General features: G+C 38.4%; 8 protein-coding genes across 10 annotated transcripts; 4 read left to right on the forward strand and 4 right to left on the reverse strand.

The window, feature by feature from the left end:
* Positions 1–5146: 5146 nt before the first annotated feature.
* On the forward strand, positions 5147–24841 carry SLC35A3 (solute carrier family 35 member A3). Its single transcript, XM_080348980.1, has 8 exons — positions 5147–5206; positions 15131–15335; positions 16081–16235; positions 16317–16439; positions 18091–18262; positions 21418–21536; positions 22042–22175; positions 24400–24841. Exons 2-8 carry the CDS (start codon positions 15149–15151, stop codon positions 24488–24490), a joined length of 981 nt encoding a protein of 326 aa, XP_080205106.1. The 5' UTR covers positions 5147–5206; positions 15131–15148; the 3' UTR covers positions 24491–24841.
* A 7537-nt stretch (positions 24842–32378) lies between these two features.
* Positions 32379–46113, forward strand: MFSD14A (major facilitator superfamily domain containing 14A). Of its 2 annotated transcripts, none has more exons than XM_080348777.1 (12): positions 32379–32574; positions 37669–37764; positions 38931–38993; positions 39603–39730; positions 40265–40379; positions 41471–41689; positions 41969–42082; positions 42568–42639; positions 43020–43108; positions 43277–43374; positions 43968–44131; positions 44740–46113. In XM_080348777.1, the coding sequence occupies exons 1-12, from the start codon at positions 32488–32490 to the stop codon at positions 44944–44946; spliced, it is 1452 nt and encodes a 483-aa protein (XP_080204903.1). In that variant the 5' UTR covers positions 32379–32487; the 3' UTR covers positions 44947–46113. The 2 variants fall into 2 exon arrangements, with proteins under 2 accessions (XP_080204903.1, XP_080204902.1); XM_080348776.1 differs by having other exon boundaries at positions 43020–43132; positions 44740–46112.
* Positions 46114–46799: 686 nt separating this feature from the next.
* Positions 46800–59831, reverse strand: SASS6 (SAS-6 centriolar assembly protein). Its single transcript, XM_080348465.1, has 17 exons — positions 59749–59831; positions 58499–58559; positions 57008–57087; positions 55824–55928; positions 54801–54972; positions 53775–53852; positions 52689–52808; positions 52393–52584; positions 51990–52184; positions 51513–51602; positions 51239–51418; positions 50546–50627; positions 50002–50111; positions 48991–49113; positions 48585–48676; positions 47994–48085; positions 46800–47891 (listed from the first exon to the last, which is right to left on the reverse strand). Exons 1-17 carry the CDS (start codon positions 59814–59816, stop codon positions 47806–47808), a joined length of 1926 nt encoding a protein of 641 aa, XP_080204591.1. The 5' UTR covers positions 59817–59831; the 3' UTR covers positions 46800–47805.
* A 71-nt stretch (positions 59832–59902) lies between these two features.
* Positions 59903–66486, forward strand: TRMT13 (tRNA methyltransferase 13 homolog). Its single transcript, XM_080348466.1, has 11 exons — positions 59903–60031; positions 60310–60356; positions 60446–60512; positions 60869–60931; positions 61052–61121; positions 61566–61672; positions 62634–62801; positions 63089–63161; positions 64149–64223; positions 65391–65805; positions 66081–66486. The coding sequence occupies exons 1-11, from the start codon at positions 59906–59908 to the stop codon at positions 66274–66276; spliced, it is 1407 nt and encodes a 468-aa protein (XP_080204592.1). The 5' UTR covers positions 59903–59905; the 3' UTR covers positions 66277–66486.
* Positions 66487–66555: 69 nt separating this feature from the next.
* Positions 66556–73746, reverse strand: LRRC39 (leucine rich repeat containing 39; the record flags this gene model as incomplete). The annotated part of the gene is made up of 8 exons (XM_080348690.1): positions 66556–66611; positions 67638–67777; positions 68832–68984; positions 69369–69514; positions 71040–71176; positions 71735–71891; positions 72637–72742; positions 73622–73746. The coding sequence occupies 8 exons, from the start codon at positions 73744–73746 to the stop codon at positions 66556–66558; spliced, it is 1020 nt and encodes a 339-aa protein (XP_080204816.1).
* A 5263-nt stretch (positions 73747–79009) lies between these two features.
* Positions 79010–89193, reverse strand: DBT (dihydrolipoamide branched chain transacylase E2). Its single transcript, XM_080349118.1, has 11 exons — positions 89131–89193; positions 86087–86210; positions 85841–85916; positions 84773–84954; positions 84282–84409; positions 83294–83531; positions 82343–82509; positions 81491–81568; positions 80406–80597; positions 80160–80231; positions 79010–79253 (listed from the first exon to the last, which is right to left on the reverse strand). Exons 1-11 carry the CDS (start codon positions 89179–89181, stop codon positions 79086–79088), a joined length of 1476 nt encoding a protein of 491 aa, XP_080205244.1. The 5' UTR covers positions 89182–89193; the 3' UTR covers positions 79010–79085.
* Positions 89194–89827: 634 nt separating this feature from the next.
* RTCA (RNA 3'-terminal phosphate cyclase) lies at positions 89828–98269 on the forward strand. 2 transcript variants are annotated; one of them, XM_080348643.1, is made up of 11 exons: positions 89828–90169; positions 90291–90391; positions 91258–91401; positions 92509–92632; positions 93101–93159; positions 93680–93821; positions 95067–95191; positions 95318–95376; positions 95987–96081; positions 97276–97380; positions 97738–98269. In XM_080348643.1, exons 1-11 carry the CDS (start codon positions 90125–90127, stop codon positions 97834–97836), a joined length of 1098 nt encoding a protein of 365 aa, XP_080204769.1. In that variant the 5' UTR covers positions 89828–90124; the 3' UTR covers positions 97837–98269. The 2 variants fall into 2 exon arrangements, with proteins under 2 accessions (XP_080204769.1, XP_080204770.1); XM_080348644.1 differs by lacking the exons at positions 89828–90169; positions 90291–90391 and adding an exon at positions 90615–90749.
* A 22819-nt stretch (positions 98270–121088) lies between these two features.
* VCAM1 (vascular cell adhesion molecule 1) lies at positions 121089–128184 on the reverse strand (the record flags this gene model as incomplete). Its single annotated transcript, XM_080348981.1, has 7 exons — positions 121089–121249; positions 123713–123979; positions 124431–124697; positions 125297–125569; positions 126195–126512; positions 127133–127411; positions 128133–128184. The coding sequence occupies 7 exons, from the start codon at positions 128182–128184 to the stop codon at positions 121089–121091; spliced, it is 1617 nt and encodes a 538-aa protein (XP_080205107.1).
* Between the last annotated feature and the right edge of the window lie 15995 nt (positions 128185–144179).

Raw genomic sequence — 144179 nt, forward strand, 5'->3', positions numbered from 1 at the left:
CAGTAATACTACTTTTCTCATCTTCACCTGCCATTTGAGTCTCTTACTGTAAGCATCTCCCTGTGCATATTTTGTAGACTTAGTAGTTTGTCACTGATCAAGAAAGCTTGGTAGCCCAAATAGTTAACAGATGTAATGGATGGCCATCTAATAAGAAGGTGGAACACATTTTTCATTAATATTATTCTGTTCACTCTGCTATACTAAAAAATAATTTAGTTTCTTTTTATTCCGTTGGCAAGCATTAGAGTTCAGTATCACGCTATTAAGAAGATAATTTCTTGTAGCATGGAGAGGAATTGTAAAAGCTGCAAACCAAATTTTTCCCAAATTACTTATTTGAAATAATAAGGATGCTTTCTGACCATGTTTTACCTAGCAGAAAATCACAAATAACGTAGATTTTTTTTTTCCCCCTTGTACAGAGCCACAATTAAAGACACTATATCCCTATATTTATGTCAGAGAATAGTGATAGCAGGTGTTTTCTGAATATTTGCCAAATTTACTAATTTCAGCTGTTAAGGAACTTAAGGAATTAAGTCAGATATCTTTCACTGTATCTTTTTAGATTAATATACTTTCCAGATTCCTACTGACACCTCCCGCCAAAAAGTCTTTCTGTTATGTTTCACTCTCCACTGGGGAGTAGGGGGAGAAGTAACTGTTGTTATTCTTCCAACACTTAAACACTTACGTTTCCTGTGACTTTTTTTTTTTTAATAGGGCTCTTCTCCCTCAGTAAGCAGCCAGTACGGTGGCCAGGTGAGTATATTTTCTTCCTCCTCCCATCACTCCCCACTCTTTCCCTGTACTGTCTAGTTCAGGTCAGTTACTTGATGCTGAAAAATACATTCATTTGGTCATTTTACTGACCTTAAATAGTTGAGGTAATATTAACTCAAGTCATTTCAGCAAGCTGAATAAAGGATTTGGTTACATTTTTACCACTCTGTGTAAAAATGTTCCTTTCAACATACCATAATTGCTATACTGTATTTTGTAACACCACTTTCGTGATTCAGAATAACAAATTGCCATTATTTTGCTGTGCTGTAGATAGCTTAAGCTTTGGGTACCCCAGTTACGCTTTGTTCAAACAATATCCAAATATGTTTGTACTAAGTTGGGCAAATTGTCTCAGGACAGTGATAGAAGATTTTTTCATTCAGTTAATAGATGTGTGATTTACTTCTTGCAGGGCTCAAGTCCTTCTGGAGCCAGTAAACAGGGCAAACCAGTAAGTAAAAAAAACCCAAACACCTTATTATTTTTTTCACTTCTATATATTAAACATATTATAACTACAAAACAGCTCTTTCTTCTTGAGAACTTGGAACTGAATTCTCTGACTAATACATCATTCAAAAGAATACTTGTAACAGCAAGATTTTAAATATCTGTATTTCAGATAAGATTTCCCTGGGATTTTTGGATGACTAGACACAAAATAGTGTTCATTCTCCTGTGGTTCTTTATTCCAGATAGCAAGAATATACTGAGGCACAAAGAGGTTTAGAGTCAAAAATGGGTATATTTTTTTCAGGGCTTGTCTTCCTCAGGAGGCAGTGATCAGGGAAAGTCAGTAAGGGTATTCTGCTTTCATTATTCCACAATCAAGTTAGAAATGTGGGTATTGTTTTTTTAAAATAGGTAACAGTAACTAGGGTAAAATTTAAAATTATGTTATCATGGTAAATTTCTGAGAAAGCTGACCAATAAGAATCGGAATATTTTGTTCAGACTTAAACTTCAGGATGAGGCAGCATTCATTCCTCCCATAGCAAAGTTTTTATATACTCTTGTCACTTACTCATAGGAACATGCTTGGATAATTCTATTAACAATGATGTATTTAAATATCAGGATAACTGTTTCAGTTTCAAACTTTGTAGTTCAGTCAATGATACATTGCTGTGAAGAACATCACTGCGCTGACTTGAGAGTATTCAATTAAAACAGGAAAAATGTGCAAGGAAAAAGGTAAAATCGAAGTCAGTGTCAAAACTACCAATATCCAGAGCATTTTCAAGACAGCTGCGTGCTCTTTAGACACAATTCACTAGAAGTCTCATATAATAAAAATAAATGGTTCATAATTATTTTACAGGGCTTGTCTGCCTCAGGAAGCACTTATTCTGGGAAACCAATGAGAATACTTTCATCACCCTGTTTTAATTTTGTTTTCTTAGTAAACAAAGAATCTGGGTGGTTGGTAGAGCAATTTCAGGATGATTTGGTCTGAAGAGAACATTCTGTATTAGTTCCATTTGTATTAGAGTGTATTTAAAGAAACTGCTGTGAAAAATACGGCCTCAGCCTCAGAAAACTATTTCAATATCAGTGATATTTTAAATCTGAATATGTCTTGCTTCACATTCCAGTTGGTGGCCTTGTTACATTTTTCTGTCTTCTATTTTTAAATTACTGTTTTCTGTGTAGATTTTCATGGGCTTTGCTCAGTTAATCCTTCACTTTTCTTTTTTTTTAATAAGCTAGATTGTTGAGTTTTTCACTGGCAAGTTACCAGGTTTTGCACTTCTTTTTTTTTTTTTTCTTCAGTGCTTATCAATTTTTAATTGTATGGAATATGATAATGGAATGAGAGGAAAATAGACCTTTGTCCTTTCATCAATTTTAGCTGAAATTTGCAGATGTAAGACAAGAATAGAGTGTGTAACTAAAGCTATTTATGCAAAGCTGCTTTCCTCTTGAACAACTTAACACAATGCTGTGAGTTAGGCTACTAAAATTTTGTTGATCACAGGCAAAACTGTGTTTAAAACCATTGGGTGGGAACACTTCTAGATTTATTTGTTTGTTTACTTTCAGAATTCACCTTCCTCAGGCAACAGTCAAGTGGTAAGCACTTTTTCTTTGAAGTTTCTAGTGGCTTCTTCCTATATATACTGTAGAAAACAAAGTGGTGTTTATACTGTGAGGTATCTGTCACATTTCCTATATCTGAAAAAATGTTTGAGACTACATGTACAACATGATATATGAGAATAGTATCAACAGATATGAGGAAAAGTGGGATCACATAAGTGCTTTATACTTTCGATCCTGCCTGGCTGAACACCTGTTGATTTATGTGCACTATAGATGTGGCACGTGATCTTTGTAACATCATAAGTGTTTACATAACAGAAGGGGCTAATAGGAAAATATATCCCTGAAATTTACTATGTTTTTATAACAGTAAATAGAACTACTTTGAATTGGGTTAATCTAATTGCTCTTTATTTTTATTTTTATTTTTTTTTTTAAATAGAGCGCTGCTGGAAAACACTCAACTCCCCAAGTCCTGCTGTTAGTCAGTGTTCTGAGTGCCTTTGCTCTCTCTGCTGCTACATCAAAATGGTCTATATGAACTTCTGAAGAGCTGCTTGGCATCCTAGGCATGGATTATATTCAGCAATATTAGATTAATTACTTGATGTAAGAAAAAAAAGTACCGTTAAGTCAAATTGTCAAATGCTACTTGGTTGTTCTGTTGTATGTCTAGCTAGTATGTCATGCTTCTCATTAGTTTACTTTTGGTTTTAGTCATTAGTAGATACCATTAGTTTTGTCACTGTTTTAGGCATCATTTTAAGAGAGTATGTTGTACCCTACCTGCATGGTTTATTTTTATTTCTGATGGGGAATGCGATGAACACCTACCTGAAAGCTGATTGGTGCAAGAAACATTTAGAAAAGATTTGGTTATTAACCAAAGCAGAGGAGATCAAACTAATTGTTGTATATACAAACTGAGCACCATGCCTGGTTATCATCGCATAAAATAAGGCTAATGTAAACATCTGAAAAGCAGTCCTCCATGGGGCAGAAGAAAAGATGCTAGGATAATATCAGAATATTTGTTTTAGTCTATTGTAATCAACTGCAAGTTCAATATGGAGGTTGCAAAGTGGAAAAAAAAATCATTAGAGAAGCCAAACAGCTTAGAGGAAAGACATGCTGAGCTCTGTTCACACTGAGTACAAATGCCTACAGTTCTGTAGGGAAGCATAAGAGACAATGCATCCCAGATTAGCGTGATACTCTAAAAGCTGCTGAAAAACAATGTGTTTTCCCTTGGGAAGGAATGGAAATTTAATTAAGTTAATAAAACTGATAGTTATCTTGGCTCCTTTTCTCAAGTATTTAGTCTAACCTGTGATATCTATCTGCACGTTTAATTTCAAGAATGTTGCTGACATGTGCAAGCAGGTACAGTAAATGTGGTCACAGAAAGACCGTGGCTGGTTTTGGGTTCAGGAGCAGCTTCACATCTCGCAGCAAAGCCACCTCCTGTGTGCGCAGAGCCCGCTGTGCTGGCACCGTGTTGGCAGCAATGGTGCCACCATCGCTCTGGCTCCTGCAGCTCCGGCCGGGTCAGCACCCGTGTGCGGTGTTCCTGCAGTGCCTTCTCCTAAAGCATATTTCTAATTCATGTCTTTTTCAACATCTGCCTACTACTAAAATTAAATTTATTACTCTCATGCTTGTCTCCCATGGCTTACAATTGCAATTGATGAAATATATCTCCATTCAAGTTCTGCTACCAGCTTCAGTGGGGACAGGATTTCATGCCTTCGCTGTCCTTTGCCAACCATCCGCAAACCAACTCAAGTGCCTGAAGCATAAAGGAGTTTTGCCTAAACACGATCTTCAACATTCGGTGGGCACTTTGTTCCTGGGAGGTCCATATGTTAATTCGAACTAGCCTTGCCCTTCTTCAATACATTTCTCACGGATTTCAAGCGAAACGCTCGTGCCGTTCCCCGGCAGTCCCCTGTCGCCACACGGTCTTGCCGGGGGCCGCTCGCTGACGGCGGCTGCGGGTGGTGGCGCCGGCCCCGCGCGCAGCCTCGCGGGCGGCGGGAAGCGCGCGGCGCGGTGCGGCACCTCCGGCCCCCGCCTCAGCCGCCAGCGCTCGCCCCGCCTCGCTGTTCCGCTGCAGGGGCCCCGGCACACGGTCCCGCTGGCCCCTGCCCGCCTCCGCTCCTCCCAGAGCGGCGGGCTAGCGCTCCGCTGCTCGCCGGGGCCTGTGACGGGCCGGGCGCGCTGCTCTCGGCGGCCCTGGGAACGGAGCGGGCGGGGCCGTGGCTGCAGCCGGAGCCTTTGCGGGACGGGACCGCGGCGCCCGGAAACAGCGTGTGGCGGCTGCGAGCGGAGCCGGCGGTGAGGGGAGAGCTGGGCCCGCGGCCGGGAGCTGCAGGTGGGAGGCCTGGGCTGGCAGCGGGGGCAGCAGAGCCCGGCTGGGGCTGTCCCGGAGGGAGCCGTGCCGGGGCTGTGCGTGAGGGAGGAAGCCTGAGAAAGGCCTGTGGCGTGGGAGGGGGAGACGTTCGGGGTGGGTGGATGGGGCGGGAAGCAGGTCTGAGGGAGCGGGCTGGGGAGGGGAAGAGTGGGACTGAGGAGGTTCTGAGAGAAATGTCTGTAAATGGAATAGTCAGGGAAAGAGGGAGGGCTGGGGGTGAAGTTCCTGTGAGGAAGCAGCTGCCGGTGAAGTTGGGAAGCGATGGGGGTCTGGCCGGCAGCTCGCCGGGTGCGCTTCATGTCAGTGCGGCGGTGTCTGCTGCGGAGCGGCTCGCGGTGCCCGTGCGGTGCTGTGTGCGACGTTAACAGAAATGCCTGCTTCACAAGCATTGTCATGGCAGCGCGGTTTCATACTGAGCTTTTGAAATGAGAAGTGCTTTTATGGATTAAATCAGCAAACCAGAAGATGCGGAGATAATGAGCATAATAATATAATACATATTATGGAATAGACTGGAAGGTAAAAGATAAACACCAAAAGGTCCTCCAACTCGTTTCATTTTTTTGAATCCTATAAGCTATATTTTAAATCAGAGTAAAGAAGACTTGGATACTAGAGAAAAGATCTTTAAGTGTTGATTGGGTGGAGGATACTGAGACTGTTTCCTGCAACAGGGGGATGTGTTATTTGGGACATAAAAACACATGCAACAAACCTTTCTAAAACTCAGTGAGCACCATAGTGGAAAGCTTATCTGCCACAGTGGCCTCTACCCAGGAGCGTTGCAATCTAAAGCAACTCCCACTTTTCAAAGAACATATGTGCAGACTGACAAAATCGGGTTTAGAATGAACATTAGGTGATGAGCTGGTTCTCCCAAAATCTGTGGGCTTGCGTTTCTCCACAGGAACTGCACTTGACTCATCTGAGCTCTTTGTATGTGTACTGAGTTGAGCCTGACCTGTTCAGCTCTTCTCTGTTAAATTAGTACACAGGACCTGCTACACAAAAACTGTCACTGTACAGACAGTTTGCAGGAGTAGACTCTCGCTCTGTGATACATGCTTTTCTTAAAGAATAAGCAGCATCAGATTTCTTTAGAGGCAGCAGGGTGAGTTTGAGGGAGGTGATAGTTGTGGAGAAACTGATTTACAATAACCTCTTCTTTCAGAAACTGTACCTCATTATTCCCTTGTACATTGTTAGGCATTGTGAGAATTCATGATTGAAAATTACAGTTCTGGGAGATACAGATCCACTGTTTTGAAATGCATGATGTTCTGGTTTGTAGAGTTAGAACGCGTAGCAAAAATATTGTTTTGGGGAAAGACTATGGTGGTAATAAGTATAAATTTGCTTTATTTAGAGTAGTGTATTGTTAGAAGTGACACTTTGTCTTTAACAATCCTACAGGCTGCCTACACAGCCTTATTCCTTATGCTGGTTATGCTGCTGTTTGCAGTGACACGAAAAAGGCAGGGATCATCTGAACCAGGTGCCTAGGGAAATCAAATCACACATGTCTGCTTAAAACAGTTCCAGATTTGGCAGTGTTAAGTGAGAGCAACACCTTCTTGATCTCTGGGACAGGCTTGCTAGATACACTTATTCCTCTCTTATTATTCTTTAATTGCTTACCACCTGGGCTTATTCTTCACCGATTACTTCAGTTCACACCAAATGTATGCTGCTTGCACAGGCTCTGTGCCTTCATTGGGACTCAGGAGGCTGCACAGCTGAATCCCGTCAATAGAGGATGTCTCTAGAGCAGAGAAGATGTTCTTAAGACCTGTACCTTTTAGGATCTAGCATAATAATGTCAGATGGTTAGGAGTTCAGGATTTTCCCATTGACATTTCAAACCTTGTCTTATATTCATACACCTTCAGCACACTGTTCAGCTGTCTAATTTTATTTGTAATTAGTGGATTTCTGTAATAAGTGTCTCAGATTTTACTGTAGTATGTAGCTTGCCTTACTCTGCTCAAATTAGGTCACCTTGACTGAGGGTGGCTGCATTGCCTCAAGAAGGCAGACTTGATTAGTAATTCATAAATAGCGGTAGCTGAACCCTGGCTGTATTCAGTGTTCAGTCCTTCAGTACCTTCAGTCAAGCTCCTTCATTGGTTTGACACATCCACAAGAGCTGCTTTTGGGCAGTGCTTCAGTTCGTGGCCTTGCACTCCTGGACGCTTGAGGAGGGACGGGCATTGCAACTGAAACTAAGAACCAAATGCCTCCTTGCTCACAGAATCTGAATGTGACTACTACGGTCTTTCTATACTGTGAACTATACAATGAACATAGTGTGTGTACTGTTTGAAAAAGAGAGAGGCAGTTAAGGCAGGTTGTATCAAATTTCTGTGCTGGCAGGCAGAGTGTTGCTTAATAACCGTTATGTCAATATAAAACTATTGCACTACTGTGCACATAGTTGAAGTCTTCATCTTACAAGAAATACTACTGCTAGTTTTAGCTCAATGAGGGGCTGATTTTCCTGAATGCTGAGTATTTATACTCAATATGTGATATATTTAATATTTATCAACCCAAATTCTCATCAGCCAAACAAATCTTATCTTTGGATTCTTTGGGTTTGGTGTAAAGGATAAAGAGGATGGAGTGGGCATGAAGAGTATTTAGCCACAAATTTGACATTTAAGATTTACAGTGCCCAACTTTTCCTTTCTGATACATAGATTAGAATGGTGTGGGGCTTTTTCCCCCACAAAAGAAAAACAAATAAACCCCAGACAAACAAAAACTAACACTTTGTGAGATCGTAAAAAAACTTAGCAGTGTTAAGTTCCCTTTCTGCTAGGTTTTCTGTCAACCTGTAAGAAAACCTTACCTGAGTCTCAAGCAATATACAGCATGAAATTTGTTGTTAATTAATATGTAATTGTATTCCTTTTGTTAGAGTTGGCAATGGTGGAATTTCCTGGTTGAGTGACAGGCCAGTGAATACAGCCTCCACTAGCCTGGGCGAAAGCCTAGGTTTTTGGAGCAAAGTTGAGAAGAATAATTGGTTGATCTTTAGTAGTTACCACTTAATGTGTAACTGCTCTTTGCGTAAGTGCGCTTGCCAGTGCTAAAACGTATCTGTATGATTTTGAAGAGGTCAAGATAAGGTTGTGGGTAGGGAGCTAGATGACTGTTAAAGGAGCGAGGTCCACCAGCATTCTACTGTGTTAAAACACTGCTGGAGGATTTGCTTTGAATAACGCTTCTGAAGAAGAATACAAGATTTTAGCAAAACATAGCTTATTTGTTTCAGTGTACACATTATAATATATCCAGCAAGAAGAATGACTAACAAACTGAAAAACAGAAGAAAGAGTAAGGTAAGTTTTAAAATGATGAAGTGATTTGCAGTGGTTTAGTTGAAAAGTGCCATGTATTTGGTGAGAGACAGCTGACAATTATAGACAGCTTATGGGAGAGAACAGAGCAAAAACTTGTATCAAGTATGAGGAAGATAGAGAACATTACTAGTGACATTTTTGAAGTGAGAAATATAAGATTTAAGATTACTAGAAATGTTAATGAGATTATAGTATGCATTGATATTGGGGATTGCTGTGGCCCATGTCCAGGATCTTGCACTTGGCCTTGTTGAACTTCATGAGGTTCCTTCCATCCATTGATTTCTATACATAAACCTTTTTTTTTTTTTTTTTTTTTTAATTAGATACTACTCTTAGTAAAAAAAAAAAAAAAAAAAAAAAAAGGCTATATTGAGTCCAACAGAAAAAAGTTCTGTGTTATAGAACTTTCCTCTGAGGAATGCAGTTGTGTTATAGGAAGTGGCATGTTGTTTGTGTCCTATGCAAGACAGGGAAGAGGGCAATGCATGTGTGAAAGCATAGAAGGAAGTCTTATTAAAATATGTTCTTCAGGTTCTGTGAGCTGGGTTTTACTCCACCTTCCAACTGTGCTTTTCCTCTCTATTTCCAGCTTATATTTGTGTAGGTATAGCAGCAGCACTGGGTTGACATTTCATTTGAGAAATATGAGAACTCAATCCTGTGTCTTTAGTCCACTATCTTGATTTGAAAGCAAACGCCCAGGACGTGTGTCCATACCTGTTCCACTGGAATGAAATAATGTACTATACTTTCCACTCTATTTTTCCTTCTGTAAGGCAGACTCAATCCATGTTTAATTCCTCACAGTTCCCAGATATAGAACTTGGTGTGCTGGCACACAAAATTTAAACTTTTCCTTTTGCAGTTTTAAGAAACTGGTCGTCTGCCTCTGTTTGGCTTTGTATTTTAGCTATTGTGAAAGTGCCTTTTGTTTGATTAAGCCATCTTCCTGTGTAACCTCATCTAGGTGTTCCTGCTCTGGCAGGGGGATTGGATTAGAAGATCTTTTGAGGTCCCTTCCAATCCCTAACATTGTGTGATTCTGTGATCTTAAACTCCTTAATCATAAAATGGGATAAGAGATAGCTGTAACTCCTGTAACTTGGCTTTTTATTCTACAGGACGATGAGCAGTGGAAACATTTCACAGCTAGGCTGGAATGAATGTAATTGACATAATGCCATCACTTTGAAGATTGGAAGCATAATAGTAGTTAGTAATTTACTGTTTTAAAAATTTACTTTCCCTGTGACAGAGTAGGGAGTAAAGAAATAGTTGCCAGTAGAACTTACTTTCATGTCTAATCTTTTGTAATGGGTAGGAAAGAACACAAACATTAACTCTCTAGCCTGTTGGGAAGGTCTCATTTCCTGATTTTACATTAGTCTGTATGTGTTTGGTTTCCATAGGGTGCATCCCTAGGCCATGACTTAGTAAGGCCTTTGCTTTTGTGCCGGTGTAGGATCCCAGGCACTGCCAGTGAGGCATAAATTGCAGGATGGGAGCCTTAACCAGTGGGACCTGTTACCTTTGCTCTGTCATGAATTCATTTTATCTTTATGGACTTGTTCTAAAGATGTGTCAGTGGAAAGTGGTGAATGGACCTTGATTTATAGACATTATGTCCACAAGTACCCCAAAACTATTTTAAGTGACTTTTAAATTGGATGTTACAGTGAGAGGTGCTAAGTACCTCCAACTCATTGACTGTAATGTAGGCTGTCACTTCTGTTATCCGGTAGTTCAAATACAAAGTAATTGCATGAGTGACTTTTATTGTGGATTGCTCAGTCATTTGACAGAGCACATGTTGTTATTTTAATCTGTGAATTTAACCTGCTTTTTTGTTATGTGACTTATTGGAATTCATTGTTAATTGCTTTTTTTTGTTGTCTTATCTACTTCTTGAGATAGTTGGGTGCTTGGGTTTATTTGGGCACTGATTTCTTTTTTTCAGGTTTTCTCAGATAGTCTCTTGAAGTTTCAGAAATTTTAAAAAAAAAAAAGAAGAATATAATAAAAAGTGAGCCAGCTGCAGTGACTGTAAGAAAATCTTTCTTAGTGATAGGATGAGAGGAAATGGCCTAAAGTTGTGCCGGGGGGGTTTGAATTGGATATTGGAAAAAATGTATTCACAGAAAGGGTTGTCAGGCATTGGAACAGGCTGCCAGGGAAGAGGTGGAGTCACCATCCCTGGAGGTGTTTAAAAAATGTGATGCTTAGGAACGCGGTTTAGAGGTGGACTTGGCAGTGTTAGGTAACAGTTGGACTCAATGGTCTTAAAACTCTTTTCCAACCTAAATGATTCCATGATTTTTCCACTTTAAAAAGTCTGGTACCTTTGAACGGGTGTGTTTCAGACTTTGCACAATATGATACTTTGAGCTGAAGCTATTACTTCCTGTACAGATTGTTTTATTTTGTTTTCTGAGTCTGTGAAACCTTTCCCAGGTCCTCTTCTTTTATACATTTAAGGAGAACAACTCTTCATGTAGTATCCATCTCAGTTATACCCACCTGTGTGTACTGAAGTTGGAGGTTACGTGGCAGTAAATACCATGTTGGCTTACTGCATGTTGACTTGCCAGATAGACCGGCCTGTAACCTCTTCCCCTCCCTTCTGTCTTGCTAGCTGTAGGGTGTGTCTACACGGTCTAAACTGCATGGAAGTGGTTTACTTTTCTTTTACCAAGACTAATAAAATAAAAGAATAATGAGCCTAGTCACTGAATTAACAGATGTGGTAGGCTATGTTACAGTCAATGAGTTGCAGGTACTTAGAACTGCCATTGTGAGATGCAGTTTGAGTTAATGTGACCACTTAACTTCCAGTCTTTGAATTAGCAAACCTAAATTTGATTTTTGGAACAGATGCATCCTGCAGAGTACTGAGTAGTCTTTCCAAAGCCCAGTAAGAAATCTAAGCCTGGCTGTGACTCTGTATAGGAAATGCATTGGGAACTTTCATTTCATTATTGTTTTAAGACAATGAAAGTGTGGGCTGTTACTGAAGACAATAGTTCATTTAGAATGTGACTGCATTGCTCTGGTAGTAATCTGTAGATCTAAGCCTGCTGTAAAACTGCAGCTGAAGTCAGTTCAACTGTTTGAAGTTCAGTACTTGGCTTTTCTGGATCCAGTCTCCAGTTTGCACCAAGTTCTATGAACTGATATGCAGCTCTGCTTTTAACAGAAAGGAGGCGGGACCAGGAGAGGCGATAAGATATTGTGTGTGCTCAGTAGAGGGTGGTTATTTTATTGGCAAATTTAAGTTCAGGACTCTAGTTCCGGCTTTACGAACAAACTGTTTGTAAGTACAGTGTGAAACTTCACAGACTTGTTCTTTACTAGCCTATCTTGCTGACCACTGACAGGACAACTTGTAACAAATATCTTATTTCAGCTATCGTGTTGGACACTTAAAGTCTATTTTGTGTGACTTTTGGAAACTCTGAAACTGCTTTAGTGAATTGTGGTAAAGAAATGTTTTCTGCTACTGGCACCTTTAGGAGACATTGTCTGAGGAAAGTTCCTTTTTTTTATCATGACCACTAATGAAGACAAGATTGTAGTTAAAAATAATGTTGTGGTATGTATTCCTTTGCTGATGGCTTACTAAACTGTTGTGCTTGTTGGTATGTTTTCATGCTGAATGCTTTGATACTTGCTTATAAACAAGGTATTAGTGATTTATATTTAAAATTACATTTTAAGCAGCTTAGTAAATAGTTCACAGTATCACAGTATGTTTGGGATTGGAAGGGACCTCAAAAGATCATCTAGCCCAATCCCCCTGCTGGAGCAGGAATGCCTAGGTGAGGTCGCACAGGAACATGTCCAGGGTTTTGAATGTCTCCAGCGAAGGAGGTTATTTGTGTTTCAGCAAGAAATTCATGTAAACATGGTTTTCTGATATTGGGACCTATTTTGAAGGTTAAGGAACTGATCTCTGAAAATTCTGAACATTTGTAAAACCCTTTGTCACTTCACAGGCTCACAGAATGCAGACATTTGGGTCCAAGCTCAGGAGAGATGTGTGTTCCCATTATCTATATTATATGCAGAAGCATTTTGAAAACTGAAAACCAAAAAGTTTAAAAACCTATTTTTCTGTAAGTGTGCTTTCATGAAATTTAGTGTTGTTCATCTTAACCATATATTGCTTTTTGTGTTTCCAGATTGTTGGGTCTCAATACTAAAAAATTAGGTAGATGGAAAAGGTGGAATAAACAGTTTGTGCAAGTTGGGTCACATAAATATCCATTTTGCAATGTCAGTTTTCTTCAGTAGCACAAGCAGATATTTTCATGAAGTTCAGTTCTGTTTTTCTCTCAGTTTTTTTTTGTTTGTTTTCCCTTTTTCTCCGTCTTCTCTAAGTTGCTGGTACTTCTCCAGTGAGTATGATCTCTGGCCTTGCATGTCCCTCTTCATCCCTTCATGGGAACTGTTCTTCTGTTTCTCCTCCTTGTTCTCAGCTAAAGCAAATCTATTCTTCAAAGGTGTTACTATTTGACTAGCTGATATTCTCCGTTTTATTGTTGGGAATGCTTAATTCCACAGTTAACATCCTCATGTAGAGGGTTATTCCACCAGAACCTATGGAAAAAGTTAGCAAATCTTGAATGTTGTCTGCAGCTTTCTTCTCCTTTGTGCTTTACGTTTCTGTCTGATTTATATTGTCCAGGGCATTTGCATCTGTAGTATTTGTTTCTTCAGGGAGTTAAATGAGACCATAGTTCATAAGAAAGTATCTTCTATTAAGATTCCTTAAAGGAATCCTTGTGTATTCCTTCCTCAGTTTCTGCATCCTGGCATCTTTTTCTTCCTCCTTTGCCAATATGCTTTTACAAGTATTTTTACATCCATGTAACTCTTGAGGTAAACAATTGTATTGTGTAGGATACAAATATGTGCTTCATATCTCTGCAGCTGTTGGTAGTTCGTATTTGTTTGCAGGTTACCGCAGTGCCTCTTAAGTATCCATGCCATATAGGTATTCATTTGATTGGATGCTTGACTGGAGAAAATCTATTAATGCTTAGAGACAAGATGAAGGCAAGTCAGAAATATTTGAATAACACAGCTCTCCAGATTTCTGAAAAAATAGCAATGAAGATTGTTATGAAATGCACCTTGAGCTAGAGAAATGCAGTCAGCAAGAAGCAGCTTCAGTTTCAGCTACAAATATTTAGAAATATCAGCGCACCCTTCAGCAGTGTGTACAAAAACAGATAGTTAATGAGTCAAAACTTGTGCACCTGTAGGTGTAAAACATGCATAGGGACAACTATGTCATATATATCCAATAAGTGTTGCTTATGCCATCTCTGCACTTCTGAAAGTGAGAACTGCGTTCACTGTCTTGACTTGTTACTGTTTTTCTTTCACTTGAAAATGTATTTGATAACTTTTAATGACTGGTTTTATTTTACTTTGGCTTTATAAAACACTGCTCTGTTTTTGAATATGTGGACCATGAATTTGTAATAGAAAGTATTAATTTCTGTGTATATGGAAATTCTTCATACTTAATATGAAGAACAGCAGAAAATTATATAATGTTCTGAATAGCAGCGATGCGTTTTTTAAATTTCCTTGTAATATACTGTGCTTGCAAAATGGAAGTTGCTTTCTCTATTAGTCTCCTACGCTAATTTAGTGCTTTGATTGGTGACGAAGTGCAGAGAAAAACTTGGTGAAAGTTCATGGTAGAGATGATACATCTTTACTAATGTAAGGTTTGTGGTAGTCAGTGCAGTATGTAAAAGTAGGTGCAGTCGCCTAGTTATCTATATTCAACTATTTTTTTCTGGGCAGGATAATCAGCAGAACAGGTTTAGTGCTGTCTCCTCTGCAGCTCCTCCATCGCACGTCTTCCCATCCAACCCTGCTTTCCCACAACACTTCTTCAGCATCAGGCACTCCTCTTGTTTTCATTTAAAGGAGCCCAACCCTGACCCTGTCTTGTGCTGGAACTGTCATCTGGCAAGGCAGAGACTGCAACCTGAAAAACTTCAGAGGTAGAAGAATGAGAAGATCTCTGCCTTCTGGGAATAACTCCTTGCAGTAGGAATACTGGACATTCTGCAGTACTACAGTGTGGGGCTTTTTCACTCTGAAGATATCTTCTGAGCCTTCACTTACATTAAAAAAAAAGAAAAGATTGATTTAACTTAGGTGATTTCTTTTGTGAAGCCAGTTATTGAAAGGCAAATTATGAGTTAATAGTCCTTATTTTACTTTACTGTTACAGATAAGGAATACTTCATTTTGTTTCTCTATCAGTTATCACCTCTTCTAATGTTCTGATATGCTTCCCCATTTGTTATAATGTACTTGAAAAACATTTTTAAAGTGTTAATCTCCTTTTTATTTTTAAATATCAGATTAGGTTTGTTTTCTGTTGGCTGAGCTCCCTGGATAACTTCTTTCAATATGTTGATTCCTAAGGGAAACATCTATCTGCAATATAACCTTTTTAAGCCTGGTTGTGTTGGTTTTTGTTTTTCTGTTTCAGAAGGAAGAAAATCAAGAAATGTCTACCAATTTAAAATACCTTTCCTTGGGCATCCTGGTTTTTCAGACCACAAGTTTAGTCTTGACCATGCGTTATTCTCGAACACTGAAAGAAGAAGGACCTCGTTACTTGTCCTCTACTGCAGTGGTTATTGCTGAACTTCTGAAGATTTTGGCCTGCATTCTGTTGGTCTACAAAGACAGCAGTAGGTATCAAATTTTGTACCAATTAATTTTCCTAATCAATATGCTGTATTGCAGTGGCAGCTGCAAAGCAGCCGTGTGAGTACAGGTGTACAACAAAGCATTTCCCTTTTCATGTAAGAAATAGTCTTGGAAAGATGCTAATCAAACCACTCCCCAACACACAATACTGTATATTTGCTGAAGAGAGTTCTCTAAAGAATATGGATATTGAGGGGTGCAAGGATATATCTTCGTGTTTGCTCAGGCATTTTATGAAATTCATATGTAGAAGCAGGAAAAAATGAAAAGCTTTAAGTGTATCCAAAGCATGGATGATAATTTAGAAGCCTATAATAAACAACAGATGCAGAAGGGAGGAAGTTCCTTGACATGTATATTTGATCTTCAACAGCTTAAAAATATTGTATATGCATAAATATTGATGACTCTTTAGGCTCTTAATGTGCAATTTTTAGGTGATACTCTTCAATGTATCATCTTCAAATATTGATATAGTTTCAATAAGTTTTACTTAAAGTATTTTGTATTATCATTCTAGTTCTGATATTCCAGGCTACAGGAAGATACTTTGCAGTCTTTTTTTCTTACATATATGAGGCTTCTTAAAGTGAAATAAACACAGTATTTTGAGGTCATTATAGCTATAGAAAGGGGGAAACAATCTTTAAGAACAGAATCCTCCATGCTCTCTTTTTCCCTCTCCTTTTAGTGAATGCCTATTTCTTTTGTTGTTTCTTTGGGTAGAGTGCAATTTACGGAGTCTGAACAGAGTACTACATGATGAAATCCTTAATAAACCCATGGAAACTCTTAAACTTGCTATTCCTTCAGGAATTTATACTCTTCAGAATAACTTGCTGTATGTTGCATTGTCAAACCTAGATGCAGCCACATACCAGGTATTGTACATTCGTATTTCTCTGTAAGTTTAAAAAAAGCTCATGAATTATGTGGTAGTAACTGTTTCTGGGTTCTTCTAGGTTACATATCAACTGAAAATTCTTACCACAGCATTGTTTTCTGTGTCCATGTTAAGCAAGAAATTGGGTGTATACCAGTGGCTTTCATTGGTGATATTGATGACAGGAGTGGCATTTGTGCAGGTAAATATTAATAGGTGGTTTGTTTTAATTTAATGTGTTTATTCAAGGAATGTGAATTTCTATACTGATCATACAGCTTTCTGATTCTACCAGCTGCATGTGAGCACCACAGTATGATCAGGAGCTACGAATCACCCCTGGTCAGGGCTAGAGGACACCAGAAATGGTTCAAAAGTAGAAGAGATCACCTCTTTTGTGTCCCAGTGCTTTACTGTAGAATGTGACGGGGCCTCTGGAGCAACTTGCAAATAAAAGTAATAAGCAGTATTTATTAGCACACTTCTTCAGACATCGGGGGTTCATAGGTACTTCTGTGCCAGCACAGTCCTACTTCTCACCTTGTGGTCTCAGCACAGCAAATTTACTTCAACTTTTTCAAGAGGCAAACTTGGCATCTGTTCTAATCATGCAAGTACAGGACTTTGTAGTTTTCAGAGGGCAGGATCGTGGGATAAGAGAGTGTTCTAAGGATTTTTTAGCGTATCCTAAATTCCTATTAGGAATTTTTATTTTAGAACTTAAGGATTTGACGAAAAATTTGAGGATTAAATTTTATAAAATTTTCAAATTTAATAATTAAAAATTAGAACAAAACATTCTGTTAGTAATTAACAGACTCTTCAGTATGTTTTTGTCTATAGTATTGCATTTTATTCTGTTAGCATTAGATATATTGCAGGATTTAGCTTCGTAAGTTTCAGCTTCTTTTATTTGTCTACATAGTCACTGAGGAGGGGCACACACAAAAGACAGTTCATCCCATCTTAAAGACAGCTGCTATAAGTGGTTTTCTAACTGTGCTTATATTCATAAGGTAATGTGGTCAAGCCCCAGCCAGCAAATAAACACTACACAGCAGCTCACTCACCCTCCCACTGTGGGATGGGGGAGAGAATCAGAAGAGTAAAAGTGAGAAAGCTTGTGTGTTGAGGTAAAGACAGTTTAATAAGTAAAGCAAAAGCCTTTTTTGGTTTTGCTCACCACTCCCCATTGGCAGGCAGGTGTTCGGCCATCTCCAGGAAAGCAGGGCTCTGTCACTTGTCCCCTCTTCCTCCTTCATCCCCCAAAATATATACTGAGCATGACATCATATGGTGTGGAATACCCCTTTGGCCAGTTTGGATCAGCTGTACTGGCCATGTCCCCTCCCATGTCGTTGTGCACCTGCAGCCTCCTTGGCTTGGTATTAACATTCCTTGGCAAGAACCAAAACATCAGTGTACTATCAACATTCTTCTCACACTAAATCCAAAACATGGAACCATTCCAGCCACTAGGAAGAAAATTAACTCTATCCCAGCCGAAACCAGGACAAGTAACTGTCCGGTGATGAAAGTTGGTGACTGTGAATGACCATGATGAGTCATGCTGGGATTCAGGAATAGTTCTGCTTTATAAAACACAGATCCTGGACCTGCTGCAGTTGATGAGTGTTCTCCCAGTCCAGGCACAATTTTACTCCTTGCAAATACGTAGAAAGAAAAATTATGGTTTTGCAGTCCTTTGGAAGTATTTATGGTGCAAAATATAGAACTTTACAAGTGTGTGATTATCTGTGTTTAGTAACTGCAGCTAGAAAACAAATTTGCATTTATAGATACTCATGACTTGATTTTATCCATGAATTTTATGTAACTGTTTTTGCATCCAGTGGCCTTCAGACTCTCAAGCAACAGCTGCTAAGGAACACTCAGCAGGATCTCAGTTTGTAGGCCTGATGGCAGTTCTTATAGCATGCTTTTCTAGTGGATTTGCTGGGGTTTATTTTGAGAAAATTTTGAAAGAAACAAAGCAGTCGGTGTGGATCAGAAACATTCAGCTTGGTAAGTTGAATTTTAGTCATCTCTTAGAGATAATGCATTCTGAAGAATTAAGATAAATGTACAAAATATGGATATATAAAAATATCACCAACATTTTAGTATTCTGTGTAAATGTACTTTTAAAACCAAGAGTACAAACTCTTCTAGATAGAATTCTAACAGTTGCTTTCTGATCTCAATCAAGTTCTTAATTTATCTTGCTTATAGAGTGTCAGTAAGTTTGTACAAGATCTGTTGATTGTATTTAAAACGTTTTAAAGTGTTATGCAGAATTCTGTGTATCCTCTGTGTGTAAAATCATTGTCTTTTGCACTGATTTGTAAGATCTGATAAATACAGATAGTTTTTAATTTTTTTAAGATAATATAGGGACATTAAACCAAAATGTGTTTCTAAATCAATGTTTTGAGATGCTTTAAAATTAACATTTTTTTCTCTTTTGTCTGGGTAGGTAGTTTTTATAGATTGGCACTTATAATACAAAAGAACTGCTTTGTGAATAAAGCTGAGGTAATGAATTATTTCAGTATAAAAGTCAGTTTGTTTTAGTTGTCTATATAATTACTGCAGAGAGGCGTGTGCAAAAGACAGTTAATCTTAACCATTTTAATGCCGTCACCTATTTTGCACCTATCAGTAAGAGAATACATTCTATTTCCAAAGTAGTTCTGGGTCATCTAGACCCTAGATATTAATGGCCAAATTAATCCATTTTCCTGAAAGAGTTTTCCGTCAGCTCAGAGCAATCTTGTCCAGTGTACAGGGTTGGAAATATGCAATATTTCAATATTTCATTATCAGCAATATCTTTTTGTTCCTGTTTTGCAAGAGGATCAAAACTTATTGTTGGAGTTGCCCTTCTTTCTCTAGTCTCTGCCTGTAGGCAATAATTATTTATTGCATATTTGAACAAATGCTTTCAGCAGAATTCGAACTTTCCAGCGCCTTAGTATGGACTCTTGATCAAATCCACGGTACTGCAGAATTAAGTCATGGGGATGATTTGGTGGATCAGGGCTGTGTGCTCAGTCTGGTAGAATGTAATGAAGTACCATAAAAAGAGGAGATGGTGTGGGTTGTTTGTTTGTTTGTTTGTTGTAAGTAGATAGTTGGTCAAAACTGGTATGGTAAAAAATGTCTCAATACAAGCTATATTTTTTTTTCATTTTCCTGTTTCTGTGTTTTAATTATAAATGGAATAAGTTAAAAATGCAGAACTGCATTTGGATTATATTTTAGTATTTTTACACATCCATAGTGGTTTGAAACTTGAGGAGAGAGAATGGGATCAAAACCTCTACTTACTCTTTGCTAGTATTTATTGAAATAATGTATAATGAAACTAAGTTTTCTTGAACAGGGTATAGGGGTTACATCAGGAGAGGTTATGTTAGGGAATTTTGGAGGCAGAGAAGAGTGGGTAGCTGGGGCTTGGTCGAGGATTTAAGGTAAGATTTGGTGCTCTGGATGGAGCTACAATGTAAAATCTGTTGCTAAGAAAAGCTGATTGTTATTACTCTCAATTTCCATGCTAAAAGCACTTTGGTGGGCAACAATGCAGATAGCTGAAACAATTTCCAATTAAACATAATTGTTGAAAAATCAATGTTCTCTTCTAAAACATTCTTTAGTTTTTTCTACAGTGCACAAAAGTATATATGAAAACAAATGAGTTCACTGGTTTGATAGCCAGCCTGGTCATATATTGAATGTTCCAGTAATTGCTTTGTGAAAACTATGAGATCAGAACAGACTGCATCTAAACACAAACTGTTCAGGGCAATTAATAGCTAGGACAGTGATACATGAAGACATAAATGTCTGTGTTATTAGTGAGAATTTAATGACCTGATTTTCTTTATTTTTTGTCAATGAGCTTAATTTGCCTCAATACAAAGTGCAGTAGAATATGTTTACTATTGCAGTTCTCTTCAGTTCAAAAAAGAGATTATTTTTCTCATATCTCATAGAGGGTTTCCTGATACAGCTCTTAGAAAATATTCAAAACATTAAATCACAGTTTCATAAATACATTAGTGTATCCTTTCTGCAACTACAAGGTATTTGCACAACATGGTATCATTCAGGAGCAAGCCAGTCATAAACAAGAGCTTTGAAATAGAGCTTTTCTTAAAACACAAACAATGAAAACTACATGTCCAACCCGGTTTTAATTTTCATATCCATAGAGAATTATTAGAACTGTAGAAAAAAATTGGAAATTGTATTTGAATCATGTTTGAAAAATTGTCCTCATTCAGTTTTTAATGCATACTGGTATCACATTAGAGATGCTTTATTTATTTATTTATTTTACCAGATCAATTGGATAATAGAAATAATTGGTTTAATCTGAATTAAATCTAAATTTTTAATTATGTCTACAAAAAAACAATTATTTCTTGTCAGATGGAAGGTTTTATTTTGTTCAAAACAATGCCACCCTTTTCAGATGCAGAGAAATGTGATGAAAATAGAGGTCAGCTTTTCACAGAAATGGAATGGAAAAAAGTTTCCCCTTTTCTGCTCAGGACAAGAGGCTACATCAGTCGCACAAGAGGTGCTTGTATTGCTTCCATGCCTGAGGGGATTAGGAAAAATTTCCCATCTGATAAAAGAACACTGTACTCACCAAATGATAACCTCTTTAACCTCATCCTAGTTTCTTCTTCTGACATTAAGTCTCTACTAGTAAACCTGTGTTGTGTTTGAGACTGGTCCAGAAGAATTCCACTTCCAAGATCCTTGTTTGAATTGGCAAAGTGATAACTCCTGCTCTTAATACGTCAGTGACCATCTCCTCCACTGAAAGTTTTCCCTGTTTTTCTTTCCGGGTAATAGTTTGACTTCAGCTTTCAGTCATGACTAGTTGCGGGAAAACCTAAATGGTGCTTAATGGATTTTGCTAAACAAAAATTACCCCATTCCAGTAAAAAAGCAATGGAAGATAAGAATGTCCTAATGGAAACAGTCAAAACTGTTATAAGTGTGGAAAATTGCTTTTAAAAGTGAATATCTATATTGCATTTGAATGTGATGGTATTGGAAGTGGCAGTCCTATTTTAAAATCAAATGTATGTGAACAGTCATTGAGGACAAGGAACCTGTTTGCATGTTGTTTACCTGAAACTTTCAAATCTTTCTTATACTTTCAGGATTTTTTGGTAGCATATTTGGACTGATGGGTGTATACATTTATGATGGAGAACAACTGTCAAAGAATGGATTTTTTCAAGGATACAATAAACTTACTTGGATAGTTGTTGTTCTACAGGTGAGATACCTTGTATTATCTGTTTCTGTGAAACTTGGCACTTGGGATTTACTCTTCCATAAACAAGTGGGGAAACTAATGGGTGTCATTGAAGCTACTGAGAATTTTGTAGTCACAAGTCTGATCTATCACTATTAGCTAAAACCTCTAAATAAAAACCAGGAAAATATATAGCAAGTATATGACTTAAGTATGTGCAACATAAAAGCAGGTTAAGTGTTATTTATTTTGCAGTGTTAAAAAAAAATTGCCCTTCCTCCTGTGGCTACAAATGTATAGTATACAAGCATTTCCACTCATTTAACGATGATAATATGATCAATGATTTCTTCAGCGGGGCAAGAGGAACTCCTCCAATACTTATCTTCACCAGTATATATCCATAAAATAACTCTAATGCTCCTAAACACAGACAAGAGCTTTTCCTAAAGTAAACACATGTTGTTAAAATAGATGCTTTCAGTGAAGTTATCAGGTTGCAAATCCAAACCTCGATATTTTTCAGGCACTTGGAGGTCTGGTGATTGCTGCTGTTATAAAATACGCAGACAACATTTTAAAGGGATTCGCAACTTCTCTCTCTATTATACTGTCAACGTTGATCTCCTATTTCTGGCTGCAAGACTTTGTCCCTACAAGGTAAGAATTCGTTTCCATGTATGCTGAAAGAAAAAAACTTAATGTTTACCAGATATAACTGCAACAATAAATAAACAGTCTAAGCCACACTTTTAGAATGTTTAGCTACAACTTGCAGACAAAAGTATAGTTTCATAGCATAACATAACTAACAATTTTCTCAGTGTAGTTGGCAAGATCACCTTTTCTGTCAGATACAGCCCCCACAGGTCAAGAATGGTTGAATCTCAAACCTTGGGTTTTGACAAACCACTCTTGCGAGCTCTGTTTTAGTTCACTGTCCCTTTCTCCCCTTTTCCTTCTACCCGATTTCCCTGGGCTTGTTCAGTGCCCACTTGGCTTTCATGCTCAAGCACGTTCGCTCTAGTGTTGATGCTGTTCTGCTGCCTGCGGCTCTGCTCTGTGAAGCATCCTCCCCTCTGCCGGCTGCACTCAGTACGGTCCTGACAGAGGCGATGCCTGACGCCTCTTTTCCTTGTCCTCTAAATGCCCCTGTCTTCCACAAGTCATCTCATTGCAAGATGAGTTATGGCTGAACACTAATAACGATGATCATCTTTTTATAGTGGTTTCCATGCGGTCTCAATACAGTCTCTACAAGAGCTAATTGCAATCATTCACACATGGAAGCTACACCATAGCAATTAGTTGCCCAAGGACACCCAGAAGCCCAAAGTCAGAGCTTTTTTTCTAAAGATAATACCATATTCATTAGTGAAAACACACAGCCAAGAAAGAGAGAAAAATGCTTGCTGGTTGCTACTAGGTTCTATACGCTGTGTCCTGAAATTTTGTGAATCAGATTTTAGTAGCTCTGTGCACTGCAGGTTTTATACACGGGTAGGTTCTGGAATAGTGCTTGACCTGGTGGTGCTTGTTAATATATGGAGTGTAGAAGTAATATTTCAACTTTTAGATCTATTAATAGGAATTTGCTTATAATTGACCTACACTCCTCACATGTATTACACAGACTCATAGTATAAAAATATTTTGAATAATATTTACAAATTTTGTATTTTATATAAAGAAACATTTTTTATCTAAAAGTAGTATTTGTAATATTATCAGGAGTTTAATTAAACATTCGAAAGAAGGAAGTAGAACAACTATTCAGTCTTAAAATGTGGAAGACATTGAACTTAAATTATAAGTAGCCTATACTTGTCCTATCAAAACAAATGTAGAAAGTATTTTAAGAATTTCTGTGTGCTCAAATGGAAAATTAATAAGTAACTTACCAGCTTCTGCAAACATGGTGAAAATGGAAACAGTGGTAAATAATTAAATCAGGTGGAACGAACTAGCAGCATGTAGAACTTGAAGTCATCTCATTTAATAAAACTTTATTAACTTGAGTTAATCAAACTTAATCTTTAGTACCTTGCTTACGCCAAATGAATTTATTTGAACTGAAACTGAGTAATTGTTTCTCTCACTTCACGTCAACAACATTTTTGATTGGGATAATAGATGTAAAGTACTTAAGTGCTTGAACGTGTTGCAATGGATTGTGTCCAGAAATAGGCCAACTGTATTCTCTGAAGGATTATCCTGTCATGTGCCAAAGTTTTTTTAGTGTTTGGTTCAGAAGATCGAATTGTCAACATTGGCATGTCTTTATGACAAGGTTCTTTTCTAAAATGTGTGCTGATTGTCTGTTGGCTTGTAACTATGAAAACAGCTTGAAAGGCCTATATGTCACAATACAAAAGATGCCTATATTATCTTTTCCTTGCATAAATCTTTATGTATCTGCCAAAAATTAGATTGTACTGTCTTGTAAACTTGTTCTTGGGCAGCAATAATTTGTTTTGACATAAGATTTGTACTTCAAAGTAAACACAACTTCAGCAGCATGATGTATGTAAGATGTTAAGAGTGGCTGGGTAACCACAGTAGTTTCTCTTGTTTAGCTTCTGCTTACATTTTGCACAGAGCTTTTTGATCTGATTACTTTTGACAATTGTTCCATGAAACGAGAATTTTAATTTTCAGAATATGTCAGTATAATGACACGTTACTTTGTGGATGTTTCTTATTTCAACTTCTTCCTGCATCCTCCTGTAATAAATATGTGCAAACTATTTTGTTCTTTATAAATTGGACAAATACAATCCTTCTGTGTTTCCTTGGGAAAAATGCCCTTTCTTTTGATTGCATTACAAGAATAAAATGTTATCAAATTAAAATGAGCTAACTTTTTTTTTTCATCTCTATGCAGTGTATTTTTCTTCGGAGCCATCCTTGTAATAGCAGCCACTTTCCTATACGGTTATGATCCCAAACCTGCAGGAAATCCCATTAAGGCATAGCAGACTCCTTATCAACCTGCTTCTCAAGATCATGTGCTGGGGGCCTTGCTAACGATGACATGTGGGAAGTGTCATTGTGCACTGCAAGGGAAGGATTACTGCCCTGGACCTAGTGAAGAAATGCCTATGAACAGCCAGAGGGGTTAAAGGTTGATGATCATACTGTCTGTAACTGATGGGGAAAACAATGGCAGGAGAACGCCCAGTGCAACGTGCTAATAAAAACTTGAAAGGAACAAAAAGTTTCCAAGAAACTACAATTGGGAATGTTTACAGCTTTGACTGAGATTGCTTCAAAAGAATTTACTGTATTGACTGCTGGAGAAATACGTCCTATGCACTCTTTCAAAGAGCACATGACAACATTGTCAGTTGTATGTTTTTGCAATTTGACTATATTTAATCTTAGTAAATATGTTTTTAACTGTTTGTCTATTTACATGAAATCAATTGAATACACATCATAGTTCTAAAGTGATGGTTCTAATTAAATATTCCTTATTAAAACTGTGAAGATTGAAGTATGATTGAAAGACACTTTCACAATATCAAATATTTTTATATTTTTAGAAGGCTGATTTAATAACAGAAATCTGTGTTCTGTTGCTTATATAAAGCTGTTGTAAGAACGTTAACTTTCTCACCTAAGTACGCAAAGGGAGAAATTCAGAGTGAAAGCTGGAAATCTGTGCTGATGCTCCAGCCTTCAGGACAGCCTGTAGTGTTCCACCAGATGCAATATCTCTGTGGACACAGGCCAGAGGTTACTGCACTAAGAGCAGGTTATGATGGAGTGCTTGCTCCAATGTAATGTTCATTCTTTTTATTTTTATTGATTATAAACTTGTTGGTAGAACCTTTAAAGTAGTTTTTATGCTTTAAATATCCTCTGGGGACTTTTTTAACCACATTTTTTTAAAAAGTCCATAATAAACATTCTAAATGCATTATTGTTGTCTGTAACAGCTCCACCTGGAGCTATTATGGTATATCATCCGTATACTGTACTGTACTTTATTACAGAGGTGTTTTTTAAACAAGTGTTGTTTACTCATGAACTCTCCAAGGCTTTTTCAGTACATTTCTATGTAATGGCTTCATTAGAGATTATTGTTTTTTATTACTATTTTTTTGTTCTGGAAGTCTTTGAGCCAACAGACCAAAATGGTTTATCTGGAGCTATTCCATCTACTAGTGGAAATACTTTAATAGGAAACTTAATGGAAAAGTAATTAATAGTGCAATAGGTAAATATAAAAGCATGCTGTTCTGCTGTTTTAAACCAAAAAAACCACCAAACTTCACAAAGAAACCTAGATGCAATTATGAACACTTGTTGAAATATTTTCTTATAGCCAGAAACACCAAAAAAAAAATGCCAGAGCTACTAAACAAAAAAAGCTGTCTTTATAATGACTTGTTTTCAGGAGACCTATTCATGGATATTAAGGTAGAGTGACTTCTTATCCACGTATTACACTTACAAAGGTACAGATTTATACAAAAACATACCAATAGTCCCTTACCTGTAGAATGGCAAGAGGTAAAAAGGTATTATTTCCTTTTTTCCCCCTCATGCTCTTTCTCACTTGTGCAAATGAACACGTTGTGAAGAGAGAGATGTTTTAAAATGTTTACCAAAGTACCTGATCATCTTTTCCAAATTTTAGTGGTGGATTGGCAAGGAGATTCTGTAAGAGTGCTCTGAGATTTTTTTTTAATGAAGTGTTGTAAATGGGAAAGGAAAAATTCCACTTACGTCAGCCAAGTAAAAATAGTGTTTTCCTTCTTAGCAGTGACATAGATTATCAAATTTGTGTTTGTTTATCATATCAGAGCAAGGAAATTTCAGGATTACAGCAAGGGCTTGCTAAGCTCTGAACTGTGAATCTATCCTAGCAAGCCATAATTGCAGGAGCTCCACTTCTCAATAGTCAAAACTATCCTGTATTACCCTAAATTAGCATTCTATGTTAATATTAAACCTTTTACCTATATCACTCAGTGTGGCAAAATCCTTGAAAAATTAAATTTAGTCATTTTGCCACTGAAATACAGCCTCAGGTAAGATATAGACCAATGGCTCCCAGCATCACTTAGTGTGGAATGGGAAGTGCATGACTCTGAAATGATCTGAGAAGTGTTGGCAGTAAAATCTGAACTGGAGTTTGGCCTGCATGATAGTGCTTTTAATTTCATGAATCACAGTAGTGGAAATGTTCAGGCAATATAATTGGTTACTTCTTGAGAAATTTTTCCAAAATACATATGGAGCAGGCTGAGGAGAACACTTAAAACCAGTGGTGCAGGAAGGGACCAAATTGGCCAAATAACCACTGGAGTTCTGTAACATAAAACCCAGTTTTAATATTTCAGGTCCACCTGTCAATATTTGTCAATAAGGATCAGTTTAAAGGAAAGAACAGGAATATGTGCTCTTTGCTTTTGAAAACAATATATCTACTGTACTATGGAGTAGTAACTCCTGTCATAGTCCAGTGACTCTTCCACGCTTTCAATTATTTCAATTACAGTTCCATTAAATTTTCCAGTAGAAGGATAGATCTCTTCATCCACTTGTTGCTATAAAGGGAATATGAATTTGCTTTTTTAGCTCTCTTTCTTTAGCCCGTTGCAGGCTGAAGAAAGACTCTTGCCTAGAGATGCACCAGGCTGAAAAGCGTCACTCTGGACAGAGGGAAGACACCATATGTTTCTTGAGAGCAGAAAGGATTTGAGGAGGGTTTTACTGTTTTCTGTAGCCTTTGCAATCTCAGAGCATCTGAACATTTTCTCACTGAGATACTTCTGTATCTGAATTTTAAAATTAAAAATAAAAAAGGCAGTTTTAAGTTTATAACCCATTAACTAACCAAAGAAGCGTAGCTAGCCCAGAGCATTGGGAAGTAGGGGATAGCGTGCTGTGAGTTTCCTGTAAAAGCAATCTAGGAGTCTAACTTGGCAAAAATAAACCTGTCTTTCTGAACTATTTTTCTGTCCTTTAGACAATGGATTTGTTAGTTTAGTTGTATATTTAGAAGGATAACCTATATGTAGAAAAATTTTATTTAAATATTTATAAAGTTTAGCTAGGTATTTATTTGCAATAACTTAATTATGTGATTTTTTTTTTCCCTCAGACTTGCATAATGAGAGTACTAGTATTTATTGAATACTTGGATATTTGGTAGTTTTATTTGAGAATCTCTGGGATACATGATAAATTATCAGATAACAATAAACTGAGAACTGTCTTCAAAGCAAAATAAATCAGCCGTTCAGTGGTGAAAAATCTTGAGTCTAATCTAGTAAGAGAAACTTTCCTTTAAACATTCTATTTCTATGCTATCCCCAAGTGCCCAGTAATCTTTTTTCTCAAAGAATTAAGGTAATTTTATAGTTCTATTCAACTTCTTTGTTTTGGACAAACTATAAGAAAGTGACCCTTTTTGTTTGCTTTAATGATGTGTAGATTAATATTCTAGAACTGGCTTCTACAATATAGCACCTTGGGGTTTTTCCTGTAAGTTTTTACAAACTATTGTTTTATTTTTCCTCAAAAAAATCTTATTCTGGTAGCATATGCTTGCATTTCAGTTGCTCATGCAGTCCTCTCACAGGTTTTTAGAAGTACGTATTTGTTTTGTGTTCCTAACTTATTTTCATGGCTGTAATTCGAAAGACTGTAATGGATTTTGTTAAATTGTTTTAAAATTGATAAATGAAATGCTGCATTTCTTCTGGTTTTTGTTGTCAGTAACTTTCATATTTTAATGTATTTCCTTATCAGCTGTGCATATTCTGTTGTATTTAAACAATCATCATTTTCCAAGTTTGAAGTTGTTAATTTTCCTCCTGTTGACAATGTTCCCTGTTATATACGGTCAGTGAGGAAGATTATTCATGGTTTTCTTCTCTGAAATCCATGATTTGTAACAGCGAGATACTAAAAAGCATTAAGGGGGTTTTGGGTATTAGAAAGGTAACATTTCCCTATAACATGGTGTTATACCATGTATGTGGTAGTGCATCATTACCTATGGTGTCCAGCTATTTTAAGAAAGTCCATGAAGTGTCTCCTTGCCTTTATTTTCATTGTTCTTTTATCTTTAAAGCTCAGTATTTTCCACAGGAAGTTACTAAAGAGTTCCACTCCTTCCAGGTAAGCTCATTATATATTTTTAGATATCGAGAACTAAGATATTTTTACTTAAAAAAACGCAGGGGAAAATGCAGCAAAATAAGTGGGATTAATTAGATTATATCTTCTGCTCTGGTTACTGTGAATCCAAATTTCTGTTCAGTTGAGTTCATAACTTTTTCTAATCATTTCCCACTGGATGAATTTATAACTCTTTCTAGAAGACCTTCCATCATTGTTCTGGCTGCAATTAGACATATTCATTTCATTTCATTAGCAATTTATAGCTCAGTAAGAATTGCATATATGCTAAGCATGTTTGGATTTGCTGCTATGAGTAACAGTTCAGATTTTTTTAAAGTTTGTCTTTATTGTCAATATATTTTAAATTTCATTTTAAATATATAAGCCCAAATATAAATCATGTATTCAAACATTTTAGCAAGGTTTTCTTAGGTAATCTTAGGATATTTTTATATGTTGATGTTGATATTTATGTGTGATTATAGTGAATACCATTCTAATGGATGGTTTCCAGGCAGTTTGGAAACACGTTATTTTTTTGGTATAACACTGCCGAACCATAGAATGCATCTTACATGACCTCGTACAGTTACCTCCATATTGAGGTAACATACTGTATTTTTTTTTCTCCTGTATGTGTAGATAATGTCACTATAGTAATGAACTGGTTAAAATGAAGCACTGTCTTTATTAAGAATATGATATTAAAATGTTTGGGAGCTTTGTAAATAGAGAAGTTTGCCTTATACACTTTAGCAGAAATAAAACAGTCTATTATAAGATGGTCGTTAGCGGTACCTTTCAACATACAGCTTACTGAATTTTCTGAGAAATTTAATTTTTACTTAGACATGCTTCTTTTTGACCACGGTATCATGACTCGTCGTGAATCACATTCCAGCAGTGTTCCTGTGACAGTGTGTCTCTGTACTCTTTGGGCCCAAAAGCCTCATCTCCTTACACAGGACTGTGGTTCCTGAACTGGAGTTGGTAGGGAGCATCTGTGTATCACATACCAAGATATAGTATGGTGTGCAATTGTAAAACACTTTAATCCTTTTTGGAGAGTTTTGCCAGAAATTACCAGGAGCCAGCTAGATTCCGTAGCTTTCCCCTCCGTCCCCCATTTTAAATATTGAACTTTGACAGCAGTAGAAAGTACCATACAATATATCCTCTAGAATACAACACAATCCATTGCTTCGTGTCACAATTTAGAGCTGAGGTTTTGTATAGCTATACATTACAATATATCAAAGACCTGAACAGAGTTCACAAACACATTACTGTGGATGGTGGATAACACATTTCCATGCCCTTTCAGAGATATGTAATAAAAACAGGTCACTTCACCAGCTGTGCACCAATAATGTTCATTTCTGTCAAATGCCTTGGTCAATTCTGCTCTGATTTTAGTGATCACATGCAGCATGATTTAAACTGCAATTTTTAGGCCATTAGGTGACAGAAATGAATTATTCATCAACTAACTGCAGGAGCATAGGTGGTACAGAGTACTGGGATGCAGGGGACAGTGTTCTTCAAGTTTGGCCTAAAAGCAATCTGTAGGAGTCATAACTGAAACCATCTTCTGTCTGTGCTTTAGCAGCAAGGCTTTCCCTTGGGGAGAAGATAACGGCTGTTTTCGTTCTGCTTCTGCAAAGATGGTGATGTCTTCTACAGCTAGCAGGTACTATTATGCACTTACTTTGTATAGAAGGTTGAACACTACAGGTGTTGAGATGTAAAAGACAAATTTTTTTCTCTTCTTCAGGAGATTAAGTCTTTGTCGGGAATTTGTGTCTCAAATAATGGCAGAGTGGATTAAGTCAAGACTTACATAGGTAAGTGGAGTTTGATATTTGAAAGTGTGTAGCTGGCTGAAATTCATGACAGCAAAAGCATGTCATATTTATCTAGAGTTTGTTCTATATTTAGCAATTCTTACTTGAGTCATCTGCTCACCCTACGAAAGTGAACTTGATATATAAGATGCATTTATTTTGAGATAATGACATTGATAACAGGGTTGATCTAACATAAAGGTGTGGATGGAAAAACAGCTGTTTAATCAGCCGAGTTACAAAATGTCTTCGAGGTGTAGTTGTGTTAACTTTTTTATGTGACTACCTTACATGTCATGTACATGTCTGTGTGTGACTTTCCCACCAAAATGTAACAGCACTCTCTCCAAGGAGTAGATTTGAAACCATGCCAGTATTTTGGACCCCTTTTTTCAAGTAGAAGGGGTGAGGAACCCTGGAACAGAATTGTCACATACTTGGCATAATTTATTAAGACTTGTAAGAAATTACTGATAGTAGCAATGGCTGCAAACATCCTTTTTCCCCTGTGAGTAGCCCAGTAGAGACACACTTTGTGTCATGAGCTGGAGCCTGCTTGCGTTTGGCTCACGGTAAGACCAGAATAGATCCATTGGCCTGAGTAGGGCTACACCTATGGAATTCTAAATTCCTTAAAAGCTGCATTTTGATAAAAGGGTGCTTGGTCTTATGGTCAATAAGCCCCCATGATCTTTAGTGGTGCTTGACTTACACTCCTTTGTTAGCACAGTGGTGTCGGTGCTGTGAGGGAGCTGGAGCACAGCTGTGTGTGTCAGGGCTGGGGTTCCGCACAGCAGCCCCTGTATGGACAGGGAAGATGTCAGCATGTGGCTGAAGTTTTGGGGGAAGCAGGGATGTGGCAGGAGCTGGGGAGGCAGGGATATGCAGCAAGAGGGCTGGCAGGTGGAGGACTGAGTGAAGAACATAGGGAAAAGAGTGGTATGTGCATGTAGCCATGGAGAGTTGTGTCTGAGATCGTAAATGTAATAGTACTGCACGTGGACAGATGTTGCTCTGTTTAGTGCTGCCAGACATCAGCAGTGAAGGAATTTAAACTCTAAGCCACAGAATAATTAATAATAACAATAATAGTACATGTTTCTAAAGGATTTCCTCCACTAGTGGGTATGATGCCTTGGGAAAGCTCATCCCTGTTATCTTATTACCCATAGGCTCTGTGGTAAATCAGAACCTGAAATGACCTGCCTGTTTGAAGTTGCCAAAGCTTTCACAAGCTAACTTAAATCTTGAGAATAAGAAAGCAGAACGTTTCCAAGTTGGATTTTTAAGATGGATTATATCTGTGGTTGTGTACTTGGGCTGTGGAAACGTCTTTCGGTGTCCAACAGGTGTATCCAGTAAGAAGTGTGGGGCTTTGCTCCTTCTTTGCAGGCCCCTCGGGCAGCCCGGGCCGGGAGGAAGGGGCTGGGAGCGGCCCGGTGCCTGCGGAACCGGGAGAGAAACTGAGGCTTCTGAGGGGCAGAAGAGGCCGCGATACGTGTTTCAAAATCCCAGCGTTGTCCAGATGGGAAACGAAGTGGAGCGTGTCCGGCAGCGCAGGTGGGCTCGGTGTGCCGGGAGGCGGAGGCTGCTCCGCCCGGAGTGACGGGGGCTCCACCGCCGCACCGAGCCCTCTGCCGCGTCACAGCCAGCCGCACGGCTTCTGGCAGCAGTGTCTCCTCTTTTATTTCGTTTTTAAAACGTGGGTATTTCTCCCAACCCTGACCATCGGATTTTTGAAAGGGAACAGCCGAGGCGCTGGCGGCGGGCCCGGGGGCGGGGGGGCGGCCGGGCGCACGTGACCGCCGGCCGGCCAATGGGGTGATCGCGTGATGCGCGGCGGCGGCTCGCGCTGGGGGTGGCTGGGCAAGATGGCGCCGGGTGCGTGAGCGGTGGCGGTGGCCGCGCGGGGAGGGGAGGCGAAGGCCCGGCTGCTGGGGAGGGTCCGCTGCTGCCCCCGCTCCTCCCCGGGGCTGTAGGATGGTAAAATGACCCAGGGGGGGAAGAAGAAGAAACGCGCCGTGAACCGCAGTATCATGCTGGCCAAGAAGATCATCATTAAGGACGGCGGGACGGTGAGGCCGGGCGGTGCCGGGGCGGCTGTGGGGCGAGCTGGAGGGGGCAGGGGGGCGGCTGTGGGGCGAACTGGCGGCGGCGGGGCCCCGAGTCCCGCGGCCGTGCGGAGAGCTGGCAGCCGTCGGGCAGGGCCCCGCGGCAGGTGCGGGGCGGGCGGTGGGCCCGCGGGCCTGGCGGGGCCGTGCTGCGGGGCGGCGGGCCGAGCTCCGGCTAGCTTTCCGTTTCTTTATGCGGCGGGTTGCTGCGGCCGCCATGGCTTCGCTCGGCATCCCGGGCTGGTTTCCGTGAGGCAGTTGCCCGAGAAGCACCTGTGAGGGCGTCACGCTCGCTCGAGTCGCTTCGTCAGTGCCGCTGCTCAGTGCAGGCCGCGCTGCCCGGGCCGGGTGGCAGAGCAGCGGCGGCCCGGGGCTGAGGCACAGGTGGCTGCGGCTCTCGTGTGCGAGGCCAGCAGCAAGTGCTCGAGCCCAGCTTTGCACTGAATGTTCTGTAAGTGACGCCTTGCGGCAGGAAGCGCTGCCGGGACCCGGCGGTTGGCGAGCGGTGGGGGCGCGCGGGCGGCCGTTGGGCCTTGGGAAGGGCCGCGGGAGCGGGCGGGCCCGCCGGAGTGGGCTCTGCCCGCACGGGAGCGGGTCACCGGCACCTTCGGCCTCTCCTCCCGCAGCCTGAGAAGGAACAGGCCGACGAGCGGGACAAACTCTTGCATCAGAGCAGTCCCATAAAGGGTGCCTGGAAGAAGTGTTTTGCAGCTCCCTCCCACTGTCTTGCTTCCTCTTAAATGTATCAGTTTTAAAAAGAAAGGGGAGTTGTTAAATGTTTCAGCTGCTGTAGCTTGATTTTTTTTTCAGTTGATGAGTAGCATTACTTCAAATGTATCAGTGGCCCTGGATTTTTTCAGCTGTGTAACGTTGTGTGGCTTTGATGTGCACTCTTCTAAATACAGTATTAGTATTTCAAATAAAGAGACATCTTGACAGACTGAACTGCTGGAAGCCTTTCAGTTTGTTTTTGGAACAATACTGGAGAAGAGGGAGGTGTTAGTCGTTATAGTTGTTCACTGAACTGGTGACCAACAGCCTGGATTACTTAGTGGTAAGAAGCAAAACTAATTCCAGTGATAGATGTTGTTTTCCAGGACATGTTTTCCTGCTCTTTTTAAAGACAGAAATGTATGAGATTACCTTGTACAAATGTTAAATGCAAATATTTTAGAATTACTAGTAGAAGCAGAGTAAATGTTGTTACTCGTCGGACATGGTGCTTTCAAATTTCTCTCTGGGGTAATCATTGATTAAAAGAGAGTATACTTCCAAGCCTCCTTTATCTCTCAATTTTCACTTTCCTTTGCCAAGAGAGGCGAAAGGATATTACAGTAACTGCATTTGGTATCAGTGTTTCCCACCAGTTCAAAAGCAGAGTGCAAACTTCTGTGAGTTCTGCATGATTTTCAGTTGTTTTTAAAGCAGTGGAAAAGCGAGCTATTAACATTAGATGAAGGTATGCAGATGGTTGTTAGATAACAAAAACACCAGTTTGAGATATTTACTACTTCCAAATAAATGTTTTGAGAATTCGCTTTAAATACATTTTTAAAGTTATAAAGTCTGGTAGTGCAGTCTTCTTTACAATGACAGCAAAATCTTTATGCTTGGGTTGTTTGTTTTGTTTTTTTTTGCTGGAACATTTAATTAGCCTTCCGTGCTCAGTTTCCTTAGTTTCTTTGGCTACCCAACATGCTATGTGACATCGTGGGAAACTGATAAATGAAAATTGCTCATGCCTTGAATGTCTCTAACTGGCAAACCAGTAATTAATTGTGCATCTAAGTGTACAGTTTCCAGCCTGATTGGTTTATTTTGAAATTATTTGACATAAAACCCTGTGACTCTTTTGCTGGCAGTGGGGCAGTGTCACAGACAAAAAGAGTTTACTGATGGAGAGCTTCTGTCAATTTATTGTTACTTATAATCACTGATATGGAAATGAAACCTTGCCTCTGCAAAGCTGTTCTCCCGCCCATACTATGCTGGATCCCCTTGGCAAGGCGGTGGGTGGTGCAGGAGGTTGGGTTGGTGTCTGGTGGTATTTTTGTGGTGGTCTTTCTGCAGCTTAGTAGCTGTATCACAGAAGACAATGGGATGTGTACTCAAGTCTGTGTTGTCACAGGAGAGGCAGTAACACCAGTGAAGTGGTTTCAACCCTGTCGTTAATTTTGCCTTCCTTTATGGCCAGTTGGAATTCATTTTATGTAAGATTATGCATTTTTCAAGTGCTCAATAAATGAGTTAGGAGGTGCATGTCTGGGCAATGCTGGAAAGAATTAGAGCTTAGTATGACATTTGGTACCTCTTCTAGCCGAGGAGCAGCAGCTGTGATCTTATATCCGATGCCTTTGTTGCTTTGATAGTTATTCTGTTGTTAGAAGTGTGTTCTTAGGGTTGCCTGGCACATACGCTTTTTCTGACTGGCATGACTGACAGTAGAAAGTGTTTGGTTAAAGACATTTTCTAACTAGAGAAAGGGGGCACTTAGAGCCCTATTTTGTGCCATAGATTTTGCCAAACATAAGAAGGGTTGCTGTTACTCTGATTGGAACATCTCTGTTCCAGGTTGTTCACACAGAGGCTCTGTATCTTTTATCTCCAGGTGTAAGGTCTTCCGATGTGGTTGCACTGGGGTTGTTACATTACATGACACTGCATTAGGCAGTTTGTAAAGCACAGCAGGGGGGGTTTGTGGAGTAAGAGGGGCCTGAATACCCAACATCTGTTCGTGTTGGGGTGTGAGAGTACATCAGACTAGTACTTAGGTCTTGTGTACTGAATGGACATAATATATCTTAATGCACTGTAATGTAACCACTTCTAATCTTCACTATTTCTTCCACCTCAGGAGTATTTTTGATACTTTATGGTTGCAACCATCTTGAAAAATAGCTACAGAGGTGATGATCTAGATGTGACTAAATGACTTAATTTTTTATAGATAAGGACAAATTTTAAGTACCTGTGATGAGTGTTAGCAGGAAGAAAGCTAAACTCTCAGGATCCACATCTGCCAATGAAACAGAAACATCTAGTTGGGCTGATTACAGCCGCCAACAATTGATAGCCATGCAGGACAAGCCCAGGGTTCATTCTGCTGGTTTGGTTTGTGTGGGATCTCTGGGTAGCTGCCCAGAGCTGGACAAGGGCAGCACAGAGTCAGTCTGTGTTTGCTGTGTGCGAACAGAATGGAGGTGCTTTTGAGCCCTGGGCTTGGAGGGCCAGGCATGGCTCATGACTCCTCAGCATCTGTAATGCCTTGGGAGTCATGAGCTGGTAACGTGACAGGAATCTGGGGACTACAATAATGAACCTGATTTTCTGTATCAGACTGAGGCAGACAACTAAGATCATTGCTTGCAGTTTGTGCTGAGCTGGATCAGTTTTTAGCCCAAAACTAAAATAAGCATTGTGGGTGGAAAGGGAAAAGAATTGTGGGAAGTGAAGATAACTATAGCCAGTTTCTGTACCTATAAAGACTGTTAATTTACCTCCTTAAGAGAACAGCATGAAAAAACAGCAGAAAGAGCTGTATGGTATGATGTCTGTATTTACTGAAGAGAGCCTGGGAAAGAAAAAGAAAAACAGCACAGTGCTAAGGTGCTTTTGTAGCTCACCTTTTATATATTGATACGGTTACTTTTGAAAATTATGATCTTTTCTAGCAATAGGGGTGAATGGCCAGTGCGATCTTCTGTATTTATTTCCTACAGTTGTTTAAAAGGCTTTTTTTCTTCTGTGTTGGAAATACAGAAAAGCTAAGTATGACTTGCATAGATCTTGCAATAAAAGAAAGACTCTAGTATTACCTAACCAAAACTTAAAATTGCATAGCATTTGAGATTGGAGGGCACCTCTGAACATCTCTAATAACAGGGTCAGCTGGAGCAGTTTGCTGAGGGCCATGACCAGTCAGGTTTGGGGACGGAAGTTCCACAGCCTCACTGGGCTGCTTGTTTCCAGGGGTTTGTTTTGTTCAAGGTTTAAGTCACTGAATGCCTCTGATGAGAGTCTGGCTGTGTCATCTGTGCTCCTTCCCATCAGATATTTATACATGTTGGTAAGATCCCTCTGAGCCTTCTTGAGAAGCAGCTCAGGATTTCAGCCTGTGTGTGTTGCTCATTATAAGTGCTGGGTCTGTCACATCAGCACTACTCTGTTAGTAACTCCTCTTCACACAAGGCCAGGAAAGTAGATGTTAAGGCAGCACTTCTACGCATAAAGAATGCATATGAAATTTCTGATTACTTATTCATACTGCTGCCTTCATATGAAAATAATTGGTGCATCGTTTCCTCAATTTGCAAATGATTAACTTTGACATGTTGTTTGACAGGGTAGCATTTAGAGAGTCTGGGAGATGAGCAGGTTGTCCCACCCATGCTCTTTTTGTTCTCCTCAAATGCTACTTCTGATTATACCAAATGACCAAAGTATTTGAAGTTCCTTATTTCAAGTCTTTCATCTAGATCTCTTCCTACTTTTGAAGCACATTGTAGCTAATAGGCCTGCTGTCAATGTTTGGGAAGTGATCCATGCTGTTCCTGAGATTAATTTCTGGTGTTAATTATTTCAGTTTTTCTTGATTTTGAGCTATCAAAGTTTTGAACTCAACCATGCTGCCTTTTACTAACAGAAGTACTTGAAAGCTGTTTGATAGACCAGGTAATTAGACTTTGGGATAGCCAAGTGCAAGCACTCTGCCATGTTTTGAAATTATGAAAACCTGTTTTCCCTGCAGCATTGTGTGGGCTTAAGCATTTTTCTCAAGGAAAAGACACTAATTCTCCAAATAAGAGTCTGATTCTGCTTTCAGTAGCATCCTTGTTTCCCAGACTGGCAGTGTAAGTGGTTTATTTTTTGAGATGGGAGCGCCTTTTGTATTCTGTGGAGGATTAAGGCACCTCAGGATATTAGCTGCGAAGTACCAGTTAGGTTGAGTAACTGTATTCCTTCATTTTTTAATCTTCTGTTCATAGTGTTCATATGCATTTCTCTTTACTATGATATATTGTTAGTTGTTTTAATTACATGTTTTTTCTCTTCTTTTAGGCTCAAGGAATAGGTTCACCTAGTGTCTACCATGCTGTGATAGTGATCTTCTTGGAGTTTTTTGCTTGGGGGCTCTTGACAGCACCCACTCTGGTGGTGAGTGATACGTTTAAGCTTTTTTTCCCCTGTATGGGATATGGGGCAATTACTGCAAAGGCACTGAATTAAATTCTTCTGAATTAAATGAAAACTATATATCATTGAGCTGTTCTGTTGTGCAGGTGAAAAGTTTTGTGTTTTTACATGGAATCAGGAATTTTAAATTATTTCATTAAAGCAGTGTAATGATGCAGCGTAGCTCTTTACATGCAAGTCTGCTAACACTCAGGCTTACATGTAATTATTTTCTGACTTGAAGTCAGTAAGACAGTAATGAAATTATCTTTCCTTTCAAGATGCTACAAAAAGTTGGCACATTACAAATGTAAGGACAAAAATACACTTTAAATTGGGTAAAATTATGCAAGCATGTGTGTGTAGGTAGGGAGATGTTTGCTGACCTGGCTGTGCTTTAAATGGAAGCTTCAGAGCTCAGACCCTGTTACACCAGTCGAAGCTTCCCTATGATTAGCAAGACAGTCATACCAACATGTTTGTACCAAATTATTTTCTAATGTAGTTGGTTGCTTTCTGTTTGGATTTAATCTTTGAGAGTGACACATGCTTACAAATTAAAAGGACCAAAGGCCTAAAGATCTCCAAGCAAACTCCACTTAAAATGCAGTCTTGGTGCGGCTGTGTAAGCCGATGTTAACCATGAACAGTCTCTTGGATATAAACTGCACGTTGGTCACTGAATGGAACCCACCTCACATAACACAGGTTAGACTGAGAGAGATGCTTGTTTTAACCTGTGTATCCAGGCTCTCATCACCAAACTGAGAGACACTTCAGAATGATGATGTCTCTCCTCTCTCTCCCCAGCCCCGCCCCCACCAGATGACACAGTAATGTGTGGAGAGTCTGGTTTGAGATCACGTTCTAGGTTCTCTGTGGCCTATTTAGATTTCAGACAAGGAGGTTGGAAGACCTGAATCCTTCCCAAGATATTGAGAGAACCAAGGCCTCTACCAAGTACAGCTAAAATCTCAAAGTAACTTCCATGTGAATTAAAGATTAAATAGATTATTCGTGGTGTCTTTTTCTCTTTATGTTCTATGAAAACAGAAAACTACTGTGGGCGTGCCACTGTAGAAGCTGGATGCATCATGAGCAATATTTATGGTTAATAGTAAATGACAGTGTTTGTATTTCTTCTCCAGGTTTTGCATGAAACCTTCCCAAAACATACATTTCTAATGAATGGTCTAATTCAAGGAGTAAAGGTAAGGTGACAGAAGTTAATCACAAGTACAATTTAAAGTGAGTGATGGGAGGAATATAGAAATCATTGACAAATGAGAGCAACATTCAATAGTTTTTTTAATATAGCCTTTTGGTATAAACAAAGCATGGGAATAAATTATTCCTAAAAAGGCAAAATATGTATCATTTCACTTCTAATGAGATATTTTTGCTCTGTACCTGCTGTTTGGGTTCAACAAATAAAAATGTAATTCACTAATCCCAAATGTGTTTATTAATAAATTTGAGAATTTTTTACTTAATGTCTGTTGCTCCAGTAGGGTATTTTCAATTACTTACATTTATGTGAAATAGAAAAAGATAAAGCTATAAAACACAGTTTATGAAAATGCTAGTATCACTGGATCATCTGCATTTTGAATTTTGTGTAGCTCTGAGTTAATAAATCTCAAACTTTATGTAACTAGACATGAGACAGATTAGTAATGCCTGACCATATTGCCTTTGATGCATTGCACTGTAGTCATCAACTTGAATAAAAATACAGCTCCGCCCGCTCTCAGATTGTGGTACAGTTGGCTGTCACAATTCTAACCACCTAGGTTTAACTTAAGTTTTGTTTCATTTAGGGCTTATTATCGTTCCTCAGTGCCCCACTCATAGGTGCCCTGTCTGATGTGTGGGGACGAAAGTCCTTCTTGCTGCTAACAGTATTTTTCACCTGTGCACCAATACCACTAATGAAGATCAGCCCATGGTTAGTAAACACTTTCACACTAGATTTGCCGTTTCTTGTCAAGGTTACCATATAAGGCTTACGCTTGTAGCATTGTTGATAAAATATTGTTTGTGTTCCATGGAAGGTTGAAGCTTTTCTATTACTTCAGTGCAAAGCTGGGAGAACAGAGCCAAACTGAAGCAGATGCCCTGAGGCCAAATGCCTTAGTCAAAATTTTAAGAGCTGCTGTTCTGAGCTCTGTGCTGTAGGCCCTACTTCCTACTTCAGCACGTTTGCAAAAGATACTAGAATGCTATCTGGTAAACTCTGCAGCTCTTTATTGTGGCCATAGTACTCAAATACTAACCAGCTATCCAGAAATTAAAACCTTGCCTAATGCTAGCTAGTGCATGAGGTAACCATTTGTAACCTAAAATGTTGCTGCAACGTTGTACTTCTGTCAAGTTTTAAAATCCATCAGTTGGACAAGAGGATTTACTGTTGGACTGGACTTGGATTGTAGAGACTTTTTGTTTGTATTTAGCTGTTCTAATTTTTGTATAATGTTCCTAGGTGGTACTTCGCTGTTATCTCTGTCTCTGGAGTTTTTGCAGTGACGTTTTCTGTGGTTTTTGCATATGTAGCAGACATAACCCAAGAACATGAAAGAAGCATGGCCTATGGTTTGGTATGTATTTTTTTGGTTCTGTTTCTGTGGTGTTCAGTACTAAATACTTGAATAGGTAAAGATTTTCAAAATTGTATTTTGGGTTCTTCTCTAGCAAGTTGATTTTAGTTTGGGGTATCTTGAATATTCCGATTCTAGTTGAAATACCATATGACCGTGTTAAAAGCTGTGTTTCAGATGGCTGTCTTCACAGTTATCATCAGTGTTAATGCTGTGATTTGAGGGACTTCAGTTATTCCACCACTGTTTCCTACACTAGCACTACTCTGTCATCTTTTAAAAAATCTGACCTTTTGTTTCTGGATAATTTTGGAACTGATGTTGTGTGGTATCTTGACCACCCCTGCACATGTCTCCAGTGACACTGCTGCACTTCAGAGCAAGTGTAGCTGAGTTAACTTGTCTGTCTTAAGTTCTTACAACTCACCTCCAGTTGTTCAGTATCTCCCAATAACCTGCCAGATCTTGGGAGCCTTCACAACCCTATGTGTTATGGTTTAGCAAGTCAGTTGTTGCATTCACGTTACAGAATCCATTGTCATATTCAGCAGGAAGAGCCAAAAGCAGTGGATGTAGCACTAAATAGTTTCTTTCTGCCTTTATGTGTCAGAGATTGAGATGTGTTGAGAAAAGTGCTTCAGTTTGGCAGTTAACACCTTTCACACCAAGGCCAGCTGGTTAACTGAAAACTGCCCTCTGAAGATCCACTGCTGAGTTGGATTAATATGCTCTTAATACATGGAATTTTTTTCTCAACAGGCCTTGTGTATTTTGCTAATATGAAGATTAAATACAGCTCATCACTGCCCAGAGATATGAGCAGAGTGTATAGTTAATTACACCTAATTATGTCAGTACATGTAAGAGAGCTGTGAGCCTCACACTGCTGTCCAGAAACAAAACAAAAAAAAAGCTTTTCTTGAAAACTTTTGTCTGTAAAACATACCACTGCTACCACATAGTCACAGGACAAAGGTTACGTTTAATCACCGCATGATTAGAATGGTTAGGCTTCTGAAAATGAGGAAAAGCGGGTAATAATACTGTTGACTTAAATAATTGCAAATCTTACCAGCTGTTATTTGTTGTAGGTTTCAGCAACTTTTGCGGCAAGTTTGGTCACCAGCCCCGCTATCGGTGCCTACCTTGGTCGAGTCTACGGAGACAGCTTGGTTGTGGTCCTGGCTACAGCAATAGCCTTGTTAGACATTTGTTTTATTCTTGTTGCTGTACCAGAATCACTGCCAGAGAAGATGCGGCCGGCATCCTGGGGAGCGCCCATTTCATGGGAACAGGCTGACCCTTTTGCAGTAAGCGATTTAAATATGGAGTATTGAGTTATTTGTAAACCTTGACCTTTTGAGACAGGAAAGACTGAGTTTTCTGCATCTCAGGCTTCAAAAACAAAGCCTGTATTTTTTCACATTTAACCTTGCGTTGCTGCTAATACTTTTGCAATGACCTTGCTAAACATGCAGGTGTTTCGGTGGTACCACACAATAGTTTCTTTAGTTGACATTTCAAACTCTTGCTAGGTAAACTTTTCAGAATATGAACATTAACCATTTTATACTTCTTTCTTGCCACAGTCACTGAAGAAAGTCGGCCAGGACTCGATTGTGCTGCTAATCTGCATAACAGTCTTTCTTTCCTACCTCCCAGAGGCAGGTCAATATTCCAGCTTCTTCCTTTACCTCAGACAGGTAACTTAATGTTTTGGTAAGAATTTGAACACAAGCAAATTTGTAGGAAAGTTTTCAGTATTGCTGAGTTAATACAGAAAGTATAGATCATTAGTGTCATTGAAAAGCTTTCAGCTTTAAGGATTTAAGTCCTCTTGCTGTTGCTTTTGTCTCTTTTTAGAGAGACAAAAGAGAGATGAACAAGTAAGAAAACAATTCCTTATATTTTTTTTAATCATTTGCCTTGTTCTTGGTTACTATGATGTTTACTATGTTAAACTCTTTTAAAATGTTTTGAATGAACCATTTACTTGTTTTCTAGTTATGCCCCTTTATTTTGGTATAATTGCTTGATTTAATTACTACAAAACAAACAAAAACCTCACTTTTTTAAGTTAGGGAGGAGTTGAATACTGGTCTACTGCACTCTGTATTCCCCCACTGATGTTTGTGACTTCATGATACACATTTTAAGGTTAATAATCAAATTTCCTTTTTAAATATAGATAATGGGATTTTCATCTGAAAGTGTTGCGGCATTTATAGCAGTCCTGGGGATTCTTTCCATTATTGCACAGGTAAGTTCTGCTGCATATTTCATTCACTTGGTGACTTCCATGATACTGTGGTTCCAAAAATGGGACTCAGCTTTCTGCAGCTGTTCTTCTAAGTCACTGCCAATTAACACCGTTCCTGTACCTTGGATGACAAAAGAGCTGGCCAGCCAGGGGTGGATTCATGAATATTCAAAATATATTGTGTTGGGAAAACTAAATATCCTGTGTGACTGTTTTGAAATACTCACTAAATGAATACTATTTTTTTTGTAGAGGCTCCTGAATACTTGGCAAATACTGCTTTTGGAGAATTTGATTTGTCTCTGTAAAATTAATTTATTTGCACGTATTTAACATTTAGAATAAAATGTGTTTCTTTTTTTTTTTTTAACCTCCGCCAGACAATAGTTTTGAGTTTACTCATGCGGTCCATTGGAAACAAAAATACCATCCTGCTGGGCCTGGGATTTCAAATACTGCAACTTGCATGGTATGGCTTTGGATCAGAACCCTGGTACGTACATTTCACTTTAATGTCTGAATAACACGGTATTTTTCTGCATTTTATCCTTTACCCAAGGGAGACACCTCAGTGGTGTACATGTGTACATACATGTGCGCCTGCAGACGCAGAGCAGTGACTCTGTGTGTTTTGCAGGATGATGTGGGCGGCCGGCGCTGTCGCAGCCATGTCCAGCATCACGTTCCCAGCAGTGAGCGCGCTGGTTTCACGCACGGCAGACGCTGACCAGCAGGGTAGGTTTTGTCCTAATCCTGTGGGTTCTCCTCAGAGAACAGTGTGAGGACAGGTGTGGCACAGAGCTGCCACGCACCCCAGCATAGGGCACATGTTGAAATCCACGTTCCTCAAAGCTGTAATACATGAGTATCACATCCCTCTGGCACAGATGGAAAATGTTCCACAGGTCCCAACAGCAGCAAACTATTTAGCAAACATAAAATGCTGGTTACTTTCCTCACTTTTGACAAAAGTATTGTTCAGTTGTCCAGGTTGCATACAGTGTGTTCTCTGAGACACTGCCTGCAAGGACATTGTATGCATATTGTATATATACTGGTCTCTGAATGAGCACAGCACAATAAATACTACTTGGTGCCTATAGGGAGATGGAAAAAAAAAACCCAACCCTCGATTATACTATAATGACAACTTTTCTGCACCCCTGGTTTATTTTTACCTGTAGTGCAACACCATTTAGAAAAGCTTTCCTGCTTGCCTCAGTTGGAAGGTGAACTGACTAAAGTCTCACTGATCTGCTGATAATCTGTTAAAAATAATTATATATGTATAAATATAGACAGATAACAGTGTATTTTACTTTTTCCAGGTGTTGTTCAAGGGATGATAACAGGAATTAGAGGACTGTGCAATGGTTTGGGACCAGCACTTTATGGTTTTATATTCTATATATTTCATGTTGAACTGAATGAACTCCCCATGCCTGAATCACCACCAGGAGGTAGTGTGGTCACACAATACCATTTACAACAGGTATTCTTCTTTTACTTATTAATTCCAAAAATAGAATTTAGGAAGGCAACATGTGCCCACCAGTTCTGGAGTGCGATGCTGTTTTCCATGTTAAGCTGACTGTAAATGAAGCGTGTTAAAAAAAAAAGGTTTTGGACTGACCCCTGGAGACGGCTGTTGGCATAAGACAGAGCTGATGGCAGTTAGACAGTGGAGGACCCTTGTGCAGGGGGATGCACTGATAACTGCAGCAGCCCACTTGTCTCCCTGGCATTGTATTTACGTCTTAGCCATTGTACAGTTTTGTTTATTTCTCCTTTAATCCTCTAACCAAGCCCTCAGCATTTTTTTAGTTCCTAACAGCTCTAGATTTGTTGAGGATACTCAGCAGCAATAACTTGCACTGGAAAGGGATGTTGGCACACCTTAATCAGAGCTCTCTTAATTCTTGCGATGTAACACTTCCCATATTCCTTCTAGAAGACTGCACCTGGGGACAAATACTGTATTGCCTATAGTGTAGCAATAAAAAGTTCTTCCCACTCTTGAAATGTATGTAATTAGCAAGTGAAGTCTGTTAACATGTCTCAAGGTTCATTAATACTTTGTGGTGTTACTGTTGTTTTCAGAATTCTATAATCCCTGGACCCCCATTCTTGTTTGGAGCGTGCTCTGTGCTGTTGGCACTACTTGTTGCCTTGTTTATTCCTGAACACACAAACCTAAACCTACGATCCAGCAACTGGAAGAAACACTGTGGCAGCCATGGCCATCCCCACAGCCCACAAACTCCTGGTGAGGCTAAGGAACCATTACTGCAAGATACAAATGTATGACAAAAGTCCACGAAAATCTTTTAGACTGTTTTTCATCAGCAGTTTGGGATACACATTCCAATTCCATCAAAAATGTAATTTCTTAAGGTAATCTTAAGAATTATCTTTCTGCATGAAGTTCATAGGAATGAAAAAAAAAAGGTTTCTCCAAAGATGTTGCCATGGAATTAATAATTTGCTTTTAAAAACAAACTGTTACATACTTGTCGCTTGCCATGAAATACTGTTACTACTCAACCTTACTTTCTAGTTCAGAGACAAAAAGAATAGAGTCAAGGCATGAGCATGTGTCCTTCTGTTTCCTTAAGGTGGTGAGCTTTAATTCTAGTCACGCCGAGTCTCAATGAGACGTACTCGTGTCCATGCGGACCCACTCATTTTAATGTTGTCGTAAAATCTTGGGTCAGATGATTCAAAGCCTTAATGTAAATGTACTCAAGTAGGGAGAAGGTAAACTGGTATCATTTATTTTAAGTCATATGGCAGTTTTTTTTAAGTTTGTACTAATATAAAAATCACATGAGCACGCTTGCTGAACAGTAAAAGTTATTTTTTATGTAAGTGCATTTACTCTATTTTTGAATAAACGGTAGTATCGAACACTTGTTTAAATATTAAGTGGGTGTTTTGAGCCTACTAATTTTAATATTGGCTCTAAAACTCTGCTTTCCTAAGCACCGTTTATTATACCACTATATTCCTGATGTTTGCGTAATCATAAAGGACCTCAAAACTTGAATACACAGACTGAAATATAAGCTGATAGCCTTGAATATGTCCGTGTGCTATATAGTGGCCTTTGAGGACTGTCACAATAACCCTTTTGCATTACAGAGCTAATGTTTTAGTCCTAAATTTTCAGGACCCTTAGTAAAGAAGAGAGCTTTATACAATTACTGATGTGAATTTCTCTAAAAGTGTATATTTTTGTGTCCAGTTGTATTATTTAAGTGTTCCTTTGTATAAATTTGTGTATAAAGTATTGTATAGGTTTAAAATGTTTTCATCTTGTGGTTATTGCTTAATGCTTTTTTACCTTTGAACATTCACCATGGTTGACCAAGAGCAGGAAAAAAAATGTAAATATACTGTTAATAAAGTTGAATATTTTAATGAATTTTTAAATAATTGTTAATGTATCTTTAAACATTAATTGAGCTCTATAGTGTATGTGTGTTCTATTTCAGCCGTGCAGGTCCAGCACTGTGTTTTACCTGTCAGATTAAGCTGCTCTGCAGATGCTGACAACGCATTCTCCCTTTTGTGCTGGCTCCAGGGAGCAGGACCAGGATGAGCTGGGATCCAAGGCCAGGCCTCCCCCCTCTGCCTCCCTGTGCTGCACGGCCCTGCTGCTGCAGTTTAGCTTTGAATAGGCTTTGGAGCTCTGGAAAGCCACCACGTTTTCATTACCAGCTTCCTGTTTGATTGCAGCTTCTATATGACGTGAATTTGGTCTATTCCTCTTGAAGTAATTTACACCTACTAAAACTTAACTAGAAATATTAGCATAAAGCACAGACCTTAGAGCAGGGTGGCTGCCATCGGGGGGCTGTACATGCATCATCGTGCTGGTCCAGTGGCGCTGCCTTGCCTGGGGAAATGAACGCGCTCCAAAGAAAACTCCAGGAAAAGGTAGGATGAATAAAATAGTACCTGGCACTTACCTCATCTTGGAATTTCAGTAATGGAATCATTTTAGTACTTTTAAAACATTACTAACCAGAGCTTTTGATAAAAACCATTTAATATTTCCATTGAAACTTACACATGCCAAAACAAATGAATATACATTGACATGGTGCTGATTTATAAACAAATATACACATTTTGCACTGCAAAACAAAGCACTTAAATATACAATCCTCTGGCTGCAGTTAAATAACTAAAGTAAAAGGTCTGAAATATCTTTAACAACAAAAGTATGTAAATAGCCATTAAAAAGGTGTATTTTGAATGTTACAAATACTTGCATGCCAGTGGTTTAGTGAGACAACGCCAAATGAAAGATGGCACAGAAGGAAGCTGGGACATGATTTGAAACCAGTTGAATAGACTCAGTCTGCCTAAAGTTGAGTGTTACGAGTAACCTAAATTTTTGTATAGGCTTACAGTTGTAAAGTATAATTAGTAAAACTAAAGTAGCTTTTAGATGTGATACTTTTAACAGTTAAATTTTCAGCTATTTCACTTTATAACCTTTTATGCATGTGGAATATGATCCTGACAGATTAATAGAAAATTTAGGGTGATGAAGAGTGAGAATCTTAAATCATAATTTTATACATTTGGGGAAATAATTTGGCATCTTTAATATTAAATACATTTGTAAGTCTGTATGCAATTCAAATAAGCTGGTTGCAAAATTAAGCAGGTTCTAAAATTAAAACTGCAAGGGAGGATCAGTGAGGCAGTTGTGCCAACTTAAGAGCTTGACCACTGTTAAAAATCAACAGCCTCAGCCTGCTCTGCAGCACTTGCTGTTGGCATCATCCTTCTCTGAAAGGAGTCGGGAAACGTATCTAACCTGCATCTCATCAGCTCCTAGAACAAAACACTCAGTGTGCTGCAGGGTTTTAGGAAGAATACAGGGTCTCCAATACTCCCAGAGAAAATTCAGCACTGCCCATTTGGCTTAACTGTGACACTGGCCCCACTAAGCCTGAGGCTGTTTAAAGCTTTATCTTTTCTTTAGGCTTGAGTATCCTGAAAAGTCATACAAGTCAGTCAAGATATCTTTCTCAAAGAGAACAAATTCAGACTTAGAAAATTCTTAGAGTTCACATTGATACTTTACCATTGCAGGACATCCACAAATCCCCCAAATAGTTAAAAGCAGCCTCTTTTTAAGCACACTGCCTACTATCCAGGAAAATAAGCCGAGGCTGGTGTTACTGCAGCTTTTGGTGACGGTTGGGCTTTAGTTGGTAAGTAGGGTTTCAGATACTCTGTAGAACAGCAGAAACAAGATTCTGTTCTTAGAACCATAAATGTAAATACCCTTTAAGTACATTTCAAACAAAGTCTTGTTTTAATATTTCCATACATACCTGAGTTCAGTGTATTTTGACTAAGCCCTCTTAAAGGAATGCTGTCATCTTTCTTCTTGAAATACTTAGATTCCAGCCCCAAATTATCACCACTAGAAATAAAAAGGCTAATTAAAATTTAAAACAAATGTCATCAGTTAGCAGAACATCAACAAGTGTGGATACAGACTCATGCAGAAAACTCAAAGTGAAGTGGAACTACTGCACTCGTGTGAACTCCTATTTAAAGGTAAACTATTACCAAATAACAACAGTCTAGAACTATTTCTTTTTTTTGACTGACCCATCACCTGATGGTCTTCGATCTGTCACCAGGAGGGACAGTGAACTTCTATTCCTTGAGACCCACTCCTGCAAGCACAGCTCTTTGTTATCTACAAACCATGCTCAGTGACCAGTTCAGTCTATCACAACAACTTGATGGAGGAAGGCAGATCACACAACTGGTACTGGGAGTGTTCTGCTCAGTTCCAGACACACATAGAAGACAAATGGTTTTATAAAAAGATTTAAAAAACAAAAAAAACCCACAAAACAAACACAACAACAACCACCACCACCACCGCTAAAAATGCAATAGATGACACTTACTTCTCCTTATTTGCTGGCTGGCTACTTGCAGCAGCCACCGTCTGAACACTGGAACATGGATTCATTTTAGAAAGCTGTGTGTTACACGGCACCTGCAGAAACAGAAGAGCTGGAGGTGAGACAGCCACACCAGGCACGATGGTTCACCCGTACCTGTACTCAGAGACAACGTTTTGGGGATGAATGTTCCTGTTCTTTGCACAGCACTTCTGCGCAGCAAAGCACACAATAGGCGTCCTAGAAACAAGCATTAGCTATAACATAACCAATACTGACAATGTTTAAGACAGGAAATTTAAGAGTACTAGGGTATACAGTAAATATTTATGCATTTTGAGAAATAAAACACAAAGCTTTATTTTGTGCCATCCCATTCTTAACCAAAGAGAAAAGTCAAAGTGCCTGCCTTTGGTACTGGATATTGTGAACTGACGGTTCTGTTGTGCGCTGGTTCCGCCAAGTTCTGGAAGGCATACAGAGGAGAAAGGGGATGACTGATTCCTGAGCTGGGAAAGGATGGTCGGTCGGGCTGGAAGAGAAACAGAACATGTCCATAAAGGAGAAAAACAATTATTGAAGTAATTGTTTGTATATATCTGAGATTCCAAAATTAACAGGTAGCCACAATCACAAAGCAAACACTCGCTTGAGTCTTCTGGATGGGAAGAAAACATCCCTTCTCCAAGACCCACTTTGTAAGGAAAACTTGTCACTTTTTATTAGTTAGATGAGTTGAGCACTCAGCTAACAAGTCATAATAAGCTACACACCCTATAATTGTTGAATACAGTAAATGTATCCAGCTATACATCAGAGACCTCTTTGCACGAATATGCCCTTCCACTGCGCAAAAAGCAGCTCATTGATTGCTGAGTGACAACAGACATCTGTACACACTGGGATAACAATGAACTAATAAGCTATGGTATTTATCAAAAATAGTAGGTAATATGTGTCTTACCCCTCATTTTCATGTTTCTAAATAGCACTAATAAGAGTATTCAAATAGTACGTTTTTTGCAATCCTATACAAAGATAATTAGCACGCAAGTTAACCTCACAACACAAAAATGCCGCCTTCTTTTTTCCCCCCCTTCACCCTGCACCTCATCTTTTCCAAGCTGATTTTGCATTGTTTTGTGTATTTTAATAAATGACAGCTTAGAAAACTGTCACTTTGAATGCCAAGGCACCAAGTAGCACCCATCAGGGTATTTTGTTATTAAAAAAAGAAAAACAAACACTAAAAAACCTAAATGGAAAAAAAGAAGCACACACCAAAACCCAAACCAGCACACCCAGCTGAAACTCTAGGGCTCTAAGAAGATGAAAGCACTTTCCCTTTTTTCTGCAGAGGCCCTGTGTTTCAGGACATAATGACTACATGACAGCCACGGTGTTTGCAGCTGCATCTTACCAAGCCGTGAGGTGACAGGACAGTCCTAACAGCACCATGCGGCGGGGCAGAAGTCTCCAGCTTCTTGGCCATCTGAATTTCATTCAGCTGTTTGTTTAACCATGTGATAACTGAAGAGACAAGAAAGAGGTTGAGTCACCTCCTACCTCTTATAAGCCATTTAAAACAGCAAGTAGCCCTTCCTCAAAAAAAGTGACAACTTGGAGGACTATTTTTCCTCCTTAAGCTCAAGCATGACTACAAGTCCTAGTCTTATGAAGAGCCTTGATGTTCAGAGCTTCTTGCACCCTGCAGACGATTCCTGCCCCGCCTCCAGAGTTACTCCCCACACACACCAGCCCAAGCCCCACACGCAATGGAATGGTCCCCACCCGCAGCTCTAGGCTGCCACAGAGCTGCTACAGACAGAAGCTTGTTTTCCATAATCACAGCTCTTCACAGAGAAAGAGCACAGCCAAAGCAATGTTGTTGCTTCCCTTAATTTTCAGCAGCAGCTACTTCACTGTCTTTTTACAGAGAGATAAATGAAATCAGACACACCTACCGTTTTCATTGGTTTTCAGCAGCTGCTTACTTTCTTCTAGCTTCTGTATTGTAGTTTCCAGCTGTTCTTGTAGCTTGCAAACCTGCAATATTCCCATAATAATTATAACACCATCAGGAGCTGCTGCTAATTACAAACTGAAGAAAAATTGTAGCATCATTAAATAAAAAGGATCCATGAAGTTGTTCCAAAATTATTTAGAGAAGTTTCAACTCAGGTTTTTACAAAAGCAATATGATAATTCCTTTAAAAAAAGCCTTACTTTTAGGCAGAGTTTTAACAAGATGACAGAAACTTCTCCAACCTTAATTCTTCTATGATTAAATAATGCAAAGACTTTAAGCAGGGGAACATACTTAATGGAAAACATTCACGCTGTTCCTGTTCTCACCTCCTTCACCAACCTGCACACGACTGTGCCCTGTGAAGCGCGCCAATTCATCCATCATATTGCTCTGTACTGCTAACAATACAATTTTACTTTTCTTCTATATGGATAGATGGCGTTTACAAACCAGTTTAATATGAAAAAAACCAAGAAGCTGATTACACATTTGAACGAACATGTTAAGAATACAGTACTTTCTATTCCACAGAAAGATTTAAGACCTCGTTGCTGTATTAAAACTCACAAAGCCCACTACACTGAACACAACAGCCTTTACCAGACAGGGGGTTCACCCATCACAATACCTCCTGCTCTTTCATTCGCAGAGATTGTCCTGTCTCCTGCAATTCTCTCTGCTCTTTTTGAAGTCTCTCCTCTTTTTCTGCCAATAGCTTTTCCTGTTGAATTGTTACTGTATTTTTCAATTTTAATTTACTCATTAGAGTTTTCAAATCTCCTTGTAGCTTCTTGATAATTTCATTAGCCTATTAAAAAAAAAAAATCAGATATTCTCAAAACAAAGAAACACCTAGAAATAAGGAAGACCTTTCATGAGGACAACAGCACATTCAAACAAACCTTAAGAAGTTCGGCTGACAGCGACTTAATGGTTGTCTCCAGCTTTTCAATATGACTTTGTTTTTTCTCTGTACTTTCTTCCAGTATCACCTTTAAAAGAATATAAAAAAATATTGTAATAAAGATATAAGACATTGCTTATGATTTCAAGTAGAAGCTCAATAATTCTTTGGGAACTAATTCTTACTAGAAATTCAGTCCTTGCTTTTCAGTCAAATTACACAGATATCAATCCATCCATTTTTTGGTTTACTAAAAGTACCACTGACTTTACTCAGTACCACAGTATTAAAGCAGCAGTGAGCCGTGTCAAACTGGATCCAGTATACTTTTCATGCTATAATTTACAATCTTTAACTACATTTGAAAGCTTACTTGCTGTATTCATAAAAACTGGCCAGCTGCTCATCTATAGGGACTACAGTTAAGAAGGTTCTACATAGCTTCACAGAAAATTATTTTGAAACTTGAAGGAACCTTTTGTTCTTGTGTCGCATCTAAGACTTCTTTTGTTCTAATAACTAACTGATCTTTATCTTTGATCTCTTGCTCCAGAACCGCAACCCGTGTCTGTAGCTGATTAATGAGCTTCTCTTTTTCATGACATTCAGCATCCAGAGTGGTGTTCTCCCGACGCAGCGACAGCACCTCCTGCTTTGTTCTTTGACATTCCTAGAACGTTGGGAAGGAGTTTTGTTTTATTATTTTTAAGAAAACCTCTAATAGTAACTTAAACAGATATATCTAAATAGCAATCATAGTGTGGGATGAAGAGGAGCTGAACAAACTTAATATGCTATATTTCCTATTACATGCATAGGCAGGCAGTGTTAATGATTTAAAAATGGTAGGTTTGGTTATGGAAATTAACAAGCCATACATCTTCTATCCCAGAAAGCTTTGCTTTCAGTTCTCTGACTGTGGAGTCTCCTTTGTATCTCCTTTCTGTTAGATCTTTATTGATGACCTCGAGTTCTGAGAGTCTGTTCTGCAACTGTTGAATACTCTTCTGATGCAGATTTTCTAATTCCTTTTTCTGTTGTTCATGCTGTTGCTGGTACTGAGCTTGTGCCTATGGGAAGCAAAGAAACTCAGTAGTCATTTAATAAATCTGAAAATTTAGGCAAGAAACTATTTGCATATAAGAATACTGTTAATTTTTTCCTGTTGTCATACCTGGAGAGCTCTTTCCTTCTCATTTGTCAGCTCCTGTGTGTGTTTGTTTGTTAGAGCAGTAGTGTATGATGTCCATTCATTTTTCAGTTTGTCTAGTTCTCGGCTCTTCTCTGACAAGTTCTGTTAAAGTTGGACAAAGCATATGGAGTTTTAAAAATTCAAGCATTTCAGTCAATACTGAATGATTCTTTACTATTATTTCTTTAAAAGGACATGGAAAGTCTAAATTTCAGCATCAGATGCCAAAATATCTATTAATTCTGTAAAGAGTAAAGTACGGCACCAAGAAGCTAGAGAGCGCATTTCCAACACTGTGGGAAAAACAATATTCATTTCCAACTGTATTTTCTTCCAACCACTATTTAAGAGTGAAAAGCCAGTCTGCTCATGCTCCCTACCCTTGTAACACAACCTAGCAGGGAACTAAAAAACAAAAAAGTTCTTAAGCAGCATATTTTCCTCTTTTTGGTTTGTAATTCTGCATTCCAATTCAGCAAACACATTCTAGTATCTCAGCTGGAAGTGCAAAGATGAGGTAAACAAATTTCATTCCAAAAAAGCTTCGTAATAGTTTTGATGGATTTTTTTTCTGTTCCATGACAGTTAAAAAGTAACCTTGATAGTTCTAGAATTTGACACAAACACAAATGCGAAGTCATTACTGGGCTGACTGCAAAAAATCAAGCAGCAGCAGAATAACATGAAGTCCAAGACTTCTGATTTATCTATCATTGTTTCACAATTTTTCCAAATGTAAGGATCTCCAACCATTCACAGAATATGTAGAGTATATTTATCTTCACACTAACATATTTAGTATATAATTTGTGTGTGCATATACAGACAGACCTCTGTACAAAATACAGTAAAATTCTGTTTCAGTACTTTAACAACTAAATGTTATTATCCAGTTGCACGCTTTACTCTTTCTGAAGAAAAGCTCCAGCAGAGAACTTCCACTTGTTTCCAAGTTAATTAATTCTCCTGGCTAGGCAGCAGCTAAACCAACCCGCCCACAAAAAGGCACATTTGCCACAGACTAAAAGAAATGCAACTGACAACAGGAAAGTTAAGAATGTGCATTACCTGCTGAGTGTAGCTCAGTTGTCTGCTGAGATTCTCTTCAGTTTTTCTAAGCTTTTCTTCCAACATCATTTTGTCTTCCTATGTACAAAATGACATCAAGTCAAATCCTTAGCTCTCAAATTACAAATAGTATTATATTTACCTTCCATTTTATCAGCATACCCTGCCTAAGCAACCACATACCCATTACATTTGTAGAAAAAAACATCTTCTGAAGTAATCACGTTCAGTAAGATACAATTAATAAATTTAAAAGAAAACGCATTAACTCACAAGGTAAAAACCCTGAGTTAAATTCTTCACAAGTTTCTATAAGGAAATACTATCATAAAGACTTGCTTAAAAATGAGTTGCATGAACAGGAAATCAACTGAAACACTGTAAATTTATTTTATTAAAAAGGCTTATTAGGTGGTTATAAGCATGACAGCAAAGTAGAAAAGACAGAAATCCCAGCCTACGAAACTGAAACAGACAACAGGCAAACTATGAGACCATTAATTTCTCATTAAATAAAACCTAGCATGCTACCAACTGCATCAACATGACAATTTCATTTGCTATTTATAGCTACTAGCCCTTGGAAGTCCACAAAGCCTTAGAATCACACAGGCACGCAAGCTTTCCTAAATCCAACCGCAGAGCAAAGAGATGGAAAGTTGACAGTATTTTATTTTTGCAGCTGATCCGGCAATCAGCTCAAGGCTCTAAAGCACAAGACGCTGGAGCATTGACACAACAGCTGCGTTCTATGTGCACTGCATGTGTGACGTCTGATTTTCTGCCAGGTCAAATTACAGCACTTGGTTGAACATGCATGTCACATTTTCATTGCCAGAGTGACAGTAACAATTCACTTTTATATAATCCGAGTAACTGCATGCAATTACATATGCAAGATAAAATAAAAACTAAACCAGAGCATACAATTTGGTACATACTTTTGAAGTATAAGAGTGAAAAAAAAATGCTTAAATACACATAGCATCAAGGCCTAGTTGCAGCTATGACAAGCCTTCGTTTTACCTTAAGGCATTTCAAACAGCTGGCTAAAAACTTCTTTATTTCTGCATCATTTCCTGGTAGGAACTTTAGAGAGAGATGGGTAAGATGTTTAAAAGGGTTGGTCTCCACTACATTTAAAGAGACAGGTGTGTGATCGAGAACAGGTGCTGAAGAAACTAACTGCAACAAAAACCTAGAGAAAATACAAAAAATTAACAAGTGTTTAGCATATTTCTTTTCCTGAAAGTACCCATAGATCCTATAAGCCATTTTCAAATAAAATATATTTTTATAGGTGCAATAAGTCTGTCCAGTTTTTGTTTGAAAAAGAACTACAAAAATCGATACTTGTGTTGCAGTTAATATTACAAATAAATATCAACTGAAATGTTTGCACCGTATAATAAGAAATGCACAAAACTAATCAGTTTGTTTATTTGTAAAGTTTTCAGATCCAAAACTTGCTTTTATGTTTCCTGCAACCTAGTAAAACCCATAGCCCGCAAGACATACTCCAGGAGATGGCCTGCCTACCAGAGTAGAGCAGGGACTCTGGGCAGGGACTCAGCACCCACATCAACGAAAATAACATGTGAAAAGGCCACTAGGGGAAAGAATGGATCTCGTGTCCCCCCACTCATGTCTTAATATCTAAACCCCGAAATTTAAAAAAATCCTTGTCAGAATGCCTTGTAACTCTACCTTCTCCTGTGAAACAGAACGATTCATACCTCGGTCCACCAAACTCAGATTAGCTCTCTAGCATTAAACTCCTAAAAACCAACAACGGCCTAGTGCTGCGTCCTTACACATCTGCTCGGGTGGGAGCTTGACAGCTCCAACTCAGATGGGAACACTGCTACTAGACATTAATTCCACTGCTCAGCCCTCCCAAGTTTTGTTAGTAACATCCACCAACTCATATTTAGATGTGTCCAGGGGAAGGTTAATTCTCCTTGTTCTGCTGACTCTTCTCAGTCCGAGCAGCTGACAAGTATTTTAAGAACTCAACACAGAGAAATACGACACTCAGTTATTACCTACCTTGGGATATCTTTGTTCTGTTCCTGAATGCATTGCTGAAGCAGGTCTATAAATTTTTGTGGAAAAGCAGAGAAGTCCACCAAGAGACCCTGCTGGGATTTTAAACTATACAAACAGAGTGGAAAAAATATATCAGAGAGTAATTTATTTCCTATAAAATATTCTGTTTACACCAGTAGAAAGAAGTAATTCTGATCATGTCATTAAAGTTCACTGGTATGTTATTTTCAGTCCTGAACACAGAATAAATGTGATCATATCTTGGATAATAACCACCAGAGGCTATTTTTGATTTCAAGAGTTCCTACAAATGGGCTGCGCTACGGAAAAAAATAAGTTACTGTGGCAGAACAAATGTGCTCCTTTGAGTAGACAACTTCCTTACAGCACAGAGTGGTACAGTCGTTGGATGAGAGCACATCGAACAAGCAAAGGACAAGGGGAGACTCAACCACTAACAAGACTTTATCTACTTGTTTATTTAACTGCACGCCTTCACCATAGACACAAACTCGAAACCAGAAACAGACATTCAGCAGTATTTGCACAAAGTCACAACTTGTATAGCAAAACACTTCTTCTGCACTTCTGTTTTACAAACACTCTTTTACCTTTTGATTCACACACTGATCACGTATCTTTTAAAAAAAGAAAACAAACAAACAAAACTCTCAAACAACAAAGGAAAAAACTGAACTGTTCATGCCTGGTGCCCAAATGTGATGATCAAATTCTGAGCAAGTCAAGTGAGACCCACAGTACAATTAGTATGCAAGAAACCTCTAAGACAAAGGCTCAGGTCTGTGAATCCATGCCCATGCAAACAGACTTTCCTCTTGCAATTATTCCTTGAAATAGCTCACACACATACAATAGTAAGAAGTAGTTACGATAAACAGAAGATGTAAGCAGTAATGTGAACTGTGGTACTGTAGCTATGCAGGAAGCGTAATATCAGGGTTCTGCCATTCATCTGGATAATGTGAGCCAATCGCTTTCCCATACTTGGCTGTTTCACCAACTGGTCAAAGAGAACAACACGACCAAAATACTGACAAAACTCCACAAGTGAATAATGCCAAAACTTAAATTTTAGGACAGACCATTCTAAGCTAAAAATATTCCTTCATTCTCTTTTGCCATTTAGAAATGTTTCACAGATAAAACATTATCGTTTCACTTGCCTTTGAAAGTCCTCCTCAGATATGACAAGGTTATAAAGGAAAAAAGGATCAGTATCATCAGTCAATCGAACAGCTAAATCCTGAGAAAACAGACATTTAAATATAATTAAAAATACTACAAACCATTCTGTAGGATTATTTAAATATTGTAAAGCAATATTGCAAACAATATTTACTATTTTTTTAAACCAAAAATAAGATAGAATTGTGGTGACTAATTCACCATTAACATTTGATACAACTTCAAATATACAGTGGGCAATGGACCACAAACACATCATTCTCATAACTGGAAGTTTTTTCAGAGCACACTGCTCCTACAAGTTTGAGAAAACACCTTCTGAATAGTTTATGTATTTGAATGCAGACCTTCAGAAAGCAAACAAAATGGATACAGATGAAGTCCAGTAAACTCATAAGGAAAATTGCAGCATTATGCAGCTTAGCTTATGCCAAACACCTGATCTGTTGGGCCCAGGCACCTGTTCTCTATAAGGAGGCTCACACCTGTGTGATGAATGTAACATTCCCTGGGAGAGGAGTGGGAGAGGAAAATAAGAGAGAAAAGAAAGAAGAGAGAGAGAAAAGAAAGAAGAGAGAGAGAAAAGAAAGAAGAGAGAGAGAAAAGAAAGAAGAGAGAGAGAAAAGAAAGAAGAGAGAGAGAAAAGAAAGAAGAGAGAGAGAAAAGAAAGAAGAGAGAGAGAAAAGAAAGAAGAGAGAGAGAAAAGAACAGGACACAGCTCTTCCTACATCACTGAAGTGTGACCATAGCACATGTACACACACAGAACTGAAACGAGTTTCAGTAACTCAGATACCAGTAACACTAACAAAGCGCTCAGTTGGAGATGTGTAAACAAACACAGATTTACATGTGCAGCTGGGCTTATGCTAAAGCTGACACCAGCCCAAAACAGCGGGGTTGGTGATGATAAGACTGCCTGCTCGGTTTGATGTCCCGCTGACTGATCCAAGCCTTTGAGGTTAGCTTTACAGACTGATCACTCGCTGAAGTACCCAATTGACTTCCAGGCTCCTGCTGACAGGGGCTGCCACTTGTACACAGCTCTGAACTAAACTGCTGCTTCACACTTAATGTTGTCACTGTCACAGTCAGCAGAATTACTGCTAGTTAACAGGAGGACTTTGCAAAGACAACTGCTACCCTACAATCTTAAATAAGAGTTCAATATATTTAAAGCAAGACTGCTCTTAAGCTCTGACTTGGGTTCCTCTGATGGTCTCCGGATACTTTTAATTTGCAAGTTTACTAAGACTCATGAACAGCCAAACTAAAAGAGAGGACTAAAAAGGCTAGAAAAAAACCAACCATAACAAACCAAACACATTATTCAAGAAAACATATAAAAAATAAGGTCAAGTGACAAAAATAATAAAATCCTATTTTGCTTTTCCTTTGTCTGTGTCCTCATATACAATGAAATTCAGATAACATCTAATGAATGACACAAATATAATTAATCCACAAACCTTTTTATGAACAGGATTAGAAATTGACAGTAGCTCAATATTCACTCGAACATTTAATTTCCTGTGTAGAAAAAGATGAAACTTAGCACCAAATCAAAACATTCTCCAGATAATAATAATATATATAGTGTCCTTCCTATACATGGCATACTGCACATAGTATGTTATATATAGAGAATACTATACATATATATAGTATAATAATTGCCAAATTACAGGAATCAGATGACATTTAGAAAACAAAAGCTTAGGCACAAATATGGAGAAAAGTTCCTGCTGCCAACTTCTGCTAAGACACCTGAAGGCCCCAGTGTCAGTTATCATTACAGCTCCTCAGCCAGCTCAGGTTTTTTTGTTGTCATTCACCAAACTTTAAATAACAAGGCAGAAGTTTTGAAACTATCCAGAAACCTTTGGAAAAGCCTGCTGAAACTTTTTCTGATCATTTACACATCGCTACCTTGTCTTCATTTACCTACGGAGGGACCCGAGGGGCCGCTTGCGTTACAGCGCACACCAGTGCCCCCCTGTGCCCCCGACACGGCCCAGACACAACACCCTGACGCCTGACTAATCCAGACAGCTCCTATATTGGCGAAATTCACTGTAATTTGAACAGATACTTCACACAAGACGTCGCTGGGCTGTACCGAACAGCAGCGCTCAGCCAAGCGTACCGGGTGCGCCCGCATCGGCTTCTCCCAGGGCAGGAACCGACGGGCACGGCGGTGCGGGCAGCACCGAGGGAGCCGCAGAGCGGCGAGAGGCCGCGCTGAGCCCGGTTGCTGACCGGGGGTGGCGGGACGGGCCCGCCCGCGGGGCAATGGCCGCGGCCCGGGAGCCGCGCAGACAGAGCCCGGCCGGGGGGCAGCGCTGACAGGGCCAGCGGGCTGATGCCGAGCCCCGGCCCGCCCGCAGAGCACAGGCGTTCGGCCCCCGAACCTTCCCTAGTGCCGCTGCGTGTTTCCTCGGCCCCAGCCCCCCGGCACGGCGCTCGCAGGAGCCGCTCCAGCCCCCAGCTCCAGCGCGGCTGCCACCGGGCCCCCTTCCCCTCTTCAACCCAGAGGGATCGCCGCAAGCGGCCCCCACACAAGAGCAAGGCCGCTCCGCTCAGCGCCGCACAGCGCACAGGACCGGGAGGAAGAACGAGCCGCTCGGCAGCCCTTCTCACAAACAACGCAGTAAAGATCCCCCGCAGCCGCTGAGGAAACCGAGCCGGAGCCCGCCGCGCCGCCCAAGCGGCCCCTCACCTCTCCTCGCAGCCCTGGCACCTCAGCTGCACGCACAGCGGCCGGTTGAACAGACTCTCCGCCGCCATCTTACCCTTCGAGTTTGCCGCCGCGGCCCCGCGGAGGAGGAGCCGCAACATGGAGCGGGGCGGCGAGCGCGGGGGCTGCTGGGACGGCGATGGCGGCGCCGCAGGGGCACCCGGCGCCGGGGCGGTGCGCCTACTTCGTGGAGAGGAAGAAGCGCTTCTGCAGGATGATCCCGGCCCCGGGGAGGCGCTTCTGCGGAGAGCACGGGCAGCAGGAGGTACTGGGCCGGGCTCTGGCTGGGGAGGGTTCGCGGGGGCCCGGAGCGTGTGTAAGGCCGGCAGTGCAGCCCACAGCAACGCTGCCGTTACAGCCGTGGTGTGTTCCTGTAGGATACATTTAAGTATGAAATCCTTGCCTCAGTTTCTCCATTCCGGTTAATCTAGCTACCTCGGAAGAGATGTTTTATAAAACCCAGATGTCCCTCAACAGCTTTTCTAAAGCAGAAACACTGAACACATTCTAAAGTATTGCCTAACACTTGTCCTTTATAACTAGGAAGGAAATGACAGAAAGAGAATTCCATGCCCTCTTGATCCAAAACAGTAAGTATATGTAAATAGTTTTCCTATTCTTTGTCAGAATTCCCATGATAAATGTTGTTCCCTATTTTTTTTTTCCCTTTGGATTTTAGCACTGTATATGAAGACCAACTACAAAAACACTTAAAAAAATGTAATTCGAGAGAGAAGCCAAAGCCGGTAAGTGCAGCATAAACTCAGCGCTACTTCCTCTCAGATATAAGACCCAAAACATTGCAGCTCCGCACAGAATGTATTGTGAGCTGGGACAGCAGTGTCAGCAAGCACGCCAGCAAGGACAGCGTGGAAGCTGCACAAGTGCCTGCTGAAATGCAATTCGCATTCTGCTCTCCTCATCTTCCCTGTCCCCTCCCACTGTAGTTCAGTACAAGGATCAGACTATAGGAAAAAAAGTACTTGGAATATCTTATTTTGCAGTGGCTTCCTATTGCTATGTACCTTATGATAAAAACAGTGAAGAATTTAGATTTTTGCTTCCTGGTCAATAACAGATTCCTTTGTTTTGATTTTTAAAGGTCTACTTTGTTCAAGACATTAATGCAGGTTTAAAAGATGTAGCAGAAATACCAGAAAAACAAGTGAGTACATTTATCTGTTCTAAAGCTCAGGCCTTACATAACATGTTCTAATTGATCATATGACTAAAGAACTAACAAAAAGGTCTTGAATTTATGACAGGTGGTTTTTTTCCTTAAAAGGTACCTATCTCTTCTCTGTCCAAAGAGGAGCTGGAGAACTTAATTATCAAGTTGAAAAAAGCAAGTAATGGTGAGCTTACTTAATACTGAAAATAAGATGTTTTGAATTTAATTGATTAAATATTTCACTGTTATTTGTGTTGTTAGATATCTGTGAAAAAGCGAGACATTTGGCACTGAGCACATCTTAAGTAATAATCGTCAAGATGTAGGCAGTCCTCTGATAGTTAAATACTACTCAGAAGAACAAACTAGATTGAGAGAATGATAAACCACTGATCTTTTGTTCATAAAGCTAATTTCCTTTTATGTTGTTTGTTTCCCACTCAAATATTACTACAGATAACAATACAGCTCTGTTATAAACATATGGCGATAGATTTATGCCCCCATCAGACTGTTTTGTTAGTGCTACACAGTGAACTCATGTCCAACCACTGTAAGGTGTGTGTTGCAAAACCAGAAACTGTTGAAACTGGAAACATGTACCTAAAAGTTTTGCATTTGTGTGCAGGCCTGGAACTTCACCTTAAGGAACAAATACTGTCCCACCAGGCTTTACAGGAAGCCTTAAATGACCCAAAGAATGGGGAATCTGCTTTCAAACACCTGAAACAACAGGTATGGTCACTGCTTTACTAATAGCTGTAGATGTTTTCAAGCATGTGGAATGCTGCTGCTGGAAGTTCTAGCAGCTGTGCATGCGTAATGCTGGTCACTTCGTACAGGCCAAATCTGATATGCTTTATAACTATGCCCTTCAAATAACAGCACATATATAACTTTTGAGTGGCTGCTTTGTTAAGTCTTAGTAACAAAAGTTTATTAAGGATACTGAAATAAGTTACAAGTTGTGTGCTGTTCTTCTGAATTTTTACTTATTTTATATTAATTCATAATAAATATTAGCTACAAAAGGTAAAATGTATTACCTAAGAAGTGAAAGGAACTTTTTACTTTTTCTGTAAGAGTTGGTCCTAGATTGCTTGGTTGTGTAACAGATGCATAAAAAGAATTAGAGAGCCTGAGTTTACCTTCTGCCTTTTTTAATGTATATTGAACAGAAGGAATTTTAAGAGAGATGGGCTTTATACTGTATTAAAATAGAAAGTTTTAAAAGAAAAAAAGCTTTAAGAAAAATGAAAGTGAGAAATGTTTGTTTTCTGTACTTTCTTCCCATGCTCTGCTTTCCTTTGTCTTATAAAATGTGTAAATGCAGCGGAGAGGGCTCTGCAGGCACTGATACTTCACAGAAAGTCCAGTAGAGTCCCCATATTTTGGATGGCTACTTTGAGAATCAGCAGAGAACACTATTATCATCTGTACCTGATCCCAAAAGTCCATTCAAAAAACTTCTGGCTGGAGTTCTGTGAGCAGCGAAGAAGGGCATGGTAATGCTGATTAGGCAGAATTTATAATCCTTTTCCTCTGTACACACAAGATCTTTTCCTAAATCCCACATGGAAGGGAAGACTTGAAAAAGTCTTCTGCAGTTGGGTGAAGTAATCATTTTTCTATCAGGCAGTATGATACACAGTGTATATATTTGCTTGGTTTGCAAATAATCTTCTGATGTTTGTAGGCTTCTATTCTAGGTAACATGGAAAAATTACATTTACTTGGCCCAGGAAGATGTTTTGTTGAGTTTGGAGCCGGGCGAGGAAAGCTGTCTCATTGGGTTGATGTTGCTTTACAGAATGTTGAAAATGTTCAGTTTTTGCTCGTGGAAAGAGCAACTACAAGATTCAAGGTAAGAGAAGGTATTGTCTAATTAGTGTTTTTAAACTGTTGTCATTGAAGCTGTTAGCATTTGCTTTTTATTTTCAAAAATAACATAAAGTCTTTTGAAACGCTCAAAGTGTGATTGCCTACATTCAATACTTTGATAGCAAATCTATAAGAAAAGAATCCTAGCGTCTAATGTTGGAAATGTGCAGATGTTGACTTGACAGGAAAAAAGTCTGGCATTAATACCTGGAGCAAGATTATAATTATTAGTGGCCAGCCCTACTTAATGACCTTGTTCTGTTTACACAGGTGGATGGAAAACATAAAAGGAGAGATTCTGTATTTGAAAGGCTTCAAGTTGATATTCAACACTTATGTTTAAGTAAGTTCCTTCTTGGCTTGTGTAATTCTGAAATAGAGGCTTAATTTTAGATTTTTGAATACTGGAGTTCATATCAATTTGTAGGTAGCATGCTTAAATATACCTGGTTCTGAACATTATTATCAAGGGTTGCTTGGACACATTAATGCTGTTTGTATAAACATATATCTATATTAAATGAGGATTTAAAATGTTCTGCTTTTTATACACCTATAAGACATCATTATAGGTGAGAAATACCAAAACAAAAACATTGGGAAGATTTTCTAGAACTTGCAGGATTAAGGACCTTTGTATTGTTTGTTTTAGATGCGTGGAATTAAGCAAGTCATGCACATCACTGATGTGCTATGCATGTCAACACTGTAGAATTTGTGGGGACACCTGTCATCAAGAGAGGCCTTAAAGTCGTATTTACATTTCATAGGCAGTTTAGAATGGCTGAAATGGTTAAACAGCTAAATGTAACTATCTTAGCATAAATGCAAAATCCTTTATTTCTAATACTTTATTTTAATAAAAAGGAGAAGTATTTATATTGCTATTTAGCTGGAACTGATCTCTGGGCCACAGATAATTCTGCTAAGGAAAACCAATCCAGTGTTCCTTGTAATCATTTTACTGATATATAGTAATGTTGTTGCTTCATAATACCATTAAAATACATTCTTTGCCTTTGGACAAGATTGAGTTGTTTAAGCAAAAGAAGAATATGCTTCTCAGCTAGAGCATCCAATTCTCTGAATTGGTTTTAGAAAAAGAGACTTTACCTTTTAATAGCTTACAACTGTATTTACAGACTGCTGTATTTTTAGTAGTGGTAAGCATTCATTTCTTTTTTTAAAGTGTGCTGAAATTGTATTATCCAGAAAACATATTGCCGCAATTATAATAATAGAGGTTCTGGGGGTGTTGTGGATTGTGGGTGTTTATTTATATATATATATTTTTTTATTTTTTTTTTAATTTCCCCCCCTTTCCCTCCAGATAAGGTACCTATTTTGGAGAAGAAAAAACTACCAGTGGTAGGAATTGGGAAGCATTTGTGTGGTGCTGCAACAGGTATGAATTATATATAGAATCATTCTGGTTGGAAGATACCCTCAAGATCAAGTTCAACCATAACCTAGCCCTAGCACTAAACCATGTCCCTAAGAACCTCATCTAAATGCCTTTTAAACACCTCCAGGGATAGTGACTCCACCACTTCCCTGTGCAGCCTGTTCCAATGCCTGACAACCCTTTCCATGAAGAATTTTTTCCTAATATCAAATCTGAACCTCCCCTGGTGCAACTTGAGGCCGTTTTGTCCTATCACTTACTACTTGAGAGAAGAATGTGTTGACTGCAGAAAGTTGGGATACTAAATCTTACAATCCGAATGGACGGATCTCTTTTAGGATTTTCTTGCCCTCTCACCCTTTGGTGAATGTAGCAGTGATATTCTAAATATCTGTTGACTTCAGTAGAATAGTAAATGGATAATAGATGCAGGGCTACTTCAGACAAAAGTAAAACCTTTCTTGTTTTCTGTGGAGTAGGGCAAAGAATAGTGTATGGCGACATGGGTCATGTATGTGTAAACTGTTGAAAGTATCTTTTTTTTTTTTGGCAACATCATCGCTACTCTGAAATACTTTTCTTTCTAAATTTGTATTGGTTGTCTGAATATTGTGCCCCAAGCAAACAAGTGAGAAGAATGTGTTTTTATCCTGATAATTTTTAACTAATACACTTTTAATGTTATATGTCTACTAAGTAGATAAAGACACTTCAGATATGACACCTATATAGGTACTGTTACAAAGATGACACAGTTCAGATTTGAGAAGTACATGTACATATTAAATAGATTGTGTCCTAGATATCAAACTTTTGGAGCAAATACTTGCATGTTTTACAGGGAGGAGCTCCTCCTTCAATATGCCCATTTGCTAACCAAGGTATTTCAAATTCACTTGTGTAGAACAAATATTCAAGAGGATCAGCCTTTAGTAGCTCCAGAGATCTCATAATATTCATTTAGCATTTAGGGTTTTCACGTTGTCCAAGCGTGCTTGCAATTTTTAGTTATCCTTAAAATTGCTCTTGGCTTAGTTTGTGATGTACACTTTTATTCTTCTTTGTGGGAAGTACATTTCGCAACCATGATAGAGCCTGTATAAATAATTGCATGGTGTTCATCACTATTTTTTTTTGGGGGGGGGCGTATATCTCTTTTTTTCCCAGATCTTGCTTTGACATGCTTGGTTGAAAGTTATACAGCTTGCTGTGATAGAGAAAATGAAGAGCCTGCACCAAAACGCTCTAGGACTGACAAGACAGAGGTGGCTTCTAACAATTCTGCTGATAATGAAAGCAACAAAGACAACTGTACGCCTGTAGCTGGAATTGTTATTGCACTGTGCTGCCATCACAAGTGTGACTGGACGCATTATGTAGGCAGAGAGTTTTTTAAATCAGTAGGACTTGGACCAGTAGAATTTAATTATTTTCAGAGAATGAGTAGCTGGGCCACTTGTGGCATGCGAGAAACCTCAACAAAAGCCTCTACAAGTGAAGAAACTGAAGATCCCACTAATGACACAGAAGAACATGAGCAAACTTTGAGCAATACAGAGAATGTTTCTGATACTTTACAGAGGTATGTAACTTTTTTCCCAGCAAATGGACTCCTACAGAAAAGCAAAATTATGTATAGTGGTATATGAAGTTGTTTTGGGTCCTCAAAGTGACTGACTGAGTATTTTAATTACTAAATTTTTATAAATACTCTACTTTAAAAATATAATTTTCATGGACATACATTTCAAAATCACTGACAGTGATTTCAGTAGTTTTTCTAAGCTTAACTGCTAACGTTAATTAAACAAAACTGTGCTTCTGACACGTTTGTTCTTTTCTTCTTTATGAAACTAGGATACTTACGGTTGAAGAACGAAAGGAGATAGGTTGCCTCTGCAAACGGCTGATTGATCATGGACGGATTGAATATTTACAACAACGAGGATACAAGGCTGCACTACAGTATTATACAGAGTCTGCTGTGTCCTTGGAGAATGTCCTGTTGACAGCTGTCCCAAAGCCATCTTTGATACCAGAGCCAACTACATGACAGGAGATAGGTTTGGAATTGATAGGAAAAAAAACTATAAAACATATCTGGATTTTTTTTAAAAGTGAATTCATTGCTTACAAAAAAAAAAACTGTTTTAGTCTTTCCTGTACCCAGGAAAAGATCTTATATTTCCCATTTTCACTGGGAATTACAAATATGCAAACAAGTTCTCATCAGTGGAAAAATAAAATCTGTAAGAATATTTGAAACCTGTTGCATGGCTCTTTGTTAGGAAGAAGTATATTTCATATTTTCTTCCATCCACAGTCACATTCTTTATTTGCTAGCATCTATGGCAGGAGAAGGACAAGAGGTACAACTTGTCAGATTTCCTGAAAGACAAGAGGTTAAAATAAGAGAAATTAAAATATTAATAGTTTGTTTCACTTTGAAGTTCAGGGTAGCTTTGTATTTGGTCTTAAATTATTTAAGTAGGCCTAGGTACTTCCACCAGCCCATGCTGCTAGGGGAATCTTTTAAAGAAGAACTGTCATCTTAATATATTTTTGCTAATTTGACCATTCATGAAATATTGGTAAGAAAAAAGCTGGGTTAGCATTCTAAACCAAGAACATTTCAGTCATTCATTTTTTAAGCCTTCACCTTATATAGAATGAAGATCAAAGAGAATATTTTATACCTGCAGTGCATAAAGTTCTCTCTGCAAGTAACAGCTGCCACCTGCACATCTGTTCAAAAGTGCTTATTTTGGTCTCTGACTGCAACCTTTAAGTAGTTACCTTTGAGACTACTAACAGCATTTTTTTGTCATGGTGATTTAGAAATGGGATGAAATTGTGTCATGTTTTGTTTAGGTTTCTGGATTTTTTTGTCAGGGAAAGCAAGTTGTGAGAAACATTTGTATATCAGGTATTGACATTTCATTGCTAAAAAATGTATGTTGGGAACTTTAGCATCTCTACCTTACATCCCTCTTTGGTAGTCCCCAGCTGGACAACATACAAAAACAGGGAAAGTTGAGCTTTGAGAGACAAACAGTGCTGGAAGAACCACACTATGTAAACTGATTAAATTGTAAATACAAGAAGACAGCTGTCAACTTCCAGTTATCCAGACTGTAGGTAACTCAGGCACATTTATTCTAATGTTCCATGATTCCAGTATGTTCCTACTAGAATATATGCTGTTCAAATAGAGACCTATTGTGCCAACTCCTGATATGTTACAAGTGCCCCTGCCCTCAGTAAAAACCCATTCACAGCATTTGGGAAAACGTTACTCATTAAGAAGATTATTCCTGTTTCATTTGTATACATATCCTAGCTTTCTTATATCCAGAGTATCCTTCCCTTCCTTACTGTATTCCAGCGGAATTAGAATTAATAAAAAAGCCATACCTGTTTTCTTGAGTGACTCCTGGATATACATGTGCATGAATTCAATGCCAAACATTTCCTGTTGCTCCTCCTCTTCTTCATTCTCACATGGAGGGAGTGTTATCTCTAACTCCAGTGGATTGTCTCTGAAGTTGACAAATCTGACAGTTCACCAGAAAAGGTTACTCTTGCAGTAGGTTTTGTCCAGAGAGAACAAGTATCTTGAAACTAAATTAAGATTCCTCAAACAGTATTTGGAACAAAACAAAATAAGTCTTTTCGTATACTAAACCACTATATTAGTAGTCTTAAGTAAACTAAGAGAAGTTGATGCTTTATAGTAACAATAGCTGATTGTGGTGGGAGAAAACATCGCAGTTCTTGTCATTTTGTCTTCAGGTTTTCACCCCATTATCAGCCTTATTGAACTTCCACAAACAGGTAAGTGGAAGAGAACAAGCATCCTCCCAACTCTGCAAGGCCATAGTCAGCCCTGTCCCTCTGTCCTTGGTCCATCCCTGGGCTTATGGCTTCTATATATTTAAAGAAGGCTTATGGCTTCTTCCAAAACATCTGAAAACAGCAACTGTCTTACTGGGTTAGATGTGATTTACTTCTTTCTCTAGAGTGCCCAGCATCCAATAATTCAAATAAAAATGCGAACAACAGGAATGTTTCTGTCGCAATAAATAAAGTAATATTTCCAATGTTACTAATTAAAATTTTACATTAATTATTTTTTATTTTTCAAATCAAGTACAGGAGAGCTTCATTCATATCCTTATACCTAGTCCTTTTTGTTTAATTCTGAATGTGTGACCTCTCAGTGCCAAAGTTCTACTTTTTTGTCATTTTTACGCTTGTCACACATTTATCCTCCTAGCTCTTGGCTTTAGAGACTGAGATAAAAGGCCAGTTAGAAGTGGGCATCTGGACCTTTCAGAAGTGAGAAAATGTATTACAGTCTCCTTTTTCATTTGGGACTGTAACTACCATAGCTTACTTCTTTAAGTAAGTTGTGCTACACAAAGTTTTCTTGACCACATCCCCAACTGTTGTGAATCTGTAATTATGCTGATTTATATGGTATTGTGTTCATCTGTTTAACTGCGGACATGCCTTTTCCATTTCCTTAGTATCATTCTATGACATACAAACTCAAGGGAAGCTTTAGAACTTCTAGCTTTTTAATTTATATTTGTTGTTTTTTCTTACCTCAGATTTGTCATGTCCTTCATACAAGCTGGAATATCCTTAAGTTTGTTGTTGCTAAGAACAAGAGTACTAAGATTTTTCATATTACCAATGGTTTCTGGCAAAGACTTTATCTCATTCCTTTGGAGCCACAAAGTGTGGAGATTTTCCATTCTGTAAAATAGGTATTTGTGCAATCAATTAAGATTCAGAAAATTAATCTTATCAATCATTAATGTAAAGTAATGGATTCATTTTTTACAGCCACATAAAGGACTCACATAAAGAATACAATCATTGTCAAAGAAAATCCCATATCCAAGATATCACCTAACCTGTAGTCAAAAATGTCATTGGCAAGAAATATTTAACTTTATGATGAATCTATTGTTTGTTGAATTGATTATTCAAACTCATCAAAAAAATTACATTAGGGCTGATAAATCTTAAGTTTGCAATGAGTTTAACATTAAAAAAATCTTTTTAAGTAGGATTTAATAATTAGAATTTCAATGCAATGGAACTGAGACTAAGATGGGAGCTTTGAGCTTTCTGTACCTGTCAATTGCATCAGGAAGCTCCTGGAGTTTATTTCCCCCCATATCTAACCATTCTAGATTTGGCATGTTGAGAAGAGCCGAAGGGATGGTAGTAAACTGATTCATGCACAAATCTATGTGTGAAAGCTTCTTTAAATCACTGAGCTGAAAAGAAAGGGAGATTTAATACAAGTTTGTACAGCTGTCCACGACAGCAGTGTTGTAATAATGTTAACTGAAAAGAAGGAAACAATTGAAACACATTACAACACATTTTGGAGTTAGTAAACACAAAATGGCTTTGGAGTTACCTTAGCTGGTATTACCTAACAGTTACTGTTCTCACCTGAAGGTTGGTGGGTGTGAGGCAGCAGAACTTTATTTCCCACTAGGCAGTGAATGCCTTAACTGGGTGACTGCAACACAGATATACCCCAAGCCTTGAGAAAAAAATGAAACTTAAAGACTTCACTGTCCTTAGTCTTTCACACTCAGTGGTGTTTCTCCATGCAATATGCCATTTTTCATTAGTCAAATATTTCAATATTTATGGATCAAATTGCATGGACTGTATTTTAGAGTGAACCGAGAGACTTTCTATGTTGTGAAGTCTACTACTATGGCAAGACACTCTAAAAATTAAACATGGCATCATTCAGTATGGCAACAGCTAGGTGCTTTGGTGAATCATCCCTTCAACAATATTCAAGTGATGCAAAGGTGTTTTTTTGCAAATCTGGTCCAACTGCCTAAACACTGAATGCCACTCAAGTACACATAACCAAAGCTTCACAGTGTTCCCATCATCATAGTCTCAGTAGCACAGAACTATGTATTTGCTATGAGCTGTTAATTTAAAAGCTATAACATTACACCACATAACCTGTATCCACATAGATTTTGTAAATTCTGGATTCTGATTAACAGTGCATGTTTTCATTTGAAGGTTTGTTGTTAGGCATTACTGTTTGGACTTGTTCAATTGTGCAAGGCACTGACTGCTGTCAACTGTTGCCACTACTGTTTTTTTTAAATAAATTAAAACAAGTAAATATAGTTACATACTTGTCATCTCTGTCTAAGAGACTAATACTTAAGAGATGCAGGTCTCTTTACAGTTATATCAGTCCAATTAGAGCTCAATAGTAGGTGAGCAATTGTTTTTATTCTCTTAGGTGCTTTCATCATCTCACAACAACATTTGTTCAACTATTTGTGCATAGGCAGTTGTTTAAATCACACAACCCCTATTCATAGCTAGCAGCTCTGGTAAGGATGCTTACACTTGTGTCTTGGCATGTGGTGTGAGTTTGTATACTCAACTGTAAAAGGGAACTTCGCTGTGCTAAGGTGTCAGGTCCTCGGTGGGGTAAATCAGTGAAGACCTTCAGCCTGAACAAATTATCAAGTGTATCATTGTCCTACATGGACTAACAAGTAATTTATCAGGACAAAATAAAGATTGGCTCCTTCAACTACTACATATGTATGTATGTCCTTCTTATGTAGCTTCAGTTTGACTAGCCATACAGATGTTGTTCACATCTGTGTTTCTGGGGAGTAGTTATGAAATCGGAATATCAAGGCAAATCTGAAAACTTGGCATGCAATGTTTCATGATAATTGGTTTTGGATAGATTAAATATATACATCAAACAAATCTAAACAAAACAACACAGTCTGTCAAAACCTGAAGAGGAAGATCAGAGATATTCCTGTTGACAGCCAGTTCCAGTCTTTCCAGACTGACACAGTTCCTTATTTCCTCAGGAACAGACTTTATTCTGTTGTAACTGAGAAGCAGCTCTTGGAGGCTGGTCAGCTGGCCTGCAGAGAGCACAAAGGAGAAATGATAAATGTTCACATTCATTCTATTTGAAATACAGTATTATTTGGTTTGTGTTATGCTTATATTGTTATGCAAGTGCTCTATGTTCTCACTTAAAAAAAACAAACAAACAAACAAAAAACCACAAACACTGAAATTCAAATAGTAGGATTTCAGGACTCTTTAGTACAGAACTACACTCTAGTTGAGTGCTACAAAACAATGCCCCTAAAACACAAAAAAACCTTATGAATATAGGTTACCCATGCTGGGGACTCAGAACACAAAACCTGGCTTTCAATATCACTTTTCTATCTGCATTCTGATACCTTTTATCTGCTGTGCTTACTGGCTTTTTTCTTATGTGGAGGTTTCATAAAAATCTGTCTCCTCCATCCAGCCATTTGTTTTAATTTATAGAAAATCCATGGTTTTAAGATCTGTCTCGCTGCCAGTCAATAGAATTATTAGACAGGCAAAGTGCACAAAGATGGCATGTTTGTGTAAGATTAATTTTTAAAGAAAAGCAGCTTAAAATAAAAGAAAGCACGGCTCACCTATTTCTTTAGGTACTCTTTCAATTGAGTTCCGGGATAGATCCAGAACAACAAGATTTTGAAATCTTCCAATGAACTGAGGAATTTTCTGCAAACTAGTTCTATGAAGCTGCCATTCCTGGAGGTGGATGAGTTTCAATAAGCATGAAGGTAGTGTCTAAAAATAAAAATATGAACCAGAAGAAATTCAGTTTAGTATACAACAAGAATACAGGCTAAGGTAGAAGTTTTATTTGAAACAGTAACAGTCATCTTAAAATAAAATTAAATTTAAAAATCTATCCTTCTCAAGCTATACTGTAACATCCCCAAATGAACACCATCCATATGAGTCATTCTGACCACAGATTTAACCTGCCCACTTTTTGCTGCCAGGATTTAGATATCTGCCCTGTCGTCATTGCTTGAAAAGCCTCAGGCTTGCTTTTGTTTCTTTTTCTTTTTTTTTTTAAACAAAGCCAATATAACCGAAGATGAAACTGCTCTACATGGCTTTTTGCATTTTAATGGTAATCTAAATTGTATTTCCTATTCTGTTAAGAAAAACAGTGAGCAGCAGAGAGCAGAAGAGCTGAGGGACAGAAAAACTGCAGTGCCTGTACACTACAAGTTCTGAAGCAGCCCTGGCCTACGGCCCATCAGAGCACTGCTGGTGTGGCCATCATTCTCTCCCTCGCCTCAACACAGTCTAATTCTCTTCACTTCATGGGAACTGGCATCTGCACTTGTGTGGCTCCAAACAGACTGTGAGCTGCCACTCTGTTGCTGATCCTACAGTTAGCTGCTTCCCCCCGTGGGTTAGAAATAAGAATTATGGCTCATTTTCATACTTAGAAAATAAACAACAGTAAGAAATGCATCCGTCATTCCACCCACACAACGTTCATTCCTATCAACACTACCTTCCATTCTTCTTCCTCTATCCTTAAAATCGCTCTTCCATCTTCATTAATAACTTTTTCTTTCAACTTTGCTAAAGCAGCTCTCTCCTCCCAGACAAGTAGTAGCCTACAAGGGAAAGATCTGTCAGTGGTGCAACAACGAATACAGGCAATAATTGTTATCTGTTCTGTTTTCTGGATTGGCCTGTTTGGATGTCAGACAACACATATATATATGGATACTAAATATATTATCAATTTGAGGGAAGACCAGAAGATAATATAATGTCTGTCTGAGGTAATTTATAGTTCTATTTTACAGTCCTTCAAATTGACAATCAGAAGGAAGATATAACTTCATTCATTTGCAGCAGGGCAACAGGATATGAAGTCATGTGGACTTAAGTTCCAAAGCCATTAATTTTGAAGCAGTCTCCTAAAAATAAAGCCTTCAGTTGCAGCAAACATAAGCACAATCAAACAAGGTCAAGCAGGTAGAGATTCTTCATTTCCAAAGGGAACTTAAAAAAGAATTATGAAAATTAGGCTAATTATCTTTCTTTCTGCTTGTATTTTCCATTAGTAATGTTTGAATTTGGTATTCCATTTCAAAACATCTGATAAATTAGGAAGAATTCCAAAACCAGAATGCTAAATTCCTTCACATTTCATGAAATACTGGCCATACAGAAGACCGAGTGACCCTGTTAATGCATGCATTGAGAAGAAAGTGTAACTAATTAAATCTCCACTGGTTAGAATATCCACACAGGAGAGGATTTGAATATCTGAATTTAGGGCATTTAGTATATATGCTAATATTTTTATCACAAAACACAATTATTGGTTTGACCTGACCATATTGCTAGATTCTAACCAGTGGGAATTCTGCTGGAGTAACAACTAAAGAATTAGACTCTGGATGAGTTTCAAAAATCAATTATAGTCTTCTGAAATGTAACTATGGTCTAGCATTTCACATACTTAAAGATCTGCATTTACCTACCTTCCTGCAGACCTCTGTCTGCATTCCTTTTCTTTCTGCAATTCTTCATTTATCTTGTGTATTCTCACTTCCCAAAGGGTCTTCACAGCAGTGAATGTTCCAACACAAACTGCAGTGTCAGTCATGATCCTCATATGTTCAGGTTCAGTCACAAGAACCTGACTCTAAATTCCAAGCTCAATGCATCAGTGCATGTTTCACCTACCAAATGGGGACAGTGATGTGAAAACTAAAATGCTGCAATACCCACTTGACTATATTCTCAAATTTAGTTAATGTATAGAACTGACAGAATTTTACCAACTGCTTTCTCTTTATAAAAATAGATAATTGCATGTAGCTACATTTTCTTATAACAAGAAATGGTACTCTTGCAACCTCTCTGCATTCTTAGTCAGCAAACAACTGCTGCTCTCAGTTCCTTCCAGTGGTAGGCTGAGAACTGACCATAATTGTTCAATGCAGATATGAGTATTCATTCCCTTCCCAGGAAGAAATTAAGCCATTACCTGCAATTTAAGGCAGTTAAATCCTGGTAGCTGCATCCTAAAGGACTTTTGCACTTAGAGAAACAGAACGGCTGCTGGAAATAAATTAGTATACTTTATTTGCAGTAATTTTCTTCATAGTTTAATTCATTGTAATATATTTTATAGTTCACAATGCATTACCTTTAAGAAAAGACTTTTAACAGTCTTCACAACTCTCTGAATCTTCTTATAGCCCTGCTGAGTGTCAGGATCCACATTTAAAAGAAAATTCAGCCTAAAATTCTGAAGTCAGCTACTCCTTAGTGACATAATTAATACATATTTTCCTGAAGAGCAGCAAAGGATACTCAGTCATCCTAATCAGTGCATCCCTTTAAAAAACATTTGTATTGCCATTGTTGTAGTCACTTGGGGAAGAGATTTTTTGGAAATAAACTGGAGCCAAGACATTGATATTCAGATAAGCTTGGAGGGCTAAATTTCACGCCAACAGCAGCGTGTGTACTCTGAGCACTGATGATCTGAACGTTCCCTTTCTAACCCCTTACTAATACTCACAGAGACAATTAAGAAAAATGTCTTACATACCCATTCAAACTAAAAAAGTGAGGATAACTTTCAGCCAAACAAGCAGGTAGATAACAACAAAACGGAATTTCAGGTCTTTTCATACAAATATTTCACTACAATAATTGCTGCAGGTCTCTCTTCTAGAGCAATCTTGTCTATGGAATTTATTCCATTACCGTTTTGTGTGGCATGGATAAGCCACAATTGCTTAGTGAACATTTTTGTATTCAAACTATCCATCATTCTATTTTAAGTTTACCATATCTTTGCTAACATAGTTATTTGTAAATCCTGATTATACTGAAATCACTTAATTAAAAACATATAAGCAAGCAAATAATAAGAAATGTAAATTATCAGGATTGCTTCCTGTTGTAAAGATATCATAAAATCAAATTATAATGCTTGAACAAAGAAGAATCTGGTCCAATATGTTAATGCTAAGGATTTTTAACTGTTCTCTGTTCGTTAAGGAAAAATGGCAGGATTTGACAGGTGACACAAATGGCAACCACAGTGTGTCACAATGAAGTCTGGCATTTGTATTCCTAAAGAGGGATTGTATCCCCTTTCCATTCCCCACATAAATGTGATCACATTTACTGGTTTGAAGGATTAGCTTCTCCTTCACCTTGCCATTCCTCATCCCAGTATGCAGCAATAATGACTAAGACATTGTATGAAGCTTTTTGCTCTGATTACTGGTTACAATTTAAATTGCCTTATTTTTCAGGAATAAGTTTCTACTGAGATTAGGCCCGGATTAGGTGATTCACCTGATCTATGGTTTCTTGTTGTTTAGCGACATTTTTTGAACTGTAAGCCTTTTTACATAAATCACACAGTAAAGAGACATTATGGTGCAAATCTCTAGAGATATTTGTTAAAACTTGTACTGCTAAAACCAGTATCAGAATATACAGTCAAAACAACACTTTTTTTGGGAAAGCTTACACTGGGCAACTATCTTCTGCTGTGGAAAGCATATTATTCAATTAACATTGCTTTAAAACCATGAAATATGAAAGAGAGCCTAAGTATATGACTGTTTTCAAGGACATGTAATTATATAATAGCTGGACTTCCATCAAAAGCTTCTTGTTCTTAGTTCTCATTATTTTTCAGGAAAATGAAACCCATAATAATCATGCCATCACAGCCAAAAATTCAGCAGTGAATTCCCAAGCGTGGCTGTAAAACAACTGCAAACTTACTCCCAAGTAATCAGATCTCCTAACAAATTCACCTCCAAGCATCTGAAAGACTTTAACAACAACTTACCTCAATTATCTGGTGTTTTCTAGGATTTTTGGTGACTCATTGCCTTCTGGCCAAGAGCAGAGACAGATTCTGAATGTTGCCTGTACTGTCAAAACCATGTAGAACTCTCACTCAGACTGCAATGCAATGTCAGTCTAGTTCTAATTTTAACCTATGCTGAGAATAGAAGGTATCACATGAGGCACTTCTGCAAACCCCCCAAACATGTACCACTCAACATGACTCCCATTAACTGAAGTTACAAATGGGGAACAAAAAGAACAAAGGAGTACTTGTTAAGGTCCACAATGAAAAATAAGCTAGCTTTGAATTCAAAAGGACAGTTGTTTTCTTTACTCTAGTAATGTTTCTCTTCAAGGCAACTGAGCTTCCAAGTGCTATGATAAAGCAACATTTACTAATTACACTAGAAAAAGCATTCTATCACTAAGTATTTTACTCATTGCTTTTGTCCATGCTGAAGAATTCTCTTGTTGAAGAATTTTAGTGCAAATTATCGAAGTACAGGCAGAAAAGTAATCTTCGTTGGGATGTGCAGAGGGCTTATTACTCACTCCTTTTCATGCTCCCAATCACAAAACATTTTAACATTTTATTTCTTCAAAGAGCCCTTACAGAATAGAAAAGAACAATTCTGTCAGAATCTTTTTTTAACCAAATGGAAAGGGACAGCAATAATCACAGTCACTATTTGAAGCAGAAACCATAAACCTGGATAATTCTAACCAATTCTTGCACTGCAGTATAAGATGTGAAGATGAAATTTTAAAAATATAATTTTTTTTGCATACAATCCTCTTTCAGTAGAAATATTTTTCCTCATTATTAGCCTTAGATTCTAGCATTACCACACAGAACTTTGTAACCAAAAAACCCCTCTCCAGTCCATGACCAACTAAATACCTGAACACCAACACCCATTTAAGACACTAACCACTTTAACTTTCAGTCTTCTAAACTTTGTGGTTTGGGTTTTTTTTAAAAAAAGTTATGCAAAAGTAAAAATGATCCAACAAGTTATTTGGTATAGGTATTTCTTCTTTCATTTTTGGTATAAATTCAGTCCCCACAGTGCTTTTTAATCAATGTTTTTTCTTGATCTAAAAAAGTCGTAACTTAAACACTACCTACCTAATCTCCTCCTCCTTAAAAGAGACAGACAATTAGAACTAGAAAAAAAAATCCTTTTACTGGAGTTTTGAGAGACAAATTTTAGGCTCCTTGTGTGAACAAAATTATTCTGTCTCAAATATTTCAAAAGCACTTTACTGCTCTCTGTCACACACTTATATTTCCTCCATTTATTTTCTCCATGGTTATAACATTAAAAAATAAACTGCTCAAACTAAGCCCTAACCACAACTATACTTGAAGGAAAGTAGCCATTAGACTGTTCTTTTGCTAGAGTGCAGTAGGTTCTTTAAGATAAGAAGAAATAGAAGTTTGAATCACCTGTACAGGATCCCCTGCATATAATTCACAAAATAACCCAATATTACGACAATTTTTTTGTGTCTTTATTTTTTTTTTATTGGGAATAAATAAATCTGATCGAAAAGAAATAGGTGATAAGCATAATATGTCAAACTTTGCAAGAAATGACCTATGTATAAAAGACCTTTATACCACAATACAAATATAAATAGCATCTTACATGTGTGCTCCTGTGCTCCCTCCCCTACATGACCAGCTTTCCTCTTGCTCAGTCTCAGCATCAAGGACAGCAGAGATTCTGCCTCTGGAGTTTGTGCCTTGCATCTTCACAGCTAAATGCAATGGACAACTTTGGTTTACAATTTTGAAGAATGCTCCTGTAGTGGCAGCTTTTGATACATCTGAAGAAAGGAGAAAATGTCCATTTTGTGCCTCACAAATTAATATTTAAGGCCATGTAACTGTCTCCTCCTGCGTCTGTTCGCAACTTACGTTTCTAGAAGGTATTTATATCCACCAGTTTTCTTCATATCTCCTGTTAAATAACCAATGCAACCCTCATTATCTGTGTAGTTTACCTTAAAGCCACACAACTGAAGGCATTAACTTGAACCTATTCATTATGGGCCTCGTATCTGAGTTTAAAAAGTCCTTATCTCACGTAGTATTTTTTAACATTAATTCTTTGTTGTATCTGATTAATCTGTCAAATTCTAGTATCTGAACATCAATAATACAAGGTGATGCAAGGTTTTACAAAACATTCTGCTTACTGTCAGTCTTACCTAATGACAGAATAACGAGATCCTCCTTTTTTTTAACAATCAGATGCCTCCTATAAGAAAAAGATATAACTGGAAAGCATTTAAGGACTTAAACTACTTCCAGCCTATAAAAAACCCAGGATATTCTAGAGGAGGAGTGTCAAACTAATTTTCACCGGGGGCCACACCAGCCTCATGGTTGCCTTCCAAGGGCCAAATGTAATTTTGGGATTGTATAAATGTAACTACTCCTACATTCCCTGTTCTAGAGGGTATTAAGGCCCTGCTAGTAATCAATAAATGTTATCAGTAAGCACTGGAATAAATATGGCCTCTTCATTTATAATTTGATAAAGAGTACTTGGGCAAGTAATTGGCAGGAAAAAATGAACTAGCAAAAGACTTGAAAGGTTTACTCAGTTAAACAACAAAAATCTCTCTGGACATCTTACAGCAGAAGCATAAAAGGCATTTTATTTGTACATGCTGTTTGCATAATTTTTTTTGTGAATTTGTATATTATTTGTTAAAATAAATTTACATGTCCAACAAGAAAGAACTATGAGTATTTCCCTTCAAAACAGGTTAGTCAGATTATACATACTGCAGATGTAGGTCAGTGTCATTGAGTCATACCAGCCTCACAACTGGATATATTACAAAAGGCAAAATAAAGACATTCCATCACCATATTCGGAAGTCGCACCATGATTTATGGACAGTCTGCTGTAGAAGAAATTGCAGCGCTACTAATTAAAAGAAGTAACAACTAACTGATAGACTGATATCAGCTGTTGAGAACTTTTAACCACATAAAATTATTATATTATGTGAGTAGCAAAGGGCACGTGCTAGCAGAGCCAGCTTTTATAGTTATTCAGTCTAATTCACAAAATTTAAAGGCATATTCTGGCCATGGTTTCTTTATTTAAGGTCTAGCAGCATTGAAGCAGGGTTCTCCAAATAAGATTTCCACAAGTTAGAAAAACGGGCCATTGTAGCTCCATCAATGATGCGGTGATCGGCTGACCAACTCACATTCATTATCTGTGCTTTAAATACTTCACCTTTTCCATTAAACCGAGGAAGAAGCTAAAAATCAGAGAAAGGGGGAAAAAATTAAATATTAAATACTTTCATTAACAAATCTGTGTTTTATTATTGTTAATTTGTTAATCTAGATTTAAACATTTTGCCGAACTAGACAGACAGCAGTAGTGCCATTCCAAAAACAAAGACCTTCCCATTATTGTTTGTGCTGTGGATTAGAATATGTTGCAAACCTACATCATAACCAATCATATCTTGTTTGCACCATCATGGAAATGCTTAAGTAGTGAAAATTCTTCTTGACTCAAAAGTTTCTTCCTGAATAGTTTATTGCACTGTCAGTGCTCAAAGTGAGAGCTTCCTTAAAACATTCCCTAAACGAAAGGCTCACAGGAATAACACAGAAAAAGTTTATTAATTAATATAAATTTCATTTCCAACATTGATCTCAAATGCATATGTTGAAGAACTAAAGCCTGAAATTCAGAAAATATTAAACTGCCTTCACCATACAGAGTTCTGTATGGATTAAGCTACTTGGCTCATGAAATTAAACTTCATTATCAGAATAGGTTTTTAGTCTCAAGTTTTCTCCTTGATGATAACAAAAATGCTATCAACACATTGCAAAAGTTGTAAAAACATATTTATGTTGTTTCTTGATAACCAGAACGCTAAACATACATGTGAGTGAAATATAACAGGATTCTAGAAAACAAATCCGAACCTTTGGCATGAGATCTCTGTGTAAACATTTGGTGTCTCTGCACAGTCATCTAAAAGCGTAACAAAACTTGTCAATCACAAGCTATGCAGTTTTTTGTAACATAAAGAGGAAATGTTTATATAACAAAAACAAAACAAAGGGACGCCACATTTCATTTTCTCTACAGATGACCTGAGTTAGCTGAGTTAAGCATTCACATCACTAAGATGAAGTTAACATACCTGTATCTTTCCAAGTGCTCCAATAGCTACTTCAGGAGGTAGTATCACTGGTTTAGCATATGTGCCACCAATCTAGAAAGAAAAATCTGGGAATATTAGTTTGTGGTTTTGGTTTGTTTGTTTGTTTCTTAAGCAGATTGCCTCTTGCATTAGTTGCTACGTTCTGTTCATTGCATATAAAACTTTACTAAGGTATTCATTTCAGAAGCAGTTCTCAGATATAAATTCTCCTTTTTCTGTACTTACCGTGCCAATATTTGAAAGGGTGAATGTTCCCCCAGTGAGGTCGTTCGTTCCCAGTTGGCCTGTGGAGCCCAAGGACTGTAGGCGATTTAATTCAGAAGCAATCTCAAACACACTACAGACTTGAACATTTTTCACATTTGGGACAATTAAACCTTGCTCTGTATCCATAGCAACTCCAATGTTGTGTGAAGCCTGCAACAAGTTCCATTAACCATACATTAACGTAAGCAGTCAACATAAAATGTATTTGACATAAAAAGCACTTGAATAATGTCTTCTTCAAATAACTTTTTAACCTAGAAAGTGCCGTCTGTAGTAAACAATTCCTCTACACAACTTTGAGGGGAGAAGGTGATGTAAAGTTTTCAATATTAGCTTTCCACATCTGCAAAGTGATTTTGGCAATTTCACATTCAGGAAATAAAAAATCCTGGAATCAATTTTGCACTAAAAATATTTCAGTTGAGTAACAAGACATGACTAGTAGATTTTAAAGAGAACAATAAATTTTTAAAAAAAAGAAAACTGAGTTGCCTTTCATTTGCTAGAAGGAATATGTAAGGATTCACCTGAGAGATACTGATAAACCAGCACAAAAAGTTTGTATTACAAGAAATGCACACACATCACTTAATAGAAATGTGCTGCCCAGAAGTATCAATCCAGCAGTTTGTATGAAAATTAATTCATTTTTAATCAAAATTGAGTTTAAAATATTACTTCAATACATGAGGATTGAACACTGGAACAGTGGAACCTCTGTGCCATTACTACAAATATTACTGTATTAGATTTTAAATGTTTTCATTTTGAATGCTTGGCCCATCTTCAGGTGAAAAATAGGAAATCACTATATTAATATACGCTTTTGAGGCAAGCCTGAATAACCAAGTGACTCATCAAATAAACTGTTGAAATAAGATCAATAATAAATCAAATCTAATCTTAGAATCTGGACACACAAACTATTACCCAGCACATCACCATAATTTTGGTTCTTACAAGTAGCTCAGACATTCTGAAAAGCACTTGGTAGCTGTTAGTTTAGGTTTTCTGCTCACAACTTTTATTGGTAGTTTACAAACCTTATATGTGACATTCTGACAGCTTTCATCCAAAGAAGCATTTAGAATGGGATACTGCAATAATCCCAGAGAGGCTGCCTGAAAAAAAAAGAGACCAAAAAAAAAAAAAAAAAAAAAAGAAGACAAAAAAAATACAGATATTTGTATTTTATAACCATAAAACTGCATGGAAAGAAAGGAACAGTGGGAGACAATTTAGCTTAATAACAATATGGATTTCCTCAATGCAATCAAATTTCGCTTCAACTCCTGATCTTCTCTGTTGATATTCTGTCATTATGAAGATAGCAGAAGGACAACTTACAAAAAACAGATATACATCAAGACAGACATAAAAAGTGATAATCCCTTTCCCAAGTATAACTGAAGCTGAATCCGCATTTGTTATTTCTATTCCACAATTCAAATAAAATATCCCAAGACAAAAGATTCGAGATGCAGCAGCAATGTCATTCTCAGCTCCCCACTTAGATGACAATTATTTCAAGGAAGTAATACTTAGTCCCCTAAAGAGAATGAGCACAATGAGTGCTTACTTAGCACTCTAATTGAAAAAGCATTACCATAAGTTTCAGACTAAGCTATGCATTCAATGTGTAGCTTAGGTAATGCATCAGCTTCCACTCATGCCAACAGTTGGAAATAGAACCATGGCAACTAAACAAATGCAAGCATCTGGTCTTCTAAACCACAGAAGGGACACACCTGAGGGGTTCATTACCAACAGAAATAAGATAGTAATAATAACAATAATAACAACAACAATAATAAGGACACATTTCACACCAGGTTCATTTTAATGGACAATTTTGGCAATAAGTGCTCTGTACAGTGCTCTGCCGCACATCTCACCTTTATGAAGAAAGGCATCAAGGAAAGCTTAACTCCACGAAGTTGTGCTAGAGGTTTCAGCTCTTCTCGCAGCTGAACAAGCTGAGTCAAGTCAATCTCATCACAATAACCAAAGTGGGGTATCTTCAGGGCTGCACTCATAGTCTTTACCATTGCCTTCTGAAAACCTGCAAAATATTCACCAACTTCATAAACCAACAAAATAAGCTTCTGGGAAGCTATGGTGAAATTTCAGTTACTTGTTTTCATCAAACAAATTACACAACTTAAAAAAAAACCAAACCAACATAAAACCCAACCACAACAGAAAAAGGACAGTGTAAACTCACTTTACGATCAACAGTTATTTAGCAAATGAAATTCAATTTTCACAATTGTAATATTTCAGATTATATTACTGCATATATCTCCTATGTATGTTTTTATTTGAAATCATAACACAGTAATCTGCACTACTCTTTCCAGCCTCTCCAAATAAACATTGACTGAAAGGCAAGCAAAAACCTTTTATCTTCCTCTTTTAATGTGACTTTTCTTAACTTGCCATCTTTTGTTGCACTCTTCTCCAGAACAAATGTGAATGCTGAAATACACTACTGTTAGGCACTGATAAACACTTAAATTCACTGCACTTTGCCACTAATTGCATGATGATTCATACTGCAACAAATTCACGTTTCAGAATTCCTACCTGTTTCAGCATACGTTTGAAGAAACATGGATTAAAAATGAGCAAGTGCAACTTGCAGCCCAACTCCATTTGAGTGAAACATGAACAATTATTTCATAAAATAGTTATTTCATGCAACACCCCCTTACAGAGCATGTTTTCCTGTTGCTCACTTGCATGACAATAACATGAAACACTCCCATCAAAAGGAATCAACTGTTCACTGAGTAACATTTAGTGGTAGTCTACTGGGAACATGATCTCAAGATTTCATTATTTACCTGTGATAGGTTCAGTTTTATCTTTTCCTGAAAACACAACAGGTCTGGAAACAGGAATTTTGCGTGCCTTGTCCTTTGGAGCAGCTGGCACAGTCTCTGATTTTGGCAAAGGTGGGATAATTTCAGCCTTTGGTGATGGAGGTAAAATAGCTCCTGTTTGTTTGGCCAAGTAGTTGAGTATGTCTTCTTTAAGGATTCTGTTATCTTTCCCTGTTCCAATAACTTCACTCAATTTAATCTGAAAATAACATAACAAGCTATGACACTTTCATTTTACAGCAATATAAAAATATCCTATATTGTAAGCTACGGTTAAAAATTATTCTAATTACTAGTCTAACATACCTACAGTTGTTTTTCACTTTCTATGATTTATTAGGTACTCAATGTTGTTAAAATCACCCAGAAAACCAGCTAGGTGTCTAACTGCATATTTAAAGAGGAATTATGAATACTACTTGCCTCTTAATTACTTCACAAAATCAATAATGAAATATTAATTTGAAGAAAGCAATTTGTCACTTAATTTTTTCTTCTAAAAATGCACCACAAGCTTTCAAAACCAATGGAATTCTTGTAGATTCACAGGAAAAATAATTAGAATAGCACTTAAAGGTCACCTAGTACATCCTCTGCTCCAATGCAAATGTGAAAAACAGAACAAGGTAGCTAAAGCTGAGATTCCATTTTATCTCCTCCTTCCTCTGTCCCAGGAAATCTATTCTGATACTTTATTATTTTTATTCCAAAAAGGTCATCTTAATCTCCAGCCTAAAGCATCTTAGCTGCATTTCAAGTCCACTAATTCTTTTCCTATCCACCGTAATAATCAGAAAGCACAGTTCTCTCATCTTTACTACAGTTTTTAGACATTTTAAAAGTATTTGAAAACAAGTCATTTCTCTCTGCACTTCCTTTTAGATCACTGTTCTCCTGGTCAGTCAAGCTGCTATACAAAATGCAGCAGGCCCTGATTCAGCAAACTTACATTGTTCTCCATGGCCAGACGACGAACTGCAGGGGTTGCTAATGTTTTGTGACCTTTTATCTCTTGGTGAGTGTGCTCTTCATGAGACATAGGAGGTGTTTCAACAACATCTTCTTCGGGGGAAACACCTACAAATGAAAGAAAAACATTAACTTTACTACATTAAAAGCATTTGTTACAATTCCGACCTCAACCATCCTGCGATTCTGTGACAGCTGAACTTTAACATTTACTTTGAGCTACTGTGGATGGGAACAAAGCATGCTAAAGCCTGCTGCTTAAGCTAAACTTTCAATAGGACATATTTGGCTTTTGAGGTTTTAAATCCTAGTAAAATATCACAGCTTTTTCTACTAATTTTCTTGACTCTATAAAGGAAAAAAAATAACTCAATTTTAAGATTTTCAGGAGGAAAACATACACGCCTCTGTCACTGAAGGTTTTATAAGAACAAACATAAAATATATAAGAGAAAAAACAGCTTAAAATACCTTTCGAAGCATCAGTTTCAATGTCCACTAATGGTTTTCCAACATAAGCAGTTTCATCTACATTGTAATGGAGTTTTCTAATGATGCCATCATAACGACTAGTAATAGTAACAGATGCTTTATCGCTCTGTACTTCACAGATGCTATCAAACTGAGACACGCTATCACCTTCTTTTACATACCTAAGAGAAAAGACACAGGTCAGTATAAAACATCCATGCTGTGTATCCTTTTGATAACTTCAGCTATATGCATCCCCACAACATACAAATGCATTCCAGTTAAGAGGAAAAATTCTACATAATGGATACATTTGCTATATACCTTTTGCCTGACTGCTTCAGAACCCTTTGCTGTCTGAAATGACAAAATGATTTACAATATCATCATGCATATATTCTTCGTATTACTTCGGTAAAGCAGAGTTTTCTTGACAGATTATAAGACATCTAAAAAATAACTAGCCCAGCTTAGTCTGAACCTAAGGAAGTTCTTCATTTTGTGCCAGGATCAGTATACAATCAGTTTCAGAAAAGACACCAAAAGTGGGAAATGCTGTCTTCTATGCAAAGGAGGTATTTTCACCTATTTGTACAAAGAATGGGGCATTTCAATGCTGCCTTCCTTCACTGTACACTTTGATTTTGCTTAATCCATTCATCACTGGCTTTTTAAAAACTATGTAAATGTTCAAATTACTAAAGTCAATAGGAAAGGGGTATAGGATGAAATTATCTAGATTCTCCAGACTAGTCATTTGTTTCTAAAGTTCAGCCTAAGCAAGTGTAATAAAAGACAGACCTCCAGCACTCTAGAAACACTGAAAGAAAGCCTAAATACAGGTGCAGTCAGGCCATCCCACTACTCACATCTTCTCCACTCCCAAATTAACCAGATTGCAAACAAACAAAATGTAAAGCTCAGTATAGACAAGGTTTTAAAATGTGGAAAATTAAACTTAAAAAACTTCCCTAGTAACTCAGAAAACATATTCTCAGATAAATAATTGATACAGCTGTTAAACTACTTAATGATTTCTTAGTGTATTTCTAATAAAGCAGAGCTTACCATTCTTTTACAGTCACCTCTGTAATCCCTTCTCCAATGTCAGCAAGCTTAAACTGGACAATTTGGCCACATGAAACTTAAAACAAACAAGGAAATGGAAATACAGCATGTTTAGTATTAAATGTACCAAACAGAACAACCTGAATGCATCAAAATTAGTCTACATACCAGTCATATACAAACTGCTAACATAACACTCATAAAATAGCAACATAAAATACATTATTTTATTATGAAAAAGATTACCAGCAGATGTTCTGAATAATCGCTGTTGATGACTAAACTTGAGGGCAGATTTGTCAAACACGCATACATATTTTGATTTTATAAAGCGAATGCTGCTGCACGATCTAACACGGTGAATGCAAACCTGGGAGAGAAAAGTCTCAAGTGTTAATATAATGGACTGAGGAACGTAGAGCTCATTTAATATTCCTGACGCAACAGTTTCTAGTTTATATAAGTTCTTATGGAAACACTATTATACTGAACACACACTGAATGTACAATAACCATTAAACTAGCATAAACTTTGCCAAATATTTTAACTTCTTTCACTAACACAACACATGGGGAGATCAAAGCCACAATAGCATAATCAATTAACAAAAATCATGACAAGATCTGGTAAGAGATTCATACTTGCTATTGTTTTTCTAAGCAATCAGTTTAATCAGGGCACACACACAAAAAGCATACATGGTATTAACTACATCAGCCATTATCAAGAATGGATGCTGCAAGGGTCCCCTAGACTGCAGGAAAAATTAGCATATTTTTGTCAGTTCTTACTGCAATCAAAGGTTGATCTGAAGTACGAATTGGAAAGGAACTTGACATCAGCAGGCAGGGACAGTTGCCCTCTTATTTCTGTTAACATATAGAAGGCAATCGGTCTTCAAGTAACTGTAATTTCACATCAACTTTAATGATATTTTTTTAAGAACTGCACATGAGATGGTTTTCTTTCATGGTTACAATTATATTTATCCAGAAATCAACTTAAAGGGTCAATGGAATTTTCTGAAAGGTTCTTCAGACAGTGAAGGAGCACAGCAAATCTATGAACTACTTCTAAATGTGAAGCTTCATAATGCTTTCCATGTGTTTTTAACATTTGGTAACCAATGCAGGTAGTAAATTAGTAATATCACTGCCAAAAAAGACAGGCTGGCTTTGTTACAGAAGAGTTTAAATGCTGTTTCAAATTGTATCTGTAGGAATAATTCAAAACTACTGCACTAAAAAAAACCTGAATCTTTTTGGTTTGCAGTTTTGCATATTCTCTACTAAAAAGCTGGTGTGCTAGGATGTTAAAGCAAATATACAGTACCCAATCAGTTCATAAAACAGTGTTCCTTTCTAACAAGTGGAAAAAATAAAATCCATTAAAGAGTCTGTGCTTATTAATTTCAGTATTTAATCACCAAACTACTATTTTTGGTATAATGCCAAATAAGGAAAAAAACAAAAGCATATAAAAGATAAAATTAGTTCTAATATCCATTGCATACCCACCTACATATCTTGATGTCTGGAAAAATATAGTAATAAAAGACAAGCACAGTACCAGCATTTATGTTTATGTCACCACTATTATGCTGTTTGTATGACAATTTAAAGGCAGTAAAGCCACAGTAAGATAACATCTTTTCCGTGCAAGTCTTCAATGCACGGAGTTACAGTGGGGAGAAGAAACTGAGGACCCACTCCAGCCTCTTACCGCTACTGTGGACACACCAGCCAGGGGTATATGCCTGACTAAGACCTGTGGTTGAACCAAGACAACTTGGGAGCTGTTTGCTATTTGGGGGAGAACTGCCTTTCCCCTGTTTAGTTCAGTTTTGGTTGTTTCCTTAAAAAGAAGCCTGCTGTGCTTTTCTAAGCCACCACTGATCCCAAAGCTCTACTGCTAGCCTCAGAAAAAATGTTTTTATGCATCCTGCAGGCAACTGATTACCTAATGAAATAACATTGAATTTCAAAGTCAAATTGCATAGCTTGTGCTCAATGGCAATGACTTCACATTAAAGGATACTCCTCTACAGAACTCTTCTGACTTGCGGTCACATTAAGTCATTTTAGTGAACATTTACTTACATTTGATTTGTTTTGCCTATATATTCTGAATCTCCAAGTATATAGTTGCCTATATACTAAACCAATGTCCTTGGTAGCATATTTCAGTCAGATGTTACTCCTCACCTAAACACCTGGCACCATGTACCAGTGTTCAGGTGACTGTTAATTCCCTACTACTTCACACAAAGACCTCCAGGCTTCTTTCTTTACTTCTTTACAACTTACAGCCCCCATGGACAACCACCATTACTTTCTCCTTTTCAAAATACAATACAAATAATTTTTAAGAGCAAAAATTGAGAACTACAACTGATCCTTAATTTTGTTTTCACTTGGATTATCTTCCAAAAAGATGTTTCTGATATTCCACAAAACAGCAGTGACATAATTGGAAACCAACATTCTTCACTAGAGCAGGAAGACCATAGCACAAAAAGACCAAAGAAAGCACAAAGTCTTCAGGATGGTATAGGAGATTATAAGCGTCCTAAAACGCAAACGAGTAGATTCACCTCTTGAAGTACAATAAGGTAGCTCAACTACTTAATGTACAAATATCAAGGCTCCTGGGACACAAAGTGATAGGTTTCCCCCCTGTGCAGATGGCTGTGCAAAGCGGGCAGATGGCGGGGCGGAGGAGCGCTGCTGGCAGCGTAACGCACAGGCAACGCAATGAATCAGACGACTAAGAAATAACAGAAGAGAAGGTGTCAGTGCCTCGTTACGGGAGGCACAGGTTTCCTGCGCAGGGAACACGGCGAAGACGCTGAGCGGGCAGGAGCCTGGGGCAGAGACAGTCCGTTCTGGGGCCCTGGGGAGCGAGAACACTGAGACCCGGGAAGCGGCGGGTGGGCTCTGCGGGCAGCGCGGGCCGGGCGGGGCCGAGCGCTGCCGGCTGACAGGGACACGGTCACCTGTGCACCGGCGGGCAGCGGCCGCACAGGCTGAGAGGAGGCGGGCGGGGCAGCGCGGGCACTGCCCGCCCGCAGGCGCGGGGGAGGCGGCGGCCGGGAGGGCTGAGGCGGCGGCAAATCCGCGACTCTGTCATGTTTGCTCGGAGGGGCTGCGGCCCGGTCCTCGCTCGCTCCCGGCTGGAAGGAAGCCACAGGGCTTCAGGATTCCGCCGGCGAGGTGGAGGAGCCGCGCGTCGGCCACCGCCTCACCGGCCAACCGGGAGCGCCACCCCCCGCAGCGCCCCCTCCCCTTACCAGGCGCCCCGCGCCGCGGCAGCTGCTCCTCACAGCGGCCAGGGCCGCCATCTTACTCCGGGAGAAGGCAGCGCTCGCGCTTCGCACACCTCCCACCAACCAGCCAATCGCCGCGCAGCCACGGCGGCCGCAGCCAACCGAGACCCGGGCCAGGGTGGGCGGTGGCGAAGGGGGCGGGAGCGCGGGGCGGCGGAGCGGGCGCTCGGTGCCGCCGCTGCTCGGGGAGCGCAGGCGGTGCCTCGGAGCCGTCACACGCCCACAGGAAGTAACGGGAGGGCGTCACGTGCCCGAGCGCCTAGCGAGGGTTCCCGGAGCAGAGCGCGGTTTCCCTTGGCCGGAGTGGCGTGAAGGCAGCGCGGGGAGCCCGGCGAGCCCGGCCCTTCCCCGTACACCTCTAATAAAGTCACGAGCGCCACTGCCGGACCAACATGCGTACGTCTCTCCGCGCGTCTTTCAGCGATTCGGCTTCAGGGGAGAACTGCTCTGTTGTAAACGTGACGGCCGGAATCCCGCTACCTTCCTCCGGGGCAGCAGAGTGCTGCAGGGCACAGCTGTGCCCCGGCGCTGCCGCCCCAGCCGCTGCTTGGCTGCGCGCTGCCGCGTTTGTCACCGCTGCGGCCCTAGAGCCTCGGGAAGCGGGGAAGGCGTTGCTTTCTCCGGGACGCCGAGCCGCTGCAGCCCCGCCCTGTGCCGGGACGCGGTCCTTAACGCGGGGAGGAGGAAGCTCTTGCAGCCACTACGCGGCTGCCCGTGCGCTGGGACCCGGCGGCTGCTCCTGCAGCGGAGCCGCCCCTGCCCACCCACGGAGGGCGGGCGGGAGGTAGCTCCGGTCTGCGCCTGCTCCGGCACCGCATCGCATCTCGGGCGTGCTTCCGGGTAGCGTTCGCGGCCCCGGGAGCTGCTTCGCCGAGGGCTCGCCGTGTGCAGGGCCCCGCCGGCATCCCGTCAGCGCGGCAGGGGCCTCTGCGAGAGACTGCTCCGCGCACCGCCAGCCATGGACGGGGACCGGGTGGAGATAGACGGCGGGATCATGGAGGGGGTGAGCTCCGGCGGTGGGCTGGGCTCGCCTCACCTCGCCCCGAGCGGCGGTGGCGGCCGGGCCGGTGGCTGGCTGGGCGGGCAGTGCTGTACCGGCTGACGAGCGCAGTTTCTCCGTGCAGGGCGGGCAGATCCTGCGAGTGTCCACGGCGCTGAGCTGCCTGCTGGGCCTGCCGCTGCGGGTGCGCCGGATCCGCGCCGGGAGGAGCCAGCCCGGCCTCAGGTAACGGCCCTTCCGCGGCCCCTCTCTGCTCTCCCGGGGGCCGGCTCGGGGCGCCGCGGTCCCCGGGCACGGTCAGCGCGGCCGTGTGTGAGGCGCTCCGGGCGGCCTTGCAGACGCCTTGGCTTGATTTTGCCTGAAGTACTTCCAAGAACAAACCCCAAGTATTTCCATCGCTTTAAGAAGGCCCTTTCGGCAGAAAACCCCGGCCGAAGGGCTGAGCCGGAGGAAAGCTGCGCCGCGGGCTGGGCGCCCCGCAGCCCCCCGGCCGGAGGCTCCGGACCCGCCGGTCAGACACCCCCACAGAGCATCAGAATTATTCTCCAAGGTGCTAAGCAGACTGCATGGCCTGACACCTGAAGTACGTTTGAGGTCACGTAGTGCCTCAGCAAAATGTGATTCACCCAGCGTGCAGTGTTAAGAAGTTTGTTTCTTTCCTGTTTAAGTTACTCAAATAAATGGAAACACAGGCACAGCGAAACAGATAAATACCAAAGCTGTCAGTTCTCCTGTGGCTCTGGCTACCAGTTACTGGCTTGGCTCCAGTTCAGCATTCCCATCGTTAACCATTGCATTTTTGTCCAAGCATTTATCACATTATGACAAGCGACTGCTCCTGTGTCTTGTCTGCCTGGACCCATTCTAATGGGAAACACAGTGGAATCCTGCAAATTCCAGAAGGGCCTGAATGGTGCTCTCTTGGCTCCTGTGAACTCAGAAGAAGTACTGTAGGAAGCAGATTGAATTTCTGATCCTTGTTTGATCCGAAATTTGCAGTTGTAGTATTTATTAGTTGGTATTTAGTAGTTCTTTTAATGTAACATAAGAATGTAGTCCGTTTGCATATATCTTTGTTTTGTCACTCCAAGGCCTCAGCATCTGTCTGGATTGGAGATGATTCGAGATCTATGTGAGGGGAAGCTGGAAGGTGGAGAAATTGGCTCAACAGAAATAACCTTCACTCCTGGGAAGATTAAAGGTGGAACCCACATAGCAGATACAAAAACAGCAGGGTATGTCTTTGTACATGGATAATGACCGATGAGTAACTGCTCTTAACTGCTTTTGGTAACTTTAAAATTATGACAGAAGACTTTTTGTAACTTTAAAATTATCACAAAACAGTGAGGGGAAAAAAAAAGAACATTATTACACACATAATAAGCCAAAATCTGTGCTGCCTGAGACAGATACATGTGACCAAAGAACCTTTAGAATAGCAGGATATATATGAATGAAGTACATGCAGGTGTAACAGTTTTAAAATTATAATTGTTCTATAAGTTGAACACTTGATTAATGTTAAGCAAAAAAAGCTGCCTGTGTTGCAAAACCTAGTTGGGTTTAGCTATGGAAGGCTGGGTTGAACAGTTGTTTGGAAGCATAAGCTAGTTTAGGCATAGGTTAAAGTTTCCTTTAAGCTAAGATAAATATTTTTCTGAGCTGCAGTAGTACAAACAATCATGCTGATGCCTTTTACTTAACACAGAAAGGTCTGAGTAAGCAACCATGCAGCAGAATTAGTAATTAAGCACACACACAAAAAAGGGAGACAGTATGGTTCACAAACATTTGGAAGTTATTTAAGAAAACAAACCCATGTTTTCTTCAGTTCAGTGGTGATCACTGTTTTCACATTTCAAAATTATGTGTGAAACCCCTGTGAGATAACTGTTTTGTTTTGCTGAACAAATTACTTTAAAAGCATATTTTCTATACTGAATTTTCTTGTGCAGGATGCTCACCAGCTGCTAGGCAATTCTGTACTTTTCTAAACATCTTGTTATTAAATAAGTATTAAAATGTTGAAATTACTGCCTACGACTTTTCTGCTTTTATCATCTGTTAGCTAAACCTACAGTTTTCACAGTTGGATCAGTATACTAAGTAAGCTACATTACTTTTATTTCAAACAGGAATATTAAAGATGCGCTTATTGTGAAACAAAATCCTTCATATTTAGACTTGCTAAGGACATGAAGTTTTAAATTAGTATTTTTTAAGGCAAATAAGTTTACTTTACAGATCATGTTCAAAATCACATACTTTTATCAATGCTCTGGAAGGTCATTTGCCTTTGATATGTAATGATTCTGTGATTATCTTGCAATTGCTTTTAGGAGCGTATGTCTGCTGATGCAGGTAGCAATGCCCTGTGTGCTGTTTGCTGCTTCCCCATCAGAACTTCGTTTAAAAGGTGGGACTAATGCTGAGATGGCTCCTCAGATAGACTACACAGTCATGGTAGGGGAACATTTCTTCGGTTTGGTGCATATTTCATGCATATACATGCAACGTAACTACTGTACTTCTGTTCCTCTTGCTGCAATTTTATTTGTAATTGTGGAATTAGGCGTTGCACTATTCATGTAGAAAGCAACCAGTGTTTCACGGAATTTCATGAAGCAGCAACTAGTCTGCTTAATTTTAATTACTAAAGAAAATATATTATTTATTCTAGAAGTGCTGTAAATTGTTAAGATTTTCTCTTCCTTCTGTAAGAAAATCCTTGTACACTAAGTGTCTATTCAGAATGAAGTATGCAGAATGTCAAATAAGCTGTATGTATAAGACTGGCTATCTTTTTTTCAATAATGTAACTGAAATTTGTGTGTCTAAATATTTTTCTTTTTGGAAGACTGCATAAAATAGTAGAAAATTATAAATGCTAAATAGATTCACCCTATGTTTTTATGTATGCTTGTTTTTCAGGTTTTCAAGCCAATAGTTGAAAAGTTCAATTTCACATTTAATTGTGACATAAAAAAGAGGTGAGTTACGCAGACATGTGGCAGAGGCAGGCCTTACTGAACCAGTGCGTGAGCGCAGAGGCACGCACACAAGGCGCCCTCAGTCAAGCCGAGGATGAATTTATAATAGATGAACTAATGTGCATCAGCTGCCGCTGTGTGTAGTGCCACCAGATGATGAATGGGATATGGTTCTTTCCTGTCTGTTTTTTTTTCATTGCTGAGCCTTCAGCTGCTGTTTAATGTTTCCTATGGGCACCCCTGAGGGAAGCGCCTGCTGAACAGGCAGGACATTACTGAGCTTTTTCTGAGGTGCCAGTTATGTTGATGTTAGGTAGTTAATATTAAGTGTAATGAGGTAACACTGTTAGAGAACCTAATTCTCTCATAAAGACTTGTAAGGAACACATCAAGAAAATTCATATGTACAGTAACAGAGAACATAAAAATGTATAATTAAATATATTTAGAGCATTCTGACTCTTATTGGTTTCCATGTGCTCTTTGCATTTAATGATATCTTATTACTGTTCCTAAATAGGGGCTACTATCCTCAGGGAGGTGGTGAAGTTGTAGTCCAGATGTCACCAGTCAAAGAGTTGAGCCCAATAAACTTAACAGAACGTGGCACGGTGACAAAGATATATGGAAGAGCATTTGTTGCTGGAGCGCTGCCTATAAAAGTAAGTTTTGATAATAGCCCTGATACTGTCCAACTTCATATATCTACATAAAATTGCATGTGATCTGCTTAACATATATCTGCTGTTCCTGTATATTGTAGTTTTTCACATACAAACTAAGTAGCCTTATTAAATTGTTTCAGTTATTCAGGCTGTAGAATAGTATTTTGGACGTTTCTAAAACGCATTTATTGCATAGGAATGTGGTAGCACCTAAAACAGGAAATGGGAATGATGTCATTGTTATCCCTCATATGACTCTTCAAAAGTTCTTAGTGTATATTGAGGTGTACCTTATATCTGATGTACATATTGTTCATATTTACATCAATTATTTTAAATCTGAAATCATGGCCCTCATTCATAGATTTATGGGTAAACTATGGTGCACTGTAATAGGCAGAGGTCAGACTACATCAAATTGTTTGACCATTGCTAAGGGTATTAGACAGAACAAGTTAAGGGTAGGTTTAGCCAAAGATAAAACAGAGAAAAATTTGCTCCTTTTTACCTCCTTCTTTCTATTATTCCTATCCTGTCTGGTTTTGCAGAGAATAAGTGGTGGGATCTCTCCAAGGCTCCTTCTCATGCACAGGCTAGGAATTAGTAAAGGAAGGAAAAGGAGAAACTGAGTTACTTTTTGAAGAGCAGGTTTTGATCTTAAAATCTTCAAACCTATTAGTATTGGCTATGATTGCATCACAAGTATGGGATAAGCTTCATATGCCCCCACCTGCCCATGATTTAAAATTGTTATTTTATATAATATATCTTACAGAGTACATCCTGTACATAATAATTGTGGGTTGTTTTGGTTTTTTTTTTTTTGTTTAGTTTTGGTTGTGGGCTATTTTTTGGTGTTTCTTTGGTTGGTGGTTGTATGTTTGCTGAGGGGGGTGTGCTTTGGTTGGTTTTTTGTTTCACAAACTCATGTTTTGAGATAATCAAAACTAAAATCAAATCTTTCTCCCTATGAATGGAGAATAGTTCTTGAATTTCTATTGATATTGAAGCTTCTACCTATATCACTCTAATTCTCATTTGTTCAACATATAATGTTACCTTAATTTTGTGAGAAAATTCTCAGAAAAGATGATGTTCAATTCTTGCTTGTTGGATTTTATTACAGTCTTTTGTTTTGCTAGTTGATAAAATAACCCTTTTATTCAGGGATCCACTGTAAAGGAAAAAGTATTACTATAGTTGCATAATTTAATTAATGTTTTTTACCTCTCACCTTGTTAGCTGGCAAAAGACATGTCAGCAGCAGCAGTGAGATGCATCAGAAAAGAAATCAGAGATCTTTACATTAACATTCAGCCTGTTCGAGAACCTGATGATCAAGCCGTTGGGACTGGAAGTGGAATAATGTAAGATGAGCCCAAACTTTCCATTGACACCTATAACCTTGCTGGTTGATTATTTACATCTTGATTACATATCTGTTAAGTATAATGTGAGTGATTTTGGTTTTAATGTTGATTTTTTCTGCTTAGTGTTGTTGCAGAGACTTCAACAGGCTGTTTGTTAGCTGGGTCATCACTTGGCAAAAGAGGTGAGAGTTGTATGAAGTACACCTCACAGATTTAATGTGCTATTAATAAATAGGAATCTGAAGTATAATTTGTTCAAAGATGTGATGCTTTGAGTGTTGCATTTTTAAATGGATGTCATTCCGTAATAAAGGACAGTGGAAATAAGCAGATTTTAAACATAGTAAATGGAATCTTACACTTTATACTTCTAAGCTGCTTCCGCCTAGTGACAAATATAAAAATTGTTAAACTCACCTTTTATCAGAATGGATTGTTACGGATCACTGAGTTGAAAATACTTCTGGACTTTAAGAACATACAGTCTTTGTGGTTCACCCCTGAAGTTTTTGTTTAGCGCTGAGTGTTGATGTGTATCTAGATGAAAAGGAATAGAAGTTATTTTAGTTTTAAATCGTTTGAATAAAATATTTCTCTGACTGTAAGTGAGGCTACTTACTATGTGCCATCATAAGATGGGAGTCTTTTTAAGAAGACATTTGAGGCAAGAGCATGGAAATAGCATTTAAAAAGTTCATCTTTCCTTGATGTAGTCTTTTTTTTTCCTTTCTGCATTTTTAGAATGTTAAATAATAATTGGCAGCATCCTAATCTCCTGTATTTCTCTGTTAGGAAAGAATCCTGACAAGGTTGGCATTGAAGCAGCTGAGATACTGCTTAGGAATCTTAAACATGGTGGAACTGTGGATGATTCTCTGCAAGACCAAGTAAGGCTTCTGAATGGCTTCACATGAGGTTGAAGTAGAAAGAGCATGCATGTATGTATGACTTGTAAATAAGTATGAACAAGGGAAGAATGAGATTTCAAAGTTAGACTGCATCTCCACAGGTAGGCATGACTTTACATAATTAGTTGATAATTAGAAGTCTTAGGAGATTTCCAGGTGTGGTCACAATATCGCTAGGATTAGCAAATTACATACAGTTCACAGGAACCACAGATGCTCCTGGCTTTGCACCAACACTATTAATTTTTCCCTTTCTGCAAATTTTAGTAGGTATGGAAGAAAAGAGGTAGGAATTTGCATCTATTTGGCACCCCATGTAGTGTAGTAAAAATAGCTCCCTGGTTACACATTAAGAACGGTATTACGTGAAGCTATAAGAGAATAGAATATCTAAGAGGTGTTCCTGTTTGTCATGCTCACCTAATTTCATTTGAGAATGAAGAACTTCCACCCTCCACTATCTTATTTCCAATAATGGAGATTGGTAAGACTCTTGGGTTGTTCTAGGTGGGAGACATTACCTTTTAGCTGTAAACACCTGGTCACACATTACTATTACGTAGTAGAATAGGAAGTATTTTGGTCTAGGACTCATCCTCCTTTTTCCAAAGTGTACACAGTACAATTTTGGTGGGAACATGCCACAGCTAGATTCAGGCTGTATGGGAACTATTCAGACTTACCTGATACTTTACTGAGTACTTGTCATGGTGATGTTTGTAACTGAAATCAGAATTTTTAAGTATCTGTCTGGTGATTACATCACCAGAAAGCATTATAATTTTAAAAAAGAAAAAAACACCACCAACAAAACAACACCAAAAAAATCCTTCCTGAGGTTTTTCTCTCTACACAAAAGTAATAATCTGGAGTCTAACATGACTTTGGGGAATTTTGGGGCAGGAGGGTGAGGGAGAGCCAAGTTAAATGTGGTAAATGGCAAACTCCACTGAGAAGAGTAACAGCCCTTTTTTAATAGGTATTACAGCAGTTATTTCCAGGCTTCTTGGGCCTTGGATCACACTTCACACTCAGCACCATGAAGTTTAGGAAACTTGGCAAACCACATTTTAACATCTTCTATACTTTCTTTTTTTTTTTTTTTTTTTTTTAAATCAATAAGTTCCTAAGATTTGAAGAGTTACTTAACTATTACCTTTTCCTCCTTTTCAGCTGATCATTTTTATGGCACTAGCAAAGGGGGTGTCTCGAGTGAAAAGTGGACCAATTACACTTCATACTCAAACAGCTATACACTTTGCAGAGCAGCTAACAAAGGTGAGTCCAAAACTTCAGGAAGTTTTCCCTGTCAGTTGCCATGCAGCAACTAGGAAACGTGCAGTTTAGCAGGCATTGTGAACTGAACTTAATCATGCAGAAAAAGCACTAGCAAAATAATTGCTACCATATTTATGTGGGAGTTTACCTGTAGAAAACAAACCTACATTACAGTTAAATGCCTTTAGAATGGTTAGATACTTTCACCACTTTTATTTAAACATTTCTTAATTAAATCAGTCAAAGCTGTAATATTGATAAACACATGGCAATACAACTATTTGAAATCAGATATTGAATATTTAAACTTACATATGTTATAACTTAATTAGTGATATATTTCTAATCCTGTTTTAGGCCAAATTTACTGTGACAAAATCGGAAGAGGAAGATTCCAGTACAGATACCTACATCATTGAGTGCCAAGGAATGGGGATGATAAACTCAAATTTATAGGGCTTTAAAAAAAGGCAGAAAACTGACAAAAGCAAAACTCAACATACCTCAGTGATGTACTGCACTACATTTCAATGGATGTATGATATGCGCATGAACAGGAGGAGCCTTCTGTCACATCTGAGGGCTTTGACTTCAAGGATGATGTCGAGTTTTTCCTTGATGTGCTGAGAATCTGTGGTGTGAAAAATGGCAACTTTACACTTTTCTCTTTTTTTTTAAAGTATTAGCAGCAGAATGAGTACAGACAGGACAATAAATAGAATACATTGTATGTATTTGAGAGCTTCAGTTAGAAGCTTTAAAACTTCAGATTCACCACAGTAGAAAATAACTATTTAAGTTTTGAAAATGGGAACCTTTATGTTATGAGGTATAGGGAATGCAGTGTACCATCAAATCTGTATTGCTTTCCTTTAGCCATTTTGTTTAAATCGTGCATGAAGAAATAATAAAGCAGTATCACCATATAAAAGCCTGGTATTTATGTTTGCTGTTTCTCAGCAGGTTGTGTTAGTGGGAGTTGGATACAGAGTAACTTTTCAGAAGGATAATTTCTTTCCCAACAGAAAAAACCCACTCAATGCGTAAAATAATCTTCTTTTACATCTGATTTCATCTATTCTTTTAAAAAAACTTCTCAAGCAAGCTAAAAAGCATTACATCGCAAACACAAAATATTAACTTATGATATGATTGGATTTTCTGTCTATAGTTGTCCTTGTTAACATGCTAGCTGAGTCTGTATTTTCACCAAGTTGTTGTTTAAAGGGTGTACTTGATTTCAGCTGTTGAACACACATGCATAGGCACACAGGTACAGAAATGTATGTACACGGCACTGCATAAACACGCAGGTATATTTAGGTATATAAAATCCTCCATCTTTGGATGAAGTAAGGAAGACTTTCTGCCAATCTGGCCTTGATAGTGCTACAAAAGCTTGTTCTGAAGTAAAAGGAGAGACAGAGCATCATTTGTTTGGCATACAAAGAACTGAATCACTTAACCAAAACAATATAAATGCACTCTGGCAGCTTGAATTGATTTCAAGGTTTTCCATAACCCAGACTTCACCCATTGCTCTAAGATTTTTTTTTCCTCAGTTGTGACAATTAAATCTAAACAACTGAAGTTGTAACTTGAAGTATTGTTTGTCGTGCTTTTTAAAATAATTGCATTACGGTGCATTTCTAACATGACAAAAATCCTTTGCTGATACACAAAAATGTTCACCAACTATCTGCTTAACAATATCTTTCTTAGTTTTCTTTCTCTCTCCCCACCTAAAAACTAGTGCAAAGGAATGGGATGCTGTTAATATCTGACCAAATGACGGTTCTTTTCCCTAAGGCTGGGAACGGTCTGCAGGAGGCAGCAGACACCCGCTGAAGTGCGTTCGTACCACAGACCCGACTGCTGATGCAGAGCACCTCTCTGAATTATTAGTCTGTGCTGCTGCTGATTTGCACTGTTTCCTTTTGGAAGAACTCAGAATGTATTTTCCCACAAAACTTGAAAGAAAGCCACAAGGAGCTGTTCTCTGTGCTTAAGAAAACAAGCTCTTCTAAAACACATTTGAATGGATCTTTACTTGGCTAATTTTACTTCTAATGGGGAGATTCCTGCTGAAGAGATGGCTAGGTGTAATTTAATTTAACCTTCTGATCAAAGCACCTCTAACTTAAAAGTTACATCAGGTTGCTCAAGGCCTTGTCGGGTTCTGAAAATTTTCAAAGATGGAGGTCCTACAATTTTTCTGATCAACTTGTTAACAGAGCTTAACCACTCCTGCAGCTGACATTTAATGTGAGCAGGTAAAAAGCTTACGTTTTTTTGTTGTGTTATTGTTTGTTTTGGTTTGTTTGCTTTTTTGGGGGGCATTTTGTTTGTTTTGATGGAGTTTTTTATTTGTTTCTTAAGCTGAGGGGCTACTTCTTAAATGGAAGTTACTTCCTGCTACAGGAAACATGGAGGGAAAATGAGCTTAGCGCTGTACCAGTGCAGTATTTCTTCAAGAGAAAACATGGCAGAAGACAATTAGATAATCAGTTCTACCTTACTCAGAAGATTTCTGGTATGTGGGGAATCCTCAGCTTGCTCTGGTAGCTGAAAACAAGGCAGCTTCAGTAAACCCTAGAATAAGATGATAAAACCAAAAATTAATTACAAATAGTTACATATTATTGCTTAAAATCAATACAGAAAAGCATATTTAGTACAGTTTGTAACTAACAAAGTATTCCTTTTTAATACTTTTGAAGTTCAATTGTTGGATTCTGTGTAGTTGAGTATCTTTTTACCAAGAGCCAATCAAGCAACTTTCACAAGGGTGCAGGCAATTAAATCTTTTTTTTTTTTTTTTTATGCAATTAAAACATTTGTAGAAATTATGCTTCTTGAGAACATTCTTTGTACTATTAGTCAAAGTAAGCCAACATTGTATAGATCTTTATAGTACAATCCAGTAACTAACGCTTTAGGGGTTTGAAAGCCCTCAGGTTTTAAAATCTCTAGTGAATGCCTTACACACTTTGCCTTCTTGCCCTGTAATCACTGCTTCACTTTAGCAATCAAATAAGAATGACCCACTTTCTTGCATAATAGATTCTTCGTGGTCTGTAACTATACCTAGATGTTAATGCCTAGATGATTTAAAGACTAAATAAATCAGCATCACAAGCTCGTGTTATGTGAAGAAAACCTTATGAATAAAAGCACAGCTAAATTAAATCTTTCAGATTAGGCAGGCTTTTACATATTTGTGCACATATACATATTAAATTATGCATTAAAAGTAAGATAAGCCTCACCATGATTTTCTATCTGCTCAAAGGCTGGCTGGAGTATCTTTTCATAGCTTTTATTTGCTTCTGAAAAACTATGCCAGTTTACACACCTGAGGTGTTATCTGCAGTGCTACCAAAATTCTTCCCACATTTACGAATGCCCAAGACTGTCTTGAAACCATTGCAGCAAAAAATAAGAGCTAGCAAAACCTTGGGAGAACTATCTCACATTAGAATTCCCAGCTATATCCACAACGCTTCCTGAAATCAGGTCTACTAACGAAAAATTTATTTTGGGAAGAATTTTAAAATATGCAGGCTTTGTTTCTACAGAGAAAAAAAAGTCACTGAACAAAAAATTCCTGTTGAAAGATTGAAATGCAATTCCTGTCTTCCAGATAGACATACAGAAGTGTATAAATGCTCAGCCAACCTACCTAACAAAGATTAACAAAACCCAAGTTACCAGGGAAAAAAAGCTTATTTGACCTCTTCTTCCTAAATGTACAATGAATAGCAGCTCAGCAATACTGACAACTGTTACTTCACCTCCCTGCTCTCCATAAGCTGGTTAAAAATAGCCGCCGGTCATTAATAACTGGCAGTCCTTGGTAGCTTCCTCAGGCCCATTCAAGTGTCCAGCCTTCTCTTGTGACATGACTGATGGGGCCACCACTGGATGGATGGGAAGGCCAGTGAGCTGACCCTTCCTTGCTCGCCTTTGTCACTGTACCGCCTGTCTCCTTATGCCACCCCTGCAGCGCTTCCAGGACTGAAGGAACCTGGTGCGGATTTGGTCAGGCTTTACATACGGTCTTTTTTTCCTCCACGGCTGGAAAATCCCTAGATGGGATACATCCACAAAAGACTTTACTCTTCAATAGGATGAAATTCCCAAAAGAATTTTGGCTTCCTGCTATACATGCACACACAGAAATTAATGTTTGACCAAGTTGCTATTTTCCCTTTTCAATGGGATTCTGTATCATAAAACTTAAATCTTCCAGGTTTACATTTATTTTCAATTCACTTAGATTTTAAATCTACAAGTCAAAACATGCGCTGCAGATCTTGTTACATCATGCTCCTACATTGCACGTGCTGCATGTACTTAAGCTTAAATTTTACAGTATAATTAATTCTTAAAATTAATGCAGTGTGTGCAAATTAGTTGTTGGTAATTAGTGGTGTAACTTTTAAAAAATCTTTCTGCCCTTTTTGACTCCGAGCTAATAATTACAGTGCATTGCTTGAAGCTTTTTAACTTTCATTTATATAAATTTACAATCAAATAATTTTTAGCAATAAAGTTGGATTAAGTCACTTGTGAGAATGTATTAACCTTTTGTTCAGGAAGAGATGAGACGTTGCTTGCACCTGCTCTACAAATGTGCACTGAGTTTTCTTATGTTAATCAGGCACATTTGAATCTTATATAAAAACTTCAGTGTGGGTGTATAGATACAACTAAGATGCTTACATTTAATACTGCTCAAACAAGGAGTGGTGATGACTCACAAGTTCCATATACCAAGGAAATGGGATTAATCCTCTCAAATGCTGTGTCCGTAGCATACTTCCATGAGAGAGAACCGTGTTTGGATGAAAGATGACCAGAGAAAGGCACTGCACTGAGATGTGCGGTGACTGAAGTCTCAAGACAAATAAGAAGGCATTCTATGCAGCTGGTTACAAAAACCTCCCCAGGAAATACTGCACTCTGGTTCTGACTGAACTGAGTTTCTCTCAAAAAGAGTGAGTACCTTTGAACCTTTTCTCCTCTCGTGCCCTTAAATTTACTTCAGCTGGTAACCATTGCTTTTCTGAGCCTGTGCATCTCATTTTGGTCACTAAAATATTAGTAAAACATTTACTCTTTTCTAGACCATGTTGAGAAAAGTGCTTTCAGCTTTGGGCCCGTCCTCTGTACAAGAAAGACACCAGTGGTCAAGTTGGTCTGGGCCTGGAGCTCTGTGAGGAGACGCTGAGGGAAGGGCCTTGCTCAGTCTGGGGAGGGGACAGATTTGGGCACCCACCAGCAACCTGCTGGTGCCTGCAAGTGGGTTATGGAGAAAACAGAGCCAGGTCCTTCATGCTGGTGCATGGCGGGAGGGTCAGAGACAGCGGGGTTAAACTGAGACAAGAGCTCAGGCTGGACAAAGCCCTGACCAAGCTAGTCTGAGCTCACGGCTGACCCTGCATGCAGCAGGAGTTTGGACCAGAGCCTTCCTGCAGTCCCTTCCCACCTCGATTATCCTGTGATCCTGAATGCCCTCCCTGGCAACTCATGGTCATTCAAACACAGTGTAGAAGCATCCTCTAAAGTATTCCAGTACAGTTTATTTATAAATGACATAGTTAAAATGAGCCATAGGTTAAATAAAACACTATACCAAATAAAGGTGCATGTAGGGAAAAAATGCCAAATGAAATTTTTTACAATGGAAAAAATTGATAATTTTTTTTTTTAGAATTAGAGCTACATCTTCTCGAATTAAAAATAAGTGAATGTAAACCCAGAGATTCAATCTATTGAGGATTGGAGGGAATATGAAGTAATATCAGTATCTAAAAATCAGGTAAGATAGGTCAACTGGAAAGTGCTTTCATAATATTTGACTGCAGAAAAGTCTGTAAAGACTGAGGTAAAACAAGTGGGAACACAGTCTTGTGTAAACTCAGGCAGAACCCGATTTTTTCCTTTAATCCCAGCTTTACTAGTGCATTGAAGACCCAAGTTCAAAGCTTAGGAAACCTACTGATAAGTCCACTTAAAAGCTAAAAGCTCTTATGGAGTACACAGATGCAGAAGCTCACACTACAAGCTGAGTAGTTTTGAGTCTTTGTACCATTCAGCTGTCTCTGAGGTGTTTCACAATTTCTCCTCTGCCTAATGCTTTCCAAATCCAATACCGTAATCCCATAATGATAGGATATCTGCTAGAACAAGGAACTCCCATTTGAAAATCCCACTTTCAAATAATAATTTTTTTCTTTACATATAAATATTTTAGGCTGAAATTTTAGGCAAACTTTCTGACATACCATGCAAGTTTTCAAAGATCCATAAAAAGAACAAATTTTATTAGATCAGAAAACATCTAGAATTATTTCTCTTTCTCTCCTTCCAAATATATTTGTCTTGCCACTTAAGACTTCCATTACCAGAGGAATGATTCCTGTGTAAAAAGACAATTTGTGAAAGACTTTACTGATTTTTCCACATGGAAATCTCTCTATAAACATAGAACTTTACACTCCAGCTGACCTGAAGCTTATGCAACTCTTGTAATCCAGGAAGTAGTTCATATGTTTTCTCAGTCATTAAGGCTCGTAGTATCTGAAAAACGTCAGGCTTGTTTCAATCCCAGACTCTCCTATACTGGTGACGAATAAAGCATCCACTTTTTATCAGAATGTACAGACCAAGACAAATTCCAGTATACTGTATTTTAGAAACAGTGATCAAGACTTCTCTGTTATAATACAACAGCAAACCTTTGCTTGTAATATGATGAAACCATGACTAAGACAATTTATATTTGTATAACTGAAGACAGAATTTTGGCTATATGCATAAATAAAAAAGAATATCAGATTACAGCATTTGGCAAAGAAAGACGGGGGAGTAGGGAGTAAGCAGTTAGTTTATACAGCATTTCCATCACACTTATTCTGCCATCATCCATGCAAACTTAGCCACAGACTACTTTGATTTGAATTATTCTTTGCTGTAATGGCTTGCTAGAGAGTACTCCACAGCAAATTAATTTTAAGATGTGAGTGTAAAGAAAGAGTCTCAATTTATAGCAATTAAAGTCACAGAATACCAAGTAAGTTGAATAAATTACTCTGAAGTAGCACTGGAAAGCGCTGGCCCCAGCTGAACAGGGAATATCAACATGTGCTGACAGACCTGAGATAGCTGTGGTTGGCTTGTCATCAGAAGTGAGGATAAGCACATGGCCTCCTTATGTTTAAATGATTTGGTGGTGCTGTATAATTATCTCTTATCAGAACAAGATTGCTAGCATTCTCTTCTATGTGGGAGAGTCCATTTTCATAATTGAATTATCAGATGTATGACTGTAAAGGAAGACTTTGCAAGTTAAACTGAACTGTATAACTTAAAAACTGCAGGACTTAAAAATTAATTACATTCCATAAAGCTCCACAGATCTTGGGCTTTCTAGCCATTCAAACCTTTAATCTTTTTATTACCCCCCACATCATAACTCTGGACTTCAAACTTCAGCTCCCCAGCTTTACCTGCAATTTTGCTACACATAATTGACTTCTCAGCTGAAACATTCTTAATAGCACCACTAATTGCTTTTTCTTTTACCATTCCAAAATGAAAGAGTCTCTGGTCTCTAAAGCCTTTGAGAATAACTCTTAATTCCATATTTTTCCTTTCTCTGTTTTTCAGTGCCAAAAAAGGGAACAATTAAAAAAAAAAAAAAACCAAAAAAACAGAAAGTCAGTCTAAGCTGCTGCTTTTGCTGGAGGGCTAAGAAAAGACGTGTGTAGCTAATTACTGAAAACATTCAAATGTGCTGATTTCCTTCACCTTAATAATCACAACTGGAACAAAATTTTCAAACTTGATGGACTGCTGGAGCAAAATTTTAAAAGTGACTAACTGGTTTAGAAGTTTCTGTCTTTCCATAGGGCAGGGCCTGCTTCCAAGGAAAGAATACTTACATACCTCTATGAAGTCTTGTTTCCAGAAGCAGCTACTTGTGCTCCCACCAAAGCTTACAATCATCACAGTCTGCTCAGCTCCTCTGAACTTAAGGACATATTTAAGTTTTCTTCACACTTTTAAGTCAGTTGTAAAACCTGCACAGCTGAAGACAGATTTGATTAGTAATAGTGAAATAGAATATTTAGAACGGGTTAGTACAGTCCAAAAAGCCATATGCTAAATAAAATTACTTAATATATCAACCCTTTGTACTTGCAGAAAGGAATTAAGGTAACTGAATCAATAACCACCGTCAGAGAGAAAAGGTCAACGTGATTTGAACTAACTCGCTTTTAATTTATTTTGGTCAGTCAGCACAAATAATTTTGAAACTGTGCTGTTAGACAGATTTGTTTGCTTCCGTCTTAGAACATGGTGACCTCCAGGACCACAAGATTTATGTCCTCTGACTGCAAGCCAGATTCCTGTATCCTGTTTAGTATTTCATACGTGCCGCATAAAACAAGTGCAATTCAAATGCTTTGCCATTCAATCAAGAGTCAAGCCCAAGCCCACATTTAGACATAATTTAGATACGTGTTTTATCCAATGATAATTTAATGATCCTGAAAAAGAACTAATGAAACCTTTGTCCACATGTTCCAGCTACTCTGGTTATCAGGCAGGAAAAGAAGAGAGTACCTCTCCCACAGCAAATTGGGCAGCTGGTGATTGCTGCAGTTCGGAGGGAAAACTATTTAAATCCTTTCTGGCAGAGGAAGAAGTTAAACCTGGATCTCTTGCTTCCTTGCTGATGCTTTAACTCACACATTGTGCAAAGAAGGAAACCTTACCACCTCTTGCCCTGACTGTTAAATGACTCCTGCTGTGTTTCTGATTAAAAGCTTGCTGCTCTCACACTACGAGATCACAAATGGATGAAAAGACATCCCTGCAGGAAGAACTGGGTTTCAAGGACACCCATGTACTGCTTAGGTCTCCTCAGCAATCACTAAGAATTCAGACGGTTCCCTGCTCCTACTGAGCCGCACAGTGAGACTCAGTGCCAGCCACTGTAATCTCACCGCTTCTCCCACCACGTGACTGCATGAAGTTCAAGTTTCCAGTAAACCAGAGGCAGGTTATTTCCAGAAGCCACTACTACCCTGAACACATCAGTAGTATGGGTAAGATAAATACAGTCAAAATTCAGCAGAAGAAAATAAGGAAATCTCAGCAAAAACTGCACAGTTTTCCATGTGATCTCACAACATATTACAAAACCTCCAATACTTAGCAGGTTTAAATTACACAGTCTCATCCTATTGATCTAAGCTGGCTTGCTTGCTTTCTCTCTCTCTCTTTTTCAGTGTTTGTTGTATTTGTGCCGCTGGCTGTAGTGCGTGAATCTGAGAAGAAATGAGCAACCCAATGCCCATTTTTTGCACTGTAGACTGTCAGCACCTCCAGCTCACAAACTCAGTTGCAGCACAACTGGCTACTTATGACAAATAGGATCAAATGGGATCAAATTTAAAAACAAACAAACAAACACATTCTTTCTTGTTGTTGTTTGTTTTTACTTATTTTTCTGCTTGTATTTATATTTTCTCTGCCTCGCTTTCAAATTCATTTCTTTCCTGCTTTATGTGTATTTCCTCACCTTTGCTCCAAATTTACATTTATTTCGCTTCTTGTCCCTTTACTCACATTCACATCTACTTACAGAAGCATTACAATATCACGGTATTGTTAAAGTACAGAATTAGAAGTACAGTCTGGCTCCAGCTAACCTTTGTCCTTGCAAAACCATTTTACTTCCTCCCAACTAGAACAATCGGAGATGGAGAAAGCATTCAAGGACAACTCTGAAGGCCCTCCTACAGTCTAACTGGGCAGAGGCTCCATTCTGCTGAGATATTCCCACAAACGCAGCTGCTTGCAGAGGCAGCTACAGTAAATGGCAGTTCATGATACCTTCTGAAACAGAAGGAACACAGCATTATGGGATTCACCTTATTTCTGCATGAACAGAAGAGAGACACCTGTTCCTGAAGAGTTTGGCTGGAGGTTTTTTTGCAGCGAACAGTTTGTTCTTTAAACCACATGAAACTGAAGCAAATTAAGCTCACATATATAATGCTGTAGCTGTGCTTGAGTTTATGCTCAAGTTCCCGGAGCCAGCTGCACACACAGAGCCTGGAGTGGTAGGACTTTGTGTGAATCTGGAGATCCCCGTGCCTGAGTCACCCCTCCTGGAAAACCCTTGGCTCAAACAACTCAGACAAAATGAGATTTTAATGTGTAGGCGGCATGGATTGTCTGGGAGTTCCAGCTCAAGCAAGCCAAAAAATAAAGTCTACATTAACAATTAACATATAGCCAAATTCTAGCAAAAATGGGCCTCCTTGTATATCTGGAGATTTGTGAAGGCTTGCAACTACCTCCCAGTCCTTAGCAAAGTAACAGTTATTAGACCACAGACATCTTTGAAAGAAGGATGATTTTCTTTTAGTTCTCCTTGTTCAGGTGTCAGAGCATTGTTCAGAGGATGCCTAAGACTGCCTCCAAACTGCTGGGAAGCTGTGATGGAAATTGCACAAAATTTGTTGCATGAAATTCCTGAGGTTTCACAACTTCATCCAGGAAAAAAAAACAAGACCGGTTTTTCTCACATAACTGTAAGACTGACCTTCAATTAAACCGAGATAGGTGAAATCCACAAAAAGCCCAGATTAAAGAAAACTTGAACAAATATTTTGAACCTCAAGAAAAGTCTCCTTCCAAGAATGTTACTCCTACATATGCTTTATCTACCCTGTACTCAAACTACCACCATATGAGGAAGAGCACTCTTCTGCCCCAGCATCTTTCTCTTAGGAGTTACAGGGTGATTTACTCAAATTAAGCTTCACTATAATGCCTATAAGACAAAACTGTGCAACAAGGCAAGATACAGGACAGATGGACTGTGACAAGTGAAATCAATTGCTAAAAGGCATATTAGAAAAGACCGAGTCAAAAAGTATGATTTGGGATCCCTGGTTCTTGGTTCCTAGTTGCACTGCCTGACTGCTCTTAATATTTTGTAATGACTGTGAAATTTATAACTATTTTGAAGATTTCTGCACATCACTGGTAATGATGGTAATGATATTTTACATCTCTCTACTATCAGGCTAAAAACTCATCTTTTTATTTTCATGCTAACAGAGCTCTCAAAAGTTCAAAAGTGCCTCACAAACTGTTTGAATTTAGCATAATTTGCTTCTCTGGAACAAAATCTAGCACCCAGGTTGTGTGCGGTACCACCGCTGTTCCAGTAGAGCATTAATACTCCCAAGTGCACAGGACCTATATAATTTCTCTTTACAAACAAGAAAACAGGACAGGAGTTATTCAGAAACAGCTTTCACTTATGAGTCTGGGGGGGTTCTCAACTTAGGATCAACTGTGATTTTGTAGCAATTTTTAGGATTTTATGCACAAAATCAAGAGGAAAACCTTTGCAGGAAAACTGCTTAATCTGGAAAACTTTTGAGAACGTAGGTCACTGTGCTGCATGAGTCCTGGTGCTTCCATGGCCATCCTTCCACTGTCCCACAAGCTGCTACCCTGTCTCCTCTCTGCAACATTTCTGCAATCACAGCCCCGCAGCTCTACAGTCACACATCTTGCATGGAGTGCAGGGCTGGGTCACAGCGCAGAAAACACTTACTGAAGCCTCAGTGAAGTGTACTGAATTTACTGACACACTTGAAAAGCATTTTGTTTTGTTAATACATGATTTTGGGCTCAGATCCATTATTTTATGTGAGAACTATGCTAATTTTTAAAGACTAACAAAACAGACCTTAGCTTTTGGGATGACTTATGTGTGGTGTAAAAAAAAAAAAAAGAAAGAAAAAGAAGGATCAACTTAGTTACTTCTTACCTTATAAACACCATTGCAACTCAACCATTCGGAAAGGAGACAAATTTATTAGCAAAGTTAAATTAAACATCCACCAAATTTAATTGTAGCTGTTAGTAGTATTTAAAATAATGTCTTCTAATATAAAAAAAAAAAAAAGGCATCTTAAACAGCACCAGCTTTTACTTTAACAGTTTACAGATTTTAGTAATTAACAGAGTAAAACCTACTCTGGCACAGCTTTACAACTACATGCAGATAGAGACATTATTTCCCCCTTTAATCTTAGAAGCAAATAGTAGTAGTGTTGGTGGTTGTGACAAACATCCACATTTAGGTCAGGGGATTAAATAGCTGCAAGGACGGCTGTCAGTTCACACTATAGCTATGCTTCTCTAAAAAGGCACAGCTGTTGGTTGACACAAATTCAGATGTTACACAGATACATTTCTAAACCAGCTGACTCTAGATTATCACAGAAAAATTATTTCCTAAGCACTTTCTTTATGAGTAGACAGTAGGAAGACAAACATCAGCAATTTGTAGATTTATGTTCTTGACTCACGGATTTTGACACAAAGTTTCGGGGGTTTTTGGTTTTTTGTTGTTGTTGAGCAAGTGGGTGATAATACAAGATGACAGGAACATCATGTATTCTTGACCAGCTTGCCAGTTTGAAACAATGCTGGGAAGCTGCTGACATACCAATGGGTGTCACTTGTATGGCAGAACTGCTAGAAGTAACTCAGACCACACATTTCATCTACAGTTTTAATTCTGCTCACCAGGTTCCTTAGGGAAAGCTCCTGGCTCCAGACTGCAGGCTTTCTCCATGGGCAGGGAACACTGAACCCCCTGATGCAGCTCACAGCCCTCAGTTTGTCCTGTGTCCCTGGTGTCTCTCTGTTCCACCCAGTGTGATTCTTGGTTAGTGCCATTGCTGTGGTGGAGGACACTGAAGAGTTGTTATCTCAGCAACACATGGAAGCACATACTGGATTTCATGGCTGCACCTGGGATGTGGCCGATGTGGTCATTAAACAGGTAATCCAGAACAGATGTACAGGTCAAAACTCTCAAACAGGAGAGGATCAAAAGAGGTGTTTTCTATAACTAATACTAATGAGAAGTTTAAACTTATTTTTTTTTAGTCAATGCTGATTCATTAAAAACAGGAAAAAATGTTCTTCATCAAAAGTTCTTGTAACTTTCCATAGTGAGGAAATCTATATTTTAATTGGCTTTGGATGATATTGGTGACTTATGCATGGCTGATCCTAAAAGCCATTTGGAATAATCTGAAAAGGAAAGGGATACAGCTGTAAAACACTGCAGGGCCATAGTAGGAGAGATATAGCCCATCATCACATCTTCCTTTGCAAGGGCTGTATCCTGTGTTATCTCTGACAAATCTCATTTATGTCTACAGTACAGGTCTTTGCATTTCAAAGAATGTTAAGACAACCTTAAACTCTTTCTGGGAATAAAGATTTACTTGAATACACTTTTCAAACAAGGATACTCTAAAGTAAGTCCTAAATGTGGTCACCAAATACACTTCCGGGAAACGGAAAATATTGTTCAACCAACTAACTTGGAAAATCCAAGTCAGGCTTTATAAATATCAAAGACTTTCAGAGCGAAGCTAATTGCTTGCAACTTCCTACAGGAAATTTTTGCTATGTGACATGCTAAACAATGAACATTTAGATGAAGTTATTAAACCTACTACAAGTTTAGTGTGCATTTTACTAAGCAGGCAATTAACAATCACAGCTCTCATCTCAATAAAGCCCTCTACTGAGTGTACATCTATGGTTAAAAAAAGGTCAGCTATCACGAGTAACTGGTTTCACAGACACTTTCAGTTGATGCAAGTATGGGAGATGGCTCTGTCATGCTGTTGACCACAAGTTTGGTTGTACTAGCCTAAATATGAGTAAGACCCTACAACAATTTGGATTCAGGAGCTGATCCAGTCAAAAATAAACCCAGCAGAAAAAAACAGGGGGGCATGTGTGAGAAATTAGTTTTCAGTAAGGAGCAGGCTCTCCTTTTGCCCTATCATGGGTGATTTGGATTGGAAATTATGAAATATCTTATTTTGGTATCAGTCAGACCTTGTCGGCTTAAAACAGCAATATCCCAAAATACTAGGATCTGCTAGGAATGAACTGCAGAACAATACAAGAAACATTATAACTCCTTCAAGATAACTAAACAATGGAGCTTCATTTGGAATAGAAAGTACCAGACTGATCACTGCCTATGAACAGTGACATTGCACTAGAAGTTCTGGAGAGGGCGACAGGGGTTATTGACATGTGAAAAGCATTTCTAAATATAAACACTTAAAAGAGTGATATCTTGGTGACTTTTCTCATTTAAAAAAGATATGAGTAAGACAGATTTGTACACATTTATGATTATTAGAAAAATGGTAGCTAACAAACTTTTAGTCTTTCTGCATCATAATTAAAAAAAAAAAGAGGGGGGACAAAAAGGAGAAGTATTTTAAACCAATCACAGGAAATACTTTTCACAAAGTGTCCAATTAACCTATGCAGCTTTTATTCACAGGAAGTCATTCCGGACAGAACTTTAAAAGGAGTCATAAAATGACTGGACATTTAGGCTTATGACTAATGCCAGTGATTTGGAAGAGAGACCAAGTCTCATGCCTGCAGATATTGAGAGACTACAATCAGTCCAGAAATATGCTTTGCCCTTCTAAGACGTATTTTTCATCTGGCAACAGTGTTTAGAGATATCTGCAGATTACAAACTTCAAATTGCAAAACAGATTAAATGGGATGGAAAAGTAGGCCTACAATAGCCACAAATTTTCTCATACTTTAACTTTTAAACCAGCTGTCACTATATTATATATTTTCAAAAAAGTTTATGCTTTTAATTCAATCTAATTATGACCTCTTTAAAGCTGGGAAATTAAATGATCAGTAAGTAAAATGATCAAGCATGTTATATGAAATTTAAGGTGCTTCTTTGTACAACTAGTGTATAGGCCATAATCCTGGGGTGACCTAGAAGATGCACTGTACTATGTTCCCTTACCTAGACTGCAGACTTCTGTCTCTTTCCATAAAAAAACCAAGAGCCCGAGGATGGCTCTTTGAAGACACTCAAAAAACATGCTTTCATTATGTCTGTGCTTGACAGTTCAACTGCAGGAAAGATACAACTAAAAAGAGGTATTCATCTTTTAAGTACAGGCAGGGATGTTAATCTTGTGGTTCAGAACTGACAGTTTTTCTTGTCAAGTGTCATAGACTTGAGCTCTGATTACACACTCTTCACAGGCTCCAACAAAAGAAGCTCTTGTTTCATCTGTGCTTCATGCTGTTGGTCTATTGTTTCACATATTCATTTTGATAAATCATACATACAAAATGCTACCTTGAAATTAAGTTTTTTGTCATTAACAGTGGAAACAATACCTATATAAACAATCCTTTAAAAATTCTATGAGATTTTTAAAATGTTCTACCAATTCAGTAAGGTTCCCAATATTTAATCTGTTTTATTACTACTGTCTACTCTGGTTTATTATTACTCTTACAGTTTAGGACATTGAACAATGTATCAGCCATTCTTCTTTAACACTCCCTGGTCAAGATTTCTACATACTAAAAACATTACAGTGTCTTAGAATCTGAATAACCTACATGAAATATTTTCCCATGGTGGTTGTGAAAAGCATACTGAAGGCTTTAGTTTTGTTTGCAAGGAACAGGAGGAGGTGTGGTGGCACCCAGTCTTGCTCCTGCTTGAACCTGTCACAGCCACCCCCCTGCCTCATTGAACACTTCACAAATGGAACAGGGTAGCACAGTGTAACAGAAAGAATAAACCAAAACATGAAGGCAAACAATTCCTCTGCAAGAAGCCTAAGTAGACTCTGCTGCAGTGCTTCAATGAGTCAAAAAAAACCCAATTTCCCCCACATCAAAATTAACCTCATTTACCTTGATTTCATTTCCTTATAAGTGTCTAGGTCTCACAAAGGAACATTATCCTAAATTACCATACACCTTCTGGACAATAAATCTTCTTAACTTTGCTAGGTGTAAAGCAATTCTGTGAACTGACATAACATGCTAACCAGCCTAAAAAGTGACCAAGCTAGGGTTTAAAATTTCATGTGATTGCAACACTACTCCAATGAAATAACCTCAGTTTTAATTTCAAAGAGATATAGCATGAAAACAGGGATTTTTAAATAGTTTTAAACATTCCACTCTGATTCAAATATAAACTCTTAATAAAAATTTCAAAACTCGAGTTTTCTTCCCATATTTATTTTATAGAAAACACTTGACCTAATTTTAAAAGGAATTATCCAATTAGCTTACCTTTTTTAAACAAAAATTTGAATGTTAAATGTCCAATTTAGAGTTTTTAAAATGTGTAATTGATTACTCACTTGTACTGTGCTAAATACAGTAATTTGCAATACAGCTTGTATGTAGAATTACTCCTTAACAGATTTTGCATATTCAGCCCTCCATCTATAATTTGTAGGATCACTACCAAATCCCTCCCGCCTGCTGCTGACAGCATGTGGCAATGCTGCACAGAGTTTTTCACACTACATTCTCTTGTGTCCCAGACATATCTGGAAATCTAGACAGCTCAGTGTTGAAAGGCTGCTCAAACTCTCTCCTGCTCCCTTTCATTTTGAAAAGAACACAAACCAAAAGAGTATAAAATAGAAACTTCAAAAGCTCCCAGACATACCACCACAAGACATCAAACTCAGCAAAGCAGTACTTGCTTGCAAACAAAGATATTGTGCATGCTATGAATTTACATAGTTGCAAGTGACAACATAAACAGAAAACAAATCCATTGCTAGTTACTAAATGCAGTGAAGCAAACTGACTCAGGAAATTCCTGAGCTTCAAAACTGTTTGAGGCTAGGAGTGCACTTGGAAAATATATTACAATGCTTCATGTTTTTATAGGATTTTTTAGGCATTAACTTTTAACTGCTGCTTGGTCTGACCTAGTGTGGTCATTCCTATGCTCTACATCACAGTGAAGCTCACTTCCCTTTCACTGGATCTTTCTACAATCATCTTGTTACCTCCTTACCTGGATCTGGTTCCAAAACTATGTGTGTGCACTCATAAAAGACTGTAGAAACCTTGGGGGTGAGTCAGCATTGATCTCACACAGTCTTTTCCTTCTCTTCACTATTCAATCAAGCCCAAGGCTAAACAGGTGCCTTGATCATAACTCAAACCTCCTCACCTGGCTCTCATCTCTGCAACAAGAGGGCTTTGCCAAAAAAAAAAACTAAAACAGGTTTTAGAGGGTGGATTTTCATGTCCAAAGAAGTGTAGACTGTGACAGCAGCCCTATTCTATTGAATTAACAGTGAGCTACACACAGGCAAGAAAAAGGAGTCATCTTACATGCAGACTGCTGGTGAAGTGTGCTCTTCAACTGCTTGCTGTGATGGATACTTGCTACAAACAGGGAACAAGACAAAGAATAATTAAGTTCTGTCAATAAGTTCATAGATCTAATAAACAGGATATTTCATTACACTTATATTTTGAAGACAGAATTTTCAGCTTTTAGATGTGGAAATAAATTATCCTATATCCTATACATTTCTTTAGCTGTTTCCACAGATATACCACCTTTTGGCTGGCAGACCAAGTAGAGTGCTATTCTGCCATGTTCTTGCTTTTCACTTCAACTTGGATAACTTGGGAAGAGTGGTTTATGCCAACATTGCCACAGTTTCTCAAAAGAAGGGATGTTCTTTAATCAATACAAACAAAATCTTGCTATCTGCTCCATCCCTGCTCTGTTATCAGCACCAAGGCCATTGTGACTATGAACTAGAACAAAAGGCTCAACATCAATGTGATGCTGGAATTATATTTTGTTTGTGAGAAGGAATTCTTCTTTCCTTTTTTCCCAGAGCTTATCTACAAAAACTAAATTATCTCCCCAAAAAGTTTATTCCTGTATGCTTTTTAGATAAGAGTGTCTGAATGAATTATTCAGCAGTGAAGAATCGTGCTGTCTTGCCTTACTCTACTGTTATGATGCTTGGACATATACGGAGGGACAAAGTGTTCCTGAATTTTGGTTGAACAGGGAATTAATAGAAACAATAGCAGATACACATGTGATGTTATTTTTAAAACTGTGGGCAGTTGTGTTTTAACTATTTTATATGTATTTCTGATATTGAAACAAGCAAACAAATGCACAATTTGTGCAAGATTTTGTTGCTTAAGCCCATTAGCTGGAGGTCAAGATACAATGCCAGTAAATACTCCAGCCCTATTTTCTGAAGTTCTCTCTTCACCTGCATGTTAGAAACAGTGCTGAAGGATGTAGTGCTGTGGGTTTTTTTCATGCACACCAAGTGCATGGGAATGTAAAATGCTAGTTTAATCAACTAGGTTTGACTAGCCAAAGTGAAAAGGCTTTGTGGCTCAACTCATTGTAGTGTCTCAAAGTTACATCACTGTTAAAACCAACAGTCTCCATCACTGTAAGTCTCTGAGCCCTTAATAAACATGAAAGAACAACATAAAATACAACAGTCTGAAATAGGTGGAAGTGTTCAAGACAAGATACATGTGTTGGGAATATGGATTTGTTCAACATCTATGGCACCATTTCTTCCAAATGCTGAGAGCAGATGTCCCATATCTGCCTCTAATTCAAAGGAAATATAAAATATTTAAGAGAAAAAATCAACAGCATTAGGTCACAACATTCTGGTTTTTGCAATTAAGAACAGCAAAGAGCAATAAAGTCATTCTGGTTTCCTCATACGCTCCTTTCTGGTTCAGTTAACACAAGTATAGTTTTCATTATTGCAATGAAAAAAGAAACAGTCATTGTTGTCCTGCTTCAAGTCACATAAGCACAGAGTCCGAGACCTTCTGTCACATCTGTTCATAAAACATATATTTGCTTTTTTTAAAAAGGACAAAAGCAAAAGGTGTCCTTGTAACTGTAAATTTTCAACCTGGCAAAAAAACGTTCCCCTTGTTTCACAAACAACGAAATTTGAACACAGCAGAATCAGTAAGAGAAACCAAGAACACAGTGAGTAAGGGGAACTTCATACCCCTGCGTCTCATAGACACACATCTGGCCTTTCTGTGAACTTCAACAGCATCAGAAGGACTCCTCGGTGGGAAGTGCAGAGACACAGACAGGAGATTCCCTGCTTGAGTGGCTGCCCAAGCACTTGAAACAATACATTTTAACTACTAAGATGCCCGGTAGATAACAGCAAAGCACATCACTCTTTTTACAAGCATGCCCTTATTTATGTTAGAATAACTTGCAACACTTTGGTGGCAGGATACATAGCATGTAGACCCAGAAAGATTGTGAGGCTTAAAGGCTGTTGACCCGCACAACAGACAACAGATCATGAGAGGTAGCTTCCCTAATATAACTGCTTCCCTAATTTATTTTTAAAATGCATGGTTTTATGGAACATAGGCTTTATGAGAAAACTTAGATTTATGGTACTTGTACTCATGAGGCGCTTGACTTTGTATCACGTTACTTTCTGTTTCAAAAAACAGCACCAAGAACATCTCTGAGGAACTGTATCCTACAAAGAACTGAGAAACCATAACGGGAATAAGTAATTGACTTACTCTTTATTCCCTGCACTGGTTCTCTGACAAAAAAAAAAGTGGCAAATGTAAAAAAAGGCTGTTTATGGAAGCAGAGCTGCACAGAGAAGGAGTAAAGAAGCAAAATCACCTTTGGCATTGGCAGAAACAGCACGGAAGATCATACACAGAACTTTTCCAACATGGTAAAGGGTATGTTGAAGTGCTGGAGGGGATTTAGAAAAGACCACAAGGATTATTTACCACTGTAGAAAATGCTTTATAGAGGCTTACAACCATCCCTTTATCAAATAAATAAGAGATGGCTTGACTACAGGATGCAATTATCTTGTGGGGAGACAGGACTAAAAGGGCAGACATGCTGGATGAGGAAACAGGCCTTGTAAATACAACAGAAAGGGCACAGCTAATTATGAATGACAATGGTATATTCACCACTTGCGAGGAATTTCCACTCAAAATCAGGTTCCCTGCAGGGGGACATGGTCTGACCAGAGAAGTTACCTGGTCCAGCACAGCAGCAAGTCGATAAAGCTGAATAGCCTGCCACAGCTGAAGACAACAGGTCATCATTCAGCTTTAAACATCACCATCAAGCCCTGCTGGTCCCTGAAACCAGGGGGAGCATATCCCTGCAAACACACAGCCTCCCACGCTATCTCCGGCATGTAACAGCACCTCTGTCATGGGATATATTAACTGTTCCCTTCAGCATACCTACAAAATAATTTGAAGACATTCCTAGAGAAGTTTAAAAATACGTATCTTCTTCTGTTTGAGCTTTACATTTTAAGGAAGAGCGCACTCTGAACTGGCTGCAGGGAGTGAGGTTTTGCAATCATCTTTTAAAATCCAGGCTCATTTTAGCATTAGCATTGCTGCATGGTATGTATTGCTGGGATAAACCCCTGCTCTGAGGACATAAGGGCAACTGGTGTGCCTCAGCACAGTCCCAGACAGGGGAAAATGCATCTCTATAACCTGAGGTGACTTCATAGGGAAAACCTGGCTGGACTTGTCACAGCCCATTGCTCTACAGACCACTTTCCTGTCATAAAGACAAGCCCTGTGACAGGGACTCTTACCTGGACCTCCAGGCAGCTCTGAGCCCTTCTCAAAGTGCTTGCTGGGCTGGAGTTGCTGTTCTTGATTTTTTTGCCAGGGCAGAGGCTTTGCATATTGCTTGATGAGAACTAGTGCAAGGAGAAATAATATTCCTTCTGTAATTTTCAATAAAAAGAGAAGTTATTTGACTGTGAACTTTAAACCTCCATAGGACAAGCTTCTGCACAAATCATTAAGTGTCTTGGAAAACACCAAAAATCAGGCAACAGGGGAGGAGATCCCCTGGCAAGGTCCTTCATTGTGATTTCACAAGAGCAGCCTCTCCTAAAGTGAGCACTACAAGCTTTATGTATTCATTCAGTGTTTCTGGCTGAAAATCTGTGCCTGTTGAAATCACAGGCCAACTCCTACTGACTTAAATGACTTAGTACTTAACAGAGACCCTGAGAGGGCAGTCAAGCCCTGTAGACATTAAAGTATCTGTATCACAAATACTGGTAAAACCAACAGTGGAGAGATAGCAGGAATCTGTGGGTGAATTTCCAGGAAAGACTACAGAAGCACCAAAGTGCTATTGCAGGATGACTCCTTTTTCCCTCCCATACCTCTTTCCTCTTTTTATTCCTTCTAAGGGATTACAGTAGAGGGAAAAACAGCACAGGAACTGCTCAGCTCCTTCTCCAAGTAGACCTGGACCAAGATTGCTCAGAGAAGGTGTAAGAAGGCCAGACATAAGCTTCTGGGTCTAACCAGTGATCCAGCTACCCCAGTATGTCTCCAGCAGTGGGACACTTTCTGCAGTATATTCCCTGAGGATTCCTCAGCATCAATGGCCATTGGATTAGGGATGTTATGCTGTACATTTCTGCCTATTTCCTCTAGCATTTGTTTATGGACTCTTAGTCCATTATTTTTTCCATTCCCCTTTCAAGCCAGTTGATACTGTTATCCTCCACAACATTCTGCATTGGCTTCCAGTAATTCACCATTCACTTTCTATTATAGCTATTATTTTAATTAAATTGCTGTCTTCATAGTTTGCACACCCTGAAGTTCTGACATTGCATGACTTGGCAAAGAGCAGTTCTGCATCTGTTTGCTGTCAGTTGCCTTCACGATTTGGAAAACGTCAGTCATATCCCCTCCTCCTTCAGAATTCTTACTCCAAACTGGAAAGTCCCAGGCGTTTTCTTTTTTCCTGTTTTCCAGTCCTCTTCTGAATCTTTTCTATCCTTTTTGCAATACAGATATCAGAACTATACCCAGTTTGCAAAATGTGTGTGCAGCAAAGTTTTGCACAGTGGAAAAATCATGCTTTCTGTTTCTTTCACAAGACAGCACTGAGACAGGCCTGACATTATTCTGAATAAATCTGCCTGGCACCACCTCCAAGAAATGTATGTCATGGGCCTGTCAAAGCTCTCCTCCTCCTCTGTCTTCAATCTTTTCTTCACCCTCCTACTGCATGCTCACATTCCTCCAAGCCAAGTCCACACTGCTCCCATTTTTCTGCTACACCCCCACTTTCCAGCTGTAGGTAAGCACAGGACCCTGCATGCACTGATTTACTGTGCACAAAACACTGCTGAGAGTGCTGTGAAAAAGCTATGGGAGATCTGCACCACTGCTTCATCCAGCAGCTAGCTGCCAGGAGACATCTGCATTGGTGTTGCTGTTGGGGGCAGTTGTTACCGTTTGTAAAATTTAAAGGCTCTTTTCACATATTTCTGCTTGACCTCGTGTGTGCAAGTTTGGGGGAGCCAAGCCCACCTTCCTGTGCCTAACACGCTGGCTCAGGGCTACTGAGACTGAACTCAGTTCAACATTTCAGCCACAGCGCCTGCACCTCACACCACCTTCCCTTCAGTGCAGAACATCACCAACCAGCTAAGCTAAAGCAGGTCTGCGAGCCAGGAGAAGGGATGTAAGGGAGGATGCCATCAAACTCCATCTCTCCTTCCCCCTCATCTTTGTCTCTGCACAGAAAGCCCACTATTTTCACAGCCCTTTTGCCAACACTGGAGAGAGCATGTGGAGAATAAAGGTGCTAACCATGGTGAAGCACGCAGGCACTGGTTGTCTATTACAAGGAAAGACGTCAGGCAAGTGGTTCAGTTTTCCCCAGTGAGCAGCTTGGGAAGGGGATTTCTTCAGGAAACAACCCACCCAACACTGCTGAGACTGCAGAGATTTTGCCTCTCCCCCTTGCCTGTGTCACTGCCTGCCTTGCTTGTGACTTTACATTCAAATCTGCTGTTGCTAAGGATGAGAGTTTTCACTGGTTCCTTCCATAGGAATATGTATTCTGACACAATCTTAAGCAAGAAACACTAGGGGGATCTAGTCAAAAAAACCTACTGGTAACTTCATTTTGCAGCAGAAATGTGTAAAGTGTATTTATCAGCAACTCATATTGTATATAAAGTTTCTGATTTGGCTCATGATGAAATAACCAAATTCTGATGCTGATTTGAGAATGATTAAAAATATGAAATACAAAAATAGCTCAGCTGTCCTAAAAGTAACTAGACTATAATCCCAGACACTTTCTGAATAATATTTAAAATAAAATGTTTCACAAATGAGCCCATAGATCTTAAATGAATTAGAAATGCATAGCCCAGTCGTTGTGTAACTTAATTAAAGGCATAGAGTTTATGGTAATATGAGCAAAAAGAGAACATTTTCTAAACATTACCACAGCAGACAAATCATATAAAAAACATTCACTCTGTAGAGTAATACAAAATAAAATATTATTATCTGATCAGCTCAAGTAATACTGATTTATATCTTTGAATTGACAACATTTCTCTGTACAGTTGCAGTAAGACGGCAGTTTTACAAACTGATATTCAGTTGAACATATTTATAACACAAAATATACACTATGTACAAACCTACTTCTCCAAGGAACTCTTTGTTCAGCATGCTGCAACACAGAAGTAATTTACCAGCTTCCAGGACAGGATGCTAGCTTTCCCTTTGATTTAAATACTGAAATACTTATCAAAACATGAAAAAAATCCATTTGCTATCACATGGTGGTGTTCTTCAGTCACTTTTTTGTTACCATATGGTACAGAAGAGTAGAACCAGTCACAACAATAAATAACATTGCTTATTATGAACTTAGACTTATATTCACGCAATCACACTTTCAGCCTGAGTGCTTTTACAAGACTGTATGATCCATTTATCTTTGCTTTTCTTGACACGTAGATCCAAATTGCAGCCACAGGTACTGCTACTGCTGTTACACAGGAGAATGCAATAATCAGTGGTATCATTTGATCTGTTTTTTCCAATCTTCCTGAAAATGGAAACAAAAGGAGGAAAGAGTTGCATAAAAACTCATTGAAAAAGATACGTGTATATTACTGTAAAAGTCACATTATTAATTACCTTCATTTGGAACACTATTTATATTTTCATGCACAAAGCACATTTCAAACCACTTTCCATATGCTTTTTTCTTTAGTAACTCCATATTACGCACTTGGTACTATTACATGATTGGCCGCTATCTTGGTCTTGAATTTGCTATGCAAGTTCAAACCCATCTGATATGATCTACAATGAAGAATACCATGGAGCCCATAAAGAATACAATAATAATATAACCTATTTTACCCAGGAAAGATTAGGGAACATTTCCACCTCCTGGAAAAAATTCTTCAGGAGAAGATCATGTTTAAAAAGCCTGATCTTTAGATTTTTTTTTGTAAAACAGAACTTTATCTGGGTTGGTCTCACTGTTCATGCACACAGACAGAAACGCAGCCAGGATTCACCTTTTTCTGGCCCTATCCCTAAAGCTACTTCACCAATTCAGGTAAGAGCGCCAATAACATCCACACTGAAAGGAGGTCAAATCCAGCTTATTGTCAGCAGGTGTTCTATTATTTGGTTTGATTTAGGGTTTTTTTTTAGGTTAACTGAAGTACTGTTGCACAAGGATCAGCCATGAACTAGTAGTTGTGGTCACCTGGACACAAAATTCATTAGAAAGTACATGCAAAATAAATTTAAGGCAACAGATCTACCTACCTACAACAGCTATATCAATCACTTTGATGTTGTTTCCAACCTCATTGAAAACATCAAGTAAATATCTGCCTGTATCGTTTTTGGTGACATTGTAGAGTATAAAGGTTCCATTCACTGATGGCAGAATAATTTCATTCTCCTGATGGACTTTTTTCAGGACCATCTGTGATGGTGGGTTACTGTATGTGCTACATGTAATAGTGACATTTTCTCCTTCTTTAACATTTTCTGATGGATATACTAACACAGTAATATTTTGGGGAGGAACTGAAAAGAAAAGAAATGCAAGGTAGGATTTAGCAACAAACAGAAGCAAAAAAACTCAGAAAGTATCAGCAGCTTGTACACACAAAGTACTAATCCAGTAGTGGATTCACTCTCATATTTGAGCACACTTTAGACACTACTCTGTCACTAGCTATGCTTTACACACTGCAGTCAACAGCAGCTGACAGAAAGAATGTTTTATCAATTGATGGTTTGTGTTGCATATCTTTTATGTTATATGAAGCCTTTGCTTCTTTCTTTAAATTATCTGTTTATTCATTTGGGTTCATGAAAGGATACAGATCAACAGACCCAGAGGTTGATGTCCTCTTTCAACTGAAAAGGCAAAGGAAGGAGTCCTAGAACAGTAGTTTTTTTCACTAGGTTCCACAATTTTACATCCTGTTTTCAAAGGTGGAAGTGGAACTATGAAAAATTTTGAAGCAGCAATTATTTTGTGCATCTGCTGTTTTGGACAGAAATTTTTGTTAGCACTAAGATCCTACCACTTATGACAAGAACCTAAGAAACTCATATTTTTTTTAAAGACAATTCATTCTTAACAGAACTGAAGGTGTGATTCTGTCTGTCTAAAACAAATCCTAATATTAACTCTGCACAGTAGTTATTTTAACTAACCTTGGAGATAAAGTACTATGTGCTGAGACTGCTCTCCCAGTTCGTTAATGACATGTCCCTGTGCCCTTTGGCTGAGCCCTGTCTATGGTGGATTTGCCATCTACTGTTTCAAGGGTTCTGATCCCACCACCCACTTTTCTTTTACAGTTCTCTGAATAGACGTGCATAACTGTAATTGAACAGAAAACTGAAAGTGTATTTTTTGGTACAGCTACAGGAATAGTGCAGAATAACGAAGAGAGATGGATTAGTGGCAGAAGAAATCCCTCAGCCTGTTGCCATGCAATAAACAGAAGCAGCAGGGCTGAAGGAGAAAAGTCTGCTTACTACTGAAAATGAAACTTTACTATCATTGCGCATAGGTTGAGGAATCAGCACTTGGCATAGCTTAAATGCAGCTTGTGAGAATGTAATACAGGGTCATAACTTAAAGGAGAGCCAAGAGGCTGTGATACAGTCCCTCCACAGAGAAGTTGCAGCATGTACTTCCTCTTTTTATCTTTTGTATGTGGGTATCAGGATCCTCCCCTGAGACCTATCTGGAAGAAAATATAGGCACTGCATGGCTTCTTTGCCTCATGTATATATTTGCCAATTGGAAGGAGTGATGGAAGCTCAACTGACATGAGAACTTTGCATAAGCTGTCTGTACTAAGGCAGATTTCACCCTTCATTGTTTAAAGCTTCCTAAATGACTTAATGACATTAGGGCTTTTAAACTTCATTGATATCAATGACAGAACTTCACCATCCTTCACAGAATGAGATCTGGACCTAAAATACATAGAACAAAAACACTTGTGTTCTGTCTTCTACTAACCTTGAACAAGTAATTTCACAACTTTTTCTTCTTTGCCAAATTGGTTATAAGCTTCACATTCATAAAGCCCCAGATCTTGACTTTTTATGTTCTGTACAATTAAAGTTGCATCTTTAGAAATTTTCTCAGACTCCCCAGTGGCCTTCTTTTTCTTCCAAGAGATCACTGGAGCTGGATTACCAGAACTAGTACATTTCATCGTCACAGTTTCTCCTTCTTTAACGGTGTTAGCAGGGATAACGGAGATCATTGTATTCTTTGGTCCATCTGAAAGGAAGAATCCTGTAGTTAATCATCACTGGATTTTTTAGACATGGATCCAACATGTCCTACTGGATGCCAGGTTGCTGGCCTCCAAAGTTAATTGCTTCTTCTTTCTCAGAATAAGTAAAATACACACTGTCAGAGCTTCCATACAAACTCTCTATCGCCTAAACATATCAATATCAACATATCAATAATATTAAGAAGGCAGATCAAGGCAGATCAATTTCTCACTCATTCAGATCCTGAGTTAAGACTATCATTAAATTAAAGATTTCATGTCTTTGTTTTGCTCATCAGCACTACTTCTTTCTTTGGGGAAGTGCTGAGGACTACGCTGATTTTTTTGTACTCACAGGGTTTTGTTTAGTTTGTTGGTTACATTTATAACTGAAGTAAGTGGAGAATTAACTAATTATTTTTAAATTATTGGGAAAACATTACACATACTTACATTCCACATTAAGTGTTATTTCACTTTTACTTTTCCCAAACTTATTTTCTGCCACACATTCATAGTCTCCGCTATTCAGGAATGTCACAGATGGAAGAAGAAGAATTCTCCTGTCACTGTAAGACCCCATGTCTGCTCTGTCCGATTTTCTCCTTAAAATAATCTTGGGAGGAGGGTTACTCTCAGCAGAACATTGTATGGAAACATTTTGTCCTTCTTGAACTGTTGTAGAAGGCTCAATAGAGAGTTCTGCAATGCTTGGAGCACCTGCATAACAAAAGAAAATGCTGTTATACTAATGTAAAAGTACTGAAGATTAAGAGGGTTTTAAGAAAGCAAGAATTGCTTGCCCAAGGATCTGTTCATTTTGGTTTTGGTCCCTGGTTCCATCTTATAATTTTGGCTCTACTGAAACAGCAATAATAATAATACTAATAATGTCTCAAATAATTTTACTATTAAATAACTGCTAAATTTACTACTACTGGCTACAACTACTAGTTGCAAGAAGGAAACTGTTATGCCCCTGCGTAATTGCTACATACATTAGCATTTCAAGCAAATAACAGTGTCCCCCACACCACTGCTTTCTCAGATTCTTTTATCACTTCGAGTGTTGCATTGCAGGAAATGTCTAGAGGTGTGCATGGACAACAGCAGTATAGAGAGAATTAGCTGAAAATTAAGCATAGAAATCAAAAGCACGGCCCATGAAGAGCAGCAGTAAATTGAAAGCTAAATCATGAATACATAACAAGGAAGGGGCCATAATTTCTTAATTTTCAGTGTCTCAGCATCCTCCAACCCAACAGGCAGCTGCCAATTGGGTACTGGATAACAGAAGTTAAATTCAAGCAGACTTGTACCTTGTACAACAATGTCCACAGTTGCTTTCTCCGTTTTATTAGTCACCAGATTAATTACTTCACAGATGTACAGTCCTGAATCAGTGGAACGGGCATGCGGAATAGAAAGGACATTGTTTTCTACCAGATGCTGAATGCTTTCATCAGCCAGATGTTTTCTCCAGACTATTTGTGGTGGTGGATTACTCTCAGTCACACAAGTGAGTTTCAGATGGTCTCCTTCCATTGGCGAGCTGCCTGGAGATGCAGTAATGATAGTATTTTGTGGACCAACTGAAAGAGAACAAAAGAGAAATGAGGTCAGTAAGCTAATGAAGAATGACATGCACATCTTTAACACTAACTTCTCTAGAGGTACCTTTGACAAAATATCAAGAAAAAAATGAATCATTTGTATTCCAGTAACACAGTGCAATAATTTCTCCAGACTTGATAAGACATTCGGCTTGCAGCTTTGAAAGCTTTACTAAGCTAGACAAAATGTGGACTTTTTTTTTTTTTTTACTCTTACATTTGTCTCCCTGTTGTTTAGGACTATAAACCTGGAACTGCTAAGCATACAATGGCAATGTTAAAAACAACTCTTTATCTGCATGCTGCCATTTTTCTTCTGGTCTTCACTTCTGACTTGGCACCAGTGCCCAAGGTAAGAGAGTGAGAGGGGAGTTATTAAAGCACTGCCTAACTTCTGTCATGAACAACAATGGGTATTCAATGACTCAATGACTGTTACTGAATACAGCAGAATTCAACTGAATACATTAGATTATCTACAAAAATAATACAGATAAGAAGTGCAGATTATAAATTATTTATAGCACATACTTTGTAAACCCATTCCATGAAACTTAACATTAAAGAGTACTTGGTCTGAAAGCCCTAGAACAAAAATACTTACAGTTAGCATTCAGTTTCTGAGAAGCTACTCTTTCTTTGGGTTCAAAGTCCATATTAGCAATTGGTAACTTGGCCACACAGGTAATCTCTTTCCCAATATCTTCAGCCATGGGGTTAAATGAATATTTCACAGTTTTGGTCTCTGTATTTGTGCTGCCATCTGCGTAAAAATTTTCCTCATGAAGAACATGTTCCCCTTTCTTTAGGAGCACTTCCAGGCGATCAGAAGGATACACATCAGGAATTTTACAGAGGACAGTGACTGGTTCTCCAGCAACTATGGATGGGCTGATCTCAATAACAGGATCACTGGGGAAAGCTAAAAGAATAAAATCAGTTTCTTTAGTCTAGCAGAGATGAGCTCCATGGTTAACATAAGAGCAAGATCAAACAGCTTGAGTTTAGAGGCATTCAGAACACAATATTATATCAACTTTATTACAAGATATATTAATATACCTAGATATGAAGACATACAGGTCTTTCATAAGCAGTTCATACACTGACAGGAATTATATTTGTACAATTGTTGAAATATGATCACAAATGATCTAATAAGATCCAGTAGGACATCCATCTCAACCACAGGGGCTGCTGGTGTTTTTTTGTTGCTGGGGTATTCGTTTGTTTGGTTGGTTTGTTTTTTTTCTAGCTCCATTGATCCTTTGAAGAGTCTATGTTTCAGCTTTCAAGTATTACCAAGAATAAGAAAAAGTAAGACCAGTATGTACTACATTCAGTGCAGAAACTAAGCAGAAAGGGGTTGAGAAAGAGTCTTGAACAGACAGATAAAGGAATGTTACAAGAGAATATATATTGAGCTACAGCAGACTAATTACTCTAGCATTACCAGTTAACTACCAACCACAAGATCTAAAAACAATTACTGATTTTTTATGAACTTGTACTACTAAAAGAGAATTTCACATTTTTACTTACAGTAAAGTTCAACTTTGATACTCTTCTCTTTTTTCTCTTTCTCACCACAGAAGACAGTACACAGATAATGATGAGAATTCACAATGCTGACTGGATTCATAGTCAAGGTAGAGTATGTCCTATGGTTGTTCACTGTTCCTCCAAGGGGGTTGTCCATCTGGGTTCTCCAGGAAAAGCTTGGTGATGCACAGCCAGTACTATTGCATGTGAGTACGAGTGTTTCTCCAATCTGGGCAACAACTCTGTTAGCAGGTATAATTTCCATTTCAAATGCTTTAACTGCAATATGGAGAACATACATAAACTCAGCAGCATTCCCAACATTTATTTTCCTATTTCTTCTCATATTCTACTGTGATATGAGGTCATTAATTCGCAAGTTTAGTTTCACAGTTGCGTGGAGGTAAAACTCATAAATCTCATACAATAGTTTACATCTCCAAATACCAAATAAACATTGGTATTTTTGCCAAAGATAATACAGACTCAGATGACTCTAACAGACAGTTCTCATGTATAAAATGGCATAAACTCAGTGCTCTCAGCAAAATTCAATGCATTGGCACAAATTTTTTTTACTTTTTTTTTGGTCAGGTGTATCTGGTTGTAAAACTTTTCAACATTTGTGGGAAGTAGATGGAAGTAAGATAGCAAGGACAACTGCAGAATCACCTTCAATAGGACATTCAGTACCAAACTTGACCAACATTGTCAGGGATGACAGTAAAAACCAATCATGCAGTGATATACTGCAGTTGTCTCCTAGACTGCCTTTTAGCAAACTCAGTAAGAAAATTACTGTGTCATTCCAAAGCATAAAAAAGCTTAAAGTAAATGTCAAAAAAACTTCTTGACATTTTGTCAGAACTACTTAATTGATAACCATATTCACCGACATGTAAAAGCAACTGGAACAAGGAGAAATGAAGATCAAACAGTAAATTGCAGGTCAGTTTATACTTAACAGAATTAAAAACAATCAAACAATTCCCCAACTTACCAGTCATTAAAGCATACAAAATTATTAGCACAGCTTGGCGTGTTCTTCCCATCTGTTTTAACAGTTGTAATTGCTGTTACTAGGTAAAGAAAGTAAATGCAAAAGCCTTGCTTCGTATTTTCTGTGAAGACGCACAGTGATATCTTGCTGCTCTGCAACGGCTTATGAGAGCAGCCCCAGCGCGCTCTTATAAGGGCTCTGGAGGTGGGATGGGAAATCCCGGCCCGGGGAAGTCCAGAGCAGGGAGGCACAGCCTGACTGGGCTGGGCTGGGCTGGGCCGGCGCCCTCTGCTGCTGCCTTCAAAACAGAACTCAAAGCCCAGGAAAAAACAGACAGGAACGCTTGGAATAAAGTGCCTACTAGACTTAAAAAGACCAAGTCAAGATCTGATCCTGCAAACAACAGATAAAATGAAAGAATGCGGGTAATTCCAAGTAACTGAATGGCACCATATCTCAGATGGAAAAGTTAGTCAAGTTTGCTTTCAGCACAAATGTTTTTGTAGGGCTGAATCTTGAGAATACTTCCAATAATGCTCAGTTCTGTAACTAACTTCACCTAACTCAGTATTTCCTTTGAAAACTGTGTTATCAGCTTAAGAGATGGTATTACTCATGTCCCTAAGTGTTTTTGATCCCTAAAAATGAATAAATAAGTCAGATAACAGAAGTCTGGAAATGTGACTTGATCAGCTTGAATCAGGCTCATCCTGTTCAGATGAACTGAATGAACTGATTTTCCCAATCTCACTTTAAAAGTGCTTCTAAAATGTCCCTCTTTCAAGCTGCTACTGGTATGCACCACATTACTGATATGCCTTTCAGCTCTTTTATGTCCTGTTTATACAGAATTGAAGGATAGGAGTTGATAATACAACTCGGGGATTATTTTCAGCGTTTGGTTTCCAGTGGGTATATGAATCTAGTTTGGGATATTTCTGAGGACAATTATTACTGGCTAATATAGCAAAAATGTAATTTATGTATATATTTTTTTTTTTTTTTTAAAAAGTAAAATAACATATTCAGTGCTAATTTTCTTTTGAGAAATGCTATGAATGCAAAGAATGGATAAAGGTTTCCAAATCTGAATTGTTTATTTATTCAACTGCTTGATCAGTTCATATTGGTCAATTATGAATCACTAAATAAAAGCAACAAGAAATCCAAAACAAAACATATACTTTTTCAAAATGTCTCTGGCAAATAATTTGGTATGTAATAGTTTAGGCATTTGATGTCTATGAAATGTTGTCATCATATAGCATATTTTATAAACAGCAAAGATTAAAATATCTAGTAAGTGAGCAATAAGGTGGAAAAATAAAGGCTGAAGTAACAATGTTGTAAATGCTAAAGAAATTTAATTGCTGAAAATCTGCCACTACATCAACATAATAGTTTTTGAGTTAAGCAGATTTTATGGTTAATAACCTAATGCCAACTCCAAAGTAACTTGTTCAGGCGAGAGTGGTACCAGAGGATATAAGGCTTCCGCTGGCCCTCAGGCAACATGTCTTCTTTTCTGCTTTTTCCTGACTGCAGGTGCCCCCACGTTTGCAGCCCCATCAAAGGATACTTGGACAGTACAACCTGCTACACAAACACTCTAGGTAAGATAAGAAGGATCAACCCCTATTTTCATACAATTATCATAAACTTATGAAAGGGATGTAATGATTGCAAGAAGAAAAAATTACGATCTCAGGCAGAAAGTATATATTAAAATAGTAATAATGAATAATAACAGCAATATTCAAAAATACAAAAAAACTAAACCACCCAGGAATTACCCAGAAAACAATAAAACGGGGAAATCTGAAGCATCTAGCAATACCTTACCAAAAGTCATTAAAGCTGAAATTCTCTACAACTGCCACAGTGGATTCTCCCATAATATATTATTTTTATTATCATTTTCATTGGTTTTATTAGAGAAGGAGGTGGAAGAAAAAAATTCTTGTAAGTCTCAGGAAATGCAAGCAGAGAACTGCTCTGGAAGTACTGTTACCAAATCGGGAAGTCTAAGCTCTGTCCAGAGTAGGTAATAACATCTACAGAATGTGATTTTACTTCTCTAAAAGGGGTTTGGTTGAAGGAAAGTGTCCGCCCTTAGTTAAGTTGCAAATAAATACTTTTTAGTCATAGGCATAGAGAAGCAAGAATGAAACTCATCTGCTTTGAGTGCTTAAATAATCACAGGCTAAACTGAAGGAGATAAGGCAAAATTTCCCCGTTTCTGGGAAATCCGTTTCTAGACAGAAAGAGATATAAACATAGGAGGCTATATCTGCATGCTGGAAAAACTGTAATCAAGTCCTTCATCAGATAACGTCAAATAGGAAATAACTCTGATCCAGCTCTCAGTAAATTAAACTGGACAGCTGCCATTAACTTTACTGGAGTTGGATCCTCACCAGAGGGACTACTATACCGAGTGACCAGACAAATTTAATTCAGACAGTATAGGCAAGGGCAGGGTTAGCCAACAAGTATTTTTAAAAGAAGTAGAGATCTGCCAAGAAATTTTAAAATTTCTTAAAACTTACTCCTTACCCAACTTCAAATATGTCCCTTCTATGTATTTTTAAAATAACATGTACTTTACTGTTGCTCCTACTATCCTCAGCAACAAGCTGCACATGGGAAAATGGGAATCAAGTCTGCTTGTTTTCAGAACTGGCTGTTCTATCTGAAAACAAAAAGAAATCAGCTGACAAATTTTAGGAGTTGACCCCAAGAGTTCAGATAATCTAGCTTTTTATTCAAATGGCACAGAGGAGGATACTGGGGATGAAAATAGAGGATGCATTTAGATTCAGAGTGAGATGAAGTATTATAGGATCAGCTGGAGAAATCCTGACACATGTAGAGCATAATGAAGACTGGAATGTAACAAGTATTACACAAATATTACTAAAGGCAAAAGAGATTAAAAAACTTAAGCACTGGCATGTAAATACATGTTTTCCAATATGTCTAGTAATGAAAAGAGATTTTTCTCAGGTTTTGATGGACAAACAAAGATAAAACGATTGTGTGTCTCAGAAGGGCGTTTGGAAATAGTGAACACATCATTTTTGGCCTGGCATTAGGAAATACTAATATCTTTCAGGAAACTGAAACTTACATCAGACTTCTGGATGTAAGAAAAGAAAACCATCTCAGAACAGTGCTAAGCATTTGCTTTAACTCATACTTCTACAATCCTGCTAAATACCTATATGATGAACTTCAATTAATTTCCTCTAGATAAAATAGATCACAAGTCCTTAATACCGCAATGAATTACTTGAACAAAATGCATGTTATGCAACATGTTAGTAATCCAACATTTCTAACCCTCTTCCTGCATTTTTAAGGTACTGCACTGTCTCATGGAGGCTACCCAGGGAAAGCTGAAAGGCTGAACCTCATGCAGAATTTGGTCTCTTGAAACCTTCACTGATTTATGGCCACGGATCTATGGAGAAGGGGTTTCCCGTGTCAGCAGTAAAATTCCTCATGGCACTTCGTCCCAATATCTACATCCACCGTTTGGGATTTCTTCTAAAAAATATCTAGTGCTGGAATAATAATTTCTATGTAGGGCCCCAAAACAGTAAAATATGCTACATGTTTATTACTAAGATCTTTGTGTCGCATAAGCTTCAGAGGGCAAAATCCTTCTGTGGAAGTCATGGCATTCAGGTGAGAAGGTGCAACTAAGCCTGACTCAACAATTGCTCAGCTTCAGATCATAGAGGTATTACAGCAAGTTCATACTTAGGTCCCCCATTCAAACTGCAGCTCTCACCCGTCTTATGAAAGATCTCCTTGAGATGTGCACTGGACATCTAAGGACAAGAAAGCTTCTTACAGATTTTCTGATGCTTTATGGAAACAGCTGGGATGAAGACTTTTCACTCCATGCAAAGAGTGCCTGATACCTCCATAGTATGCTCATGCCTAAAGACTAAGAGCAAGAGGAATGTACTGTAACTCAAATGGTACTATTCTTAGGGGGAAAACATATCAGTATCAACAAAGGAAAAATGCCCTTCAGGCACCACATCCAAGGTAACACCTTTAATGCAGTCATATCTTGATCAAGTAACTGAAAAAACATGAACCTGGAGGACATGTATGAAGATTGCTGACTTATATGGCTTTTACAGCAGATAATGATCTGCCAGACTCAAAATATTCAGTTCTCAGCAACCTCAATAGCCTGCTATACAGGTTATATATTGCTTTTCCTGCCTCAGAGCCTAATGGCTTTTTTGTTCCCAGAGCACCTCTGACCCTTTGCTTTCCCTAACTCCCTCCACCTTCTTTCTCATTGCTTGACAATAATACAACCTCTGTATAGCCCCCAAGAGGGGGAGGAGAGCATCATTGACTCCCTATAATTTTCATCTATGGATGGGAAGGATGAGATCTACATACAGATCTATTTAAAGAGTTGTGTGTGTTTCAGGAATTGCAACTTTGTTCCTAGCTACAAAAAGAACACCAACGCATTACCCTGTAACCCACATCACACCTTACAATTGTACTCCACATCTAACTTGTCATCTATTGAAAAAATAAGGAAAAAAGGGTAAATAAAGTTTTACCATCTGCTTCTTTCCCTTTTCTGGAATTTCTGAAATACTGCATATAAAAATAAATGCATCTCTTTCCTTCATTATCTTTCTGAGGCACCAGCTCACCAGCTATGACACTTCCTGTCTGGTTAAGCTGAAGGCATCCAGAATCCACAAAAGATGACAGATAAAATAATCCAGAAGTATAATAACTTGCATAAACTACAAAATAACTGATTTATTATTTTCTTCTATTCACAGGCATCGTCTGTTTCACTTCACAGAAAGAACAAGAAGTTAATCTAAAAAATAAATAGAAACCACAAGAGAAAAAAGTCCCTACATTTTACCTTAGCCTCTTGTGGCTGGCAAAAAAACAAGCTGTGGAAATTCCAAATCTTGTTTCTAAAAAAAAAGAAAGCATTATTTTAGTGATGCTGGATCTAAAAGTGAAACTGTTGAATAGCCATTAAATCCACGTATTTAGAGTGCCAAGTACTGTACTGTAAGTCAAACTTTATTAGTTTGGGTTTCTGAGCTTCTATTGTCTTCATACTGACATATGTAGAAAAAGAAGTTTCCCTTTTGAAACATTCTCCTGTGTATTCTGAGAGACAAATTCAAATACGAGCCTTGGTGTATTCAACATCTCCTTGGGAATTTTGAAGTGAGATCTCTGATCTTTTATTTTGAGACAAATACAGAGACATGTCAAAGTTGTTTGTTCTCACTGGAACTATAGCTTTTCAGACAAAACTCATTAAAAATTGTCAGAGTAAAAAAATAAAGTCTGATTTGGGTCAAAGTGCAGATACTGGTTAGCACCTAGGATATCACAAGATAAAGTCAGCTGAAACATTTAACATGGAATATGAGCAAGTTACTTAATTCCCCCCGTACTCCACATGAAACTCCAATACCACTAAATATCGTCGTGTACCTCATTGTGGCCAGCATTTCACATGATCAGATGAAGTTAATCAAGAGATGAGTGGAGAACTTTTTGACCAAGCTTTGCTACTACTCACCAGCAGCTGCTCTCCAAGGCACTTGTAGACTCTTGACTATGGGAAAACGGAGACCAGTCACTTTCCTGTTTCCCACCTCCTTCCTGCGCTTCAGTCATGAGGTCAAGGTGTGTCCCTATGGACCCAGGAAGACAAAGGGGAATGATGAGCAAGGTCTGTGACAGCCCATGCCAGCTGGAACAAATGCAGAACTTGGATTCTCCTAGACAAGTTACTGACAACTGCACTGCTACTAATCGATTATCCTCCAACTTGTCTATCACAGACTATATCCTTTATTCTCTTAAAATGGTTCATATTCTGAAGAGCTGTGTTGAGCTGTACAGATGTTATTTTTGCTGCACCTGCATTACATAAACGTATCTTTGTAGTCCCTCAGTGGACTGGCTCACTAACATATCAGAAGGGAATTAAATGACGTAACATTGCATGATTCAAGAATCATATTTTTAAATCTTCCATACAGGTGAGAATTCCAGGGATTGCTTACTTTTTTTTTTTTTTCAATTTATTTTGTCTTTTTTTTTGACACATATGGAAATGTTTCTTTTATATAGATACTGTTATTTTTCCATCTCAGGAAGAGGACTGAAAGTTCTAAAGAAAATGAACCTCCAAATAGAAACAAGAAGCAATGAACTGATTTTTACTTCCATCAAGCCAAAATGATAAGCATCCATGAGAAAGCATTTTGCAGTAGCAAAATATGTGTGTTTGTGTGTGTGTGTGTACATATACTAATAAACTGAGTGACACTTAAAGCCATATGCAAGTCTGTTAAGGATCTGGCACCTTTTCTTTATCTCTTCAATGTGCACTGCCCTAAATCTACAATATGCTGTTTTGTTACTTTGACTATTTCTCTCTTCCATTTTTTCACCACAAAGTTAAGTATCATCTTAACTACTTGCTTTGTTAACACTTTTGTGGAAGGAATATGCTAATGTAGGAGTCGCTAAGTGACAAAACCCATGGACAGCTGAGTTCCTCTAGACTAGCAAGGGTAAGAAGGATGCAAATTGCTGGGATTTATTTCCCCTTTCAAGACAATTACTTGGCTGGGCATCAAAGCCCCAGTCACTGTTGTCTGATATAGACAACTGAGCAAGAATGACTTTCATAGTTGTGTCACCCTCTATCATAGACCATGTTACTCTCTAGTGATAAGAGAAGCAACTTGAGAAATGTGACGCGTGTTTCAAATTGCTGTCAGGCAGGATAAAATTTGTATTGAATTAGCTTGAGAAGTGTCTGACTTTCAACATTCCCATGCTTCTTAGCCAAGGATCCTCCCTGAAATTTCCCAGAGTTATATGTGAATACCAATTCATAAGGAACAGATAGTTTAATAACCCTTTTGCCTCTCTTGTCTTCATTTCTGACTATAATTAGCTCCACACCATGAGGAACAGATATTAGTACCTCTCTTCCAACAGCTCAGCTCCACACAAATACTCTAACTACATGGTTTTCTGGCCAAGGTTCTGTCCCTGCTGAATGAAATCACTACTGACTGGGTCAGACAACCATGCAGCTTCTGCCAGGGCTTTCACTTGGGAGCTGGGACATCCCAATGGGAATCAAAACATTTATGTGCACCCCACAGTTTCTAAAAGATAAGGAAGCCATGTAAATGTTGCATATGCAGTGCTGAATCCCTTTGTAGATGAAGAACCAGATCTAGTTAAATTCTGGTAGGCTCATGAGTTTGAGATCTCTCTTACCTTTGTAATGTCTCTTGGTTTTCAGGATATCAAGTAGCGTGGTGACTCAGTATCTGCAAGACCATCAGGATCATGGCACAGGAATTTCAGGGGCATGTTCAAGGATGAATTCATTAAATTTTGAGCAAATTATCTTACACTCGGTTTCCTAGATTATTGGAATGAATACAACACAATTATCCCACACTAAAAAGAAATATAATCTAGTAATTCTGCATTATTTACCTGAAGTGTTTGATATAAAACTAATGATTTAAATTATTTATTATTACATTTTATTACACTGATTCATCTGCTAAGGTGCCAAGATCCAAATGCTGACTTCGCTTTTCTTGCACTTCCAGGTGTCTTGTGCCATGACTGCATTGAATTTTGTGGCATGGAGAGATGTTCATTCTGCCTGTAAGATCAGTATATGGATCCTGCTGTAGCTTATAGCTTCAGAAAATGTGTTTGTACATAGCAAATACATACTATTAACAATTTAGGATCTCAGAAAATTTATGAAAAATTGTTTTTCTTTATCCTGCATATTGTATTTATTAATTTGAAGGTTTATTTCTATTTGGTTTTATATGCAATTTATTATTTGGAAAATTAATAAATACAACTTATTTAAAAAGACAACTAGAAGGTTTCCACATCTAGTGTAAAGGAGGACAAATTTTCAGGTGGAGTCTATAGTACAGAATGATTACAAAAATGAACAAGAATTTATCAGAAGGTTGAAAAGGAAGCAGTGTGTTTAAAAGTCCATAACCATCCGGGGGAAAGCAATTACTAAATTAATCTGCACTATTTACTGCTGCCTACTAGATCGTCATATTTATTTTTAATACAAATTACAACACTGTTTCTATGTTATCAAAAAGACTGGACAGTACAGTTGAAAAAGACCATTAATTTAGACTAAAGCTGTAGATTATTACAAAGATAAATAAATGACAAGTTGATAATTTTGCACAACATCCTTTGTAAAGTTGGTTTCATTTTGGTGAATTACCTGTAAACTTACCTTGTTCTTTTATTTTCTTACTCTTCTTTATAAAATGTAATGTTTTAATGAATGCATTTCATATTATGGCATGTGTCTATTTTCATCAGGTTCGTATCATATGTCATTTAAGATTAATTTTATCTACTGGACTTGACTGGGAATAGCACTTTCCTGGCACACAGCTATAAAGCAAACTGTTGTGAATAACTGGAAATCCTGGCAGGATCTAATTAGAAGAAATAGGACATAAAAATAAGCAAGAAGTCATCTGTAATTTCTTGGTAATCTCATAATAACCAAGTTATATCAGTTTTAACCGTTTCATAGTTACTTGTTAAGGTCACTGAAGGTGAAACCCTATGGAAGGCTAACTTGATATGTGATCAAGAACTTTCAGTTTTATCTTGGCTGTAATTGCTCACTGTCTCTCAAGAGAGAAAAATGTCTGTGTTATTCGGAGAGCTCTCTCAAGTACATGGAATGTCAAGAGCCTGGAGTGAAAGCAAGTATAGCCTGTATAGTCACATCTGGGTTTACAACACACAGAAGTGTTCAGTAACGGTGAGAGTAGCTTTGTGCTTCCCAGATGAATTGGATTAAGTGCCCACAAGTCCATGGCTGCTTCAAAATCCTGCTGTTAAAGAGGAATTAAATCCACCATTCCTGCTGATGTAATAGTGCTTTACACACAAATTTCACAGGCTCTCCTCTGAGAAATTTACTACTCAACTGAGAAATTTAGTACTCACTGTATGCATGAATGCCAGACACTGACACGAATGTCTTTGTAGAATTTCCAGCATCCGCATAGTAGGAGGCTATTTGAAAGAGTAGCAAAACAAACTCTTATAAACTGTGAGTTCTTCTTACTCTAAAACTTAAAATGTTTCCTGACAAAGCCCAGCTTCTGCTCAAGAGTCACAGTTGCTCCACAAAACACAATAATTAATGCAAATACATAAAATTCCCAAAAATAGAGAAAAAAAAATGGAAACCAGGAAATTAATATTAAGGAAAAAGCTCTTCCCAAAACATAATTAAATAGTCTTAAGTCTTCAGTATCTCACACATTTTAGGGAAAATATTTTGCCTTCTCTAGTAGTTCAAATGGAAGCTACCATGTACAGTTCAGATAAAATAAAATATTATTGAGAATATTCTTATTCTCTTATTCTTATTTTCATGTATTATAAAACACATGACATGTTTGGGCTTGGAGGTTACACTTTCTGTCTTCTCACACCAAAAGAAACTCTTTTCATCCACAAATTCCACTGCTCCTGTTTCTTCTTTACATTTAGAACTATTTGCTTGTGATCTTCTCCATCATATATTAAAAGAAATGCAATTCTACACCAAAACTTTTGACAAAATATCTACTTTTGTAAGAGAAAGAGGTTTTTCCCAGTTAATTCAATATTCCTCTGAATCTTTGTAAGAATCATGGAAAGCAGGTCAGAGGATAGCTAGTACCCAAGATCTCACTCCTCCTCCCAATTTAAAATATTTCTGAATTCAAATCCTGCCTGAATGAGCTCACCAGTGTAGTTTTTATAAGGAGAGACAGATGGCATCCAGACTTTGACCCACCACTGAGGTTTTAGTTTATCCAACTTAGATTTTTATCAGAATCTATAAACATCTGCAGTGGATCAGCCAAAATTTTATTGAGCCGTAATCCTATATCTGACACTGGCCAAAAGCAGGTGAAAAGATAAAATCTTGAGAATGGGGGAACCACAAGTAATACCTTGCTTACACAAGGACTCAGAGAGGATGGTTTCTATGCATTTAGTCTGTGTTTTTGAGAGCATAATTAGATACAAGAAAAATCTCACAGTCCTGTGACCACATTTTGGCTGCCTCTACTGTGTAGCAGCTTCTCCCTCTGCTGACTTTGCACTACATGCTGTTACAAAGCTGCCCATTGGCACCCACCTCTAAAGGTGAGTTTTCCCTAAGACAAGCATGTTATCTTCTTACTTCACTCTTCATTTTGGCCTAATCTAAAACCCAATGGACTCAAATAGAGAATCTTCTAGAGATACTGTTAGACTTTGTACTGCCCCCTTCAGCTGTGCAACAACTTACCAACTGTTTCTTAAAAGTGAACTCTACTACCACTAGAAACTGGAACAACTGAAAAACTAAAAAGCTACTTTGCTGTCAAAGATCTGTGTAAGAAGCCATGCAGAACAAGATTCTTCATCACTTTATAGATGACCTCCTGCTACGATGGGCCGCTCAGCCCAGGGCTCAAGCACAGAGCATGGCTGCAGTTCAGGAGCCTGTCTTTGCCATAGTACAAATGTTTGCAAACTTTACCATGAAGAATAAACATCTTTATCTAAAGAGTGAAACTTGGTGTTGCTACATGACTTGAAAATACATGTCCAAACTGACTGCAAAATACAAAGACGTTTCAAGGGAAACACATGTAATAAAATCTCTAATGCGTAGTCAATTTTTTTTTTCCTGATATGTTTCTTTCCATCCTTCTGTTGGGAGAAGACTTGCAGTTACCATTTTTAGTAGCGTTTACTATCACTCTTCAAACATTTCTCAGTTTTAGCAGAAAAATCTCCACATTCTTCAAATACATCATCGAGGAAACCTTACCTTGGCTTCAGCCCTTTTCAAAATCCCCATGTCACACAGGGGATAAAGAAAGAAACAGGATATCCAAGTAAGATATACAAAAATAGGAAGAAGTTTGTTTATGAAATGGCAATGAGAGTCCTGACATATACAATATTCTCATTGTTTTTTCCTTTGCCATAGGTTTTCTGACCCATCTGTTTTGTTTTTCTTGTTGATTTATTCATCAGCTTTTTCTGTCACTATGGCAAAGGCAAATATCCTTTGGAAGGAAGACCATCTTCCCTCCTCCACACTTCCTCCAGGACAGAGAAGAGAGAACATCGATTTATTGTCCTGACAAAGTGGGCCACCTGGGCAGGGAGACCCATCGTCCTCAGGCCAGAAGTGCAAGACTATAGGGCACTCCGGCAAAATCTGCCTGAGGAACAGATCATTTGCCACATCAGCAGCATTTACTGTTGGTCCACTGACTTACAGCAACAGTCAACAGCGGGTGCTGCAGCGGAAGATGAAGACTGCACAAAACAGGCCAAGTTCATCATGCAGAGCTTTAAATAATTTCCTTATTTCCACAGAATATTATGTCCCCTTACTTGAGGTATGACTTCCTGCGTTAGCTTGGCTTGCTTTATTGCAAATATTATTCCTTCAACAGTGAAAAAACGCACACATTTTTAAAACAGTCAAAACCAATACAAAATGAACAATATATACAAAGAGTGGTAAATCCTGAGGCAGATAAATTTGTATAAAATTCTGGCATTTTGTCTCTGAAAACAGCAAGAAACTTCCTGAAAGTTTCCCAGCTAGAAAGCAACACATAATCAGACAGTATCATTACCTGAAATCAAAACTTACTTCAAGGAAATGCAAAACATTTGACTGGAAATGAGAGGAACTCTCACTTATCAAAGCACAGGGTTTGCTATTCTTCAAATAAGAAAAGTAATGTTCCTCATTTAATCTGTGCTGTGATATTGATAACATTGGAGCTGCCTGCTTTTAGGCGGAGAAATCAATATTTGACCTTTAATCAAAATTAGTTATAGGCAGAAGAAAAAATGTTTAAAAAAAAAATAAAGGAGGGGACTTAAAGTCTTTGATGGTCTAGAAGTTAAAATCATTGCCATGCAAAAACTGTTTTTTGGTGGGTTTTTTTTTCATACATTCCACCTAGTTGTAGGACTCAGAACAGTTTTACTGAACTTCAGTAACTGTATGAGTTGACACAGACACCTAGAGATATCCTGAAGATAGCCTATATTTAGGTGTTTATATCTGCAATTTAATCCCATTTTGTTATGTCGCTTTGAAAGGATATTCTTTCCCAGTTACAGTTTAAAACTCCTTACAATACAAAACTTTATGGCCTATGCTAACATAAAAATGCTCTGTGTTGTGTGAAACATATGCAGATATATCAATGTAAGTTATTAATGTTTAAGTGGCATATATACTAAATAATTATATGCAAAAGAGAAAATACACATCTGTTTCTCCATATATTATAACTTCTCTTAGAATAAGTTTTTACTTAGTGATTTATGTATATACTGTGGATTACTACTGAAAATACCACATACAAGCTTTAGAATAGATCTTTTAGTAAAGCTACATAAAACACAATGTTTCCTAGTGCCAAAAGGAGTGCTGCATCTGCATTTATGTTTTCAGTGTTAAGAAACTCTGCACCAAAAAGAGAAACTCATTTCAACAATGAACTTCATAGTCTCATTCTCTATGAGACAAGGAATTTATTGTAGTTGAAAGTATCTCAAATTCACTGAAAATTAAGTTCATTTATAAACATATTCCTCACTTTGCTGGTGAATGCCGTTGTCAGCAAGTTGTTTGTATGTGTACAAGTGACAGCCAAGGACTATGGTTTCTGATGGAAACTGCTACCTGACTTTGTCGAACAAGCTCACAGGAAACTGTACTGCTACCCAAGCTGGGATGGAAACACTCACTGTGAATGAACTGCACAGGAACGCTAGAGACGTAACTGTGGTATTAAAGGGAGAGAGCATGTGTGTTCACCAGCAGGACATGAAAGTCACCTCCCTAATACAGGTACACAATTGCTTTCAATATCTGACTGACTCAGCCCCAGTCCCCCATGTAATACAGTCTATTCCTTATAATATAGATTTTCTGAGGTGACATTCTAGTCGTATTTTTATAAATGTCCATCCAGTATTGTTATGTAGTAAAGTATCAGAGATAAGAATAATAACAATAACAATAATAATTTTGGGAAAAAATACAATTGAGAGACACTGGGTTTTTTATTTGATTCAGTACAGAGAAATATGTGACCAGAGTGATTTGGCCATACATTCATGGGCCCTGTAAATCTTGCCACTCAGCAGGCATTGCAAGTTCCTTATTTGCAATAACTTCCGAAAGTTATTGGCAAGGATTAGCACTAGGCATTGCATTTTGATTATTTTGGACCTATTCAGAGAGGATGGAGACTTGTCTTCCTTTGGAAGGACTTCAAAATTATGACTGACTGCCAAGACAAGCAGTCTTTGCTAGGAAAAGTAATGCTAAAACAATGTAATAGGTCACTGGAAGTTTCCCTCCAAATTTTTTTTTATATGTGACCTTTTGGGGAGCAGTGGGAGGTAGGGCGTTTCATTTGAAACAATAAAACCCAATTAAATGTGATGTAAAATATCTTTTATAAGGAACAATATTCTTAGGACAGTTGGAAACTAACTGCTGTTATGTACCACTGAGCTGCTACAGTCTGTTCTCTTGATTCACAAACATGTTAATCAAATCAGCCCTGCTGTGTGTCTCTCATTGAACCAAATCTTCCAGGACCAACAGAGCCCAAGCAACAGCTTTTTCCTCCATTATTGAGGGCAATATTTGAAGCAGCTCTAAGTGTGTTGTGGCTTGTACTATGCCCCCGGATGAGCTCTAAGCAATTCAGGATGAGCTGTTCCATATGAAATACAAGCAGAAAAAATGCTTTTGGTAAAATATATAGCACATGGTAACAGGTAGGACACATTTTAACAAAACATATGGTAACATTTAGGTATGTTGCAAAACCATATGGCTTCTAGTATATGTCATGCTATACTACGGCATGTGGAATGGAGAAGTTTCTAAGATTTTTTTAGTTAGGAGACAAGACTTATATTTAGGGGCAAGTCCACCTGCTGTAATGCTACTTCTGCAATTAGGTTCTTTTTGCATTACTTTTCTTTTAGAAATTATATTTTTTTAAGTTCTTTCTTAAGTAAGTCAGTCTTGCTTTGCCCTGGCTGTACTGAGCATCGACTCAGTGATGGGAGCATGATAAAATTTCTTCCTCTTCTATGGCCACATTTTTCCAAATATTTTGCTAAAGGTAATTTGTTTCATTTTGGTGTCTGTTTGAAAGATAGTAAGAGGTAATTAGTTGTTAACATCAGCAGAAGCTTAAAAATATTGCAGAAGCAAAGAGAAGAAAAATAAAGAACCCCAAATGCCCACATAGCAGTTACACAAACATGAGCATTTCACACAATTATGTCAAAGAACAGTAGATGCTTTAGGAATCCCCACCCTAAACAGTTTCCTGTTTTTCAAAACCTCAGTTACTGATGCTAAATGCTAAAAGATTCACCTTAATGCAGTTCATCTCCTTACAGCCCCTATGCCCTGTTTGTAAATCTTCTCAATCACTGAAATTAAGCTTTCATACAGGTGCGAATTCTGTGCAAACAGGCCACTGTGTACATGCCAGATCAGAACCTGATGGGAACTCACCTGAATTAAGGACGTGTCTTCTCATATTCACCATGGAGTACCTCGTATTTCTGAGGTGTTGTAGTAATAATTAAAAGCCTTACAAATACACCCCAAAAAGCTTTTTAACCATTGAACTGAACTCGTTTCCTAGTTCTTGATGAGTTTGTACATTCGGATATAGAGTTAGCTTTTGACTTAAAGAATGCTCCTTAAAACCATAAAGATACATTTATAAAAACACAGTTTCACAAGATAAAAGCAAGCAGTCACAGATCAAATACTGTTAATAAATTGGAAGTGCTTTTTACTTCCAAACTTGTTCTAGTGAAGATGACTCGATCAAAACACTTTGTTAGAAACTCCCATGTCAATAGCTATATACAGAAACAAACACACAAAAATTACATAGTAGTCAAATTCTGTATTGACATAATTTGATAATCTGTCTCAGGGTCCCTTCCAAAGTCTATCTCCTATTTCAGTCCATTATCTCTCTTTGATAAAAAGAGAATGAGTCAGCCTTTTAAGAAACCTGGACAGACACTTTTCCAAAGTATTTAGGAACTACTGCCCTTCCCAAGTAGTGTCTAAGCTCTTAAGATACTTTTTAATGATCTCAGAAGTTTTTTTTTTTTTTTTTTTTCTGGTAAAGTAGGAATACTGCCTAAGAAATTGCTCTAGAATCTCTCAATTTATCAGTGAATTTTTTTTTTTTGCTGATTTCTCAAACAATGGTTTTCAAAGTACAGGCTGCAACTGCATGAACTCTGATTAGACTGGTGCTGCTTTACTGCACTGATCTAATTCTCAGACTTTAATGACAACACTCCCCCATTCTCAAAAAGAATTGATCCGGACATACAAAGCCTCATCAGTCCCCATTCATTGTATTTATAGTACTTGAGTTAAAGCAGGTTGATGGCAATAACTGTATTTTTCCTGTAAAGGCACTTTGGCTTTGAGATATTGTCTGGCAATTAAGATTATTTTGAAAATGTCTGCACCCCTTACAACATCCACTGAATTGTGTAAATTTTATGTACTACCAACATCCTTAAAAATCACTACGGAATACTTTACTAGGTAAAATATAAAAATTCTCAACATCATTGATAGAATTTTTCAATCTGTTAGGCTTTAAGGCACGATCCTTCCCTATGCATGTGAATGCCTGTGTACATACATATTTTACAAATACAGTAGAAAACACATTTTCAGATTCTTGTTTATTTAACTGTATTAGAGTTTAAAACATGCTAGGAGTATTTTAGCAACTTCCATATAAAACAGACTGGTCATAGCAAAGTCCTCAGTGGATTTTATGATATATATATGCTGCTCTTACAATATAAGTTTTAATATCCTGCACCCAAAAATGT

Source organism: Nesoenas mayeri (assembly GCF_963082525.1).
Source record: "Nesoenas mayeri genome assembly, chromosome: 8".
NCBI classification, from domain to species: Eukaryota; Metazoa; Chordata; class Aves; order Columbiformes; family Columbidae; genus Nesoenas; species Nesoenas mayeri.

Coding starts and splice junctions, on each gene's coding strand:
- SLC35A3 (XM_080348980.1), top strand. CDS start 15,149: ATGTCTACCAATTTAAAATACCTTTCCTTGGGCATCCTGGTTTTTCAG. Junction 15,336..16,080: donor GTTGGTCTACAAAGACAGCA/GTAGGTATCAAA, acceptor TTCTTTGGGTAG/AGTGCAATTTACGGAGTCTG. Junction 22,176..24,399: donor CAAGACTTTGTCCCTACAAG/GTAAGAATTCGT, acceptor ATCTCTATGCAG/TGTATTTTTCTTCGGAGCCA.
- MFSD14A (XM_080348776.1), top strand. CDS start 32,488: ATGACCCAGGGGGGGAAGAAGAAGAAACGCGCCGTGAACCGCAGTATC. Junction 38,994..39,602: donor GTCTAATTCAAGGAGTAAAG/GTAAGGTGACAG, acceptor TGTTTCATTTAG/GGCTTATTATCGTTCCTCAG. Junction 42,640..43,019: donor TTCTTTCCATTATTGCACAG/GTAAGTTCTGCT, acceptor AACCTCCGCCAG/ACAATAGTTTTGAGTTTACT.
- SASS6 (XM_080348465.1), bottom strand. CDS start 59,816: ATGGCGGCGGAGAGTCTGTTCAACCGGCCGCTGTGCGTGCAGCTGAGG. Junction 53,853..54,800: donor GCTGTTTGAAATGCCTTAAG/GTAAAACGAAGG, acceptor TTTTGTACATAG/GAAGACAAAATGATGTTGGA. Junction 50,112..50,545: donor GCTGAAAACCAATGAAAACG/GTAGGTGTGTCT, acceptor TTGTCTCTTCAG/TTATCACATGGTTAAACAAA.
- TRMT13 (XM_080348466.1), top strand. CDS start 59,906: ATGGCGGCGCCGCAGGGGCACCCGGCGCCGGGGCGGTGCGCCTACTTC. Junction 60,032..60,309: donor GAGAGCACGGGCAGCAGGAG/GTACTGGGCCGG, acceptor CTTTATAACTAG/GAAGGAAATGACAGAAAGAG. Junction 60,357..60,445: donor TGCCCTCTTGATCCAAAACA/GTAAGTATATGT, acceptor TTTGGATTTTAG/CACTGTATATGAAGACCAAC.
- DBT (XM_080349118.1), bottom strand. CDS start 89,181: ATGGCGGCCCTGGCCGCTGTGAGGAGCAGCTGCCGCGGCGCGGGGCGC. Junction 80,598..81,490: donor GTCAGAATGTCACATATAAG/GTTTGTAAACTA, acceptor AACTTGTTGCAG/GCTTCACACAACATTGGAGT. Junction 79,254..80,159: donor GAGCACTTGGAAAGATACAG/GTATGTTAACTT, acceptor TCTGATTTTTAG/CTTCTTCCTCGGTTTAATGG.
- RTCA (XM_080348643.1), top strand. CDS start 90,125: ATGGACGGGGACCGGGTGGAGATAGACGGCGGGATCATGGAGGGG. Junction 91,402..92,508: donor GCAGATACAAAAACAGCAGG/GTATGTCTTTGT, acceptor AATTGCTTTTAG/GAGCGTATGTCTGCTGATGC. Junction 93,160..93,679: donor AATTGTGACATAAAAAAGAG/GTGAGTTACGCA, acceptor GTTCCTAAATAG/GGGCTACTATCCTCAGGGAG.